The sequence below is a fragment of the Salvelinus alpinus genome, chromosome 23 (assembly GCF_045679555.1).
Source record: "Salvelinus alpinus chromosome 23, SLU_Salpinus.1, whole genome shotgun sequence".
In the NCBI taxonomy this organism is placed as follows: domain Eukaryota; kingdom Metazoa; phylum Chordata; class Actinopteri; order Salmoniformes; family Salmonidae; genus Salvelinus; species Salvelinus alpinus.
The window spans coordinates 32,318,105-32,462,283 of record NC_092108.1 but is presented as its reverse complement, the minus strand read 5'-3'; the positions used below and the strand labels follow the sequence as shown (position 1 = coordinate 32,462,283).

Below are 144,179 nucleotides of genomic sequence, written 5' to 3'. Positions count from 1 at the left end.
TACCAAGTACGTTACAGTGTCCTCCTTCCTTCGCCAAAAGATCATCTAAAGCCAACTCATGGTGGCTGATGACTGCTTTCAGATTTTGGACATGTAATGAGAGTTGGCTAAATCCTCGGATGGTTAAATTCATATGGGCCTGTAAAGAGTAGGTTAAATTGTTTACCCACTTTCCTAGGACAGCCACGCCCCAGGAGGTTATGATTTACATACCAAAAATCTCACCCGGGTGTAGGACATGACCATAGGCTTCCTTATTGTCTGGGATGAATCATTTGGCAAGCTGCAGTTCCTCAGAGTTGGTTTTACTTGTCTCATTGAAAAGATTGGTGACCGGAATTCTTAACATATACATTTCTGTTCTCCCCAAATAACAACATCCCCCCCATCCAGGAGGTAAAGTGAGATACCCACATTCATCCACAAGGTGGTCCCATGCCTTCCTCTATCCTAGAAAGGTTTACACATGTCACCTGTTGCTGTAAGTCTAACACACTAAAATCCCCTTTAGCATAGTTTCTCCTATCACTATACTCTTCTCTCAGTTGACCCATATATACATGACAAGCTCTAGTATCTCCCATATCTTCCTTCTTCCTTCTACCACATTAGGTAAGTTTGCTCCCTTCTTGTGATCACCCCAACATACGTGTGTCCCATAATCCAAAAATGTTCAACAGTCTTTTTAGCCAAACACTTTATTACACATAAAGCAACAGCAAAGCACAGTAGTCCTACCAGAAGTGGAACAATCGTGGCAGACAGGAACATCATTACGTTACCCATTACGTTTCCAAATACACCATTAAACCAGTGTCCAATTTGGTCAAAGATGGTGTTGACAGCTTTTCCCAGAGTACCTCCTAATTTAGCCAGGTCATTAATAATAGCTGTCATGTTGTCAGAGGAGTCAGGAAGCAACATCCCACAGTAATCCTCATCATCTATTCCAAGGGACCTGTAGGCCGCTCTGTCTTTAGCCAATATGTGCCATTTCGTCTCTGGTCACTACTGCCTTCAAATACTGCACATTTAGTGACAACTGAGTAAAATCCTCTACTATCAAATTAGTAAGGGCCTGCATAGAGTATGTCAAATTGTTAATCCCCTTACCTTTTACTACAATTCCTGCACCTGGAAAGATTACTAGGGCTGCAATCTCTACCTGAGACAGCACATGTCCATAAGCTTTATTATTTTGAGCCACAGCTCTTTTAGGTCTGCCATTCGATCTGAAACTAATTGCAAAGAACTGTTCAGCAACTCAGAAGCAAGTAATGTTGCTACTGTCTCCTACGTAGATGGTCAGAGCATCTGGATCCTCACCTGGGATTGGGTCTGCTGCTTTCCTAGTGTGAGAGTGGAGAAAACTTACAACAGAAGTTAGTTCCTTCATGTACTTAAGATGGTCACACTATATCTCAGTTATGTCTATCTATCGGTCAGTCATAGGTCTCACCCCTGGGGTGTTCATTGGTCGTCTTGTTAACATTTAATAAGGTGTACACCCAATACCTTTGTTAAGGCTGCTGCGCATTTTCATGAGGACAAGAGGTAATCCCTCTACCCATGTCATTCCTGTGGAAATAGTTTGACAAGGAAGCATTTCATGGTCTTATTAGCCCTCAGTAACTCTCGTTACTCCGTGGTTGATAGATGGACACAAACTTCTGGTCAACGCCCATCATTTTGGCCATTTGGGTAACCACATCTTCTATGAGATGGGTCCCATTGTCTGCAGACAAACCTCAGGCACTCCAAACCTGAGTATAATTTCCCTAATTATCAATTTTGCAACTGTTCGTGCATAACAGTTGGCAGTGGGATTGTTCCACCCACCTGGTAAACCTGTAAATTATCACCAGGCAGTATCTCTTTCATTCTTTTCACTCTACCATGTCTATGAAATCCATAGCTAGGTGGATAACCCCTCCCCTTCTATTAATACAACATAAGCATAGTCAATTATTATAATACATCAAACATTTGGTACAGCCCCTATCATGACCCCTAGGTGAACTCCTGACAACATCCAGCCAATTTGACACAGCTGTGGGAAGCATTGGAGTCAACAAGGGCCAGCATCCCTGTGGAACGTTTTCGACACCTTGTAGAGTCCATGCCTTGATGAATTGGTGCTGTTCTGAGGGCAAAAGCGAGGCGGTGCAACTCAATATTAGGAAAGTATTCCTAATGTTTAATATACTCAGTGTATATTGTATGGTTAAACAAAAATTTTAAATTATTACATGTTATACTGATAAAATTGTTCAGAGAAAGAGATGTTGTTTAACAAGGAATAAAACAAATCTTGAAATGATACGGTCAAAATTATTGGCACCCCTGCTTTCAATAGTTCCCTTGCCAGGGGGGGCGGTAAGTAGCCTAGCGGTTAAGAGCGTTGGGCCAGTAACCGAAAGGTTAGCCTAAGAAAAATCTGTTGATGTGCCCATGAGCAAGGTATTTAACCTTAATTGCTCCTGTAATTCCCTCTGGATAAGAGCGTCTGCAAAATGACTAAAATGTAATCTAAATAAAAATTTAAAAAACACACAACCTTTTTCTAAAATGTTTCATGAGATTGGAAAACACACTGGGAGTTATCTTAGACCAATTCTCCATACAGAACCTTTCCAGATCCTTGATATCCTTTGTCTGCTATTATGGACTGCCCTCTTCAAATCAAACCACAGGAGACTGAGATGGCCATTGCAAAATGTTTTTAGTGGATTTTGATTAGTGCTTGGGGTTATTCTGTTGCTGGAAGATCCACTTGCGGCCAAGTTTCAGCCCCCTGGCAAAGGCAAACCGGGTTTTGGCTAAAATGCACTTACTAAAGTTCATGATGCCGTTGACCTGATGCTGAACAGTCGAAGTGGAATAGCCCCATAACATCAAAGATCCACCACCATATTTTACCATAGGTATGAGGTACTCAGCATATGCTTCTGTTTTTCCAGCCTGGTATCAGCAGAGAAGCGTCAATTGGGTACATTTTAGCAAAAAGAGACGCATCAAATAACATGAAGCTTATGTGAATACATTGCATTCAGCGGGGGGAAGATTAGTGTCACAATATTGAAGTCTTAAAAATAAGAGTCAGAGACATGATTCCTAAGTGAATACATTGCATTCAATGAGTCTCTCTCTCTCTCTCTCTCAAAAGATACGCTTCAATTTATTTGACCCATATGTCAATACATAGCATTCAAGGAAAAAATTGTTGGTGATGAAGCTGAAATGGGTAAATTGCATTTGGCAGTTTTCAGCAGACCATCCAGCCAAACCAACATAAAGTGTATGGAGAGGAGGGCAGTAATATTCAGCTTTCCTGCTACTGCTCCTCAGCATACAGTGTACTGTGGTATAAACAGTATCCAGGATCAGCTCCCCAATTCCTCCTCTTCATCCTCCATGCCTCTAGGACTGTAGTGAGAGCTAAACCTCCATTCTCTCACCTCACTGTTAAACTGACCAAAGAGAAGACCTGTACAGATCTGGAGATCTCCTCTGTTGAAGTGAGAGACTCTGCTCTGTACTATTGTACTGTAGAGCCCACAGTGACAGGAAACTGAGAATGTATCAAATGTATATGAAACGTCTTTGATTCTACACTGTCAGTAGGGGGAGCTAGAGTATAAAATTCAGGATTAGATGATGAATCCTCAAGATAAAACATGATACTACCATGTAGATTATAGCCAGTTGATGCTGTGCTTTTCATCAGCAGCTGGTGCTTATTCTACACATCCTGCCATCTACAATGTTGTTCTGTTCACTATTACTCTTCTTTGACTTGATAGGCAAGTTAAGGTGTATTTATTTTTCAAATCAAATAATATAAAGACAATGCATGACATAAGAATCCATGTTTTATCTTTACACTGCATTTGGAATGAATTAAATCTTCCATGTGGGTTTAAAGTATTAAATGTAATATATGTTTTATGTTTTACAGGTGTCAGATCTGAACAGGTATTAACGCCCTACACTGATGTAGAAGTGGCTTCAGAAAGGGACAGAGTTAAACTCTCTTGTAACTACTCCTCTGGTGACACTCTTCAATGGTATCGACAATATCCCAAATCAGCACCACAGTTACTGGTTATGGAGTATGCGGATATTACACCAGGGTTCAGCCTAAATCATGACAAAAAAGATAAACGTGTGGATCTGGAGATCTCCTCTGCTGAAGTGACAGACTCTGCTCTGTACTACTGTGCTCTGAGGCCCACAGTGACAGGAAACTCAGAAACACTGTACAAAAACCTATAACATCTGACTGAGGGGAGAAAGTTATCAACAGGCACATTAATGAATTTGTCCAAAACACTAAGGCCTAGATTCAATCAGATCAAGCACTTGCGGTGTCGGAGGTGTAACTGCTTTGGACCTGTCAAATTGGTGAGCAGCTGCTCTTGATCATTGACACAAAGCCTAACCTGGTCTCAGAGCATTTTCATAATATTAGGTTATGAATTACAATTCTAACCCTAACCCTGTCTTTGGCAGTAGGTGGAGCTACAACATTTTCTCCAATCATCAAGACTGAAACATTTCTACAGGGAGAGATATTCAATTCTGCCTGTATTGTATGACGGCTCTCACACAGTTCCACCTCTGGCACCGCCAAAACAACAACTATGAGGATGTTGGCTAAAGTGGATCTGACTGAAAAGAGCCCTGAATAAAGCCCTTCTGTCCTAGCCAGAACCCTAGCCCTAATACTAACCCGAGCTTCATGTCCACACCCCAGATCAATCCTAACCTTAGCCATAACCCTAAACCTAACCTTAACCCTAGCTTCATGTCTACATCCCGGATCAACCCTAACCTTAACCCTAACCCTAACCATAACCCAAACCCTAACCCTAGTTTCATGTTCACACCCCGGATTAACCCTAACTCTAACCATAGCCATAACAATAACCCTAAATTCATGTCTAGAACAATTCATAATTTCAAAACTTTTTTCTTCATAATACAGTACAACATATATGGAGTGGTATTGTTAAAAATAAATGATTTAATCCTTTCGAAAAGGATTGTATGGCACACATTAACACACCACATCACCACCCCGGTCTTTGGCAGTAGGTGGAGCTACAACATTTTCTCAAATCATCAAGACTGAATGATTGCCGCAGACAGAGATATTCAACTATGCCTGTGTTGTGTCAGAGTCGTTTTGATACTGTATATATTAACTACGTTGCTGGTTTCATCAGTTCTCCTCCTCTCAGTCCTTGTTGGTGAGTGCTGGATTCAATTTGACAGTTTTAATTTAAACACCAGAATGTATTTCAAAGTTGTCAAAAATACAATTAAACTTCAGATTTGAGAATCACTAAATTGTATTAAATTGATTGGACACACCTACTCATTCAAGGGTTTTTCTAAATGTTTAAACATTTTCTACATTGGAGACTAATAGTGAAAACATCCAAACTATGAAATAACACATATGGAATCATGTAGTAACCGAAAAAAGTGTTAAACTAATCAAAATATATTTTCATAATATCTTTGTGAATCTTCAAAGTAGCCACCATTTGCCTTGATGACACCTTTGCACACTCTTGGCATTCTCTCAACCAGCTTCATGAGGTAGTCACCTGGAATGCATTTCAATTAACAGGTGTGCCTTGTTAAAAGTTTTTTTTTTAAAGTATTTCCTTCTTAATGCGCTTGAGCCAATCAGTTGTGTTGTGACAAGGTAGGGGTGGTATACAGAAGAGAGCCCTATTTGGTAAAAGACCAAGTCCATATTATGGCAAGAACAGCTCAAATAAGCAAAGAGAAACAACAGTCCATCATTACTTCAAGACATAAAGGTCAGTCAATCTGGAAATTTTCAAGAACATGGAACGTTTCTTCAAGTGCAGTCGCAAAAACCATCAAGTGCTATGATGAAACTGGCTCTCATGAGGACCGCCACAGGAAAGGAAGACCCAGAGTTACCTCTGCTGCAGAGGATAAGTTCATTAGAGTTACCACCCTCAGAAATTTCAGCCACAAAAAATGCTTTACAGAGTTCAAGTGACATACACATCTCAACATCAACTGTTCAGGGGAGACTGCGTGAATCAGGCCTTCATGGTCGAATTGATGCAAAGAAACCACTAAAGGACACCAATAAGAAGAAGAGATTTGCTTTGGCCAAGAAACACGAACAATGGACATTAGACCGGTGGAAACCTGTCCAAATTTGAGATTTTTGGTTCTAACCACTGTGTCTTTGTGAGACGCAGAGTAGGTGAACGGATGATCTCTGCATGTGTGGTTCCCACCGTGAAATGTGGAGGAGGAGGTGTGATGGTGTGGGGGTGCTTTGCTGGTGAGACTCTGTGATTTATTTACAATTCAAGACAATTAACCAGCATGGATACCACAGCATTCTGCAGTGATACGCCATCCCATCTGGTTTGCGCTTAGTGGGACTATCATTTGTTTTTCAACAGGACAATGACACAACACACCTCCATGCTGTGTAAGGACTATTTGACCAAGAAGGAGAGTGATGGAGTGCTGCGTCAGATGACCTGGCCTCCACAATCACTCGACCTCAACCCAATTGAGATGGTTTGGGATGAGTTGGCCCTCAGAGTGAAGTAAAAGCAGCCAACAAGTGCTTAGCATATGTGGGAACTCCTTCTAGGATGTTGGAAAAACATTCCAGGTGAAGCTGGTGGTAGAATGCCAAGAATGTGGAAAGCTGTCATCAAGGCAAAGGGTGGCTACTTTGAAGAATCTAAAATATTTTAAAGATACTGTACTATTCTGAATAAATACAGAATGAAGAACATTTGTTGTGTTGTTTTGCTTCCTTACAGCAAAACTTTTTCACTCGGGGCCCCCCCCATCGAGCATCGTGGAACACCCCCCCATCGAGGGGTCCCATCTAGGGGTGATGGGAGACAGTGACACCCGAAGGGTGTTCCTTATGTCCAGTCTCCTCCGTAAATGTGTTTTTGTTGCCGTCATTGCGGAAAACCCTGCTTCGCAGAGATAGGAGGTTGGAAATGGAAGCAACGTTTTCAGTGCTTTTGTGGCTATTACAGGATATTCAGCCTTGATTTTAATACAGAAGGTCGGCAGAGATGACATTTTCTCAAACACACTTTTAAGGCCACCATCATTTGCAACCTCAAGGAGTTGATCTTCTTCCTGCATGGATATGGACGATTCACCTGGGACATTCACAAATGGATCACGGATCCATTCCTTCGCACTTCGTGGGTCTTTGGAAGTAACGCTTAAACTCTGTTGACAGCGAAGCTAGGTGATCGCACACGAGCTGGGAGAAAGACGGCCCAGTCTCATTCTCTCCAAAAATTCCTGCTAATGTTTGGAACATGTCAAATATGCCCCTCTCCACTCGCCGTCCCCACAGTTCCAGTTTGGCTTTGAATGCAGCCACTTTATCTGCCAACTTAAAGACAGTTGTCATTCTCCCCTGAAGTGACAGATTGAGTTCGTTGAGCAGGTTGAATATGTTGCACAGGTAAGCGAGATTTGCGACCCATTCCTCATCATTGAAATGTGCTGCAAGTGGTGACTTTTTTTCTGAAAGAAATCTCTGCAGCGGCTCTCATAACTCAAACACTCTGGCAAGCGATCTCCCCCTGGATAACCATCTGACTTCTGTGTGTAAGAGAAGGAGTTTGTGCTCTGCGTCCATTCCCTCACAAAGCTGCCCAATCAGACGCGATTTAAGGGCGTGTGCTTTGATGTGATTGATAATTTTAATAACATCATTCAATACGACATTAAATTCAGGTGACATTTTTCGGCTAGCCAGCATTTCTCTGTGAATGACACAGTGCATAGACTCACATTTAGGCACAACCTCTTTAACCCGGGTTGTGAAACCAGACATCGTCCAGTATTGGCAGCAGCCCCATCCGTGCATACGCCAACACAGAATGACCAATACAATTTTCCTGACATGTAATCATCCAAAGACTTGAATAGTTCTGCAGCCGTTGTGTTAGTCGGCAGGGACAGTGAACACAACAAATCCTCCTGCACATAATCCTGAAACATATATTGCACATAAACAAGCAGTATTTCCTTGTTGTCGACATCGGTAGATTTGTCAATCTGGATTGCATACCACGGTGACTCGTTAAGCCTCTAACAATTGTGCCTCAACGTCCTCTGCTATTCCATCAATTCGCCTAGTAACGGTGGTAGCCGAAATAGGAACCTGTGCTATCTTTTTAGTGGCAGCCTCTCCTAAGAGTTCAAGGCAAATGTCCTTAGCAGCAGGTAGAATCATCTCCTCGCCAATAGTGAAAGACTTCTTGGCCTTAGCATTACTGCTAGCCACTAAGTATGACACTCTCAGTGCAGCCACGTTTGTTGGATTTCAAGAGTTGCTTCTGTCCTTCTTGTTCACGTTATCTTCACTCAAAGAATTCAACAGATTTGTCTTTAAGTGCAGGGTGCTTGGATTCGATGTGCCGAAGCAGTTTTGAGGGCTTCATTACCTCGTTAGATAGCCTATCTCCACATACTACGCATAGGGGGCTTGGAGCATGTGAGTCACCTGTCGCAATAAAGCCATATTTTAGGTAGGACTCATCATATTTTCTATTGAATGAGGCGTTCTTTTTTGCAGTCTCGGGCTCTGCTGTCTCTGCATTATCGGCATCGTCGTTGAGCCTTTTATCTCCCTTACCCCTTCCGAAGAAGCTCTCCAGCGACGTTTGTTTGTTTTTAATCATGTCAGCTAACGTATCTAGCAAGTACAAAGTTGGCGGGCAAAACAGTTCATGCAGACCGTGATGAACATGCAGCGAGCGCATTACTCAAGTTTTAAATCTGTAAACTGTTGTGGGCGTGACAGAGATATTAGAGTGTTGAGAAAAGGACCAACAGACTGCACCAAGTTCAAAGTAATTACTGTGCAAATAGCCTATACTTGTATATAATTATTATTTTATTTTACAGATTAAAAAAATACAAAATAAATGATTTATCCTTTCCGTGCAGCCCAGGAGCGAATGGGCCTAGCAGTCATGAGCTCAATTATCTCTATTCAGAACTATAGCAAAATCATGAAGATGACATTTAGCAGCAATCCAACCCAGAAAGACAGTTGAACTCAAATACACAACAAACTATACTTTAGAGAGGTGGAGCTACATAGTCAATGAGTGCTTTGACAGTACAGTATGTAGTCTACAAGATATTTGAGGAGAGGATAGTGATACACTCTTACTTGACAGCGCATGAAGCCAGTCATTCAGTCCCCATAAAGATGTTTTATGCAATTCTGCTTTTTTCAATGTTCTTTGGTAAGTGCATAGGTTTTGCATTGCAGTTTTGGATTGCAGACATATGTCGATATAGCATTTACGGTACATGAATTGCAATATGATTTATTCATAACATGTTTAACATTATTTATTTCAGGTAGCAATTATGGGGAGGAAATAATATCAGCCACAACTGAAGAGCTTGTATTTGAGGGTGAAGGTATTACTTTATCCTGCAACTATACTGGCTCTTATGCTAGTGATACTTTACTGTGGTACCAACAATACCCCAGATCAAAACCAGAATTCCTGCTTCTACTCACTGAAGGAGGGTTAAAGACACATAATGAATCGACCCATCCTCGGCTGTCTGTTAAACTGAATAAAGAGAAGACCCATGTGGATCTGGCGATCTCCTCTGCTGAAGTGACAGACTCTGCTCTGTACTATTGTGCTCTGAAGCCCACAGTGACAGGAAACCCAGAAACACTGTACAAAAACCTGACAACATGTAGAAAGAAAGACAAAACATTCCACGTTGGTGTCAAGAGGAGGGGCTGCATAATCAAAGATCCACATGAAGCTTATGGGATGTTATTGTGCATTAGCTGTCTGTCTGTCTGTCTGTCTGTCTGTCTGTCTGTCTGTCTGTCTGTCTGTCTGTCTGTCTGTCTGTCTGTCTGTCTGTCTGTCTGTCTGTCTGTCTGTCTGTCTGTCTGTCTGTCTGTCTGTCTGTCTGTCTGTTTCTCAAAGGTCTAGCAAGATGTTTCTTAAACATTATTTAAAAATATGTAAATGTAGGGGGTAGATCAGCTTTAATATTTCTGATAGATTGTAGCTTCCATCAATGTAAATGTCTGCATCACAATGCCAAGAGTTTGCAAAGCTGTCATCAAGACAAAGGTTGGCTACTTTGAAGAATCTCAAATATAAAATACATGTTGATTTGTTTAACACTATTCTGGTTACAACATGATTCCATATGTGTTATTTCCTAGTTTTGATGTCTTCACTATTATTCTACAATATAGAAAATAGTTTTAATAAATTTAGAAAAACCCTGGACTGAGTAGGTGTGTCCAGACTTTTGACTGGTACTGTACATACACATATAAATACATACATATACACATACATACATACATATAAATAGATATACATACATATATAAACATATATTTAAAAAAAATTAAAAATCCTTTATTACTTTCTAACCCTACCACCCCTCCTCTAATTGGAGTAAACTAGTGAACAACAATGCTTAGGCCTCTACTTCCAGCTTAAACATACTATATACATTTTATGGACAGTCTATTTAGTTTTATTTGGTTTGTTTTTAACTCTTGTCCTTCCTCTAACCTTAACCTCTCCCATATACAGTATTGCTGATGTCCATCCGGTTTCATTTCTATTTGCCATATCTTTCAAACTGTCCTCTTTCACAAACAATCTTAACCCATATACCTTTTTTACGGACACAGTATGTTTTACATTAGTTATCTTTTATTATAATTTTTTATTAGTCCCAACCTGCAGCTCCATTCAACCCCTCCCATCTATCTCTTAACACCATCCATATTGGATTTCTATTTACCATATATTTTTAACAGTGCTGTTTCACAAACGTTCTGAACCTTTCTATTCTCATTGTTTCTACAGATTGTAAAAAAAATATCATTTTTGCTGAAGTATTATTATATTATTGATCGATTGACTATGACTTTTCAGATCACCCAGTAGTGCTATCTGCTGAGTTAGCTCCAGGTAAATGTTGCAATTCTTCAGCCATTCCTGGACCTGTGACCAAAAACATATGGACAGTAGCAAAATAAATGATATAATAATTCTATCTCTTCGCAGCAAAATCTGCAGAGCTGGGAAGGTTGTATCCCCCATACAAATAACATTCTATTGGTTGCAAGAACTTTGTATGATAATTTACGTTGACAAATTCTAAGTTTTGAATCCGGTGTTGTTTTGCCCATTAGTTCATAAACCATGTGCCATGGAATCGGTACGTCTAAAATCTCTTCCAACTATTTTGCAACTATCTATATGGCACGGCTGTTTTTTGGACCTTAAATGAAACTAGTGTACTTTTTAATTATTACAATTTTCTTTAACCAATTACGGCCTTTAATGCAGGGCCGACAGACAAGTTCCCTACTTTTTCCCCCTTCCACTTTCCTCTTCCATTTTTGCGGTAATGCTGCAATTAGTTGGTTGTAATTTTGGGTGGAGCAGACATTTCCATATGTTTTTGTTAGCTGCATGTGTGACATAACTCCACCAGTCCTAATTATGATATCATTTATGAAGATTATACCTTTTTTTATTTTAATGTTTAATAATGTTTTTTTTGTCAATTAGTATATTTGAGTTTAACCACAATATTTGTTGTATTATTTGTTCTGTCTTTTCTGGTGGATTAAATTGAAATTGCAACCAACTTTCTATGGCTTGTTTTAAAAATAGCGATATTTGGGAGATGATTTCCTTCTCAAATAACTGAAAGTGAGACGTTGTAATTCTTGAACATAGGGTCAGACATTCTTACTAATTTGCTAGAGAACCAGTTTGGATTTAAGTCTAACTTTTGTATGACGGAAGCCTTTAGTGAGAGGTCAAGTGCTTTAATATTTAATCATTTCAGCCCTATAAATAGGCCCATTTGACTTGAATATTTTTTTCTCAAATAATAAAACAAAAACTGTTCTCTAGGTGTAGGCAAGACCATAAGCAAATAGGTAAACTGGGATATGACTAAAGAGTTAATCAGGGTGATTTCTCCACAAATAGATAGGTATTTACCTTTCCATGGTAGCAAGATCTTATCTTTTTTTGCTAACTTTCTATTAAAATTTATAGGAGTGAGATCATTTATTTATTTTGGGATATGTAAACCGAGTATATCCACTTCACCATCAGACCATTTTATAGGTAAACTACATGGTAATGTAAAAGTTGTATTTTTTGTGATCCAATACGTAATATAGTACACTTATCATAATTTGGTTGTAATCCAGAGAGGTTAGAAAAGGTATCTCGATCCTCTATGAGGCTGTGGAGGGATCCAAGTTGTGGATTTAAAAGAAAACATCTTCAGCGAACAATGACACATTTGTTTTTAAGCCCTAGATTTCTAATCCCTTGATATTATTGTTCGATCTGATTTTAATAGCTCACATTTCGATGGCCATAAAAAAACAGATATGCCGATAATGGACAACCTTATTTTACTCCTCTTGACAGTTTAAAACGTTCTGAGAAGTAGGCATTATTTACTATTTTACACCTAGGGTTATTATACATGATTTTAACCCATTTTTTAAGAGATTCTCCAAAATTGAAATGTTCGGGGCATTTATATATAAATTCCAGTCGTACTTTATCAAAAGCCTTTTCAAAGTCAGCCATGAATAGCAGGCCTGGTTTCCCAGATATTTCATAGTGTTCTATTGTTTCCACTACTTGCCTTATATTATCTCCAGTGTATTGTCCATGTAAAAAACCTGTCTGATTAGAATTAATCATGTCTGACAATTGATGGTGTTCTTCTCATTTGTTCTCTTTTCAGCTTTTTTAGGGGAGTTATTATTATATGGATTGAAATATTTTAATTTAATCTTACAGTGAATTAACAGCACAAAAACATGTTAATTGCACATTAATAATTTGTAAATATCAGTGACAACTGCACAGTTTTACAGTCACAGAAGTTATTTGACCAAATATTTTGCAGGAAACAGTTTTGGGGATTCAATAAACCCTGCTACTACAGAAGAGCTTGTTCAGGAGGGAAGGAATGTCCATCTCTTCTGCAAATATGATGGCACTGTCTACACTCTACAGTGGTACTGCCAATATCCCAGATCCAAACCAGAATTCCTCTTGTACATCACATCCTCGTCTGACAGTTTCCATTGACAAAGTGGACAAACTTGTGGATCTGAAGATCTCTTCTGCTGATGTGACAGACTGCTGTTTACTACTGTGCCATGAAGACCACAGTGACAGGAAACTCTGACACACTGTACGAAAACCTGTCAAGAACCATGGGAGGAAACAGACATCTTGTATGACATACATAAGTAACATACCTACTGTATGTTAAGGGGAGGGACTTATGGTAGAGGAGGAGTTGAACAGCAGTTGTACAGCAGCATAGAAAATTTAAAACAGGAGGCTGCTTAGATCTTTCTTTCAGTTTGTTTCTCTTCGTCTAAGATGCAGCTGCTGTATTCAGCATTGTTCGTGACCATATTTATGGGTTTGTGATACAATACAATACAGCACATTTCCATGCAGTGTATTGCCATACTTGCCCATTTTAATTCAATTCAATTTCAATACATTTTCATGAACAATTAAGTGTGTGTGTATTAAAACCATTTTCTATGCAGGTGTCAGTTGTGAAGACCTCACTCCACTCAAGAAAGAAGAGTACTGTTTAGAGGGAAGCCCTGTTATCCTATCTTACAACTACTCCAGAAAAGCTACTGCTGGAGATGAATTCTATTGGTATCGACAGGACACAGAACAAAGGCCAGAGTTCCTTCTGTACATCCTGGGTTCAGGGTTCATAAAGAAAGCAGATCCTCTGAACACTCGATTATCCGCAAAACTGAACGAAGAGAAAAACCGTTTGGATCTGGAGATCTCCTCTGGTGTAGTGACAGACTCTGCTCTGTACTACTGTGCTGTGAGGCCCACAGTGACAGGAAACCTACACACACTGTACAAAAACCTCAGCAGGGACCACATCAGCAGGAATATATCCAGTTTTTGTTTGAACTTGTGTCTAACCCTTACTTTAAAACATTAAAGAATAATGTTAATGTCTCCTGTAAATAAAGTTCATGACTCCAATGTTTCACCTGTCCTTAATTTGATTTGAGCATTGACAGATTCTGTCAATTCGATACATATTCCTATTCTGATACAGTCAGGCCTCTTAATCACATCATCTACATACAATATACATACATTATGTGACATAATTACTCTCAACATGTACAGTCATGTTGCTGATCTTTATCAAGGGTGCAAGTAATTATGGACATGACTGCTCAGTGGTTTAGTCCTCTGCTGGTAAATCCATGTACTGCACTCTTTAGAGGAGCTTGCCTGAATCAACTAACTGGGGTATCTCAATCCCAGCGCGCAAAAGCCTTAGGATGAGGTTAAGTGACTGGTAATTGACCAGACAAACATAAAAGGCTCTTATACTGTTTTGGTTTGGTCAAGTCCATAAATATTGGCACCCTTGATAAAGATAAGCAAAAAAAGACTGTATAAAACAAAAAAGACCAATACAGAGCTGCACTCAGTATACAAAACATTAAGAACACCTGCTCTTTCAATGACATAGACTGACCAGGTGAATCCAGGTGAAAGCTATGATCCCTTATTGATTTCCCTTGTTAAATCCACTTCAATCAATCAGCGTAGATGAAGGGGAGGAGACAGGTTAAAGAAGGATTTTTAAACCTTGAGACAATTGAGACATGGATTGTGTATGTGCGCCATTCATAGGGTGAATAGGCAAGACAAAAGATTTAAGTCCCTTTGAACGGGGTAAGGTATTAGGTGCCAGGCGCACCGGTTGTGTCAAGAACTGCAATGCTGCTGGGTTTTTTACGCTCACCAGTTTCCTGTGTGTTTCAAGAATGGTCAGCCACCCTAAGGTGGCACTTAACCTTAACTGTGAGCAAGGCACTTAACCTTTAATTGTAAGTTGTTCTGGGTAAGACTAAAATGTAAATTAATAAATACCGATACATCTTTTTTCTAGAATATTTTATGAGATTGGAGGATACATGGGGGGACCTTAGACAATTCCTCCATACAGAACCTTTCCAGATACTTGATATGCTTCATCTGCTATTATGGGATGCCCTCTTCAATTGAAACTACAGGTGATTGAGATGGCCATTACAAAATGTTGATTTTGTGGTCAATTACTCATTTCTTAGTGGATTTTGATTAGTGCTTGGGTTAATTGTCTTGCTGGAAGATCCACTTGCGGCCAAGTTTCAGCACCCTGGCAGAGGCAAGCAGGTGTTTGGCTAAAATGTCCTGGTACTTGCTAAAGTTCATGATGCCGTTGACCTGATGTCGAACAGTCGAAGCAAAATAGCCCCTTAACATCAAAGATCCACCACCATATTTTACCATAGTGCATGGACGGTCCCATATGAGGTTCCCACTGGTTGACCAATCGTTTCGTATTGCGGCAGCGAGTCATGTAGGGTGGCAGAGTGTATTGGCTCCTTTCTAAATCCCTTTATGTCAGTTATGTCAAACACACCTATGAGCTTGTAAAAAAACATTGAGATTTAGAGTTGCCCCCTGGAGCAATGCTTTTCTCTATTGATATATACTGAACAAAAATATAAATGCAACTTGAAACAATGCCTAATATTTTACTGAGTTACACTTCATATAAGGAAATTGGTCAATTGAAATAAATCCATTAGGTCCTAATCTATGAATTTCACATGACTGGGAATCACAGATACCTTAAAAGAAATGGGCCTCACAATGTGCCTCAGGATCTCGTCACAGTATTTGTGTGCATTCAAAATGCCATAGATAAAATTAAATTGTGTTTGTTGTCCGTAGCGTATGCCTGCCCATACCATAACTCCACTGCCACCATAGGGCACTCTGTTCCCAACGTTGACATCAGCAAACCGCTCACCCACACAACGCCATACTGTGGTTGTGGTTGTGAAGCCGGTTGGACATACTGCCAAATTCTCTAAAACGACATTGGAGGAGGCTCATGGTAGAGAAATTAAAATCATATTATTTGGCAACAGCTCTGGTGGACATTCCTAGAGTCAGCATGCCAAATGCACACTTCAAAACTGCACATTTTAGAGTGGCATTTTCTTGTCCCCAGCACTAGGTAATGATCATGCTGTGTAATGATCATGCTGTTTAATCAGCTTCTTGATATGCCACACTTCTCAGGTAGAGGTATTATCTTGGCAAAGGAGAAATGCTCACTAACAGGGATGTAAACAAATATGTGCACAACATTTTAGAGATAAAAGCTTGTTGTGCGTATGGAACATTTCTGTGATCTTTTATTTCAGCTCATGAAATATGGGACCAAAACTTTAAACTTTGCGTTTATATTTTTGTTCAGTGTAGATTCATTATATATTAACATTGACACTCAGTTAGGCCTGAAAGCAGTCACAGAAATCTTTCAAAAATACCCAGACCCAAATTTGCCAGATGAGACTATACTCTCTCTCCTTGAGCCGGGGTTGATTTTGAGTTTGATTCAAAACGTTATATGCAGGTTTTGGGTACTGCGATGGGTAAAAAGTTTGCTCCCGCATATGTCAATGTACATGGCTGATTGGGAGCATACTGTCCTTTCCAAGTGCAGGAAGCTACCCTCCCTATCCATCCGATACGTAGATGATATCTTTGGGACTTGGTGCCAGCCAGTGGTGGATTTTGAGAGTTTTATAGACACTGAATGGGAATCCCCATCACAGTTAAATATAACCTACAACCCCAAAACATATAATTTCTTGACACTTAGGTATTTCTGATGCCGGTGAACAATGGGAGAAATCTCTTGGGGACGAAGGTATATTTTAAGCCTACTGACACACACGCCTTGATACATAGGACTAGTTATTACCCTAAACACACATACAAGGGTCTTATAAAGTCTCAACTGATAAGATTCAACAGAATATGTACAAGAGCAGAGGATGTTGAAGTAGCAATACAGATACTCTTCAAAGCACTCAGACCAAGAGGTTACACCAAGAGATTTCTCCGCTCAGTAAAGGCGGCAGTGCACAGAGACCTCCATCATGGGGAACTTCCTACCCAGGCCGATACTGTTGAGTGTCGTATCGTTTGTCACTACCTTCTCCACACCTTCGATGCAGCTTAATTCTATAGTGAAGGCACACTTCTAGGAGACACAGAATATTTTTTTTACTGTTGCATATTTTAAACGTATCTCAGAGTTAGGAAAGAATACAATCTTAAAGATGACTTTGTGAATACCTCTCTGGATGTGTAACGTCCTGACCAGAGTTATTATGTGTTTTGCTTGTTTAGTGTTGGTCAGGACGTGAGCTGGGTGGGAATTCTATGTTGTGTGTCTAGTTTGTCTTTTTCTATGTCCAGCCTAATATGGTTCTCAATCAGAGGCAGATGGTAATCGTTGTCCCTGATTGAGAATCATATATAGGAGGCTTGTTTTGTGTTGGGATTTTGTGGGTGTTTGTTTCCTGTCTCTGTGATTGTCTGCACCAGATAGGTCTGTCTCGGTTTTTGCACATTTGTTATTTTGTATTGTTGTTTGTAGTGTTTCACTTGTTCTTTATTAAACATGTTTAACACTAGCCGCGCTGCACTTTGGTCCTCTCCTTCACCTATGGAAGAAAGCCGTTACAGAAACACCCACCAAACCCGGACCAAGCAGCGTGGAAATGGGCAGCAGCAACAGAAGCAGCGGTACCAGGAGGAATGGTCTTGGGAGCAAATATTCAACGGAGAAGGACCCTGGGCTAAGGTTGGAGAGAATCGCCGCTCTCGGGAGGAGGAGGCGGCAGCCACAGCCCAGGAGCGGTGGATTGAGGAGGCAGCACGTAAGAGAGGCTGGAAGCCCGAGTGGCTCACCCAAACATTTCTTGGGGAGGGGGCTAAAGGGGAGTGTGGCGAAGCCGGGTTGGATACCTGAGCCAACTCCCCGGGCTTACCGTGGAGTGAGAGGGCGTCGTACTGGTCAGACACCGTGTTATGCGGTAAAGCGCACGGTGTCCCCAGTACGCGTGCTTAGCCCAGTGCGGGCTATTCCACCTTGCCGCACTGGTAGGGCTAGGTTGGGCATCGAGCCGGGTGCCATGAAGCCGGCCCAACATATCTGGCCTCCAGTACGTCTCCTCGGGCCGGCGTACATGGCACCAGCCTTACAGGTGGTGTCCCCGGTTCGCCTGCATAGCCCAGTGCGGGCTATTCCACCTCGCCGCACTGGCAGGGCTACGGGGACCATTCAACCTGGTAAGGTTGGAGAGGCTCGGTGCTCAAGAGCGCGTGTCCTCCTTCACGGTCCGGTATATCCGGCGCCACCTTCCCGCCCCAGCCCAGTACCACCAGTGCCTACACCACGCACCAGGCTTCCAGTGCATCTCCAGAGCCCTGTTCCTCCTCCACGCACTCGCCCTATGGTGTGTGTCTCCAGCCCAGTGCCTCCAGTTCCGGCACCACGCACCAAGCCTCCTGTGCGTCTCCAGAGCCCTGTACGCACTGTTCCTTCTCCCCGCACTCGCCCTGAGGTGCGTGCCCTCAGCCCGGTACCTCCAGTTCCGGTACCACGCACCAGGCCTATAGTGCGCCTCGAGAGTCCAGTGTGCCCTGTTCCTGCTCCCCGCACTCGCCCTGAGGTGCGTGCCCTCAGCCCGGTACCTCCAGTTCCGGCACCACGCATCAGGCCTATAGTGCGTCTCAGCCGGCCAGAGTCTGCCGTCTGCCCAGCGGTGCCTGAACTGCCCGTCTGCCCAGCGGTGCCTGAACTGCCCGTCTGCCCAGCGGCGCCTGAACTGCCCGTCTGCACAGCGGCGCCTGAACTGTCCGTCTGCCCAACGCCGTCTGAGCTGGCCGTCTGCCCAACGCCGTCTGAGCTGGCCGTCTGCCAAGCGTCATCGGAGCCATCCGTCTCCCCAGCGCCATCTGAGCCATCCGTCTCCCCAGCGCCATCTGAGCCATCCGTCTCCCCAGCGCCGTCTGAGCCATCCGTCTGTCCCGAGCCGTTAGAGCCGCCCGTCTGTCCCGAGCCGTCAGAGCCGTTCGTCAGTCAGGAGCCGCTAGAGCCATTCGTCAGTCAGGATCTGCCAGGGCCGCCAACCAGACAGGATCTGCCAGAGCCGCCAACCAGACAGGATCTGCCAGAGCCGCCAACCAGACAGGATCTGCCAGAGCCGCCAACCAGACAGGATCTGCCGGAGCCGCCAACCAGACAGGATCTGCCGGAGCCGCCAACCAGACAGGATCTGCCGGAGCCGTCAGCCAGCCATGAGCGTCCAGAGCCGCCAGCCAGTCATGAGCTGCCCTACAGTCATGAGCTGCCCTACAGTCATGAGCTGCCCTACAGTCATGAGCTGCCCTACAGTCATGAGCTGCCCTACAGTCATGAGCTGCCCTACAGTCATGAGCTGCCCTACAGTCATGAGCTGCCACTCAGTCATGAGCTGCCACTCAGTCATGAGCTGCCACTCAGTCCGGAGCTGCCCCTCAGTCCGGAGCTGCCCCTCAGTCCGGAGCTGCCCCTCTGTCCTGAGCTACCTCTCTGTCCTGAGCTACCTCTCTGTCCTGAGCTACCTCTCTGTCCTGAGCTACCTCTCTGTCCTGAGCTACCTCCAAAATCATGTGGGGGCCTTGGGGAGGATTCTTAGGCCAAGGTCGTGGGCGAGGGTCGCCACTCAAAGGACGCTAAGGAGGGCGACAAAGACAGTGGTGGAGTGGTGTCCTCGTCCACCGCCGGAGCCGCCACCGCGGACAGATGCCCACCCAGACCCTCCTCTTGAGTTGTAGGGGTGCGTTCGGAGTCCGCACCTCAGGAGGGGGGTACTGTAACGTCCTGACCAGAGTTATTATGTGTTTTGCTTGTTTAGTGTTGGTCAGGACGTGAGCTGGGTGGGAATTCTATGTTGTGTGTCTAGTTTGTCTGTTTCTATGTCCAGCCTAATATGGTTCTCAATCAGAGGCAGATGGTAATCGTTGTCCCTGATTGAGAATCATATATAGGAGGCTTGTTTTGTGTTGGGATTTTGTGGGTGTTTGTTTCCTGTCTCTGTGATTGTCTGCACCAGATAGGTCTGTCTCGGTTTTTGCACATTTGTTATTTTGTATTGTTGTTTGTAGTGTTTCACTTGTTCTTTATTAAACATGTTTAACACTAGCCGCGCTGCACTTTGGTCCTCTCCTTCACCTATGGAAGAAAGCCGTTACAGGATGGTGGGAAACGGCCGATAAATTTCCACCTCAGGTCTATCAAGTACATTATAAACAAACAAACAGGATTGGGGCGCCAGTCTGCCAAATCTTTCAGCTGGAGTCATCCAACCTGGTTTATGTGATACAATGTCAAAAGTGTAACAAACTGTACATCAGGGAAACTAAAAACTAATTTCTCAAAAGGTTACAGCAACACATCTATTACGCAGGGAGATCTGAAAAGATTACAGAATTATATGTGCGCTTCTGTACACATGGAAAAGCGTGCCTATCAATTGCAGGCCTCGAGTCTGGGGTGGGGTGGTCCAAGGACTAGAGATTGGCCTCAGAAGGGCAGTAGATAAAAAGCTTGGGAACTCTTGCTCCCACCGGCCTTAATGAGATTGAATGAAGTCCCTCTTTGGACTTTATTCCAACCGGAACCCTTAACTTTTAACATGTATCACCCAGTACAGTATCCATGGGAGGAGAGGACCCTAACCCTAACAGCTTTTTCCTTTCTTTCTTTCTTTATAAATACTTTGCTTGGATCTTTAATGTGTGTTCCATTTATTTGAATGATACTTTAAGATACTTTAAGATGTGGTTTCTTTTGAAATATAAGGGAGGCTTCTATTGCACTTACTCCCCTCTCCTTAATGCACTTGATTTGCCTATTTTACCACTTATCCTTTTCTTCTACCTTTACTTTGTACTCGTTTTATTTGGATGATACTTTAATCTATTTGAACGTTTTTTCAAATATAACGGAGGTGTTAGTATTTACTACCCTTTCTTAATGCACTTGATTCATTCATATTAGCAGTTATGACTTTTGAATTACAATACTTATTTATTTATTATCATTTATTATATATTAATTTAAGGGTCAAGATATTTTTAGGTTTTGATTCTGTAAGTAGTCTCTTCTCCCCAAAAAAGGTCTTATATTGGGCTTTATTTTCACAACTCCTGAACAAGTACAAAATGAGCATTAGTCATTTGGATACACCTGTGGCCATAGGTTGCCATCTAGTGGCCTTTTATAAACACTACAGAGCACTCTTTATTGATTCTGATAGGAGTTTGAGACCCCGCACACACATCTTAACAGCTTGTAGAAGTGTTCTCTTTTAACTAGAGGTTTATAAAATTAGTTGGTCAAGTCGTTATGTGCTGTGCACCCTGTACCCCTAGCGGGTAACATACCTCAGTACCCTTACCTAACCCTAACACTAACTAAAGGCCACTCTCAAATTTTGCAGGAGTGTGCAATTGGCATGCTGACTGCAGACACCAGAGCTGTTGCCAGATAATTGAATGTTAATTTCTGTACCATAAGCTGCCTCCAATGTTGTTTTAACTAATTTGGCAGTATGTCCAATTGATTGGCTGGGCCTGGCTCCGCAGTATGTGGGCCTGGCTCCCAAGTGGGTGGGTCTATGCCCTCCCATACCCACCCATGGCTGCCCAGTCATGTGAAATCCATAGATTAGGGCCTAATGTATTTATTTCAATTGACAAATTTTCTTATATGAACTGTAACTGAAAAAAATTGTTTAAATTGTTGCATGTTGCATTTATATTTGTGTTCAGTAATAGATAAGTATAGGTCCGAAAATGAGGAGTTACTGCTTCCTACAAGAGCACAAAACGTGTAGGCTACGTTTCAAGCTGTTTTTGAAAAGCGAGTCAGGTAAAAAGCTTATGTCTTGATTAAAGGGGCAGTGTTGTATTTTGAGACAGGCTTGAATATGCAAATAAGACAATAGGCAGAGGGGTAGCCTATATTGTCTGATTATCTGTATGGTAAGAATAATTGTTATTTTGTAAAGTGGTTTCTTAAATCATACAACACAATACAATACCATGTACAGTCACCTATTTGACCCATGGTGTTACAGACCAAGTAAAAAAGTATTAATGTCAAGCCCCACATATAAGCTACTATAGGCTACGTCATAGAAATCCAAAGCTACTTCCATGTGAAAATGTTCCATTGGTTTTGTTGGCAGGCCTACATTATGCTCAAATAGCCACAGTAACCTATTGGCTACTGTATAAAACTGTAAGGGTACAGCCTCAGTGTTCACTGTGAACGCGAACCGGAAGTTGCACAAAATTCAAACAAAGTTCAAGTTTCTGTTCACAAGACGTAAAATTTGCCCTGTGCCCCCAGAAATTAGAGGGAACATTGCCCAGGGTGTCATTTGGGTTCTTGCATTGGAATTAGAATTCTGCTTATGTCATGCTATACCACAATTAACATAAAAATTTAAAACATTATTTTGACCAAGAAGTGACAGGTTCAATGGCACGAAGTCTCGCTGCACTCTATCAGCACCATGGACAGTGCCCTACACACTAAGCAAGATTTTGATACAAACCAACCAGCTAGATTGTTTCAATCTTACCTTTTCATAAGAGTTGCAGCTTCCTTGATGCTCTGTGGAACTTCCTGAGTCATCAGCATGCTTCTTGTATGCCGACTGAACACATTTGTCAATGTGGGAAATTAGTTCTCGCATGTAACTGTGGAGTCCCCAAAATTCAGTCCATGTTTCAGTGCAGTAAACATTTCAGTCTGCAAAAACTGGCGAGCGACACTAAACTCAGCTTTCACAAAATCTGCATTGCTTAAATCCAGCAGTGTTTTCACCTTTTTCACATGTAGAACGTCATGGCTCTCTGGGTCAAGGGCACATAGGGCCTCCACCCGTTGGCTGTTGCGTTTGCTGAATCGTTCTGACATTTCACCAATGGCAGCCCAACGTGCTGAAGAATAGTATTTTACACTCAGTCTCTTCTCCTCTGTCCTGCTGGTCTACTGTACTGTCCACCACGCATTGCTGGAGATTTGTACTTACACAGCATTTGAGCACTGCACTGTGCATGTTCGCCCTGTTCATTGTGCTGACACAGCGCAGCGGATATAGTTTTGTTTTGCGCCAACCTGTCACTCAATCATTTGAACTTTTTTGCTATTTTTATATATGGACATAAAACTAAAACTGAGGGGGCTAAAGTTTGAACTGAGGGCGCTAAGTCCCCTTGGTCCCCTTGTGGAGCCGGGCCCATCAGGAGCTGTGGAAATAAAGCCCAATATAAGACCTTTTTGTTGTGAGAGACCACCACCCAATTGAAACCTCTAAATATCTAGACCCTTAAAGAAATATAATAATAATAATAAATAAATAAGTTATAAGTTCTAATATGAACAAATCAAGTGCATTAAGGAAAGGGTAGTACATGCTAACAAAACCTCCCTTATATTTGAAAAGAAACCACCTTAAAGTATCCTACAAATAAAAGCAACTACACACTAAAGATCAAAGCAAAGCATTAATAAATAAATAAATAAATATTACGAAAGAAAAGCTTTGGTAATGGGTCAGTTAGGGTCATCTCCTCTCAAGGATACTGTACTGGGTGATACATGTTAAGGGTTCTAGTTGGAGTAAAGTCCAAAGAGGGACTTCATTCTATCTCATTAAGGCCGGTGGGAGCAAGAGTTCCGAACCTTTTTATCAACCACCTTTCTGAGGCCAATGTACCACCCCACCCCAGACTCGAGGCCTGCAATTGATAGCCACTCTTTTCCATGTGTACGGAAGTGGTATTTGGTATTTTATTAAGATCGCCATTAGCTGTTGCAAAAGCAGCCGCTACACTTCCTGGGGTCCACACAAAACAAGAAACATGACACAATACAGAACATTAATAGACAAGAACCGCTCAAGGACAGAATTATATCAATTAAAAATAAGTGTTAAAAAAGGCACACGTAGCCTACATATCAATACATACACAAACTTTCAATGTCAAATAGGGGAGAGTCGTTGTGTCGTGAGGTGTTGCTTTATCTGTTTTTTGAAACCAGTTTTGCTGTTCATTTGAGCAATATGAAATGGAACAGAGTTCCATGCAATAATGGCTCTATATAATACTGTACGCTATCTTGAATTTGTTCTGGATTTGGGGACTGTGAAAAGACCCCTGGAGGCATGTCTGGTGGGGTAAGTGTGGGATTTTCAGCACATGTTTCTTATGTTCAACAGCCACACCATTCATTACCAGATTCAGCTGAGGTCTAGAACTTAGGGAATGATTTGTACCAAATACAATGCTCTTAGTTTTAGAGATGTTCAGGACAAGTTTGTTACTGGCCACCCATTCCAAAAAAGACTGCAACACTTTGTTAAGGGCTTCAGTGACTTCATTAGCTGTGGTTGCTGATGCAAACAGTTGAAGTCAGAAGTTTACATACACTAAGTTGACTGTGCCTTTAAACAGCTTGGAAAATTCCAGAAAATTATGCCATGGCTTTAGAAGCTTCTGATAGGCTAATTGACATAATTTGAGTCAATTGGAGGTGTACCTATAGATGTATTTCAATGCCTACCTTCAAACTCAGTGCCTCTTTGCTTAACATCATGGTAAAATCAAAAGAAATCCGCCAAGACCTCAGAAAGAAGTTGTAGACCTCCACAAGTCTGGTTCATCCTTGGGTACCGCGTTCATCTGTACAAACAATAGTATGCAAGTATGACTAGCCAGACTATGGTTTGCAACTGCACATGGGGACAAAAATCATACTTTTTGGAGAAATGTCCTCTGGTCTGATGAAACAAAAATAGAACTGTTTGGCCATAATGACCATCGTTATGTTTGGAGGAAAAAGGGGGAGGCTTGCAAGTCGAAGAACACCATCCCAACCCTGCTGCACGAGGGTGGCAGCATCATGTTGTGGGGGTGCTTTGCTGCAGGAGGGACTGGTGCACTTCACAAAATAGATGGCATCATGAGGAAGGAAGATCATGTGGATATATTGAAGCAACATCTCAGACATCAGTCAGGATGTTAAAGCTTGGTCGCAAATGGGTCTTCCAAATCGACAATGACCCCAAACATCCTTCCAAAGTTGTGGCAAAATGTCTTAAGGACAACAAAGTCAAGGTATTGCAGTGGCCATCACAAAGCCCTGACCTCAATCCTATAGAAAATTTGTGGGCAGAACTGAAAAGACGTGTGCGAGCAAGGAGGCCTACAAACCTGACTCAGTTACACCAGCTCTGTCAGGAGGAATGGGCCAAAATTCACCCAACTTAATGTGGGAAGCTTGTGGAAGGCTACCCGAAATGTTTGACCCAAGTTAAACAATTTAACGGCAATGCTACCAAATACTAATTGAGTGTATGTAAACTTCTGACCCACTGGGAATGTGATGAAAGAAATAAAAGCTGAAATAAATCATTCTCTCTACTATTATTCTGACATTTGACATTCTTAAAATAATTTGGTGATCCTAACTGAATTTAGGGACATTTTACGAGGATTAAATGTCAGGAATTGTGAATAACTGAGTTTAAATGTATTTGGCTAAGGTGTATGTAAACTTCCTACTTCAACTGTATATGTGACCAAACGGACTGATTCGGTCTTATGTAGCAAAATTTGAAATGGTGTTTTATACATTGGATAAAAGTAGGGACTCAAAGCTAGAAAATGGTATATCATACACTACAGATGACGAACAATGGGAACGTAATTAAGGATTGAAAGTTGATAAACTTTTAACCTCACCTATGGCCCTTGAATGTTTTGGTAAACCTACTGTACTATAGAGCTCTTCTTTGTCTACACCAATTCAGCATCGTTCACACCCTCTTAAGTCTTAGCCCCGCCCATCTCTTTAAGGATTCACATGTGAGGCCTTGTGCTAAACGACCAAAGACTTCAAAAGACCAGAAAGTGGAGAGCAACACTGATATCTTTCAAAAAAAGCCTTGTTAGAAAGGATTACCTACAAATAGTGACCAGCTCATTTTATAGACAGAAGCATGCAACATCGCAGACCAATCCAAACTCATCTCTCGGCATGTCCAGCCCATCCATTATCTCAGCCAATCATGGCTAGCGGGAAGGTTCCTGACTTTTTCCATGGTTAAACCAACTAGGCTTGTAATTTAACAATTGTATTCGTATTTACAGATGGCATACAAGTGTATTATTAAGGCACATGAAAGTTCACATATTCCAGAAGGTAAAAAAAATTATTTGGATTTTTTTAAATAGACGTTTATGTTGAAATGGCTCTCCTGTGAAGTAGTGAGGCGCGACATATGCCTAGTTTCATGAATCGAGTCACATATGTGACTCACCACCTGGATTCGGTCGTATGTAGCAACATTTGAATTTCTGTGTTTTACATTGGATAAAAGTAGAGACAGAGCTACAAAATGGTATATCAGACACTGCATTTGAGGAAACAATGGGAAAGTAATTCTGCTTTGAAAGTTGATCAACTTGTAAACTCACTTTTGAGAAAACCGTCTTTCAATGTTTTGGTACTACTATTGGAGAGCCCTTCTTTGTCTACACCCATTCAGCATTGTTCACACCCACCCGTCTCTTTAAGGGTTGATCCAACAGTTCTGTACTAACTTGCTAGCTACTTCCAGACATCTAAGAGAGAGAGAACAGCTCACTGAACATTACTCGCCCTGTTGCTCTGTGGTTTCGCGTTCAGAGCGCACAATGGAGCTCTGGCCAATAAGTAGGGTTGTTCCCAAAAGCTCTGACCTCACAACATTCGAGCACCCAAGCTAACTGGCTAAAATTGGCTACTTCCAGACACATAATATTTATACTTTTTACTTTATTTAACTAGGCAAGTCAGTTAAGAACAAATTCTTACTTACAATGACAGCCTACCGGGGAACAGTGGGTTAACTGCCTTGTTCAGAAGCAGAATGACAGATTTTTACCCTGTCAGCTCAGGGATTCAATCCAGCAACCTGTCGGTTACTGGCCCAATGCTCTAACAACTAGACTACCTACCGCCCCAATGAGAGAACACCCCACTCTGATCATTTTACAGAGCTGGTTAGGCTTTTTCATGTTATCCAGAGTGTTGGTGACTGTAACTGTGCTGCTGGCAACAATTGAATTACGCTTTGTTGCCGATGTCCCTCCAGTTGTTTTGTGATAGTTGCGGGCCAAAATTCCTTATTTTGCTGCGGCAATAATGACGTTTTGCATTGTAATTTCAGAGGGAAAAAGTTTGTATGAGGTCAAAGTGCGGTGATTGGTTAAAATTGCAAGCTTTCTTTTCGTTGTGCAGTGATTGGACAGTTATATGCGGTAATATTTGGATGATTTGACTGTTTTATGTGGTAATAGCGTGGTGATTGGTCAAATTTGTCCTTACATAATATGCAGAAAATTGTTGATTTTGCACAAAAATGTTTTATCGCAGAATCCCAAAATCCTGGAGGGATTGAGTACAGTATAACAAAGACAGAAGAAGATTAGGCACAACTAGGATCAGTTATGCTTCCCAAATTCTAACACTAACCATCAGGTATGGAAACACAGAGCTGACCTCGGATCAGTGGTTAGAGGCAATGTACTCTGTTAGAACAGGAATATATTTCATTTGAAATGGGAGGTAGCACTACACTGCATAGAGAGAAGAACCAGGTCTGTTATATAGATGAAATGATATCTACAAGGTTGTACAATGTTACCCTTTAGTGTTGCCTAACTACAGTAAGCAGACCTCAGTTGACAATGTTATGAAATGTTCAAGAGTGGGACTCAGGCTGCTATGATAATGAGAGCTCAGGTTCCTTGACAGAAATCATAAGTACCCTCAGGAAAAGCTATACAGACACTCCTCACATGAAAAACAATATTTCATTTAAAAATTGGTTCACATTAGGTTAGGGTTAAGGTTAGGGTTAAGGGTTTGGTTAAGGTTAGGGTTAAGGTTAGGGTTAGGGTTAGGTTTAAGGTTTTAGGTTAGGGTTAGGGTTAGGGTTAGGTTAAGGTTAGGATTAAGGGTAGGGTTAAGGGTATGGTTAAAGTTAAGCTTAAGGTTCGGGTTAAGAGTTTGGTTAAGGTTAGGGTTAAGGTTAGGACCAAGACCTGGTCTATTTACCTCTGTCTAAATCCAAAAAAACTACCAGTCCACCTGTCTTCTCAAAAATGTCCAGCAGATGGAGACAGAGGCTATTATGTGGCCATGCCTTTCTCAAATACTTCTCATTCAGACCTGTGGGATCAATAGTACTTAATTGTTTCATCCAAAAACGCTCCTTAGTCTGTCTCTGTGTTAATGACCTCCCTTGGTTTGATTCCAACCCTCCTATTCTTAGTTGTGCTACTGTATGAGATCTATAATGTGTGTATAGTGTGGTTGTGATAGACTTTCCATATGTGATATAGGTCTTCTTTGATACCCACATTGTAGGTATTAATTACAATATACAATGTTGGTAGTCTTCAGTTGAAAAACCTCCCATACTGTAACCCCTGAACCTGACACTTTTTCTGAATACACTTTACTTGTTAAAAATGTGATCCACTCTGTACCAGCTTATCCTTGAATCCAGAGTGTACCAGCATATCTTTCAAATGTTTGTTTCGCTGATATTACTCTGAATTGTTGGAGAACCTCATCATCCTTTGTCTGCTGGAAGTGACCATTCACTACAGAGTTAAACTTCAGAAAAGACTGAGAGTATGTGGTGACAAATGGGATAACATTTACCTAATTACTGGTCGCCTCATGCACAGGTTCAGTTCCAAACATAGTGTCCATCTCATGCTCAGATGAGGGATAAAGTTTGTATGCTGTAAAAGTGTGGTGATTTGTTAAAATTGCAAGCTCTCTTTTTGTAGTGCGGTGATCGGACAGATATATGTGGTAATATTTGGATGATTTGACTGTTTTATGCGGTAATTACAATAAATACTTTGGTTGGATCATTAGTGTGTGTTGTTCCTTTTATTTGTATGATACTTTAAGATGTGGGAAGGTGGTTTCTTTTTAAATATAACGGAGGCCTCTACAGCACTTACTCCCCTCCCCTTAATGCACTTGGTTTGCCTATATTGGCACTCGTCATTTTCTTTTACCTTTACTTTGTACTTGTTTTGTTTGATTGATACTTTAAGTTCTTTGAATGTGTTTTCAAAAATAAGGGAGGTTTTCTAAGTATTTACTACCCTTATTTCTTAGTATTTACAACTACTACTTGATTTGTTCATATTAGCACTTATAACTTATTTATGTATTATTATTTACTATATTTCTTTAAGGATCTAGATATTTTGAGGTTTTGATTCTGTGGTGGTCTCTTCTCCCACAGAAAGCTCCAAACTCTACCAGAATTTTAAAAATGTGCTCTGTGGTGTTTATAAAAGGCCACTAGGTGGCATCCTATGGCCACAGGTGGGTCCAAATGCATTAAGCTCATAAGGTACATGTTCAGGAGCCAGACCTGGCCCCAGCATAAAGTGACAAAGGTGGCAGTTGAAATCACTGTGGTGCCCCAAAAAACGGGGTTCTTGCATTGGAGTTGTATTGAATTTTGTTTATACACTGCTCAAAAAAATACAGGGAACACTTAAACAACACAATGTAACTCCAAGTCAATCACACTTCTGTGAAATCAAACTGTCCACTTAGGAAGCAACACTGATTGACAATAAATTTCACATGCTGTTGTGCAAATGGAATAGACAACAGGTGGAAATTATAGGCAATTAGCAAGACACCCCCAATAAAGGAGTGGTTCTGCAGGTGGTGACCACAGACCACTTCTCAGTTCCTATGCTTCCTGGCTGATGTTTTGGTCACTTTTGAATGCTGGCGGTGCTTTCACTCTAGTGGTAGCATGAGACGGAGTCTACAACCCACACAAGTGGCTCAGGTAGTGCAGCTCATCCAGGATGGCACATCAATGCGAGCTGTGGCAAGAAGGTTTGCTGTGTCTGTCCAGAGCATGGAGGCACTCCCAGGAGACAGGCCAGTACATCAGGAGACGTGGAGGAGGCCGTAGGAGGGCAACAACCCAGCAGCAGGACCGCTACCTCCGCCTTTGTGCAAGGAGGAGCACTGCCAGAGCCCTGCAAAATGACCTCCAGCAGGCCACAAATGTGCATGTGTCTGCTCAAACGGTCAGAAACAGACTCCATGAGGGTGGTATGAGGGCCCGACGTCCACAGGTGGGGGTTGTGCTTACAGCCCAACACCGTGCAGGACGTTTGGCATTTGCCAGAGAACACCAAGATTGGCAAATTCGCCACTGGCGCCCTGTGCTCTTCACAGATGAAAGCAGGTTCACACTGAGCACATGAGCACATGTGACAAACGTGACAGAGTCTGGAGACGCCGTGGAGAACGTTCTGCTATCTGAAACATCCTCCAGCATGACCGGTTTGGCGGTGGGTTTGCTGTGGGGTGTGGGGTGGCATTTCTTTGGGGGGCCGCACAGCCCTCCATTTGCTCGCCAGAGGTAGCCTGACTGCCATTAGGTACCGAGATGAGATCCTCAGACCTCTTGTGAGACCATATGCTGGTGCGGTTGGCCCTGGGTTCCTCCTAATGCAAGACAATGCTAGACCTCATGTGGCTGGAGTGTGTCAGCAGTTCCTGCAAGAGGAAGGCATTGATGCTATGGACTGGTCCGCCCGTTCCCCAGACCTGAATCCAATTGAGCACATCTGGGACATCATGTCTCGCTCCATCCACCAACGCCACGTTGCACCACAGACTGTCCAGGAGTTGGCGGATGCTTTAGTCCAGGTCTGGGAGGAGATCCCTCAGGAGACCATCCGCCACATCATCAGGAGCATGCCCAGGCGTTGTAGGGAGGTCATACAGGCACGTGGAGGCCACACACACTACTGAGCCTCATTTTTACTTGTTTTAAGGACATTACATCAAAGTTGGATCAGCCTGTAGTGTGGTTTTCCACTTTAATTTTGAGTGTGACTCCAAATCCAGACCTCCATGGGTTGATAAATTTGATTTCCATTGATAATTTTTGTGTGATTTTGTTGTCAGCACATTCAACTATGTAAAGAAAAAAGTATTTAATAAGAATATTTCATTCATTCAGATCTAGGATGTGTTATTTTAGAGTTCCCTTTATTTTTTTGAGCAGTGTATAATCATGCTATTCCACAATAAAAAATCAAGTTCAAATGTAGAGACTCCGAGATCATTGAGTGCTTTTGAAATCTGTAGCCCATCTCTGCTGAGCTGTATCAGCAAATGGGCAGCGACCTACAGCTAAGCCGTTTTGGTAATGAATAAGCTTCAAGATGGGTATGGCAATTCACCTATTACATTCAGCTATGTGACTGCAGCCGTACATACATCTGTCTTATCAAAATAATGCAAACTAAATGTTGAAATTAGTAGCCTAATTATTCATGCATGCAAATAAAAATACTGAATAGCAGTTTGGCTTAGAATACCGACATAACTGCGAATGCGAACAAATGGAACAGAGCAAAACAGCGGTAGGACAATAAAAAAAATATCAGATTGAGAAAGGCATGACACAATCTATATTTAGGCTAGTTACATTAACAGTAAACAAATGCAGTAAAGAAAAGGCAAATGGAGGTCCAAATAACCAAAACATAGCCTACAGCCTACTACAGTGAGATGCATTCATGCACAGCTGTCTTGCCAAATAAATAGGCCTATACAGGCCCGCTTAAAAAATGGAAAATCATGCCGCTCGCTCATGAGTTCAACATGATATGGTACAATACCCGTCTGTGAATCAAATTCGATCCAAGTAATAAATGAAGCAATGCCAGCCTACAAAAACACGTTTTCCAACAGTTCCATTTACAGAAATGTAAACCAATAGGCTACCAATGAAACCATAATAGAATGTAGGATCTATTTCTATGATGAAACTTACCAATATGTAGCCATACCCAGGGGAGTCAATTGGGTTCTTGCATCGGAATTATATTGAACTATGCTTATATCACGCTATGCCACAATAAACATAAAAGTGACAGGTTCAATGGCAAGAAATCTCGCTGCGCTCCAACAGCACCATGGACAGCTCCCTACACACTAAAGCAAGATTTTGCTAAAAACCAACCAGCTAAATTGTTTCAATCGTACCTTTTCAAAAGAGTTGCAGCTTCCTTGATGCTCTGTCGAACTTCCCGAGTAATCGATCACGCCATTCTCCCCGAAATCATATTGTAGGATCCCCCTCAAATACCTGTTGGATTAGTTGAGCTTTCCCTCTGGTGTAGCATGCTTCTTCTGTGCTGACTGAACATGTTTGTCAAAGTGGAAAATGAGTTATCTCATGTCTTACTTCTGTTGTAGGAACCAGTGTATTTTTTCCCCACTGTATATGGAAACCCAAAGGAGTCAGACATAACCGCACAGTGGCTTTCCATAACCCCCCTACACACATCGCGGCACTTCCTGTCTATGTTTAACCAATCCTTTCTGGAGGATGTGAATTGTATTAATAACACCAAACATTTCATCATTCAATGATTTAATCACAATACGTACACAGCTGATCAGCATTATTGTATGGGACGCCAACAAATTCGCCTTCAGGGGACATGTGATAAAACCTGTTCTTTCTCTTGGAGAAAGAACAGGTTTCTGGCAGAGGAACCAGCTTTTAGCAGAGGAAATGATCGCTCTAAACCACCAAATTGACAATTATTCTAAAGATTCAATTACAACGTTACAATTACTCAATGGAAAACAAAGAGAGCTAGAGAGACTTATTCAACCGAGGGTTGGCGGTGTCATCTATAGGTCTAAAGCTGAATAGATGGAACATGGTGAAAAAAGCTCAAAATATTTCATACATTTACAGCAGATACGTTTTGCCAGGAAAAATATATATGGTGGAAATTACAAGATTATGTTACAATAGTTTTATTGAATCAACTGGTTGTTTTATGCAACAGAATAAGGGGTTGTTAGAATGCTAACCTGTGTGTGTTCTAATGAGGATGGGCCTCTGGGAGATAACACTGACATGAACACTGACAGGAGATTTACAATGTCTTTTGGGTGATAAAAACCTAAAGAGACCGCATTCCAGAGCATGAGTTAATGTTTCTGTTCTATATGGTACCAGGAAGAGATGACCCCAGGGCCAGACCCTGGTCTCCACACAAAGATAACTGTTTTTATAGCAGATACTGTCTGCAGTGAATTATAAGTATCTTTCATACAAATCTTAACCTTGTGACCCGTTCTATACATCTGTTGTTCATCATGTAGGTTGAAAGGGGTGTATCTTGGCTATAAAATACATTTGTACTTTTGTCTCGCGGCTCTCAAGGAATCATCTGAGGGTGATTCGTTGACCAGCCATCATTATCGTAGAGCACTCAATCGATTCACTGTATATGTGTGCGTTGTATTGACCTGCTCCCTTGTAAATAAATATTTTGTTTAAGTATAACTCTGACTTGTGTGACAAGTTTGTCTCTCCTCATTTGATAGTAAATAAATGAATCACCACATATATCAAAACTCATTTTAGAGAATGGTATTGTGTTATCATCTCCCAATGAGATATTATGCCAGTATACTGTCGAATGTACTTCCGTGAGAGTTAGAAAAGTGATACAATATATAATCCACCATGATCAAACTGGTTTCTTGGCAGGGAGATTCATAGGAGTTAGTATCAGAAGGATTCAAATCAAATCAAATTGTATTTGGCACATACGCATATTTAGCAGATGTTATTGCGGGTGTAGCGAAATGCTTGTGTTCCTAGCTCCAACAGTGCAGTAGTATCTAACAATTCACAACAATACACACAAATCTAAAAGCAAGACAGTAGAATAGAATAGAGTATATACATGTGAAATGAGTAAAGCAGTATGCAAACATTATTTTAGTGAAGAGTGTTCCATTATTAAAATGGCCAGTGATTTCAAGTCTATGTATATAGGGCAGCAACCTCTAAGGTGCAGGGTTGCGTCATCGGGTGGAAGCCAGCTAGTGATGGCTATTTAACAGTCTGATGGCCTTGAGATAGAAGCTGTTTTTCAGTCTCTCGGTCCCAGCTTTGATGCACCTGTACTGACCTCACCTTCTGGATGATAGCGGTGTGAACAGGCCATGGCTCGAGTGGTTGATGTCCTTGGGGTCCAGGCAGTGTGCCCCCAGTGATGCGTTGGGCAGACCTTACCATCCCCTGGACAGCCCTGTGGTTGCGGGCGGTGCAGTTGCCATACCAGGCAGTGATACAGCTCAACAGGATGCTCTTAATTGTGCATCTGTAAAAGTTTGAGGGTTTTAGGGGCCAAGCTAAATTTCTTCAGCCTCCTGAGGTTAAAAAGGTGCTGTTGGGCATTCTTCACCACACTGTCTGTGTGGGTGGACCATTTCAGATTGTAAGTGATGTGTAGGAACTTGAAGCTTTTCACCTTCTCCACTGCGGTCCCATCGATGTGGATGGGGACGTGCTCCCTCTGCTGTTTCCTGAAGTCCACGATCAGCTCCTTCGTTTTGTTGACATTGAGGAAGAGGTTATTTTCCTGGCACCACTCCGTCGGGGCACTAACCTCCTCCCTGTAGGCTGTCTCGTCATTGTTGGTAATCAGACCTACTACTGTTGTGTCGTCTGCAAACTTGATGATTGAGTTGGAGGCGTGTGTAGCCTCGCAGTCATGGGTGAACAGGGAGTACAGGAGGGGGCTGAGCACAAACCCTTGTGGGGCCCCAGTGTTGAGGATCAGTGAAGTGGAGGTGTTGTTTGATACCTCCACCACCTGGGGACAGCCGGTCAGGAAGTCCATGACCCAGTTGCACAGGATGGAGTTCAGACACAGGGCCCCGAGTTTAATGATGAGCTTGGAGGGTACTATGGTGTTGAAGGCTGAGCTATAGTCAATGAACAGCATTCTTACATAGGTATTCCTCTTGTCCAGATGGGATAGGGCAATGTTCAGTGCGATGGCGATTGCATTGTCTGTGGATCTATTGGAGCGGTAAGCAAATTGATGTGGGTCTAGGGTGTCAGGTAAGGTAGAGGTGATATGATCCTTAACTAGCCTCTCAATGCACATCGTGATGACAGAAGTGAGTGCAACGGGGCGATAGTCATTTGCTTTCTTGGGTACAGGAACAAAGGCGGACATCTTGAAGCAAGTGGGTACAGCAGACTGGGACAGGGAGAGATTGAATATGCTCTAAGGACGCATCAATGGATGTCGTCTGGGCCGGAAGCCTTGCAAGGGTTAACACGCTTAAATGTCTTATACAAGTCGGCCACGGAGAAAGCGAGCCCACAGTCCTTGGTAGCGGGCCGCGTCGGTGTCCGCAACGTGGCTGGTTTTCCCTTTGATGTCCATGATTGTCTTTAGACCTTGGTACATATGTCTCGTGTTTGAGCCGTTGAATTGCGACTCCACTTTGTCTCTGTGCTGACGTTTTGCCTGTTTGATTGACCTACTGAGGGAAGAACTAAACTTTGTGTATTCAACCATATTCCTAGTCACCGTGCCATGGTTATATGGTTCGCTCTTTCAGTTTTGCGCGAATACTGCCATCTATCCACGGTTTCTGGTTTGGGTAGGTTTAAATAGTCACAGTGGGTACAACATCTCCTGTACACTTCCTGACGGACTCAATCACCGTATTCGTGTATTTGTCAATTTTATTTTCAGAGGCTACCCAGAACATATCCCAATCCGCGTGATCAAAACAATCTTGAAGCATGGATTCTGATTGGTCAGACCAGCAAAATGGAGTTGTCAGATTTGCTGAAGGGAGGGTGGGGGAGGACCTTGTAGGCATTTCGAGAAGTTGAGTAGCAGTTGTCCAATGTTTTTTCAGCGCGAGTACTCCAGTCAATGTGTTGGTGGAACTTCGGTAGCATTTTCCTCAAATTTGCTTTGCTAAAATCGGCAGCTACAATAAATGTGGCCTCGGGATATATGGTTTCCAGTTTGCATTAAGTCCAGTGTACTTCTTTGAGGGCCATTGTGGTATCGGCTTGAGGGGGAATATACACGGCTGTGACTATAACCGAAGAGAATTCTCTTGGGAGGTAATACGGTCGGCATTTGATTGTGAGTTATTCTAGGTCGGGTGAGCAAAATGACTTTCTGTATGTTATCACAATCACATCATGAGTAGTTAATCATGAAACATACACCCTAACTTTCTTCTTCCTGGGGAGTTCTTTATTCCTATCTGCGCAATGTACTATTTCCGTGAAACAGAGTATGTTACAATCCATGATGTCTTTCTGGAAGGAGATCCTCGCCCTGAGCTCGTCTACTTTATTATCTAGAGACTGAACATTAGCGAGTAATATACTCGGAAGCGGTGGATGGTGTGCAGACCTCCTGAGACGGACTAGAAGTCCACTCTGAATACCTCTTCTCCGCCGGCGATGTTTTGGAGCAGCCTCTGGAATAAGTTCAATTGCCCTGGGGGATACGAACAAAGGATCCAATTCGGGAAAGTTGTTTTCCTGGTCGTAATACTGGTGAGTTTCCATCGCTCTGACATCCAAAAGGTATTTTGAGCTGTATGTAATAACACAAAATAATTCTGGGCTAATAATGTAAGAAATAACACACAAAAAAAGTAAATACTGCAAAGTTGCTTAGGAACTAGAAGCAGAGCTGCCATATCTGTCGGCGCCATCTTACTGAAATTATTCATTATTATGATAAAGCAAATAAACTGGTTCTTATATTTATTGTAAATGTTGAAAAGGCATTTGATTAGATTAGATTGTCAAGCTGGTGTAAAGGATTTGGAGACAGGCGCAGGAATACATCATCTGGGTTTTTAATACATCCAAAACAAACACGTATACAAAACACTGGGATGTACTCAAACTAAAGAGCGTGGGTAAACCTCGTAGAACAACATGGAACAAGACCTGTAATACACAATGCACAAAACACGCAGCACAAGCTGAGACAACGCATAGGTATTCACACAACCAACGGACATGGGAACAATAATCGACAGCCCAATGGGGAAAACAAAGGGCACATTTATACAAACACAATCAGTGATGAATTGGAACCAGGTGTGCATAATGACACAGCTCAGTGCAGCCCAGAAGGCTGGTGACGTCGACCTCCAGAACTGGTGAACAGAATGAGCAGCAGTACCAGGGGGATCCATGACACAGGTGGGACTTCTTAAATGCATGTCTGAAATACTTTACCTTTGGGGAGTCCCTCATAAAATGGGTAAACGTCTTATACCAGAACATAAAAAATGGATACTATCAAGAGCAGTGAGACAGGGTTGCTCACTCTCACAAGTATCTATTTTTAATTGGAATTGAAATACTGGCTATTAAGGTGAGAAATAACAGAGATCGAAGGATTAGACATGTATGGTTTTATGACCAAGAGTTATACCTATTGTCACGCCCTGATCTGTTTCACCTGTCCTTGTGCTTGTCTCCACCCCCTCTAGCTGTCACCCATCTTCGCCATTATCCCTGGGTACTTATACCTGTGTTCTCTGTTTATCTGTTGTCAGTTCGTCGTGTTTGTCAAGTCAACCAGCGTTTTGTTTCTCAGCTCCTGCTTTTCCCCAGTCTCTCTTTTCTCGCCCTCCTGGTTTTTGACCTTTGCCTGTCCTGACTCTGAGCCCGCCTGCCTGACCACTCTGCCTGCCCCTGAGCCTAAGCCTGCCTGTCGTCCGGTGTCTTTTCCTCTACTCTGGATAACCGACCCCTGCCAGCATTGACCTGTTGTTTGCCTGTCCCTGTTGCTATAATAAACATTGTTACTTCAACACAGTCTGCACGTGGGTCTTACCTGAAGCGTGATACCTATGCAGAAAATATCACTTTCACGCTGTCCTCTTGCTGCCCAATAAGATTAAAAGATTTTTCCAATCTGTCCAGTCTGAAACCAAATTATGACAAGTGCTTAGTATTTAAACTCGGATCTTAAAAAAAACTCAAACTTTGTACTACCATGTAGTGTACCAATTACATGGACAGACGGGCAGGTAAATGTTACTGGAATACGTTTACCTGAAAACATGAACGTTAAAATATATTCTGAAGCAACATTTAAAAATATTGATAAATATTGCAACCATGGAAAGGCAATCATCTTTCCATCCATGGAAAAGTCACATTAATAAATTATTTAGCAGTCTTTCAATTAATTTATCTTCCTTCTCTAGATAATACTTTCATCAAACGATATAAACAGAAGAAAAAAACAATTTATATGGAGCAAGAAACCTGAGAAAATATATGTATAACTCATTTCAAGAGGGTGGGCTAAGACTGAGATACCAAGTCAATGTGCGGGGGTACAGGTTAGTCGAGGTAATTGAGGTAATATGTACATGTAGGTAGGGGAAATTGACGATGCATAGATAATAAACAGAGAGTAGCAGCAGTGTATGTGAAGAGTGTAAAGGAATGTGTGTGTGTGTGTGTGTGTGTGTGTGTGTGTGTGTGTGTGTGTGTGTGTGTGTGTGTGTGTGTGTGTGTGTGTGTGTGTGTGTGTGTGTGTGTGTGTGTGTGTGTGTGTGTGTGTGGGTGTGTGTGTGTGTGTGTGTGTGTGTGTGTGTGTGTGTGTGTGTGTGTGTGTGTGTGTGTGTGTGTGTGTGTGTGTGTGTGTGTGTGTGTGTGTGTGTGTGTATTGGGGTATCAGTGTAGTATGTGTGAGTGTGTGGTTAGAGTCCAGGGGGTGTACATTGAGCCTGTGCAAGAGAGTCAGTGCAAAAAATTATAATAAATAATAATAAAAACGGGGTCAATGCAAATAGTCCGGGTAGCCGTTTGATTAACTGTTCAACAGCCATATGGCTTGGGGGTAGAAGCTGTTAAGAAGCCTTTTGGTCCCAGACTTGGCGCTCTGGTACAGCTTACCGTACGGTAGCAGAGAGAACAGTCTATGACTTTGGTGGCTGGAGTCTTTGACCATTTTTAGGGCCTTCCTTTGACACTGCCTAGTATAGAGGTCCCGGGTGGCTGGAAGCTCGGCACCAGTGATGTACTGGGCTGTACACAGTACCCTCTAAAGTGCCTTGCGGTCAGATGCCGAGCAGTTACAATACCAAGCGGTGACGCAACCAGCCATGATGCTCTCGATGGTGCAGCTGTATAACTTTTTGAGAATCTGAGGTCCCATGCCAAATCTTTTCAGCCTTCTGAAGGGGAATAGGCATTGTCGTGCCCTCTTCACGACTGTCTTGGCATGTGTGGACCATGATAGGTTGTTAGTGATGTGGACACTAAGGAACTTGAAGCTCTCGACCCGCTCCACTACAGCTCTGTCAATGTGAATGGGGGTGTGCTTGGTCCTCCATTTCCTGCAGTCCACGATCAGCTCCTTTATCTTACCCACTACCAGGTCTCTGACCTCTACCCTGTAGGCTGTCTCATCGTCGTTGGTGATCAGGCCTACCACCATCGTGTCATCTGATGGTGTTGGAGTCATGCGTGGCCATGCAGTCGTAGGTGAACAGGGAGTACAGGAGGGGACAAAGCACGCACCCCTGAGTGGTCCCCGTGTTGAGCGTCAGCGTGGCGGATGTGTTGTTGCCTATCCTTACCACCCTCCAGTTGCAGAGGGTGTTGTCCTAGGATCCTAAGCTTAGTGATGAGCTTGAAGAGCACTATGGTGTTCAACACTGAGCTGTAGTCAATGAACAGCATTCTCACATAGTTGTTCCTTTTGTCCAGGCGGGAAAGGGCAGTGTGGAGTGCAATAGAGAGCGTCATCTGTGGATCTCTTGGGGTGGTATGCGAATTGTTGTGGGTCCAGGGTTTCTGAGATGATGGTGTTAATGTGAGCCATGACCAGCCTTTCAAATAATTTTATGGCTACAAATGTGAGCGCTACGGGGCAGTAGTCATTTAGGCGGGTTACCTTGGCGTTCTTGGGCACAAGCGACTATGGTGGTCTACTTGAAACATGTAGGTATTACTTACTGGGTCAGGGAGAGGTTGAAAATGTCAGTGAAGAAACTTACCAACTGGTCAGCGCATGCTCTGAGTGTGTGTCCTGGTAATCCTGTATTGACGCTATGCCTGTTTGATGTTTAGTCAGAGGGTGTAGCGATATTTCTTAAAAACGTCCAGGTTAGTGTCCTGCTCTTTGAAAGCGGAAACTCTGGCCTTTAGCTCAGTGAGAATGTTGCCTGTAATCCATGGCTTCTGGTTAGGATATGTACTTACGGTCACTGTGGGGACAACGTCGTCGATGCACTTATTAATGAAGCTGGTGACTGATATGGTTTAGTCCTCAATGCCATCGAATGAATCCCATTGCATATTCCAGTTTGTGCTAGCGAAACAGTCCTGTAGCTTAGCCTTTGCTTCCTTGCTTTGTGCACGGGGGCATTGTCATGCTGAAACAGGAAAGGACTTTCCCCAAACTGTTGCCACAAAGTTGTAAGCACAGAATTGTCTAGAATGTAATTGTATGCTGTAGCGTTAAGATTTCCCTTCACTGGAACTAAGGGGCAGGAAGCGAGCAGGAAGCGTTCTCCTGACATCCACCAAACCCAGATTCGTCCGTCTGAGTGCCAGATGGTAAAGCATGATTCATCAATACAGAGAACGCGTTTCGACTGCTCTAGAGTCCAATGGCTGCAAGCTTTACACCACTCCTGCTGACGCTTGGCATTGCGCATGTTGATCTTAGGCTTGTGTGCGGCTGCTCTACCATGAAAACCATAATCTATGCATCTAATCTATGCATTCATTGAATGCAATAATTCACTTAGGTGTTTTGTCTCTGATGCTTATCTCTAGGAGTTAATATTGTGACACTAATATTCACCCTATTGAATGCAAAGTAGCCACATAAGTGTCAAGTTCTGGAGACCTATCTATTTGCAAAAACATACCAGATTTTTGCTTTTCGATGATGTCATGTTGGTTTTTCAATGCCAAACCCTTTGTCTCTCAGCATGTCTGTCTGTGAGACTTTCATAAATGTACCTATTGCAGCTTTATCACCAACTTTTTTGCCTTGAATACAATGTATTGAATTGACTTCTATGCATCAATATCCAGTCTGTGGAGGTCGGAGAGAGGAGCGAGAGGTGGGGGTGGGAGAGAGGAGAGAGGAAAGAAAAAAAGAGAGAGAGAGAAAGAGAGAGAGAGAGAGAATGAGGTGAACAAAGGGAGAGGGGGTGAAAGAAGGAGAGAGAGAGAGAAGAGAAGGAGGGGGATAAAGAGGAAGTGGAGAGAGACGCAGAGGAAGGCAAATATAGGGATAGAGAAGGAGGAAGGGAGGGAGAGAGAATAGAGAGAGATGGAGAGGGGTGATTAGAAAATAGGTAGTAGATAGTTTACCAACGAATAGATAGTTTCATGGATAGTTTACCAACTTCTTCGTTTTGTTCTTTATTCATTAAATTTTCTCACCCCAGACGATTTATCTGGACATGGATCTGCAGGACCTCCATCAGCTAAGCTAAGTAACATTAAGCCTTCTCATTGCAGTCGCTGTACTCATAATATGCAGGAGAACTGTCGCCTTAAACTGAGGAAAGCCGAGTTGCAAGCCCGTCTTCAGATGCAATCGTTAGGCAAGGGCAATTTAAGTGTAGGAAAGCATGAAACAGCGTCTGTGCCACGAGTAAGTACAGGTAGTAGTATTAATCCCCCACACTGTCCCTGCAGCCGGACAATTTTCTCATGGGTTATGGAATAAATAGCAAAATGCTGTCAGTATGCATAACGAGGGTCGCTCATTCAGCCAATAGAAACTTTCAACCGATTTTCCCCGAGTCGAAGTCAGAGCACGGGCCTTCTCAGGTCTCTTCTCCACTTGTCAGTGTCGACACCATTACCCTCAATCTTAGACTTAAAAAGAATCAGCCAGCGATCATACATTGTTCACCAGGGGGCAGGGCTACCTACGTAAAGGCAAATCTTAAAATGAGGCTAAAACTTGTGAGTGTAGAGACTATAGGGATATTTTTTATCCACGTTGGTACCAACGATGTTAGGATGAAACAGTCAGAGGTCACCAAGCGCAACATAGCTTCAGCGTATATCTTAGCTAAAAAGATATGTTGGCATTGAGTAATTGTCTCTGGCCCCTTCACAGTTAGGCCCTACAGTAGACTCGCACAGCTCAATTGCTGGTTGAGAACTGTTCTCTGCCCCTCCTGAAAGATTGAATTTGTAGATAGCACAGTGGAGTCTGCCACTAGCACAGTTAGTGCAGTCAGCTCATTTTTCCCCATTGAGACCGTGTCTGTGCCTCAATCTAGGTTGGGCAAAACTAAGATTAGAAATCTAACTGGAATAAAGACCTCCTCCAGTCCTGTCATTATTTAAAGAGATTGTGATATTACTTCACATCTCAAAATAGGACTACTTAATGTTAAATCCCTCATTTCCAAGGCAGTCATAGTCAATGAACTAATCACTGATCATAAACTTGATGTGATTGGCCTGACTGAAACGTGGCTTAAACCTGATGAATTTACTGCGTTAAATAAGCCCTCTCCTCCTGGTTGCACTAGTGACCATATCCCCCACGCATCCTGCAAAGGTGGAGGTGTTGCTAACATTTATGACAACAAATACTTAAAATCGTGTTTTGACGTTCTAGTCATGAAATATATGCAGCCTGCTCAATCACTCTTTATAGCTGCGGTTTACAGGCCTCCTGGGCCATATACAGCGTTCCTCACTGAGTTCCCAGAATTCCTATCGGACCTTGTAGTCATGGCAGATAATATTCACATTTTTGGTGACTTAAATATTCACATGGAGAAGTCCACAGAACCACTCCCAAAGGCTTTTCGAACCCATCATCGACTCTGGATCTAGATATGTGCCATGGAATAGATGTTGTGGATCTAAATGTTTTTCCTCATAATCCTTGACTATCGGACCACCATCTTATTACGTTTGCAATTGCAGCAAATCATTTGTTTAGACCCCAAACAAGGATTATCAAAAGCTGCGCTAGAAATTCTCGGACAACCCGAAGATTCCAAGCTGCCCTTCCAGACTACTTCCACCTACCCAAGGACCTCGGAGTACAAAAATCAGTTAACCACCTAACCGAGGATCTAAACTTAACCTTGCGTAACACCCTAGATGCACTTGCACTGCAAAAAAAGAATATAAAAATAAACTAGATCCCTGGTATACAGCTTACAGAAAATGTTAACGGAAATGGAGCGCCACCAAAATTGGAAGCCTTCCAATTAGCTTGGAAAAACAGTACCATGCTCTCACTTGAAAAGCCCTCACTGCTGCTTGATCAGCCTATTTTTCCAACCTGATTGAGAATAAAAATAATCCAACATACATTTTTGATACTGTCGCAAAGCTAACTAAAAGCAGCATTCCCCAAGTGAGGATGGCCTTCACTTCAGCAGTGATGAATTCATAAACTTCTTTGACGAATAGATCTTGGTCATTAGAAAATGAATTACGGACTCCTCCTTGAATATCCATATTTCTCCATACAATCAGTCTGATTTTAGACCCCATCATAGTACTAAGACCACACTCATAGGGGTGGTAAATTACCTCTTCGGGGCGTCAGACTCTGCATCGCTCCTCGTGCTCCTAGACCATACAATCAGTCTGATTTTAGACCCCATCATAGTACTAAGACCACACTCATAGGGGTGGTAAATGACCTCTTCGGGGCGTCAGACTCTGCATCGCTCCTCGTGCTCCTAGACCATACAATCAGTCTGATTTTAGACCCCATCATAGTACTAAGACCACACTCATAGGGGTGGTAAATTACCTCTTCGGGGCGTCAGACTCTGCATCACTCCTCGTGTTCCTAGACCATAGTGCTGCTTTGGTCGTGATGCTGATCCAGTTTCTTTTGGTCTACGAAAAAAAATATCCAGTATTGCCACCCCCAAACTACTTCCTGCGGCTATAGAACTCTGACCTGTTCACTGGACATGCTACCATGTTGTGCTGCTGATCCAGGTTCTGCTGTTCTGAATGTGGCTATAGAACTCTGACCTGTTCACTGGACATGCTACCATGTCGTGCTGCTGATCCAGTTTCTGCTGTTCTGAATGTGGCTATAGAACTCTGACCTGTTCACTGGACATGCTACCATGTCGTGCTGCTGATCCAGTTTCTGCTGTTCTGAATGCGGCTATAGAACTCTGACCTGTTCACTGGACATGCTACCATGTTGTGCTGCTGATCCAGTTTCTGCTGTTCTGAATGCGGCTATAGAACTCTGACCTGTTCACTGGACATGCTACCATGTTGTGCTGCTGATCCAGTTTCTGCTGTTCTGAATGCGGCTATGGAATCCTGACCTTTTCACTGGACGTGCTACCTTGTCCCAGACCTGCTGTTCCAATCCTCTCTTTTTCCCTGTTTCTCCCTCTATCTCTCTCGCTCTCTCTCTCTCTCTACCGCTTGAAGAGCAATCTGGCCTTAAAGGCCATGTATTCTTATAATAATAATTATACAATAGTTCCATCTAGTGTTCAATATTCTGCCCAACAAGGTGAAACCTAGAAATTGCTTGGGCAAGTTTTCAAGGGTAAGTTACTAGTGAAAGTCAATAGGTGTCAGTAAAGAATCATCAAATTGCTCCTATTCCTTTAAATGATTCAAGCAGCATGTCAACACTACAGGTGTCTGTGTTGTAGAATAATTTCCCCCACCAAACAGAATATACATTCATTATGTTTTAACCCTTTCTTGACACAATTGCATATTTTGTTTGTGCTTCTTGTAATAACAATTTGCATATATTTGATATGAACAGACTGTGGCTTTCCAAAGTGCATGCAGGCAGAGTCAACTGTATTTATGACTAAATTGTGTACAATAATATATTGTATAATGTAGGCCAGGGCTAACCCAAGTTTCATGTCCACACCCCAGCTCAACCCTAGCCCTAGCCATAACCTTAGCTTTATGTTCACACCCCGGCTCAACCCTAACCCTATCTCTAACCCAAACCCAAACTCCAAGCCCTAACCCTAGCTTCACGTCCACATCCCAGATCAACCTAGCCATAACCCTTTGTGATTTCCGTTCTGCTTTCAATATTACCGGACCCTGATATCAATCTTAAACACAGGCAAGAATATTCTACACATGTAAAGGCAAGATCTAACTTACTGTTTTAAAAAGTCTTATCATACATTCCTCTTCCTGTGTCTTTGTCTACGTTTTTCTGTGGTGTCTTCATCTGTCTCAATGTTTATAACATGATTTATGACATATTGACAATAAAATACATCAAAGCAAGCATGCGTTTGTACAATTGAGAGTGTGATCTCTTTTCTCATGAACAAAACATTAGGAACACCTGCTCTCTCCATGACATAGACTGACCAGGTGAATCCAGGTGAAAGCTATGATCCCTTATTGATGTCACCTGTTACATTCACTTCAATCAGTGTAGATGAAGAGGAGTAAGTCGCTCTGGATAAGAGCGTCTGCTAAATGACTTAAATGTAAATGTAATGTAAATGAGAAGACAGATGAATGAAGGATTTTTAGAGACAATTGAGACATGGATTGTGTATGTATGCCATTCAGAGGATGAATGGGCAAGACAAAATATTTAAGTGACTTTGAACGGGGTATGTTAGTAGGTGCCAGGCGCACTGGTTTGAGTGTGTCAAGAACTGCAACACTGCTGGGTTTTTCACGTTCAACAGTTTCCCGTGTGTATCAAGAATGGTCCACCACCCAAAGGACATCCAGCCAACTTGACACAACTGTGGGACGCATTGGAGTCAACAAGGTCCAGCGTCCCTGTGGAACATTTGACACTTTGTTGAGTCCATGCCCCAACGAATTGAGGCTCTTCTGAGGGCAAAAGGGGGTGCAACTCAATATTAGGAAGGTGTTCCTATGTTTTGTACACTCAGTGTATATATGTACAGGATCAGCATAAAAGTGAGATGTTGCATACAAACATCTAACTTACTGTTTTGAAAAGTCTTATCATATGTTCATATTTTTCAAATCAAATCAAATGTTATTTGTCACATACACATGGTTAGCAGATGTTAATGCGAGTGTAGCGAAATGCTTGTGCTTCTAGTTCCGACAATGCAGTAATAACCAACAAGTAATCTAACCTAACAATTCCACAACTACTACCTTATACACACAAGTGTAAAGGGATAAAGAATATGTACATAAAGATATATGAATGAGTGATGGTACAGAACGGCATAGGCAAGATGCAGTAGATGGTATAGTGTACAGTCTATACATATGAGATGAGTAATGTAGGGTATGCAAACATAAAGTGGCATAGTTTAAAGTGGCTAGTGATACATGTATTACATAAAGATGGCAAGATGCAGTGGGTGATATACAGTACAGTATATACATATACATATGAGATGAGTAATGTAGGGTATGTAAACATTATATTAAGTGGCATTGTTTAAAGTGGCTAGTGGTACATTTTTACATAATTCCCATTATTAAAGTGGCTGGAGTTGAGTCAGTATGTTGGCAGCGGCCACTAAATGTTAGTGGTGGCTGTTTAACAGTCTGATGGCCTTGAGATAGAAGCTGTTTTTCAGTCTCTCGTCCCTGCTTTGATGCACCTGTACTGACCTCGCCTTCTGGATGATAGCGGGGTGAACAGGCAGTGGCTCGGGTGGTTGTTGTCCTTGATGATCTTTATGGCCTTCCTGTGACATCAGGTGGTGTAGGTGTCCTGGAGGGCAGGTAGTTTGCCCCCGGTGATGCGTTGTGCAGACCTCACTACCCTCTGGAGAGCCTTACGGTTGTGGGCGGAGCAGTTGCCGTACCAGGCGGTGATACAGCCCGACAGGATGCTCTCGATTGTGCATCTGTAGAAGTTTGTGAGTGCTTTTGGTGACAAGCCGAATTTCTTCAGCCTCCTGAGGTTGAAGAGGCTCTGCTGCGCCTTCTTCACCACGCTGTCTGTGTGGGTGGACCAATTCAGTTTGTCCGTGATGTGTACACCGAGGAACTTAAAACTTTCCACCTTCTCCACTACTGTCCCGTCGATGTGGATAGGGGGGTGCTCCCTCTGCTGTTTCCTGAAGTCCACAATCATCTCCTTTGTTTTGTTGACGTTGAGTGTGAGGTTATTTTCCTGACACCACACTCCGAGGGCCCTCACCTCCTCCCTGTAGGCCGTCTCGTCGTTGTTGGTAATCAAGCCTACCACTGTAGTGTCGTCCGCAAACTTGATGATTGAGTTGGAGGCGTGCATGGCCACGCAGTCGTGGGTGAACAGGGAGTACAGGAGAGGGCTCAGAATGCACCCTTGTGGGGCCCCAGTGTTGAGGATCAGCGGGGTGGAGATGTTGTTACCTACCCTCACCACCTGGGGGCGGCCCGTCAGGAAGTCCAGGACCCAGTTGCACAGGGCGGGTTCGAGACCCAGGGTCTCGAGCTTGATGACGAGTTTGGAGGGTACTATGGTGTTAAATGCTGAGCTGTAGTCGATGAACAGCATTCTCACATAGGTATTCCTCTTGTCCAGATGGGTTAGGGCAGTGTGCAGTGTGGTTGCGATTGCGTCGTCTGTGGACCTATTGGGTCGGTAAGCAAATTGGAGTGGGTCTAGGGTGTCAGGTAGGGTGGAGGTGATATGGTCCTTGACTAGTCTCTCAAAGCACTTCATGATGACGGAAGTGAGTGCTACGGGGCGGTAGTCGTTTAGCTCAGTTACCTTAGCTTTCTTGGGAACAGGAACAATGGTGGCCCTCTTGAAGCATGTGGGAACAGCAGACTGGGATAAGGATTGATTGAACATGTCCTTAAACACACCAGCCAGCTGGTCTGCGCATGCTCTGAGGACGCGGCTGGGAATGCCGTCTGGGCCTGCAGCCTTGCGAGGGGTAACACGTTTAAATGTTTTACTCACCTCGGCTGCAGTGAAGGAGAGCCCGCAGGTTTTGGTAGCGGGCCGTGTCAGTGGCACTGTATTGTCCTCAAAGCGAGCAAAAAAGTTATTTAGTCTGTCGGGACTATTAGTCTGTTGGGAGCAAGACATCCTGGTCCGCGACGGGGCTGGTTTTCTTTTTGTAATCCGTGATTGACTGTAGACCCTGCCACATACCTCTTGTGTCTGAGCTGTTGAATTGCGACTCTACTTTGTCTCTATACTGGGACTTAGCTTGTTTGATTGCCTTGTGGAGGGAATAGCTACACTGTTTGTATTCGGTCATGTTTCCGGTCACCTTGCCCTGGTTAAAAGCAGTGGTTCACGCTTTCAGTTTCACGCGAATGCTGCCATCAATCCACGGTTTCTTTTGTGTCTTTGTCTACGTTTTTCTGCAATGTGTTCATGTCTCAATGTTAATAACATGACTTATGACATATTGACAATGAAATACATCAAAGCAAGCATGCGTTCATATAATTGAGGGTGTGATCTCTTTTCTCATGCAGATACCCCCTTGACCACGTTTGCACACGCCCCACCTCATGCACGCTCTTCTCGATTTGTTGCAAAGCATGCTTGCCCTCGCTTTCTGTCAACCCCCACACACACATCCTGTCACAGGCCCTGCTTGAGGTGAAACAACCACAGTCGCCTCTGACACAGTCAGCCAGCATCAGCCCATTTCACACAGCTCTATACTGAGACCACATCCTGAGGAAATAATAATGCAAAACCCAACCCCAATGTTATTCCACCCCACCTACCTACTTTGAGCTGTGAATCAGCACAGAGACTAAACAACTAGTGGTTTCAGAAAATGAAATCTGCCTTCACAATTTTACCAGTGTTTAAAGTTATAACAATGATGATTGTTCACCAGGCTTGACTGAATGCTTTTGGCTCACCAATACGTTTTATCAATACAATTCTAATTTGAAAGAATGATACAGTTATATTATAGTATTGTTGGTGCAAAACAAAGTTGATGTGTTCTTGTATGTAGGTCAATTAAGGTGTTAGCACAATTATAGTGTACAGAGTACACATTGCCAAATAAAGCACCAATAACGTTAACATCTTAACATCAACACCCTCTGTAGATGTTCTACAATAACAATTCAACTATCTACTAACCCAAGCCCTAACCCTTACGCTAACCATTATCCTAACTCTAAACTTAACCTTCACCCTAACGCTAGCCCTAACCTTAAACCTTACCCTAACCCTGGTCCTAACCTTAACCTTAACCCTAGCTGTAACCCTAGCCCTAACCGTAAGCCTTATCCTAACCCTAACCCTAGCCCTAACCTTAACCCGTACTCTAACCCTAGCCCTAACCTTAACCCTTATCCTAACCCTATCCCTAAACTTAACCATAACCTTAAACCCTCCCCTAACCCTAGCCCTAACCTTAACCTTATCCTAACCCTAGCCCTAACCTTAACCCTTATCCTAACCTAAGGAAGCTCAATAAAAAATTATGTTTTTTATTTGCTCATTCTATTTTGTCTTTTTTATGATTGTATTATATAACATTTATTTTAAAATTAAACTTGCTTACCCTCAGCACTTCAACAATTTTCTTCTTCCTGTTGTTGAACTGTCATGGGTGACCCCTCGGAGCTCTCTGCCATTCATGTTCTCTCACCCTCTCCAGACCGGTATGATGTACAAAATAGAAACAGGACAGACAGTTGCTATTGACCTGTGCAACCCATGGTTTGATACCAGCATAAACAGAAACCCTCTTAAACCTAACCCTAGTCCTAACCTTTCCCACTCCCTAACCCTTTTAATATTTTATTTTTCCTTTTGTTTGATACAGTGAATTTATTGCAAATCATTTTGAGATGTTTTAATAATAAAGTCACATTTGAATCCAGTTATTGGGAAGAAACAAGATACAACTAACAAACCAACAACCTAATACAATAACCTAAGAAGACAATCCAGAAATCAAGAAGACAAAGGACAACACAAACTACCTGGGTCGCTCCCAGCCAACACAAAAAGGACAAAATTAGTCTATAAACGCAAAAAAAAACTTCACCACTTCCACAGTACAACAGTCAAGTTGGTTTTAACATCCACCTGTCACGGCCGTCAAAGGAAGTGGCCCAAAGTGCAGCGTTGTGAGCGTACATTATCCTTTATTTGGGAATGACGCCAACAAAACAATAAACAAAATAAACAACCGTGAAGCTTACGAGGGCAATGCCACAAACACAAGTCAACTACCCACACTGAAAGGAGGGAAAAGGGCTACCTAAGTATGGTTCCCAATCAGAGACAACGATTGAGAACCATACCCGGCCAAAACAAAGAAATACAAAAACATAGAAAATAGAACATAGAATGCCCACCCAAATCACACCCTGACCTAACCAAAATAGAGACATAAAAAGCTCTCTAAGGTCAGGGCATGACACCACCTGTGCTAATACCCCTTTCACCAGCTTTTATCCTACACAGAAGGTTGTAAGCATAATCCAGCAACTGTTATTTGTATGTGATTGAACATTAGCTGGATTAAATATACTTATTAATAGATTCACTGTTTTAGACACCCTTTCCATGAGGGGGAGACAAACACACACTAAAGCAAAACACACAACACAGCACTTTCTACCCGACACACAACCAAGACCTAGCTAAAACTGATACAAGCCATACACCACAAACATATCATTGAACATGTGCTCAAAACTCAGACATTTCCAGTGGGGATGATGAAACGGGTCACTCAATTTACAGACTTCAAACTTCATCCCCCAATCCCAGACACTAAGCAGTAAGTAACTGACAACACAAAAAATTGGATGTCAGCCAATATGCAATTCTTGCGTGAACATTACAACATAATATTAAACGTTTTATCCCCTACAGGCTTTCCATTCAACAGTAGCGCCTTTCAGACAGCAGCACATTGGTCCCAACACAGGTACACACACATATTACGTGATAGTGCAGTCACTGTTAGAGTACTCACCATCCACCAGTGCTCTAGCTCCATTTCTATCAACCAAGCACCACTCCTCTACCCATATTAGAAGTTTATTTTCTGAGTTTTAATTAAACACGTGATTTCTTTAGATAAAGGGAATGTTCTGGGAACCTGGGACATAACATGTATAAAATGTTTGATGTTTTTTCTTTAATTTGTATAATATAGTAAGAAACACGACTGTAAAAGGGTGGTATGACTTTTGACCTCTATCATGGCTTTCCTTTGTGGTCTGATCAGCCTCATGGGAGGGCCATTTGGATAATGAATTTAAGGTAATCTGTGATACTGATTTGAAGGTAAATTGAGTAATTGATAATTATGAACGAGTTTATAGTTCTTTGACATAGTTGTAATTTGAACCAATGAGAAGAAAGAAATGGCATAGCCTTGGATTAATGGTAGACTTATGTTAAGTATTTAGAACCTAATCGAAGCCAACAGGACAGGGATATATGACATCGGTGGTGATTCAGGATTATTGAGAGCATCGAGATAACCTTAATCAAACTAGGTAATAACCTTAGAGATTGCCACCATAGACAGGTGATCCTACAAGATAATGTCCAACATAGGGATAATTTACTAATCTTACCTGTCATTGTTTAGATATGCAGCAATATTGATAATCATGTTGTTAATCCCACCAAAGTGTTCGATTTCAAATAGGCTTTACAGCGAAAGCACCACAAACGATTATGTTAGGTCACCGCAAAATCACAGAAAAACACAGCCATTTTTCCAGCAAAAGACAGGAGTCACAAAAAGCAGAAATAGAGATAAAATTAATCACTAACCTTTGATGTTCTTTATCAGATGACACTCATAGGACTTCATGTTACACAATACATACAGTATATGTTGTGTTCGATAAAGTTCATATTTATATCCAAAAACCTCAGTTTACATTGGCGCCATGTTCAGAAATGCCTCCAAAATATCCAGAGAAATTGCAGAGAGCCACGTCAAATAACATAAATACTCATCATAAACTTTGATGAAAGATACATGTTTTACATAGAATTAACTTCTTATGGCTGCAGGGGCAGTATTGAGTAGCTTGGATGAAAGGTGCACAGAGGTGCCAAGAGTAAACGGCCTGCTCCTCAGTCATAGTTGCTAATATATGCATAGTATTAGTATTGGATAGAAAACACTCTGAAGTTTCTAAAACTCTTTGAAATATGTCTGTGAGTATAACAGAACTCATGGCAGGCAAAAATCTGAGAAGTTACACTTCCTGTTTGGAATTTTTCTGAGGGTGGCAGATTTTCAACCAAGCTCTCATTGAAATTACAGCGAGATATGGATGAGTTTTCACTTCCTACGGCTTCCACTAGATGTCAACAGTCAATAGAACTTTGTTGGATGACTCTAATGTGAAGGGGGGCCGAAGGAGACAGGAATTAGTCACCACTGCCACGAGCTGGCCATGATTTGACCACGCGCGTTCACGTGATAGGCTCTGTTCCATGCTCAACTGAAGTCGATGTAATTCTCCGGTTGGAACGTTATTCAAGATGTATGCTAACAACATTCTAAAGATTGATTCAGTACATCGTTTGACATGTTTCTACTAACTGTTATGGAACTTTTGGACATTTCGCCACGTTATAGTGGACGCGCTTTGTGACTTTGGAATTGTTTACCAAACGCGCTAACCAAAGTAGCTAATTGGACATAAATAACGGACATTATCGAACAAATCAAGCATTTATTGTGGCCCTGGGATTCCTGGGAATGTATTCTGATGAATATCATCAAAGGTAAGGAAACATTTATCATGTATTTTCTGGTTTCTGTTGACTGCAACATGGCGGCTAATTTGACTATTGTTCTGAGCGCCGTCTCAGATTATTGCATGGTGTGTTTTTTCCGTAAAGTTTTTTTGAAATCTGACACAGCGGTTGCATTAAGGAGAGGTCTATCTATAACTCCATGTGTATAACTTGTATTATCATCTACATTTATGATGAGTATTTCTGTTGAAACGATGTGGCTATGCAAAATCACTTGATGTTTTTGGAACTAGTGAATGTAACGCGCCAATGTAAACTCATATTTTTTTATATAAATATGAACTTTATCAAACAAAACATGCATGTATTGTGTAACATGAAGTCCTATGAGTGTCATCTGATGAAGATCATCAAAGGTTAGTGATTAATTTTATCTCTATTTCTGCTTTTTGTGAAAGCTATCTTTCGCTGGAAAAATGGCTGTGCTTATTGTGGTTTGGTGGTGACCTAACATAATCGTTTGTAGTGCTTTCGCTGAAAAGCATATTTGAAATCGGACACTTTGGTGTGATTAACAACAAAATTACCTTTGAAATGATGTTTGAGGAATTTTAATTATGAGATTTCTGCTTTTTGAATTTGGCGCCCTGCACTTTCACTGGCTGTTGTCATATCGATCCTGGTAGCGGGATGGCAGCCATAAAAAGTTAAAGATACACTTGTTCTTAATGCAACCGCTGTGTCAGATTTCAAAAAGCTTTACGGCAAAAGCACAATATTCAATCATCTGAGAACAGCGTTCAGCCACAAAAGGAAGCCGTACAGTTACCCTCCAAATTGTGTAGTCAACGAAACTCATAAATAACATTATAAATCTTCACTTACCTTTGCTGATCTTCGTCGGAATGCACTCCCAGGACTCCCACTTCCACGAGAAATGTTTGTTTTGTTCGGTAATGTCCATCAATTATGTCCAAATAGCTATTTTTGTTAGCGTGTTTGGTAAACAAATCCAAAGTCAGGAAGCATGTTCACTAAAAGCAGACGAAATGTCAAAAAGTTCCGTAACAGTCAGTAGAAACATGTCAAACGATGTATTGAATCAATCTTTAGGATGTTTTTAACATAAATCTTCAATAACGTTCCAACCGGAGAATTCCATTGACTTCAGATGTGCGATGGAACAGAGCTCCCTCTCATGTGAACGTGCATGGTCAGAGCATGGTCAGCTCATGGCAGACCTGACTCATTCCTGTCTCCTTCGGCCCCACTTCACAGTAGAGGCATCAGACAAGGTTCTACAGACTGTTGACATCTATTGGAAGCCGTAGGAAGTGCAAACTGATCCATATCCCACTGTGTATTCGATAGGCGATATGTTGAAAATCGACCAACCTCAGATTTCCCACTTCCTGTTTGGATTTCTTCTCAGGTTTTTGCCTGTCATATGACTTATGTTATACTCACAGACATCATTCAAACAGTTTTAGAAACTTCAGAGTGTTTTCTATCCAATACGAATAATAATATGCATATATTAGCAACTGGGACTGAGGAGCAGGCCGTTTACTCTGGGCACCTTTCATCCAAGCTACTCAATACTGCCCCTGCAGCCATAAGAAGTTAACCAAACCCGTATGTCCAAGATTTTGTGTCCAACAGGTTAATTACAGGAGAAGGTGATTCACTCAATCCAACCAGGAGACGGGAGGTGAATCCAGTCCCTGAGGAGAATAGACTGGAAGTAGCCCCGTTGGGAAGGCCCATAAAAGGTTCTGTTCAAACCGCCGCCTTTGCCATTAGAATAGCTGAGAGAGTCACTTGGGTCCACGTTACCCACTGCAGGAAGGTATGTACACATATAAGCACTGCTGATGAAACAGAGTTATGAGAAGAACCGAGTACCAACAAGGTCCGGGGGTTACCTCCTTATCGAGGATTTCCTATCCCGACCGTTCATCACTGTGTGTGCTCCTAAAAGTGTGAGTATGGGGTGGTACCTAGCAGACCGACTAAGGGCAGGAGAGGGTTGGCGGTTTTTGGGAAGAGTAGGGGCTCTGAGCTGCATCATAGTCTTGGTAACCTTTCCGTTACATCCAGATCCCCCAACTGCCGGTACTAATTATATGACGCCATTGTCATGGATAAGAAGTAAAAGATAAACTATATAATACACTGATGAGTGACTTACAGAATAAGGAGTCAAAGAAGATCAAGATGTAGGATTTAAGGTAAACATTAAACAATTCCCTAGGAAAGCAAATAACTTTACAGGGATTGTGATGGCCAGATTGAAGTACTCGGCCAACCCACCTCGGTTCACTTTAACTCCTGATGAGTACCAGGGTTATAGACACAAGAATGGCACCGAGAACTTAGATGATTGTAATGGCTGAAAGGTAATCGTTAATGTGACTGACTTAGGTTTGGAAGTACAGGAGAAAATTATTCACCTAACAGCACCTATAACTGATGTCGGGTGGGCTCGTACCAGCAAAGGATGTATACAACAGAAACTACCAAAAAGGGTGGTTAGGCACGTGCGCCCCGGGGTTATTGGTCAAACCAGGTCGAGTTAGTCATCAGAGGCCAGTTATAGGAGGCTAAAGTAGGCACAGGAGGAGTTTTGACCAGGATGGGAGTCTAGATGGATGCTATTGGCATTCTCAGGGAAGTTACAGATTAATACAAAGTTATGAATCAAATAGGTGAAGACGTTACCACTACGTTCTTTTGGTGGTTGTCTCAATAGTCTCAAGGCTTAAAAATCATTCTTTAACCTCTAACGAGCCTCTACCCCGGGTCCGGGATCACCCCCCATCCCCCCACACACTGATTAGCATAGCTAGCATAGCTTCACAAGTAGATAGTAGCATCTAAATATCATTAAATCACAAGTCCAAGACACCAGATGAAAGATACAGATCTTGTGAATAAAGCCACCATTTCAGATTTTTAAAATGTTTTACAGGGAAGACAAAATATGTAAATCTATTAGCTAAACACGTTAGCAAAATACACCACTTTTCTAACTCCATCAGTTTCTTACTACTTCAGGTGCTATCACCAATTCGGCTAAACTAAGATATTGATAGCCACTAACCAAGAAAAAACCTCTTCAGATGACAGTCTGATAACATATTTATGGTATAGGATAGGTTTTGTTAGAAAAAAGTGCATATTTCAGGTAGAAATCACAGTTTACAATTGCACCGACCATCACAAGACGACTAGAATTACTATAGAGAGCAACGTGTATGACCAATTTACTCTTAATAAAACATTTCATAAGAATAGACAAAGCATAGCAATGGAAAGACCCAGATCTTGTGATTCCAGACAATATTTCAGATTTTCTAAGCGTTTTACAGCGAAAACACAATAAATCGATAAGTTAGCATACCACATGTGAAAACGTTACCAGAGCATCGATTCCAGCCAAAGAGCGCTATAACGTAATCACCGCCAAAATATATTAATTTTTTCACTAACCTTCTCAGAATTCTTCCGATGACACTCCTGTAACATCATTTTACAACATACATATACAGTTTGTTCGAAAATGTGCATATTTAGCCATACAAAACCGTGGTTATACAATGAAAATAGTAGCAACTCAAGCATCAAAATGAGGGACGTCAGCTTTCAGAGTGATCTAGTTTAATTGAAAGCTAATCATATACTTGACTAAAAAATACAGGGTTGACAGGAATCGAAAGACAAATTAGTTCTTAATGCAACCGCTGACTTACATTTTTAAAATTATCCTTACTTTTCAATACAGGGTTCGCCAAGTGACGCGATAACAAACAAAATGGCGAAATATGCGTTTAAAATATTTCGACAGAACAACGATTTATCATATTAAATATTGCTTACTTTGAGCTGTTCTTCCATCAGATTCTTGGGCAATGTATCCTTTCTATGTTGTAATCTTCTTTTGGTCGATAGATGTCCTCTGTCCTTCGAAATATCCACTAACGATCGAACGGGACCCCAAAACGTGTCCAAAGTTTCAGAGTGCACAACAAAGAAATTCCTCAAAATCGCACTAAACGGATATAAATTGCTATAAAACGGTTCAAATTAACTACATTATGATGTTTTTAACAACTATAACGACTAAAAACATGACCGGAGAAATATTACTCTCTAAACAACGATTTGGAAGGAGGCAGGTCTGATGCCCATCTTGCGCACGACGCATGCAGGAAGAGAGCGGTACTTCTACGTTTTCGTGTTTTATAGAGGCTGTGATTGTGCAATAGACTCCATTCAAAACGTGATGACGTACAGACACCCAGAGGAAGACGTAGGCAGTGTCGGTTTCTTCATAGCATTCACTGTCGCCTTAAAAACAGACTCCAGATCAGGGGTAAAAATTTCTGAAATCTGACCCCTGTCATGAAAAGTGCTGTAGATATTGTTCTGTACCACTCAGAGACAAAATTCCAACGGCTATAGAAACTAGAAAGTGTTTTCAATCCAATAATAACAATAATATGCATATTGTACGATCAAGAATTTAGCACGAGGCAGTTTAATTTGGAGACCCAAATATGCTAATGCGGAACAGCACCCCCTATAGTTCCAAGAAGTTAACCTGGCTTCTCCCCTTCATCTACACTGATTGAAATGGATTTAGCAGGTGGCATGAATAAGGGATCATAGCTTTCACCTGGATTCACCTGGTCAGGCTACGTCATGGAAAGAGCAGGTGTTCCTAAAGTTTTGAACACTCAGTGTATAGTTGTTCTATAGCCTATATGTTTATTAAATAACATGAATCAAGTGTAAATAAGTAGTGAAGATTCTGTGAATAAATTGGCATTCATAAAATGTAAAGCATTACAAATTATGAGCATTATTAAGCATTATTAAGCTTATTTATAAAGTCTTTATAAAGGCTTAGTAATGAAAGTTAGATTAATACATAAGGTGTGCCTAAAATTCAGACCTTTGTTGCCTGATTGTTGGGAATAATGAGGTATACTCATTGTGAAGGAATGAAGACATGAAAGAAATGAAAACTGATACAGCAGCTATATGAAACCAAAAATAAGTATCACGTTTAAATATACCTTGAGGATTTGAGGTAAAACAAATGACTCCATATAAAGAATTTATTGGATATATATTTTATGAAGACTTTTATTCTGAAAAAGTATTTAAAAAAATAGATAGTAATATGAGATAGGTTGTAAAACATTTACATTTTACATTTTAATCAATAACATATGCTTTTATCCAGAGTGCCTTCAAGGAAGTCTTAAGATAGCCAGGTTAGACACCACATATCACAGTCAAATATACAGGATACGAAAATTCCATTCCTGCTAAACAATGGATATATAGCATTTGGCAAAACATCACATTTTCATACACATCTAAAATCTAGAAATAAAATATCTGAGAACATATTTTACACACACATAAAGGTACCCATAAGCAATCATTTCTGATGAAAACAGAAATATGAAACATTTCGGAGATATAGCATTTTGGAAATAAACTGTTCAAATTATTATACATTTTCTTCATGATTTGAAGAATACAGTGATAAACATGTTTACAAATCCTTCAACAGATATATCTTCTGCAAATTAATGTTGGATTCTGAAATTGTACCAATGTCTGTCTGTTTACACCTCTACATGAATATGCCTGTCTGGCAGGACAGTGATGTATTTAGAGAATAGTCAAATGAATAGTTATTCTGGAAAGGACAACTGTTGTCTTTGACGGGCTGATGTACACCTGAAAATATATAAATAAAGCAAATATATTAATGAAATCTGCCTCCATAGTTTACCAGTGTTTAACGTTGGAACAGTTATGATGTTCACCAGGTTATGAATGCTCTTGACTCATTAAGGTGTTTTCATCAATACAATGTACATTTGCAAAGAACGATACAGTTTCATATTTATAATAGCTTTGGTGGTGTAAAGCAAAGTTGATGGATCAGTGTTTGTTAATATGTTAGCACAGCAAGTACTGTCTAATTACAGTGTTACAGACTACACATATAAAGCCAAATAAAGCACCAATACAGGCAACTGTTATAATAATCATAATAATAATAATAATAAATAGTCATAACTTTTATAGTTCTACAGTCCCTTTTTGAGGCTTGCACAATTGCAACGACAATTTCACAATGGAGACTATTGTGTAACCTAATGGAAGAGGGGTGGTTAAAGCCCAATGAGTTTACATTGGTTTGCAAGTCTAGTACGTGTTTGAATGAATTACACATACTACAAACAGGTATCATACAATAGTTGCAAGTAGCCTACTATGTATATATGTGCAACAAACCTGTAAGAGTGCTAAATGGATGACAAGAGTGATTTTGGACAGAGACCGCTACATTCTGGTCCAGGGCACAAGATATGAAAACTAATTACATTTCACACATTGTCATGTTGTAATGTTTCATAATTTGTGTGAGGATTTAGTGTTCCATAAATTGAAATGTGCACAGCATACAATAGTGTGTAATTGACAATTAGTTATTTATGCAAAAAATAGACAATAGAATAATAATTCACCTTTGTCATTCTCATAACTTCCTCAACATTTAAATAAGGCAAGCAAGTGTAAGTAGCTAAGTTTTTCCTAAATATTTACCCACAAACAGCCATTCAGCTCCTGGCTGATCTTCAGGTGAGGTACTACTTATCCTACATGTGCTGCCCACTACCCCTTCTGAAGGATGGATTAATCAGGCCCAAGTTAGCCAGGTGGCTCGTCCACTGCTTCTCACTATTCAGCCACTAGCCACTGAGATGTTCTCTCTGACTCCTGATCAGTTTTATGACAGATCTTCTTTGTCTGTCCTCCTCCTATAGACTGCCCTCCACAGTTATGAAGTCCAGTGACAAGGTTTTTCTATGTATAATAATGATACAATAGTTCCATCTAGTGTTCAACATTGCTTGTATTTTCAAGGGTAAGTTACTAGTGAAAGTCAATAGGTGTCAGTAGAGACTCATCAATTTGCTCCCATTCCTTTAAATGACGCATGCGCCATGCCAACACTTTACAGGTGTCTGTGATGTATAATTTCCCCACCAAACAGAATATACATTCATTATGTTTTAACCCTTTTAGGTCACAATTGCATATTTTGTTTGTGCTTCTTGTGCTAACAATTTGCATTTATTTTATATGAACAGACTGTGGTTTTCCAAAGTGCATGCAGGCAGAGTCAACTGTATTCATTACTAAATTGTGTACAACAATATATAATATAGGCCAGGGCTAACCCAAGCTTAACCCAACACCCCGGCTCAACCCTAACCCTAGCCATAACCCTAGCTTCATATCCACACCCCGGCTCAACCCTAACCCTAGCCATAACCCTAGCTTCAATGTCCACACCCCGGATCAACACTAAACCTAACTCTCACCCTAACCCTAACCCTAACCTTAACACTAAACCTAACTCTCACCCTAACCCTAACCCTAACTTCGTGTCCACACCCCGGATCAACACTAACCGGAACCATAACCTTTGTGATTTCCATTCTGCTTCCAGTATTGCCGGACCCTGAAATCAAGCAAGAATATTGTGCAGGACATATATATATAATATATGTACAGGAGATGTATGCAACATCTAACTTAGTGTTTTCAAAGGTCTTATCATATGTTCATCTTTTTGTGTCTTTGTCTACGTTTGTCTGTGGTGTCTTCATGTCTCAATGTTAATAACATGACTTATTATATATTGACAATAAAATACATCAAAGCAAGCATGTGTTTGTATAATTGAGGGTGTGATCTCTTTTCTTATGCTGATACTTCTTTGACCACTTTTGCAGACCTCGTGCACACTCTTCTCGATGCGTTGCAAAGCATGCTTGCCCTCATTTTCTGTCAACGCCCACACACACATCCTGTCACAGGCACTGCTTGAGGTGGAAACAACCACATACGCCTCTGACGCAGTCAGCCAGCATCAGCCCATTTCACACAGCTCTATACTGAGACCACATCCCGTGGAAATAATCATGCAAAACCCAACCCCAATGTTATTCCACCCCACCTACCTACTTTGAGCTGTGAATCAGCACAGAGACTAAACAACTTAGTGGTTTCAGAAAATGAAATCTGCCTCCATAGTTTACCAGTGTTTAACGTTAGAACAGTTATGATGTTCACCAGGTTATGAATGCTCTTGGCTCATTAAGGTGTTTTCATCAATACAGTTACAGTTGCATATTAGCTTTGTTGGTGCAAAACTAAGTTGATGGGTCAGTGTGTGTAGGTTAATTCATAGGTTAGCACAGCATTTACAGTGTAATTGCAGTGCTACAGAGTACACATGGCCAAACAAAGCACCAATACAGGAAACTGTTATAATAATTATGAATAGTAATAACTTTTATAGTTCTACAGTACCTGTTGAGGCTTGCACAATTTCAAAGACAAGTTCACAATAGAGACTATTTAGTAATCTTAACAGAAGAGGCGTGGTTTAAGAAGTCAAATCTGCAGGCAGACTATGAAATATATGTTTACAGTATAAATCAAGCTAGCCATAAGATTCAGAATGCAAAGACCCAGTATTATGTGGATGCTCTCAATGAAAATGTACATCACCCCAAAAAACTCTGGAAAGTTCTTCAAGATCTGGACTCCTGTTTTTATGGTCTAGATACAGACAATGGAATCTGCTTTGAACAACTGACAACAGTTGGGCATTTAAATACATTCTTTACAACCATTGCTGCCTCACCGGTTTCTAATCTACCTACTGTACAACATTTGTAAATTACAAATTTGAGACAGTGTCTGTATCAGAGGAGAAAGTAACAAAATCATGTTCTCATTGTGTGCAAACAAATCAACTGGCCTGGATCAGATCCCAGCCAGATTCTTGAAGGATAGTTCAGGTGTCACCTACAAAACCATTACCCACATTGTAAACCTGTCTATAAACCAAGAGGAATTGTAGGTCTGAGGTAGGGAACTACAGGCCTGTCTCAATTCTGATCACAATATCTAATGTCTTTGAAATTTTCTTTATGATCAGGTTGAGGAGTATCTCATTCAGCATAACCTACTGTATGAATACCAGTCAGGGTTCAGCGCAGCCAATTCTACAGACACATGCCTTACTCATCTCTTTTACCACATCAGATTGGAAAATGAGAAAGGGCATTATACTTGCATGGTAATGCTTGACCTTCACAAAGCATTTGACACCGTAGAACATGCCGTACTGATGTTTAAACTGTGTATTGCACTAAACAAAACCGCTGTGAAGTAGTTTAGGTCGTACCTTACAAGGAGATCCCAGGCCTGTGACCTTACAAGGAGATCCCAGGTCTGGGATGTTGATGGGACCCTATTAGAGGCTAAGGAGATTACTTGGGCCTCTTTTGTTTCTTATTTATGTTAATGACATGCCAGAAGCAGTAAAACGCAAACTACTACTGTATGCTGATGACTCTGTGTTGCTGGTGTCCGGGAAGGATACCCACCAGATCGAAGAGATACTTGGTAGGGAGTTGGAGTCAGTGAAGGAGTAGCTTACAGACAACAAGCTGTCATTACCTTTAGGCAAAACTGAATTCATACTGTTCGGCATTAAACAGAGACTGCAGAAGGTAGATAAGATAATGGTGACCTGTGATAGAAATGCAATTGTTTCCAAAGCGTCTGTCACATATCTAGGCATGCATTAGATCTGTCACTCACAGGTGAGTCCATTGCTGCTGGAGCTATATCCAAGAGTGCCAGTAAACTCACATTTCTCTACCGCAGAACAAATCAGTTTTACATCAAAATACAAAGAACTGACAACACGGATACATAGTCATTTTGACTATGCCTGATCTGCGTGGTACAGTGGGCTGATGACAAAAGGAAAGAATAAGATGCAGGTTGTGCAAAACAACGTCATTAGGTATCTGCTAAATGTACCCTCCAGAACACATGTTGGAGGAAATTCATTCTTAGCAGTGGGTCTGTTGCCATACAGCTCAGGGTGGAACAGCTGAAGCATAACCATATAAACTGGGTTGTTCAAGCCCTGAATGCTGACTGACTGACAGATGTGGTATATCAGACAGTATACCACGGGTATGACAGAACATGTATTTTTACTGTTCTAATTACGTTGGTAACCAGTTTATAATAACATTATGGCACCTCAGGGGTCTCTGATATAAGGCCAATATACCACGGCTAAGGGCTGTTCTTAGGCACGACGTAATAAGACCCCTTTGGTCCTTATTGCTTAAGTATAATAATCTTAGTGGTACTGATCCTGACTACTTAGGCTCACAGATAGCTATGGTTCATACTCTTGTCCATAACACAAGAGCCAGCATGCACAGCTGTAAGGTGCCAAGGGTAAATAGTGTGGCAAAGAACTAGTTATTCTACACTGGTGTTCTGTTGTGGAATAGGTGGCAGGTAGCTTAGCAGTTAAGAGCTTTGGGGCAGTAACCGAAAGGTCACTGGTTTGAATCCCTGAGCCGACTAGGTGAGAAATCTGTTGATGTGCCCTTGATCAAGGCACTTAAACCTAATTGCTCCTGTAAGTCGCTCTGGATAAGAGTGCCTGTTAAACGTAAATGAATAGCCTCCCACTGCCTATTAAATTGTCCCAGGACAGGTCAGAGCTCTTTGGAGAAAGTTGAGTATCACTTAGTGTCAATGACAGGGGTTTATGCCTCTGCTCCAAGAGAAAGGTACAGGCAGAGGTCTGGCCCTGAGGCCATCTTAGTATTATAGTTTTATTGATAAAGACATAGATTTATTGATGTATAATGCTTTTGTCCTCCTGCGTTCAGGAGGACAAATAATGAGATTAGGATAGGTTGACTGAATCTTTTCTTTTTAAGTTATTTAATTATTCTATGGTGTATGATGCTGTTTTGTACTGTAGGGATTACTGTTGTTTTCTTGTTTTTTTGTCTGTTTTGTGTGTAATCCATCGGGGACCAAGTTGGAGAAAAGTGAGTTTTGTGTTATCCCTGTGTTGTACTCAGAGCGTTATTCCCAAATCAATCAATCAATCAGGAATTACAGTGTGCAGTGGAATATTAAATATATTATTAAATGGATGAAAGTAATGGCAGGAATTAAACATACTTTGAAGTAAAAGCATGAGCAAAAGCTTATGTTTTAAGATACGTAAAAGTAAACTATTGCCACTGGATACACAGCCCAGTCGGTAAAGTGGAGGCCATGGGATGAGGGAATTCATCTGAACTGCTTCTACTCAAAACTATTCAATATGCTTTAATTTAGAAGATTTATGGCACATATATTGAACTACAGCAGGAATAATCCTGAAGATAATGCTGGAGGCAAAATTGTAAATCTCAGATAATTCATTATGCAAGTGTGTTACATAGGGCTTTAAATGTGAAATCTTAAAGTCCAGAGACGGTAAATATCCTCATATAAGTTAAATACACAGACTCAAATGTTACAGTGTACTAGCTGAGTAATCAATTAAAACATTACAGGATGACAATGTAAAACAAAACAAGGGAAATGTAAGTGGTTTTATTTGGATGGAAAACAGGTGGTGTGGATGTGGGTTGTGGATATATTTATGGAGCTCACAGTCTGAGCAGAGGCAGCTGCCAGCCATGTGTTTAACTTTCCATTCATACAGCCTTCTTGGTATACCCTGGAAAGCCTGACACATATAATGATTAAATCAACTTGGGGTTTAGTTCTTAGTGCTGTGCAGAAATTGGGTGTCTACAAACTTAACATTAAAACAACTTGACTGATGGAACTATATAACGTAACTGTCCTTAATAAATGCTGAGTACAATGTATTATTACTATTATTCATAAAGTATGTACACTATATATGCTATTATGAAATGGGGTTTCTTGAATTCATAAACATCTACTGTATAAACATGACAAAATATGAGCATTATAAGCATGTATTTTTATGTATGAAGCATTTATACATTAGTATTTTAGTACATAAGCGTGTCTCAGACAGTTGTAATTGCCCTCAGCACATATTTTGCTTTAGACTTATGACTGAGTGATGAATGGTTGAGATTAATATATTTACTGTAGATCTACTCTAGATTTACTGCATGTACTTGATTCTAGGCAGCCACCCACACAAAGTTCCACAAACAGGTATAACAGTTTGAATTTAAAATCAAGGCGTTTTCCACTTTCTTTTTGGTGTGTGGGAGCAGACACACTTGAGTAAGATTTGAAGACTTCAGGAGAAAAAATATTCCATATAATTAATTTATTTCATAAATATTTTTTAAATTATTCCGATTCTTTGTTTCCACCAATCTGTGTCTGTGAGGACAGTGATTTAGTTGCCAGTCCAAAGAATTAACAAATTCTTATGAATAAAACTTAAAGTGCTTCAGACCTCTAGAATGTAATTACAATGCAACTGGCTACAGTATTTACAAGTCACGAATATAGTTTTTTACTATGGCAAAGCATGATGAGAAGTGGTCAATTGCCAAATCAGTAGTTCTTCTGGAAATAATTTATTGTGTTGTCTTTGAAGGACTGATGGGCATTTTCTGAAAATATATAAATAAAACTAACATATAAATGCATGATATACAAATACACATCTACAGAGGTAAGTGTCATGTTAAATATCTGTCTTGGAAAACAAGACATTGTCTTGTTCACAATATACCTTGCAATGACAATATTCTGAACAATCACAAACCATGTTCTGCCTTGCAGATTCAGTTGTGAAGAGAAACTGTACAACTATGAACTCTAAATTATCCACAGATAAAGTCATCAGCACATTGAAAATGATGGTCTTAAGGTTCTCTGAACCACCTCCTGGCAAATAGAGAAAATAAATAGTTAAGTATATTGTATGGTTAGCTGCGACACTCATCATTTTTATATTAGTAAACACAGTGCACATACTGAAATGTACTGTGATTTGGCATTGCGGTAGTGATACGCACATCAGATTCTTACCTTCAATGCATTCGCCTGCATTTCCCATAAGGGCTACTTGGCTGTTTTGTACTGTAGGGATTACTGTTGTTTTCTTGTGTTTTGTCTGTATTGTGTGTAATCCATCGGGGACCACCTTGGAGACAAGTCAAATTTGTGTTATCCCCTGGGTTGTACTCAGAGCATTATTGCAAAATCAATCAATCAATCAGTACTTACAGTGCGCTGTGGAATATTAAATAGATGATTAAACGGATTAAAGAAATTGCAGAAATAAAATATATTTTGAATCAAGAGCAAAAGCTTATGTCTTAAGATACGTAAAAGTAAACTATTGCCACTGGATACACAGCCCAGTCGGTAAAGTGGAGGCCATGGGATGAGGGAATTCATCTGAACTGCTTCTACTCAAAACTATTCAATATGCTTTAATTTAGAAGATTTATGGCACATATATTGAACTACAGTATGAATAATCCTGAAGATAATGCTGGAGGCAAAATTGTAAATCTCAGATAATTCATTATGCAAGCGTGTTACATAGGGCTTTAAATGTGAAATCTTAAAGTCTATAGACGGTAAATATCCTCATAAGTTAAATACACAGAATCAAATGTTACAGTGTACTAGCTGAGTATTCAATTAAAACAATACAGGATGACAATGTAAAACAAAACAAAGGAAATGTGGTTTTATTTGGATGGAAAACAGGTGGTGTGGATGTGGGTTGTGGATATATTTATGGAGCTCACAGTCTGAGCAGAGGCAGCTGCCAGCCATGTGTTTAACTTTCCATTCATACAGCCTTCTTGGTATACCCTGGAAAACCTGACACATATAATGATTAAATCAACTTGGGGTTTCGTTCTTAGTGCTGTGCAGAAATTGGGTGTCTACAAACTTAACATTAAAACAACTTGACTGATGGAACTATATAACGTAACTGTCCTTAATAAATGCTGAGTACAATGTATTATTACTATTATTCATAAAGTATGTACACTATATATGCTATTATGAAATGGGGTTTCTTGAATTCATAAACATCTACTGTATAAACATGACAAAATATGAGCATTATAAGCATGTATTTTTATGTATGAAGCATTTATACATTAGTATTTTAGTACATAAGCGTGTCTCAGACAGTTTTAATTGACCTCAGCACATATTTTGCTTTAGACTTATGACTGAGTGATGAATGATTGAGATTAATATATTTACTGTAGATCTACTCTAGATTTACTGCATGTACTTGATTCTAGGCAGCCACCCACACAAAGTTCCACAAACAGGTATAACAGTTTGAATTTAAATGAAGGCTTTTTCCACTTTCTTCTTTGTGTGTGGGAGCAGACAGACTTGAGTAAGATTTGAAGACTTTGGGAGAATTTTTTTTCCATATAATTAATTTATTTCATGAGTATTTAGTCAAATTCTTCAGATTCTTTGTTTCCACCAATATGTGTCTGTGAGGACAGTCATTTAGTTGGCATTCCAAAATATTAAGAAATTTGTATGAATAAAACTTCATACATCCAGAATGTAATTACAATGCAATTGACTGAAGTATTTACAGTTCATCAATATTTTTATTTTATTCTGGCAAAGCATGATGAGACGTGGTCAATAGACAAATCAATAGTTCTTCTGGGAAAGATTTATTGTGTTGTCTTTGAGGGACTGATGTATATCTTCTGAAAATAGAAAATAAAACAAACATATTAACGCATGATATACAAATACACATCTACAAGGCATTGTCTTGTTCACAATATACCTTTCCATGAAAATATTCAATCACAAAACCATGTCATGCCTTGCAGATTGAGTTATAAAGAGAAACTCACTCTAACTCCTCCACAGTCGAAGAGTCATCAGCACGTTGAAAACGATGATCTTCAGGAACAGAATTCTCAGTCCCAGAATGGTCAGGGATAGGAAATTGATCTTTGCATCTAGAAATGGAAATACCATAGTGATCAATATCTTATATTATAAGCAACAAGTGCCAAATAGGGTGATATTTTTTGGAGACATTTGATCATATCACAAATGAGAGAGTAAATGCTCTGATATGTACCTGTCACGTTCTGACCATAGTTCATTTGTGTTTTCCTTGTTTTAGTGTTGGTCAGGACGTGAGCTGGGTGGGTATTCTATGTTTTGTGTTTCTATGTTGGGTTTGTTGTTTGGCCTAATATGGTTCTCAATCAGAGGCAGGTGTTTGTCATTGTCTCTGATTGGGAACCATATTAAGGTAGCCTGTTTTCACTGTTGGTTTGTGGGTGATTATTCCTGTTCGTGCGTTCATGTTTTCCATGTTCTCTAGTTCAGGACTGTAGCTTCATTGGTTTTCATCTGTTTATTGTTATGTTCGTCTTGAAGAAGTATTCTAATAAATATGGATGCATACCACGCTGCGCTTTGGTCCTCCTCTCCTTCTACCAACGGAAGCCGTTACAGTACCTGTGTCAAAATACCAGTTTGCTTCACATTTCTCTGAACCACCTCCTGGCAAATAGAGAAAATAAATAGTTAAGTATGTTGTATGGTTAGCTGCAACATTCATAATTGACATATTCATATACACACTTAGTGCACATACTGAAATGTACTGTGATTTGGCATTGCAGTAGTGATACACCCATCAGCCTCTTACCTTCAATGTATTCACCTCCATTTTCCTGACACCTACTTGGCTGTTTTGTACTGTAGGGATTACTGTTGTTTTCTTGTGTTTTGTCTGTATTGTGTGTAATCCATCAGGGACCACCTTGGAGACAAGTCAAATTTGTGTTATCCCCTGGGTTGTACTCAGAGCATTATTCCCAAATGAATCAATCAATCAGTAGTTACATTGTGCTGTGGAATATTAAATAGATGATTAAATGGATTAAAGAAATGGCAGAAAACATATAAACTTTTAATCAAAAGAATGAGAAAAATCTTGTCTTAAGATACAATTAAGAATAACTTTTGCCACTTATACACAGCCCAGTCGGTAAACTGGAGGCCATAGGATGAGAGAAATCATCTGACCTGCTTCTACTAGAAACTATTCAATAGACATTAATTTAGCAGACTATCGGTACATATAGCGCCTTGCAAAAGTAATCAGACCCCTTGGATTTATTCAAATTTTATTGCGTTACTGTCACGCCTGCTCCCGCTCCCCCTCCCTGGCGCTGTTACGTTTAATGTCCGTCAGCTAATAAACCTTCACTCCCTGTACCTGCTTCTCATCTCCTGCTTCGCTCCCTTACAGAATGAGGACACCACTACAAGAGGCATCGGGGAGTTCTTTTTGTTTTGTGGGTGACGTCGGACCCGGGGGCCGCAGCCGATGGAACTGGGGGTGCCTAAGCCAGCTCGTCAGACTTCCACGCCCTAGCTAGCTCGAGAGGTGTCCTTGCCCCGGTTGGCTCGGAAGGCTCCCATCCCACGTCATGCTTCAGCTGGCTCGTGGGGCTCCTATGCCTCAGCCAGCCCTTGAGTTTTCTTGTTTTGTTGGTGACATCGGGCTTGGATTCCGCCGCCGGGGGTGCCTAGGCCAGCTCGTCGGGCTTCCACGCCCTAGCTGGCTCGAGAGGTTTCCTTGCCTCGGCTGGCTCAGCAGGTTCCCATCCCACGTCATGCTTCAGCCGGCCCATGGGGTTTCTACGCCGCAGCGGGATCTTCAGGCTCCCACGCCTCAGCAGGTTCGCCAGGCTCCCACGCCTCTGCCGGTTTGTCAGGCTTCTACGCCCCAACCGGCTTGTCCAGTGCCCATGCCTCGGCCGGCCCATCAGGCTCGCCCAGTTGGGACGCAGGGTGGGGCCCCTAGAGGGGGGGATACTGTCACGCTTGCTCCTGCTCCCGCTCCCCCTCCCTGGCGCTCGAGGGTGGCAGGCTACCCGTCATCATACACACCTGTTACCAACATTACGTGCAGCTGCGCTCATTGGACTCACCTGGACTCCTTCACTTTGTTGATTACCCCCTGTATATCTGTCTGTTCCTTGGTTGTGTTCCCTGTGTCCGCATTATTCCGTATTGTGTTTGTTATGTGTTCCTGTCCAGACGCTGTTCCTGTTCCTTTTCATGTCCGTCAGCTAATAAACCTTCACTGTCTGTACCTGCTTCTCATCTCTTGTGTTGCTCCCTTACAGTTACAAATTGGGATTCAAATGGATTTGATAAAGAAGAAAAATGTCAATAATCCACACAAAATACAATGTAATGTCAAAGTCAAAGAAAATGTGTATATTTTTTAAGATAGATAAAAAATGAATAACCAAAATATAGTCGTTGCATACTGTAAGTATCCAGACCCGTTGTTTAGGCAAGCCTAAATTAGTTCAGGATAAACATTGGGCTTAACAAAACACATAAAACTGTAAGTTACATGGACTCACTTTGTGTGAAATAATAGGGTTTGACATGATTGTTGAATGACTAACCTTTCCTCTGTACCCCATACACACAATTCTGTAAGGTCACTTAGTCAATTATTGAATTTCAAGCACATATTCAACTACAAAAACCAGGGAGCTTTTTGAAAGCCTCCTGAAGAAGGGCAGTGATTGGTAGATGGGTAACAAAAACAAATCGGACATTGAATATATCTTTAAGCATGGTCTAGATAATAATTATGCTGTGGATTACATATTAAACCACATCAAAGATCAAAGATACAGTCATCATGCTGAACTGAACTGCAGGACAGGAATGAAACTGCTCAGGACTGTTACCATGAGGCTAATGGTGATTTCAAACGGCTACAGAGTTCAATGGCTGCGATGGGAGAAAACAACGTTGTACTGACTCCAAAATAATGACTTAAGTGACAGAGTGAAAGAAGAATACAATATACAGAATATAAATATTCCAAAACATTCAGCTTGTATGCAGCATGACACTAAAGTAATACTGCAACAACAAAAATACAGCAAAATAATAACATTTTGGGCCTAAATGCAAAGCCCTATGTTTGGGGCAAATCCAACACATCACTGAATAACAGCCTCCTTATTTCCAAGCATGGTGGTGGCTGAATCATGGTAGGGGTATGCTTGACAGGGCAAATCCTAGAGGGAAACCTGCTTCAGTCTGCTTTAGACCAGGAACTGGGAGAGGAATACACCTTTCAGCAGGACAATAAGGTGAATTCACCTAACACCAGGCCAAATCTACAATGGAGTTGCGTTCCAAGAAGAGAGTGAACGTTTCTGAGTGCCCAAGTTACAGTATTGTCTTAAATATGTTTAAAAATCTACGGAAAGACTTGAAAATAGCTGTTTAGCCATGATCCCCAACATCTTGACAGAGCTTGAATATTTTTTTTAAGAACAATGGGCAAATATTGCACAGTCTAGGAGTGCAAAACTCTTAAAGACTCAAAACTGTAATCGATGCCAAAGGTGTTTCTAACATGTATTGACTCAGGGAGCTGAATACATATGCAAAGACTATATATATATATGTGTCTTGTACATTGACATTACAGAGTATTTTGTGTATATTGTTGGCAAAAAATTACAATACAATCAATTTTAATCGCACTTTTGTAACATAATAAAATGGGAAGAAATGTAAGGGTTCTGAATCCTTTTGCAAGGCAATGTATATTGAACTACAGTATGAATAATGCTGAAGATAATTCTGGAAGCAAAATTTCAAAACACTGGTAATTCTGTATGCAAGTATGTTACAGAGGGCTTTGATTTATGAATTATGAAATCACAAAGGGTGTTCTTTAATGAAAGCCTCTCCAACAAAATTCATAAACTAAAAGCATTATATTTGGGACACATCATTCACTAAACCTTAAACCTTAACTAAATCTTGCAGTATATAATGTGGAAATGTAACAAGTTGAGGAGACTAAACTGCTTGGTGTAACCCTGGATTGTAAACTGTCATAGTCAAAATATATTGATGCAACTGTAGCTAAGATCGGGAGAGGTCTGTCCATAATAAAGTGCTGCTCTGCTTTCCTAACAATGCTATCAACAAGGCACAAAAAAGGCAGGTCCGACAGGCCCTAGTTTTGTCGCACCTGTACTACTGTCCAGTCGTGTGGTCAGGTGCCAAAAAGAGGAACTTAGGAACATTATAAGTGGCCCAGAACAGGGCAGCACGGCTGGCCCTTAAATGTACACAGAGAGCTAACATTAATAATATGCCTATCAATCTCCCCTCTACTTTGAGCCAGGAGAGATTGACATGCATATTAGTACATCTTGTATTTGTGAGAAGTATTGTCATGTTGAACCAACCGAGCTGTCTGTTTAAACTACTAGTACACAGCTCAGACACTCATGCATACCCAACAAAACATTCCACCAGAGGTCTCTTCACAGTCCCCAAGTCAAATCAAATCAAATCAAATTGTATTCGTCACATACACATGGTTAGCAGATGTTAATGCGAGTGTAGCGAAATGCTTGTGCTTCTAGTTCCGACAATGCAGTAATAACCAACGATTAATTTAACCTAACAATTTCACAACAACTACCTTATACACACAAGTGTAAAGGGATGAAGAATATGTACATAAACATATATGAATGAGTGATGGTACAGAACGGCATAGGCAAGATGCAGTAGATGGTATCGAGTACAGTATATACATATGAGATGAGTAATGTAGGGTATGTAACATATAAAAGTGGCATTGTTTAAAGTGGCTAGTGGTACATGTATTACATAAAGATATATAAAGATAAATACACCTTATGGAACAGTGGGACTGTGAAGAGAGACACACACAGGCACAAAAATATGATAACATACGCACTATGAAGACACGTACAAATGGATTTTGTGTTGTAGATATGTGGTAGTAGTGGCATGAGGGCACATACTTAATGTGCTGTGAAATCTGTTTTTTTTATTGTATATAACTGTCTTAATTTTGCTGGACCCCAGGAAGAGCAGTTGCTGCCAATGGGGATCCATAATATATACAAATACAAACAGTCTAGAGACTAGTAAATGTCCTCATATTAGTTAAATACACAGACTCAAATGTTGCCGTGTACTATCGGGTTAATCATCTCTATTGCACTCCACACTGCCCTTTCCCACCTGGACAAAAGGAACACCTACAGTTGAAGTCGGAAGTTTACATTCACTTATGTTGGAGTCATTAAAACTTGTTTTTCAACCACTCCACAAATGTCTTGTTAAAACAAACTATAGTTTTGGCAAGTCAGTTAGGACATCTACTTTGTGCATGACACCAGTCATTTTTTCACCAATTATTTACAGACAGATTATTTCACAATTCCAGTGGGTCAGAAGTTTACATACACTAAGTTGACTGTGCCTTTAAATAGCTCGGAAAATTCCTGAAAATTATGTCATGGCTTTAGAAGCTTCTGATCGGCTAATTGACATCATTTGAGTCAATTGGAGGTGTACCTGTGGATGTATTTCAAGGCCTACCTTCAAACTCAGTGCCTCTCTGCTTGACATCATGGGAAAATCAAATGAAATCAGCCAAGACCTCGGGAAAAGAATTGTGGACCTCCACAAGTCTGGTTCATCCTTGGGAGCAATTTCAAAATGCCTGAAGGTACCGCGTTCATCTGTACAAACAATAGTATGCAAGTATAAACACCATGGGACCACGCAGCCGTCGTACCGCTCAGGAGGGAGACGCATTCTGTCTTCTAGAGATTAACGTACTTTGGTGCGAAAAGTGCAAATCAATTAAATGACTTAAATGTAAAGATGGCAAGATGCAGTAGATGGTATAGAGTACAGTATATACATATGAGATGAGTAATGTAGGGTATGTAAACATTATATTAAGTGGCATTGTTTAAAGTGGCTAGTGATACATTTTTACATCAATTTCTCCATTATTAAAGTGGCTGGAGTTGAGTCAGTATGTTGGCAGCAGCCACTCAATGTTAGTGGTGGCTGTTTAACAGTCTGATGGCCTTGAGATAGAAGCTGTTTTCCAGTCCAGAACAGACTATGGGAGGTGCACAGTACTGTACAATATAAAGCCATGAATACATGGAATTATAGTCCACATCAAGTAACTCATGCAAGCAGAAACTCTGATTTAAAAAAACAGATACAAATACACCTTATGGAACAGTGGGACTGTGAAGAGAGACACACACAGGCACAAAAATATGATAACATACGCACTATGAAGACACGTACAAATGGATTTTGTGTTGTAGATATGTGGTAGTAGTGGCATGAGGGCACATACTTAATGTGCTGTGAAATCTGTTTTTTTTATTGTATATAACTGTCTTAATTTTGCTGGACCCCAGGAAGAGCAGTTGCTGCCAATGGGGATCCATAATATATACAAATACAAACAGTCTAGAGACTAGTAAATGTCCTCATATTAGTTAAATACACAGACTCAAATGTTGCCGTGTACTATCGGGTTAATCATCTCTATTGCACTCCACACTGCCCTTTCCCACCTGGACAAAAGGAACACCTACAGTTGAAGTCGGAAGTTTACATTCACTTATGTTGGAGTCATTAAAACTTGTTTTTCAACCACTCCACAAATGTCTTGTTAAAACAAACTATAGTTTTGGCAAGTCAGTTAGGACATCTACTTTGTGCATGACACCAGTCATTTTTTCACCAATTATTTACAGACAGATTATTTCACAATTCCAGTGGGTCAGAAGTTTACATACACTAAGTTGACTGTGCCTTTAAATAGCTCGGAAAATTCCTGAAAATTATGTCATGGCTTTAGAAGCTTCTGATCGGCTAATTGACATCATTTGAGTCAATTGGAGGTGTACCTGTGGATGTATTTCAAGGCCTACCTTCAAACTCAGTGCCTCTCTGCTTGACATCATGGGAAAATCAAATGAAATCAGCCAAGACCTCGGGAAAAGAATTGTGGACCTCCACAAGTCTGGTTCATCCTTGGGAGCAATTTCAAAATGCCTGAAGGTACCGCGTTCATCTGTACAAACAATAGTATGCAAGTATAAACACCATGGGACCACGCAGCCGTCGTACCGCTCAGGAGGGAGACGCATTCTGTCTTCTAGAGATTAACGTACTTTGGTGCGAAAAGTGCAAATCAATCCCAGAACAACAGCAAAGGACCTTGTGAAGATGCTGGAGAAAACAGGTACAAAAGTATCTACAGTGGGGAGAACAAGTATTTGATACACTGCTGATTTTGCAGGTTTTCCTACTTACAAAGCATGTAGAGGTCTGTCATTTTTATCATAGGTACACTTCAACTGTGAGAGACGGAATCTAAAACAAAAATCCAGAAAATCACATTGTATGATTTTTAAGAAATTAATTTGCATTTTATTGCATGACATAAGTATTTGATCACCTACCAACCAGTAAGAATTCCGGCTCTCACAGACCTGTTAGTTTTTCTTTAAGAAGCCCTCCTGTTCTCCACTCATTACCTGTATTAACTGCACCTGTTTGAACTCGTTACCTGTATAAAAGACACCTGTCCACACACTCAATCAAACAGACTCCAACCTCTCCACAATGGCCAAGACCAGAGAGCTGTGTAAGGACATCAGGGATAAATTGTAGACCTGTACAAGGCTGGGATGGGCTACAGGACAATAGCCAAGCAGCTTGGTGAGAAGGCAACAACTGTTGGCACAATTATTAGAAAATGGAAGAAGTTCAAGATGACGGTCAATCACCCTCGGTCTGGGGCTCCATGCAAGATCTCACCTCGTGGGGCATCAATGATCATGAGGAATGTGAGGGATCAGCCCAGAACTACACGGCAGGACCTGGTCAATGACCTGAAGAGAGCTGGGACCACAGTCTCAAAGAAAACCATTAGTAACACACTACGCCGTCATGGATTAAAATCCTGCAGCGCACGCAAGGTCCCCCTGCTCAAGCCAGCGCATGTCCAGGCCCGTCTGAAGTTTGCCAATGACCATCTTGATGATCCAGAGGAGGAATGGGAGAAGGTCATGTGGTCTGATGAGACAAAAATAGAGCTTTTTGCTCTAAACTCCACTCGCCGTGTTTGGAGGAATAGAAGGATGAGTACAACCCCAAGAACACCATCCCAACCGTGAAGCATGGAGGTGGAAACATCATTCTTTGGGGATGCTTTTCTGCAAAGGGGACAGGACGACTGCACCGTATTGAGGGGAGGATGGATGGGGCCATGTATCGCGATATCTTGACCAACAACCTCCTTCCCTCAGTAAGAGCATTGAAGATGGGTCGTGGCTGGGTCTTCCAGCATGACAACGACCCGAAACACACAGCCAGGGCAACTAAGGAGTGGCTCCGTAAGAAGCATCTCAAGGTCCTGGAGTGGCCTAGCCAGTCTCCAGACCTGAACCCAATAGAAAATCTTTGGAGGGAGCCGAAAGTCCGTATTGCCCAGCGACAGCCCCGAAACCTGAAGGATCTGGAGAAGGTCTGTATGGAGGAGTGGGCCAAAATCCCTGCTGCAGTGTGTGCAAACCTGGTCAAGAACTACAGGAAACGTATGATCTCTGTAATTGCAAACTAAGGTTTCTGTACCAAATATTCAGTTCTGCTTTTCTGATGTATCAAATACTTATGTCATGCAATAAAATGCAAATTAATTACTTAAAAATCATACAATGTGATTTTCTGGATTTTTGTTTTAGATTCCTTCTCTCACAGTTGAAGTGTACCTATGATAAAAATTACAGACCTCTACATGCTTTGTAAGTAGGAAAACCTGCAAAATCGGCAGTGTATCAAATACTTGTTCTCCCCACTGTATATCCACAGTAAAACGACTCCTATATCGACATAACCTGAAAGGCCTCTCAGCAAGGAAGAAGCCACTGCTCCAAAACCACCATAAAAAAGCCAGACTACGGTTTGCAACTGCACATGGGGACACAGATCGTACTTTTTGGATAAATGTCCTCTGGTCTGATGAAACAAAAATAGAACTGTTTGGCCATAATGACCATCGTTATGTTTGGAGGAAAAAGGGGGACGCTTGCAAGCCGAAGAACACCCACCAACCATGAAGCACGGGGGTGGCAGCATCATGTTGTACGGGTGCTTTGCTGCAGGAGGGACTGGTGCACTTCACAAAATAGATGGCATCATGAGAAAGGAAAATTATGTGGATATATTAAAGCAACATCTCAAGACATCAGTCAGGAAGTTAAAGCTTGGTCACAAATGGGTCTTCGAAATGGACAATTGCCCCAAGCATACTTCCAAAGTTGTGGCAAAATGGCTTAAACAAAGTCAAGGTATTGGAGTGGCCATCACAAAGCCCTGACCTCAATCATATAGAACATTTGTGGGCAGAACTGGAAAAAGTGTGTGCGAGCAAGGAGGCCAACAAACCTGACTCAGTTACACCAGCAGTCAGGAGGATTGGGCCAAAATTTACCCAACTTATTGTGGGAAGCTTGTGGAAGGCTACCCGAAATGTTTGACCCAAGTTAAACAATTTAAAGGAAATGCTACCAAATACTAATTGAGTGTATGTAAATTTCTGACCCACTGGGAATGTGATGAAAGAAATAAAAGCTGACATAAATCATTCTCTCTACTATTATTCTGACATTTCACATTCTTCAAATAAAGTGGTGATCCTAACTGACCTAAGACAGGGAATTTTTACTAGGATTAAGTGTCAGGAATTGTGAAAACTGAGTTTAAATGTAGTTGGCTAAGGTGTATGTAAACTTCTGACTTCAACTGTATGTGAGAATGCTATTCATTGACTACAGCTCAGCGTTCAACACCATAGTGCCCTCAAAGCTCATCAATAAGCTAAGGACCCTGGGACTAAACACCTCCCTCTGCAACTGGATCCTGGACTTCCTGACTGGCCGCCCCCAGGGGGCAAGGGTAGGTAACAACACACCCGCCACACTGATCCTCAACACAGGGGACTCTCGGGGGTGCGTGCTCAGTCTCCTCCTGTACTCCCTGTTCACTCATGACTGCACGGCCAGGCACGACTCCAACACGATCATTAAGTTTGCCGTTGACACAACAGTGGTAGGCCTGATCACCGACAACTACTAGACAGCCTATATAGAGGAGGTCAGAGACCTGGCCGTGTGGTGCCAGGACAACAACCTCTCCCTCAACGTGAGATGATTGTGGACTACAGGAAAAAGAAGACCGAGCACGCCCCCATTCTCATTGACGGGGCTGCAGTGGAGCAGGTTGAGAGCTTCAAGTTGTCCACATCACCAACAAACTAACATGGTCCAAGCACACCAAGACAGTCGTGAAGAGGGCACGACAAAACCTATTCCCCCTCAGGAGACGGAAAAGATTTGGCATGGGTCCTCAGATCCTCAAAAGGTTCTACAGCTGTACTATCGAGAACATCCTGACTGGTTGCATCACTGCCTGGTATGGCAACTACTCGGCCTCCGACCGCAAGGCACTACAAAGGGTAGTGCGAATGGCCCAGTACATCACTGGGGCCAAGCTTCCTGCCATCCAGGACCTCTATTCCAGGCGGTGTCAGAGGAAGGCCCTAAAAATTGGCAAAAACTCCAACCAGCCTAGTCATAGACTGTTCTCTCTGCTACCGCACGGCAAGCAGTACTGGAGCACCAAGTCTAGGTCCAAGAGGCTCCTAAACAGCTTCTACCCCCAAGCCATAAGACTCCTGAACATCTAATCAAATGACTAACCAGACTATTTGCATTGAACCCCCCCCCCCCCCCCCCCTCTTTTACACCGCTGCTACTCTCTGTTATCATCTATGCATAGTCACTTTAATAACTCTACCTACATGTACATATTACCTCAACTAACCGGTGCCCCCGCACATTGACTCTGTACCGGTACCCCCCTGTATATAGTCTTGCTATTGTTATTTTACTGCTGTTCTTTAATTACTTGTTACTTTTATTTCTTATTCTTATCCGTATTTTTTTAACTGCATTGTTATTTAGGGGCTAGTAAGTAAGCATTTCACTGTAAGGTCTACACCTGTTGCATTTAGCGCATGTGACTAATAAATTGAAATGTGATTTGACAATGTAAAACAAAACAAAGGAAATGTACGTGTTTTATTTAAATGGAAAGAACAGGTGGTGTGGATGTGGGTTGTGGATATATTTATTAAGCTTACAGGCTGAGCAAAGGCAGCTGCCAGCAATGTGTTTAACTTTTCATTCATACTGCCTTTGCTGGTATACCCTGGAAAACCTGACACATATAATGATCAAATCAACATGGGGTTTAGTTCTTCGTCTACAAATTCAAAAATAAAACCACTTGATTCAAAAAAATATCAAAATGTTATTATAATCCTATAATTGTAATATAACTTGTTTATTATATACAAATGTGTCAATATTAATGTGGTGTACGTGCTGTTAATAAATGGGTATTCTTGCATTTATAAACATCTAGACGAGAGTAACATGTTGTAAGCAATAAAAGCGTATTTATAAAGCATTTATAATAGCTTATTAATGAACATTACATTAGGTGTGTCTCTAAAACATTCAGACATGTGTTGCCTGATTAATGGGAATTATGAGGTATACTCATGAAGGAATGAAGGCATGAAGGAAATGACTTGGAGGATTTTTGTGAAAACTAATACAGTAGCTATATGAACAAAAAATGTAATCAACTTTGAATATACATTACAAACTTTAGGCAAAACAAATAACTCCATATAATGTATTTATTGAATTAATATTTTCATCAAAACAAAACACTTTACAAAGATTGTTTTTTATATCAACATACAAAAAGGAACAATTTCTTATATATTTCTGTTACATTTAGCTATATATTTTTACTCTAAAGAATAATACAAATTGAGGTTCATGATATTTCAAGCAAAGAGAGAGCATAATCAAAAACATTTGGATGTACTATCACAAGTCACAACAGTTGGAGAAAAAATATATATACAGATAAGCAAATTATAATACATCTTATTTATCACTTGAAGAACATGTTTACAAATCTTTCAACAGACATATTTTCTGCAAACCAATGTTGGATTCTTAATTTGAACCAATGTCTGTCTGGGAGGATAGTGATGTATTTGACATTCCAGACAATCAAGAGATTCCAATGAGTGCAATCTACTTCCTACAGTTAGAATGTAATTACAAGTCAATTCAGTAGTTCTTCTGGGAAGGATTTCTTGTGTTGTCTTTGAGGGACTGATGGACATCTTCTGAAAATATATAAATAAAACAAACAAATTAGTGCATGATATACACATACACATGCTCAGAGGTAAGAGTCATGCTAAATATCAGTCTTGGAAAACAAGGCATTGTCTTGTTCACAATATACCTTTCCATGAAAATATTCAATCACTAAACCATGTTATGCCTTGCAGATTGAGTTATAAAGAGAAACTCACTCTAACTCATCCACAGTCGAAGAGTCATCAGCACGTTGAAAACGATGGTCTTCAGGAACAGAATTCTCAGGCCCAGAATGGTCAGGGATAGGAAGTTGATCTTTGCATCTAGAAATGGAAATACCATATTGATCAATATCTTATATTATAAGTAACAAGTGCCAAATAGGGTGATGTTTTTTTTTAGACGTTTGATCATATCACAAATGAGAGAGTAAATGCTCTGATATGTACCTGTGTCAAAATACCAGTTTGCTTCACATTTCTCTGAACCATCTCCTGGCAAATAGAGAAAATAAATAGTTAAGTATATCATACAGTATGGTTAGTGGCAACATTTAGAATCGTCATATTAATCTACACAAGTGATGTTCACAATGAGTGCACATAAATAAGGTAATATGCTGTGATTTGAAACATCTGAAAGTACCTTCCGGGCAATTTTCTGCGAGGGCAACCTGGCTGTAGTAGCTGTCCCCATTCACTCTGGTGGCCTCTGTCTTGTTGAATTCCGAGTGTGTATTAGCATCGTGTGCGCTGAAATCTGTAGCCAGGCAAGCTGTGGTATTGCTTGAGTTCAATCTGTAGTAGGATGGCTCATGTTTCTCTCCTGTAAAACATAAAAATAAACATGTATTTAGAACTTGGGCCTCCATTTCTAAGACCTTGGTTCGATTCAAAATAGTGGCATCATGACAATGCAAAGCATGTCAAATAAAGAATGATGTTACATCGGTTAACTATGTCTGAGCATTTAAAAAATGAACTGATACAAATACAAATACAACTGATATTGGCAAAATGATGGTAGTTGGCTAGTCAACCAAGTTCCGATTCTACAACTCAAAACCATTATTTCTCATTTGCAAGAATGTTTAGAATAACTACTTTAGCCTTATGCTGTGAATATGCTGATTCCGCATTTCATTGAACTACCTGTAGTTACACTCCATAATGAGACCGTTATCAAGCTAGCTGTCACATTGGCTGTTCTAATGTATGCTACATTATCATTTTCATTTGATTTTTTTAAAGAAAAAGTGTAATCCCTTACCCAAAGATTGTCACAGACATGGACCTACCCACAAAAACCTGTTTTCGTTTCTGTAACAGATTTCTTACGGGAAAATAACCAAATCATGTTGGCAAATTATATACCCCGAACATCAATTATATCAAACATATACTGTACACCCTTAACAAGGTCAGTGTCAGGTTTATGTCTTTAACTCCTGGCCTAGTTGTAAGGTTTCTTTATGAAGTGGCATTCAAGGTAGCTATCTCCGGTTTTTACACTTTATCTGTTCCTATATAACCACTAGGGGCTGCATCTTAACTTATAGATGCACGAACAAAAGTTAGGATATTGAACTAATCATGCATTGATTTAATGGGAGATTTTACTGAAAATTCAAGTCATGCCCCATGATTTCAAATTAGGATTCAGACAGACATTACAAACCTTTGGTGATCTAAGCAGGACTACTTTGTTTGTAATAATACTGAATCATTTAAATCACGTAAGAATAAGATTTTACATAGGATGTTTCAAATGTAGTACTTACTGGCCTCAATAGTGATCTTTACCGCAGTTCCAAAAACAAGTTTATTGATTCCTGTTCCAGTCACTCACAGTGCATTAGCTGTGAGCAATACCATTTATCGTTAGCTAGCTACATCAAATTAAATCTGTAGCATAATTTAAATAAAGATGAATATATACTTTCAATTTTTGATCAATTCTAAATTATATGTAAATATGTTCAATTCACTGAATGTACATATGAAGTAGTTTAGTATTTCAAGTAATGGCTATTTTTTTGGCAAGATTGCAATTGACAATATGTGTCATTTTAGCCAGTATGCAATATGTTTATAATGTTTCTCTGAAGTACTGTACTGTAATCTACTGTTACACCATTTTCAGATTACTTTGAGATTTTGAAATACTTTTTACTCAAAACTAATATCTTACAAATTGGATAAGATCTGGCATTTTAAACGTACTTGTCATAATGAAAATGTTGGTTCCTGAACCAAATGTGATCTTCTGATACTCATTCACACAATAACTTATTCTCATACAAAAACATAAAAGTATGGAAGGTGAAACCAATTTGTTAAAATGGTGTGTTTTGTAATTATATGTATTGTAATTCTTATAATAACGATGAGGTGTAAATGTCTACCAATAATCATTATAGATACTACAGCCCTACTTCACAGATATAGTAGCAAGTTAAATGTAAAATGTTACCAAGTTACCAATACATCATTTTTAAGATATATTTTCTATAATATTTATTGCTGCTACTACTATCGTAGACACATTATAAACTTACTTGAATGCACAATTAGTTGGATGCCATTTCCAAATGATATTTTGAATCCACTTGTCACACAGACATTGGCCTCATTACAAAAACAAACAACTAGATTTTACTTAAGATTGTATGTACAGTTTCCTCTTAGAATTTGCAAAGTTCAGAGATTTAGCATTTCAAGACTGAGGTTCTCACATTACTGATTTAGTATCTGTCAAAATAAGTTTAGATCTGCTCAGACTTCATGTATAGTTTCACACATCCTTAATTGGCTATCAATAACATGATACAATTCATTTGAGTCAGATGCATGTTGGTTAATGATAAGCGGCCTACATGAATAGCTGAATTGTTAATGGAGTTATAGAAATGTGTTGCTTACAATGTTGTATAGTGTATAGTCTCTGATAAAATATCAAATATGAATTGTTTAAACAATGTAGTACAAATGTAAATAGTATTACATAATACTATGAAGATATTGCACTTACGACAGAACAACACATTTTGTTCCACGTCCAAAAATGATTTTGTTGAAGTTGTTATTCACACAATAATATGTCCGATTGCAGAAACAACCCAACAATATTTTGTTTACCCCACAACAAGTTACTGCCTTTATTGAAATACCAAATCTTGAAATACCGAATAATAGTAAAGTATTACTAGTAAATGGACTTACTTGAATCAATTATTAATTTTGTTCCGGTCCCAAAGGTTACTTTGTCATATCCAGAATTCACACAACACTTTTCCCCATTACATAAACCCCCCTCTAACATGTGAATGAAACAGCTTTTCCCATGAAAGAACTCCTGGGCTCTGCCATTCTCATTTATTCAGATTAAGTTGTTGACTAATTGATTCATTAATCGTTCAAGGTTTGAATATTTCTGTTCACAATCAAAGCTTTGTTCTCACCCACAATTACATTTTTGAACTCATGACCTGTACGCAATAGTTCTTAACTTCTTATAATGTCATTGTACTCTAATAGTTTCATTTGGTCATTTTAACAAGTTTTGATCTTTATCTTATTTTCTATCTTACTATTCATTTAACCTATAATGAATCAATTAAATGCAGAGTATTTCAAATAAAGAATTATGTTACATCAATTAAAGGTCCATTGCAGCCGTTTTTATCTCGATATCAAATAACTTCTGGGTAACAATTAAGAATGTTAAAGTGGTCAAAAAGAAAAAGAAATCTGGGAGTGTTCTGAGTCGGGAGGGGAAAACTGAAAACTGTCTGTTATTGGTGGAGAGGTTTGGAACTTTCTTTCTTATTGGTCTTTTAACTAATTTACCGCCTGGTGATGTCACCAATCAGGCCAAAACTCCATCCCACCAAAACAGGCTGGAATTTCAGGCGGTCTTTTCAAACTGCTCTTACACTAAAAGGGCATTATCATAATTTTCACAATTTCACAGTATTATTCCAACCTCATAGTGTGGAAAGATATATAAAACCTAGAAAAATCTCGTTTTTGACTGCACTGGGCCTTTACCTATCTATAAGCGATTTCAAACATTAACTGATATAATCTTTTTTTTTTTAACAACATGGACAGCCTGATATTGGCAAAATGGTGGTAGCTGGCTAGTCAACCAAGTTCCTACTCTACAACTAAATGACCATTAGGGACTGCATCATTAACTTATAGATACAAGCACATACATAGGATATTGTGTTAATCATGCATTGGTTTAATGGGAGATTTGAATGAACATTCAAGTCATGTACCATGATCTCATTATGCAATTTCAGTGAACTACAACTTGTTCCTCTGATATTGGAAATACAAAACTTTGGAATTCTAAGCAAGGAGTACTTTGATTGCCATTTGTAATAATACTGGGCCAGTAAAATCACCTAAAATTAAGGCTTTACATAGGATGTTTCAAATATAGTATATACTGATCTTTATTCCTGCTCCAAAAATGAAGTTTATTGATTCCTGTTCCACTAACACAGTGCATTAACTGTGAGCAATAACCATTTATTTAGCTAACTACATCAAATGAAAACTGTAGTAGAAATAGAATATAGAGATTTTCACAGATTTTACGTTTAAAATAGTTATAAAAATAATAATATTTTTAAGTGTTGCGATTGAGATCGAGAATATCTATTTGCGAGCTTAAATCTTTTGACAATGACACTGTCATAACAAAACATGTAAAGTTATATTATTGCAAATGTAATACTTATTTTAATAAACACTTACGTGACAGGACAACAACTTTTGTTCCAGATCCAAATATGGTTTTGAAGTTGTTGTTATTCACACAATGATAGGTCAGGTTATAAAAACCTGACCCCAAAAAGCCCGGCAAAGAATTTATTAGAAATCTAATGTTTTGAAGATCTACTTATTAGATATGCTCTAGAGAAGAACATTGTATAATTAAAAGTATATTAATATATCATTATGTCATAATTAGAATTAGCAATTTTAAAAGAGATTTCACATTTCATTATCAGCAACATGATAACATTGATTTGGGTCTGAAATGTATTGGTGAATGGTAGGTGGCCAACATGAATAGTTGAATTGCAATAGATTCAGTTATAGAAATGTGTTGGTAACAATGATGTGTGTAGTGTACTGATATCTAGTTATATACTATCAAATATGAATCTGGTAAAACAATACAGTACAAACGGATCTAGTATTACTTACTACTATGTAGATATAGTACTTACTTGAAAAGACAAGTTTTGTTCCAGACAGCAAGTTTTGTTCTATTATCAATTTTGTGACACTGACAAAGGTTATTATGCCATATCCAATATTTTGCCCCATTGCAAAACCTTCCTTAACAACATCAATGCGATAACTTTCCCCATGAAAACATGGGTTCTCACATTCTCAAAATGTACGAGGTAGTTCACAAATGTACGAGGTAGTTCACAAAATTGTTAAGCAATATTTAACACTTTGAAGTAGTATTGAAGATTTGTGTTCATACTAAAATATGTAAAGGCTTGGTCCTAACATACAATTGAAGTTTTAAACCTGTCAAGTGTAACTAACTTTTTTTGAGTTATTCATCAACTTACTTGCTTGTATAATTAGTTGGGTTCCAACTCCAAATGTTATCTGATATCCAGTATTCACACAGCCAATGGCCTCATTACAAGAACCCTACCTGTTAACATGATTTGACTGACCATTTGATTATAGGCCTACAATAAGATTTATTTTCCATATCAATTTTGGCAAGATTGTCAAAACTCTCACCGCTTCACTTATTTCTGATAAGGGTAATTACATTTTAACCTGGCTAAAAAATAAATTGTGTGTCCTGCCGAAAGTAGATTTTGTTCCATCCATCATTCATCCATAATTTGAAAATGTGAATACCCAATGCATCTTAACAAGTAAACCCAATAAAGGTTTGTTGCTGCTGTCAAATCAATATATATATATATATATATATATATATATATATATATATATATATATATATATATATAAAAAATACTCACTTGTTTCAATTATCAATTTAGTTCCTGCTCCAAATATGACTTTCCGGTTGTTAGCATTCACACATTGTATTAGTACTCAACAATAACCTACTCCACAACCTGCTCCAGGTTGGAATTGTGTGATGGCTTATATAACATCCATAAATGCATCTACAGAATAATGTCCATGTAAATGGGTACTAAATGTATTTTAAAAATGTGTTTGGACGGTAGAGTAAATATATTTGATCACTATCCTATTTTGTTTGTCAATTTGTTTAGAAATATTAATTCAAGAAATAATTTCTTAACAGACCTCATCCACCGTATTACATTAGAAAACAAGGAATTAAGTGTTCATTGTTTTGATTTGAAAGACTGCCTGTTTTATAGAGTGTCTATGAGGACATTTACAGTAACCATATCTAAATAATGTTGAATGTTTTGTAACAAACAAGCCTTTTTGAATGCATTTTTGAATGTACTTATATATATTTTTAATACTTACTGGAATAAACTGTCATCTTTGTGCCAAGTCCAAATATAAGTTTGTTGGCTCCATAAGTCACACTGTGTTGCATCTCTTAGCAATCACTGCCGCAAGTTAGTGTATTTTCTCATTTAAACAAAATGTACTACAAATGAGTTCACATTAGTGATTTACAAATTATAGTACAAAATAATAGTAGTTTGGTTGGATTATTTTCAAATATTTATTCATTTTTTTGAGTGGATGCAAATGCTATCAACATGTGTTATACTAGTGGGATGTTATTTATTATTATTTTTGACAAGACGAGGTAAATATAACCATCTCCCCCAATTTAGTGTAACCAGTTTAAAATGCAGGACTTTCCACAGAATCAAAATCTTTGACTTGGACATTGATTTGGAAACAATGGTTGTATTTGATTCCAATTTTCCGAAATGTGAAATGGTGAGTGAAATTTAGTTCCTTACTAGATTGTATTGACAGAGCGGTTCCCCTTCCAAAGATCAGTCTTCCCGTCCCATCATTCACACAGTAACATATGACATAACAGAAACACTGATTCACTAAAGGGGTTGGGACCACTCATCCATGTCTAACTTTAAGAAACGTTTGTCATGTGGGATACTGTTTTTAAATCAAACTAATTTGTATCATTGATAATTTCCCTTCAAACACATTGAGTTCATTTAACACTGCCATAAATCATCACCCTGAAGTATTACGTCATCTGTGATTAACAGATGGTCAGGAATTACTCACTGATTTCAATGATCAATTGAATTCCTTTTCCAAAAATGACCTTCCTCAGTCCAGAGTCAGTCCCACAATGCTTGGGCCTGAACCAAAAATGCATACTGTAATAAAGCTTCAATTGCTTCAGTAAAGTTAGGTATATAAAAACGAAGTCTCTGGGTTAAACCAATTAGACATTGAATCACTTCAGTCTACGTCCAATATTTGTTTAGAAGGTTGACAATTAAAATATTGTTGATTGATTGAGCTACAGTATAATTATTTTTCAAAACTTGAGATCAACCGAGTAAATCAACAAATCTGAACCCCACAATGTTTCTTACTTGTCTCTACAGATAGTGATGTTCCACTCCCAAAGATGAACTTTCCCACTCCAACATTCACACACTAACAACAGGCTCAACAAAAACGATCACAGAGAGACCAGAGTCAACATGGAGTGACCACTCTTAATGGTGTAATTGATACTGACAACCATTCTTAAAACGCAATACATTTATGATGATCTACACCACTATCTTGTTTATGCACTTACTTGAATTGACGGTCAACTTTGTTCCCTGCCCAAACACAACTCTGTTGACTCCGACAGTCACACAGTGTTTGATATCTAAGCAAATACATGATTAGGATTTTAGACTGTCAGGATTGGTGAATTTAGTATATATTTTAAATGACACTAAACTATCAACTGGTTTCTCAGATATAATTTTATCATCCACCCTTTGCAATTGCCTATTTAATGCAAGGCGTACGTTTCTTTATCTAGCTTCATCAAAGAAAACTGTAGTAAAATGTAATAAAGAGATTTTCAAAGATTTAACATATAAAATAGTTTTGTATCTAAAAAAGTATAATATTTTGAAGTGGTGCGATTGCAAAACGACGATATTTATTTAAATGTTTAAATCTATTGACAACGACACTGTAGTCTGATGAAATGTCATATAAAACTAAACATATTAAGGTTTATTACTTAAAATGCTATACTTATTTTAATATACACTTACTTGACAGCACAACAAGTTTTGTACCAAATCCAAATATGATTTTGATATTGTTGGTATTCACACAATGATATGTCAGGTTGCAAAACTTAAATACTTAACTGCAACTTGATATTTTAAAGATCTACTTATAAGATATGTTCTACAGAAGAAAATTAGCGAATTACACTAATATTAATATAATAATTGTATTATAGTATTTGCAAAGTTCAGAGAGATTTAGCGTTAGTATTTGTCAAAACAACTTTAGATCTATTCTGTCAGACTTCATGTATACTTTTCATGTATACATTTCATGTATACTTTTCATGTATACTTTCTCTGTGACTTCAAGGTATAACTATCAGGAACATGATAATATTGATTTGGGTCTGATGCGTATTGGTTAATGGTTGGAGGTCTACATGAATAGTTAAATTGTTCATTGATATATACAGATGTTGCTTACAATGCTGTACAGTGTGTAGTCTACTGATATCTAGTGATATAATATCAAACATGAATGGGTTTAGACAGTACAAATATTTAAAAAAATATATAAAAAAATACAGTAACTAGTATTACTTATTGCTATGTTGATATTGCACTTACTTGACAAGACAACAACTTTTGTTCCAGATCCGAATGTTATTTTGTTTAAGTTGTTATTCACACAATGATATCTCTGGTTGCAAAAACAACCCAACAATGATAGCTGTTTAATGGAAATTCCAAACTGAAAACAGATGATTTAATAATCTAGTAGTTTAGAGATGTGAACTAGAAATAATCACCTCATTCGATCAATAGTTATGATTAATCTTCTAATAGTTTTTTCAACTGGATTTGGTAACACTTCTGTAGTAGCAATGTAATTGCACTAGTAACAGAATATCATTAACATGTTGTTAAATAGTAATTTAGTGATTACTTTATAATTGCATAGTAAGAGTAACACAGTTATCCCACAATAAGGAACTGCCTTTATTGAAATATCGCATCTTGAAATATAAAATAGTATTTCTAGTCAATTAAATTAACTTACTTGAATCTATTATCAATTTTGTGCCACTCCCAAATGTTATTTTGCCATATCCAGAATTCACACAACACTTTGCCCCATTGCATAAACCTTCCTTAACACCAATGGGATAATGTTTCCCATAAAAACACATTCTCAAACATGTAGAAATGCTGTATGAGGTGGTTCACTAACTTAGTAAGCAATGTTTTACACTTAAAAGTAGTATATTTGTGTTCATACTCAAAGACAAAAAGGCTAATTCCATTATATGTTTTACTTTGTCATTTTAGCATGTATTTTTCTTATAATTTGGAGATCTCTATTTTCCCTATCATTTTAACCTAATGCATTCATTAAGAGAAACAGTTCATGTGAAAATACTAAATCACAATTTATTGAACCTTATAAAATGTTTGAAACAAGTAAATTTGCATACTTTTTCATCAACTTACTTGCTTGTATAATTAGTTGGGTTCCGAATCCAAATATGATCTTATTTCCAGTATTCACACAGGCAATGGCCTCATGACAAAAACCTTAGCTGTTGACATGATTTGACTAACCATTTGATCATAGGCCTACAGTAGGATTTATTTTCCATATATATTTTATCAAGATTGTCAATAGTCTCACTGCTTCATTTATTTCTGATAAATGTCATACAATTTTAACCTGGCTGAACAAGTTCCCAGCCCAAAGTAGACTTTGTTCCATCTATCATTCACATAATTTGAAAATGTGAAAACCAAATGCATCATAACAAATAAACCAACAAATTGTTTGTAGCTGCTGTCAAATTATACTTATTTGAAAAATACTCACTTGATTCAATTATCAATTTAGTTCCTGCTCCAAATATTACTTTCCAGTTATTAACATTCACACATTGAATTAGTATTCAACAATAACTTACTCCACAGTTTACTCCAGGTTATAATTGTATAATAGTTTATCGAACATCAATAAATGCATCTATAGAATAATTTCCAGATAAATAGTTACTAAAAGTATTATACTAAATTTGCTTGGACAGTGGGTAAAAATATCAGATCACTATCCTATTTTGTTTGTCAATTACAACCTGGCTGAATAATAACCTTTATGCCCGCACCAAAGTAGATTTTGTTCCATCCATTGTTCACATAATTTGAAAGTTTACATGCCAGCTGCATCACAACAAATGAACCAACAAAAGGTTTGTTGTTGCTGACAAATTCATATTATTAGAAAAAATACTCACTTGTTTCAATTATCAATTTAGTTCCTGCTCCAAATATGACTTTCCGGTTGTTAGCATTCACACATTGTATTAGTACTCAACAATAACGTACTCCACAACCTACTCCAGGTAATAATTGTGTGATAGTTCAGATGACTATTCTATTTTGTTTGACTATTTTTTTTAACATATTAAATGAAAAGTTTTATTTCTTAACAGATATCATTCTTTGTTTCGCTTTAGAGAGCAACGAATTGAGTGTTGATTGTTTTGATTCTTACTTTCCCCTGATCATATATCTCCTTTAGAAGATTTTGAGATTGCATGCTTTCTAGAGTGTCTATGAAGACATTTACATCAACCATATGTAAATACTATTATCCTAAATGTTTACGTAACAAACATGGCTTTTAAGAATGAACAGCCTCTTTGCGAAAGAGAAGAAAGATAGTCTTACTAGATACTACATTTAGTTGTGTTCCACCTCCAAAGATCAGCTTCCATGTTCCATCATTCACACAGTAAGTATGGCCAATCAAAAAACCACTGACACCTTTGTGCATTTTTACATTCCATTTTTGTATATCTTTTGATGTTCAGTTGATTCTATTTGGAATACGTACTGGAATAAACCATAATCTTTGTGCCAAGTCCAATTATACATTTGTTGGCTTCATAAGTCACACAATGTTGCATCTCCTAGCAATTACTGGTTCAAGTTATTATGTAATTTAAACTAAATGTATCACAAGGATTAGTGACTTCCTATTTATAGTAGTTTGGTTGGAATATTGTCCAATTAAGAGTACATTGATCCATCTTTGGGTGTCTAGACTTTAAACATATAAAACATACATGTTAGTAGTGGGATACTATAATTGGTGATATTTTTGACAAGACAAAGCATATCAAATATATTATGTGTATAATCAGCTAGAAGCACTCACTTGTCTCAATGACCAGTTTAGTTCCAGATCCAAAGAGGACTTTCTGGAATCCAGACGCAGTCACACAATACAACAAGCCTGACCAATAACCATCTTCCCCAATTTAGTAATCAGTTAACGACACATGACTTGTCACAGAATCAACATTTTTGAGTTGGACATAGATTTGGGACGCATGGTTGTATTCGATTCCTATTTCAAGGAAAATGTCAAATTCCACTAAATATAGATGTACATGGACTTCGAACAAGTGTTTCTTCTAAATAAACATTTCCATAAATTTGAAATACATGACATTTGTCTCCTTACTAGATTGTATTGACAGTGTTGTTCCAGTTCCAAAGTTCAACCCTCGAGTTCCATCCTTCACACAGTAACATATGGCATAACAGAAACACTGTTTCACTATGTTTGGGGTTGGTACACGCATCAATGTTTTAAATGTAAGATAACGCAGTCATTTTTTAATGGATTTTTTAAACAAACTTATTTGATGACTTTGCTCACTCTTGATTAAAGTACATCTCTGGTGTCTCAGCAATTGTTGGCACCAGACATGTATTATGACATTCAACAGAATGTTGATTTCCGCAATCTACAGTTGCACTACGGTCAATGCGATCAAGCTAGTAAATCAATTAATCCTAATACCAAAGCCTAGTTTTGATGTCTTACTTGTCTCTACAAATAGTCATGTTCCACTGCCAAAGATGATCTTTCCTCCTCCAACATTCACACACTAAAAACAGGCTGAGCAAAAACTATCACTGTAAATGTTTTAGCTAGTTGAACTTGACTTAATGTTAAGTTGGATGAACTTGTATATTATAATGTCACTAGTACTTTATGACCTAGTTTTGTCAACTTAACTTGGTTCTCAGAATTGACAACTTAAACATTTAGACAGCCAGATAACATTTAGACAGCCTGTTTTTACGTTGAAGCAATGCAGTTTTTACAGTGAAGATTACCAGATGCTACATATGAGTAGTTAGTGAGGTTATGGATATATGAGATACAGTATTAATATCTGTTTTTGGCACATATTATAAATTGGCAGCTAAAATATGTGACAATGTTTAGTTTGTGCATTTGTATGTGAATTGTCAGTCAACTTTGTTCCATTTCTCAAACACTACATTAATATTGAAATAATTGAACTTACTTGAGTCAACTATTAATTTTGTGCCTGATCCAAAGATGATTTTTAGGCCATCAGTCACACAACTAGAACCCACATTACATTAACCTTTTGAAAAAAGACTAGTTAATCTTGTTTTATATACTGTTGTTCTGTTCATTCTGTTCATTCAGCTTTACTCCTTGACCGAATATGAGTTTGTTCGCAATATCAGTTTGCATTCATTGACTTTGTTTACGTTAGAGCACAACACTATGGGACTCATTCAAAAATTGAATTAACCTGGATCATTCAATAGCCATGTATTTATCTTAACTTAACATTCTTGTGATCTGTTGAATCTAGTACAATATTTAGACACTGATTATTGGCACAAGGAACTTTGTTTTTACTTACTGGATTTAATTATTAATCTTGTGCCTGTCCCAAAGACAATCTTGTAACCACCTCCAGTAGTCACACAGTATGAATCCATATTACATAAACTGTACAGGCTCTATGTTGACAAGTTAGAGTCAATTTGACCAATTCGGGAGATGTAATAAGTAAGTTACAATCCAATAATTTAGAAGGGACATTAGTTTTCAATTTTGATTTTGGAATTTTGGAATTTTATTTTAGTACCTCAATTGCCCGAAATGAAATGGGCCGCACATCTGATTCTGGTTACTCATAGTTTAAATAAAAACAGAGCACAGTATCAATTGGCTCAAAAAAATAACAGGTGTAACAGCTGAAGTACCATGTAACAACATGTTACTACACTGTAATAGGTGTCTGCCTGTGTAAATACTATGTAACTAGGCCACCTTTAAAAATATATATACATATTTTTTAATGAACTTACTTGAGTAAACTATTAATTTTGTGCCTGTCCCAAAGATGATTTTGTTGAATCCACCACTAGTCACACAACATGAACCCACAGCACATAAACCTTTTAGCAAAATACAAGTTCATCTTCTAATGCTAAGAGCATTTCACTGGAAATACACTGAAACTCTTTAGACAGTTTAGATTATTTTTTTATGAACTTACTCAAATCAGCGGTAAATGTTGTGCCTGTTCCAAATAGGATTTTGTTGAATCACTGTGAAACAGACTGTACATGGTAACACTGTGTGGATCAGTTTGACATGATTTTATACACATTGGGCCACTTTGAAATTGGCTCTTTAAGATATGGATTTGACATCAATTGTATATTCATCCATATTGCCTCATATTTGTCCTATGTGCCTCCTTTTTGCCTTGAACAATAACTAAGAATGACCTTTTGACACAGATCTTTTCTGTCATCTTCAACAACATGTAATTTTAAGTATAAAGCAAGAACTACAAGTAACTGTCATCTCATCTAAGTCATGTTAAACTTTCAATCAATGGGCTATGTTGATACGATACCATACAGCAGGCTATTTTACGGTACTTCACCTCAGTTCAGACTAACCTCCTAAATGGATTTAAATTGAAAATTAACTTACTTGAGTTCACTATTAATTTTGTGCCTGTCCCAAAGATGATTTTGAATCCATTCGTATTCACACAACAAGAACCCACATTACATAAACCTCTTAGCAAAACAATGTTCTCATCTGCTAGGGAATTGATTTCTTCACTGAAACAATACCTTGTATATAGTCAGTTACAACTATGTGGATCACTCAACAGAAAGTTTTCTTTTGGTACCATTTTTAAAGACTGATTTTACACTTTTGGATCACTTTTCAAATCTGAATGTCTTTTGCATTTCAATTAATTACCTAATGATGTGATTTGTCCAAACGATCTCTAACACAATATTGAAAATGAACTTACTTGTTAACTATTACTTTTGTGCCTGTTCCAAAGATGATTTTGTTGGCTCCAAGAGTCACACATCAAGAACCCACATAACATAAACCTAGAATGTCTTCTAATAAGTGGACGATTCACTGAAATAATACCTTGAAAATAGTCCAAAGCATGATTATTTTGTCTTTATCTGAAATGCAGATCTGTAATCTACTACCAATGATGTAAGGTATCTATTAAACCATATTCTGCAGCATTTCATCAGGATAATAACATATTTACATATTTATTAATTCCATAATTTATTTTGTGTGTGTGTATTGTTGTGAATTGTTAGATATTAAGTCACTGTTGGAGCTAGGAACACAAGCATTTCACTACACCCACAATAACATCTGCTAAATAGGTGTATGCGTCCAATAACATTTGATTTGATTTGGATGAATGTTCACAGAAAAATAATCACTGCCACTTCCAGAGGTCCTCTTTGGAGAACATTTAGGAAGCTGTAAGACATAGCATTTACAACTCCTTGGGCTTAATAATACCAGTTTACAACACATATATGTACTGTAAGTGTTCAGACTGAGACAATTTTAAATTGAAGGATTGGTATAAGTATGAGCAACAGTATTCATATCTGTTTTAAATCTTACTTGATTCCACAAAAACTGTTGTTCCACTTCCAAAGATCAGCTTTTGTGTTCCAGTATTCACACACTAACTGAAGGGTTAACAAAAACAGCAGACCCCAACAGCAGAGCTTCTAACTCATCATAATCAGTATTCACATACAGTGAATTCACTGTTGTATCGTTTGTTGTTGTATTCTTGTTATTGTATTCTTAAATGACTCAACTATGATTAATCTTACCTTTTAGAATGTGTTTTTACTTGAGCTACTGATCAGCTTTATTCCTTGACTATGTTAAACCAATTAGATATTGAATCAATCTTTAGACTGCATCCAATATTTGTTTAGAAGATTGACAATTAAAATAATGTTGATATTTTGAAATACCAAGTACTATAAAAGTATTACTAGTAAAATAAACTAACTTACTTGAATCAATTATTAATTTTGTGCCGCTCCCAAAAGTTATTTTGTCATTTCCAGAATTCACACAATACTTTTCTCCAGTACATAAACCCTCTTGTACAATGTGAATGGAACAGCTTTTCCCATTAAAGCACTCCTGGGCTCTGCCATTCTCAAAAAAACATATATTGGGATGAGGTTCTTCACTAATTGATTCATTATTCGGGCAAGGGTTTCATATTTCAGTTCACACTCAAAGGCTTAAAGGCTTTGTTCTCACCTACAATTAAAGTTTCAAAGTTATTAATCGTACATAATAGCTCATATATTGTCATTATACTTGATCATAGTTTCATTTGGTCATTTTAACAAGTTTTGATCTTTATCTTATTTTTTCACTATCCTTTTAACTTATCATGAATCAATTAAAAGTAAAAAAATACTCATGTGAAAACCCTTTTCGACAAATGAAATTAGTGAAGGTACTAGCATCAATTCATTTTTCTTCAACTTACGTGCTTGTACAACTAGTTGGGTTCCAACTCCAAATATGATCTTATATCCAGCATTCACACAGACAATGGCCTCATTACAAAAACCTAATCTGTTAACATGACTTGATTGAACATTTGATCATTAAGATGTATTTTCAATATCTGTTTTGTCAAGTTAACATGCTCATTGCTTTACTAATTTATGATAAAAGAAATAAAATTGTATTTACAATCAGCCCATCCCAAAGTAGATGTTGACCTATCTATCATTCACACATTGAAAAAGTTGTAATAGGTCTTTTTTTATAAGTAATAAACAAACAAAAGGTTTGTTGCTGCTGTCAAATGAATGTTAATTAAAAAAAGACTCACTGCTTTCAATGATCAATTTAGTTCCTGCTCCAAATATGACTTTCCAGTTGTTATCATTCACACATTGAATTAGTACTCAACAAGAACCTACTCCAGGTTGGAATTGTGTGATGGTTCAAAGAGCATCCATAAATGCATATGCAGCATCATTTCCATGTAAATGGTTACTAAATGTATTATTAGAAGTGTTTAGACAGTGGGAAAATATATCAGATCACAGGCCTATTTAGTTTGAACATTTCTTGAAACTTTTAATGAAAACATTGAATTGCTTTAGAAAGCAAGGAGTTGAGTTTAACGATGACATTTACATCAACCATGTCTAAATACTGCTGAATGATTGTGTATCAAACAAGCATTTTAAACTACTGACTTTCTCTTGTTGGAAGAAGTGAAAGATAGTTTTTGCATTCCTTTTCTGTACATATCATCTTTGTGCCAAGTCCAAATATATGTGTTTGTCTCCACAAGTCACAGTGTTGCATCTTAGCAATGACTGGTAGAAGTTATTATGTAATTTTAACAACAATGTATTACAAAGGAGATCATTTTACTGATCTACAGTTTATAACACAAAATCATGGCAGTTTGCTTGGATTACATTGATTATTTTGGTGTCTGCACTGTAAATATACAGTCTAAACACATATTATAGTGGTGGGATAGTACAATGTGTTATTTTTTACAATAGAAAGTATATACAGTATTTCCCGTGTATAAGCAGCTAGAAGCATTGTCTCAATGAATAGTTTAGTTCCAGATCAAAACAGGAATTTCTGGGTTCCACACTATACAACAAGCCTGACCAAAAACAATTTTCACCAATTTAGTAATCAGATTAAAATGAAGAGTTTTTCACGGAATCTAGAAACTATGGTTCTATTTGATTCCTATTAGGCTACCTGGTGAAACCCGGGGCGGCAGGTAGCCTAGTGGTCAGAGCGTTGGACTAGTAACCAAAAGGTTGCAAGATCAAATCCCTGAGCTGACAAGGTAAAAATATGTCATTCTGCTCCTGACCAAGGCAGTTAACCCACTGTTCCTAGGCCGTCATTGTAAATAAGAATGTTCTAAACTGACTTGCCAAGTTAAATAAAGGTTTAAAAAAATGTAAGTATCAGATTAAACAATTTGCTTCTTCTAAGTAAAGATTTCAGAAATTTGAAATAGTGAGTTAAATTAAGTTCCTTACTAGATTGTATTGACAGTGTGGTTCCCCTTCCAAAGATCAGTCTTTGAGTCCCATCATTCACACAGTAATACATGGCATAACAGAAACACTGTTTCACTAAAGGGGTTAGGACTACTCATAAATATTTAACTTAAATGTTTGTGAAGTGGGATACTGTTTTCAAATCAAACTAATTTGGGTTGTTGATATTTTCCCTTCCAACACATTGAGTTCAATTATCATTGCCATAAACCATCACGTATTATGTCATCTGTGATTGACAGAATCTACCAAGGTCAGGAATAACTCACTGGTTTCAATGATCAATTCAGTTCCTGCTCCAAAAATGACCTTCCCCAGTCCAGAGTCAGTCACACAATGATTGGGGCTTAACCAAAAATGTATTGTTTGCAGCCTGTATACTGTAATAACGTTAGCTATATCGAAATGAAATCTCTGAATCAAACCAATTGCATATTGAATCACTCTTCAGCCTATGTCCAATGTGTAAAATAGCCTACTCATTGGTATCGTATCAACATAGCCTATTGATTGAAAGTTCAACATGACTTAGATGAGATGAAAGTTACTTATAGTTCTTGCTTTGTATATAAAATGAAATGTTGAAGCTGACTAAGATCTGGGCTGTTGCTGTGCCAGAAAAGGTCCTTCATAATATTATTATTATTATTATTTATTTATCAAGGCAAAAAGGAGGCAAATAGGACAAATTTAAAAAAAAAAGTTGATTGATTTAATATTTTTTGTGTCTTACTTGTCTCTACAGATAGTGATGTTCCACTCCCAAAGATGAGCTTTCCCACTCCATCATTCACACACTAACAACTGTCTCAACAAAAACGATCACAGAGAGACCAGAGTTACCAAGTAGCAACTACTCTTAATTGTGTTATTGCTATTTCATTGTGTATTTTTTGTGTGAATACTGAAAGCCATTCTTAAAACGCAATACATTTATGATGATCCACACCACTATCTTGTTTATGCACTTGCATGAATTGACCGTCAACTTTGTTCCCTGCCCAAACACAACTCTGTTGACTCCAACAGTCACACAATGTTTGATATTTACCAGTAAGCAAATACATGATTAGGAATATGGATTGTCAGGATTGGTGAATTAAGAATATATTTAAAATGACACTGAACTTGTCGGAATAGAAAAACTACTATCAACTAGTATTTTTCTCAGACATCATTTTAACGTCCACTCTTGTAATTCCGTATTTAATGCTAAGAATAAATTGCTGCTTTAGTTGAGCCTAAATAAAGACATTTCAACATGGTTTCTTACTTGTTTCTACAAACAGTGATGTTCCACTGCCAAAGATGATCTTTCCTCCTCCAGCATACACACACTAAAAACAGGCTGAGCAAGAACTATCACTGTCATTTTTTATATATTTAAACTTGAAAGTATAAATTGCTTAGTTTTTTCAACTCAAATTGATTCTCTGAGTTACCATAACTTAGAAATGTAAGTCAGCATTGTAGCTCTGTTTCTATATTAAACCTATGCAGTTTTTCTCATGTAGATTACTAGCTACTACATAGTCTGTGGTGTTATGGATAATTGATGCAGTAATGTTTGCAAATACTATCAATTGGTAGCTATCCTCAAAGGATTGACAATGTATGTCTATGTGCAGTTTGTGCATTTACTTGAGTTGACATTCAACTTTGTTCCATTTCCCCAACATTACGTATATTTTTTAATTAAATTAACTTACTTGAGCCGACTCTCAATGTTGTGCCTGATCCAAAGATCATTTTAAGGCCATCAGCAATCACACGACTATATTACATGAACCTTCTGGCAATAGACTAGTTCATCCTCTAATAATGCTAAACTTTAACGGAAAAACACACTGAAACTTGTACACAGGAATTGTTTTCGACAATATTAGAGCAATATAAATAATGTACTTACTTGAGTCAACTATTAATTGTGTTCCTCTCCCAAAGATGATTTTAACATTGCCACCAGTAGTCACACAACATGAACCCACAGTACATTAACTATAAAGCAAAGTAACTTTGATCTATGGATCCTTCAACTCAACATTTGATTTAGAATCACATTATTTCCCAGTAAGTACTTCTTGTTGTGAGCCTTCATGTTACCATATCAATAAGATGAAAAAATGACTTGGTGTGTTGGACCAAAGGGACATGGCAATGTCACAAACTACTATTTTTCTGCATGTTTTGGGCGCTAAAGACAAATTATTGATGTAATACTTACTGGTTTCAATAACTAGTTTGGTTCCTGTTCCAAAGATTACTTTCTTACTTGCTTGAGTCACACAATGCATCTGCCTTGAACAATATCTATGAAGGACCTTTTCTTACTCATTAACAAGACAGATCTTAGTGAGCTGCAACAATATACAACTAAACAAAGCTGGAACTACAGTGCTTTTGGTTACATTCAAATAATATTTGGGTGATTATTTTGTCTTTATTTGAAGTTGAGGAACTGGTTATACGTAAATACTGTTGTTCCTATTCCAGTATGATCAACATCGGTAGTCCTGTTTATGTTTTTATAATGTTATGTTGCACACTTACGTGAGTCAATAGTCACCTTTATTCCTTGACCGAATATACGTTTTTTCGCACTTGTCACACAGTGTTACATCACTTATCAATTATGGAGAACTAACTTATATTTTGGTGACTAATTCCATCAGGTTGCATATATTCACTTGTTTTACATTAGTGCAGAACACTATGGACTCAACATTTTTCTTAATTAACCTGGATCATTCAGAACCTATGTATTTATCCTAACTGAAATCTGTTAAAACTAGTACAACATTTAGACGGTGATTACTGGCACAACGCACAAAAAAATAAGGAACTTACTGGATTCAATTATTAATCTCGTGCCTTTCCCAAAGACTGTCTTGGTACCACTTCCAGCAGTCACACAGTATGAATTCACGTTACATAAACTGTGCAGGGTCTATGTTGACAAGTTAGGGTCAACTCGGTCAATCCAGGAGATTAAATTCAATTACAAATCAATAAATGAACAAAAAACATTTATTTTCAAATATGATTTTTCAACTCTTTCTTTTTTTACCGGAATTGATTATAATGAAAGTTAATTGGTTAATTGGCACAAAAAAAACAGGTATTACAGTTTAGTACTGTAACGCCAACCTTTTGTATCACAAAATTTTGTATCACAGTGCCTCTTTCTAAAGATCTATTTTAACTGCACTGTATAAAATAATATGAATATGTATATACTGTATGAATAGTGTGTAAGTAGTGTTTTTGTTGTCTCTTGGTGTCCTTCCTATATATAAGTCTTATTTTAACTGTATTTTGTATTTTGAAATTAATGTAATATATTATGTTGTTCTAGTCTATCACTGTTCTATACTTTGTCATGTATTGGTACTCTTTATGTGGATCCCAGGAAGAGCAGCTGCTGCATGTTCAGTAGATAATGGGGATCCTAATAAACTAAACTAAACCCTATTCCTACACTTAGTGTCTGCCTGTGTAAATACTAGAGAAATAAGCCATCTTAAGGTTTTAGTCACAAATAGGAATCATTCAATGAACTAACTTGAATCAACTATTCGGCTAATTATTTTCAATTATAATTTTCATGTTTGATCTGGAATTTTATATGAGTACCTGAATTGACTGAAATGAAATGAAATGGTCCCCATCTCTGATTATGGTTACTCGTGGATGGAATAAAAAACAAATAGCACATTATCAATTAGCAAAAAAATTCAACAGGTATCAAAGCTGTTGTACTTTGTAACTCTATGTTAATACACTGTACTTAGTGTCTGCCTGTGTAAATACATATATATAAATAGGCCACATTAATGTTTTAGTCACTCATTTGATTAATTAAATAAACTTACTTGAGTCAACTATTAATTTTGTGCCTTTCCCAAAGATGACTTTGTTGACTCCACCAGCAGTCACACAACATGAACCCACAGCACATAAACCTTTTAGCAAAATACTAGTTGATCTTCTAAGGCTAAGAGCATTTCACTGGAAAATACACTGAAACTCTTGAGTTTTTAAAACAATTATGAAAAATGAACTTACTCGAATCAACAGTAAGTGTTGTCCCTTTCCCAAAGATGATTTTGTTAAGTCCACCACTAGTCACACAACATTACCTCACATTACATAAACTTCTTAGCAAAAGACAAATTCATCTAATTAGAGGACAATTAGTGTCACTGTGAAACCTACTGTAAATAGCGTGGATCAGTTTAACATGAGAACGATAGACTTGGATTTGTTAGATTTTATACACATTTGGGTCGCTTTGAAAATTGCTATTTTAAGACATGGATCTAATATAAATTGTATATCCATCCTTATTGCCTCATATTTGCCTCCTTTTTGACTTGAACAAAAACTATGAAAGACCTTTCCTGACACAGCAAACGCCCAGATCTTAGTCAGCTTCAACAACATGTCATTTTATATACACAGCTGGAACTACAAGTAACTTTCTATCTGAGTAATGCTGAATGTGGATTACATAAATCTCTAAACAAAAATGTATCTATGTTCTCTTCTGCTAGGGAATGGATTTCTTCACTAAAATAATACCTTGAATATACTAAATTAAAACTGAGGATGAATCAACAGAAAAACAGTCGATTTTTAAAGACTGATTTTACACTTGAAATCACTTTTTAAACATAAATGTCTGTTTAAAACATTTCAATTAAATTCAAACTACCTCATAATGTGAGTTGTCCTAAAGTTCTTTAACACAATATTGAAAATAAACTTACTTGAGTTAACTATTACTTTTGTGCCTGTTCCAAAGATGATTTTGTAGGTTGCACCAGTCACACATCAAGAACCCACATAGCATAAACCTAGAATGTCTTCTAATAAGTGGACGATTCACTGAAATAATACCTTGAAAATAGTCCAAAGTATGATTATTTTGTCTTTATCTGAATTGTGGATCTGTGATCTACTACCAATGATATAAGATATCTATTAAACCATATTCTACAGCATTCTATCAAGATAATGATCAATGGATTAATGTTCACAGAATAATAATCAATGCCACGTCTAGAGGTCCTCTTTGGATAATATTTGGGAAGCTTATTCAGATCCTTCTTACACGGGAAAATGTAAGATTTTGCATTTAGAATACTTTGGGGGTAATAATACCAGTTCACAACACATACAGGTAAGAGGTCAGACTGAGACATCATTTTAAGGTGAAGGATTGGTATAAGTATGAGCTACAGTATTAAAACTAACTGTTTTAAATCTTACTTGATTGCACAAAAAGTGTTGTTCCACTTCCAAAGATCAGCTTTTGTCCGCCAGTATTCACACACTAACTAAAGGCTTAACAAAAACAGCAGACCCCAACAGCAGAGCTTCTAACTCATCATAATCAATATTCACATACAGTGAATACACTGTTGTATCGTTTGTTATTGTATTATTCTATGTTATTGTATTCTTAACTAAATGATCCAACTATGATTCATCTTTTAACATGTATTTCACTTACTTGAGTCAATGATCAGCTTTGTTCCTTGACCAAGTATGAATTTATTCCCATATGACACACAGTGTTAGATACCATAGCAATTAATCATGGAGAACTTTAAAACACACACTTTTGATTGACTGACTATCTGACTCTTATTAAAGCAACATATTGAAACACATCTTGACATAATATATGTTTTTATCTCGGGCACAATTTACTTTCATAAAAATTCTATTGAATCTTATTAATGTGTACCAGTTGGGAAGGGATTTTGCTTACCTGTTGACACAGTTAATATTGTTCCTTTTCCAAACACTAACTTTTCTCCCACAGTCACACACTGTTGTATTGCCATACAGAAACAGCCTACCACAGCTAACTATGGTGTTCATGGTGGACTTATTGATCATTGAGTTAGATGCACTATTGTAAAGTGGTTGTTCCACTGGATATCATAAGGTGAATGCACCAATTTGTAAGTCGCTCTGGATAAGAGCGTCTGCTAAATGACTTAAATGTAAATGTAAATGTAATTGCAATAGCTACCTCTATCTTTCAGTATATACAAAAATGCATTTCTCCCTCTTTTGCATAATATATTTATTGCAATAACCTAATATTTCACTAAAATGTTAAATCCACCGAATATTAACTGCATTTTGACACTGATAATTGAGTGAAGGGGGAAAATGTATGAACTTACTGGATTCAATAAGTAATCTGGTGCCTGTCCCAAAGATAAGTTTGCCAAAACCACCTCCAGTAGTCACACAACATGAATCCACACAACATAAACGGTACACTGTCTACGCTGAAAAGCTGCTCGTAGTTTGTATTCAACATATTGAGGTTGAATGAAGAATATAATAACTAATATAGATGTAATGATATTCACTAATAGCTATGTTCTGAGTCTATTACAGCCTGTTTTAGGCAAAATCATAAAAAATATATATAATCACTACATAATCAGGAATGCAATATTGAAATGTTTTCTCATGACAAAAAAATATATCTTTGTCTTTGATTGTATTATATGAAGTAACAAAGCTTGAATGATTTATTTTACTGGCTGAAGTACACATACTGTAGAATTAGCTCAACTGCACCCCCAAAATTGAAATGCATCTGAAAATGCTTTGGTTTACAGCACCCACTTCGAACAAAATTAACAATTTGACGCTCTGTATATCAATTTGTTGAATGTAATGAAGTATTTTTTGGTCCATTTTCATCAACTTACTTGCTTGTATAATTAGTTGGGTTCCAACTCCAAATGTTATCTTATATCCAGTATTCACACAGCCAATGGCCTCATTACAAGAACCCTACCTGTTAACATTATTTGCCTGACCATTTGATTATAGGCCTACAATAAGTTTTATTTTCCATATACATTTTGTCAAGATTGTTAATACTTTCAATGCTTGACTAATTTATGATAAAGATAATACCTGGCTGAACAATAACTTTTGAGCCCAGCCCAAAGTAGATTTTGTTCCATCCATCATTCACATAATGTGTACGTTCAAATACCCACTGCATCATACCAAATAAACAAAATAAAGGTTTGTGGCTGCTGTCAAATTCATTTACAAACATAAATGTTTTAAATACTCACTTGTTTCAATTATCAATTTACTTCCTTCTCCAAATATGACTTTCTGGTTGTTAGCATTCACACATTGTATTAGTACTCAACAATAACCTACTCCACAACCTGTTCCAGGTTATAATTGTGTGATGGCCTATAGAACATCCATAAATGAATCTACAGAATAATGTCCATATAAATGGTTACTAAATGTATTACTATAAATATGTTTGGACCGTGGGTAAATATATCACTATACTATTTAGTTTGTCAATTTGTTTAGAAACATTCAACGCAAGAAAAGATTTCTTAACAGACATCGTATTACATTAGAAAACAAGGAATTGAGTGCAGATTATTTTAATGAACGTATCTCAATTAACAGTTTAGTTCCAGATCCAAGTGGGACTTTCAGGATTCCCGATGCAGTCACACAATGATATTGTGTGACCAATAACAATTTCCACCAATTTAGTGTAATCAGTTTAAAATGAAGGTCTTTTCACATAATCAAAATCTTTGATTTGATCATTGATTTGGAAACCATTGCTGTATTTGATTCCTATTATAAGAAAAATATTACTTCTGTTAAGTAAAGATAATTCAGAAATTGTAAATGTTGAGTGAAATGAAGTTCCTTACTAGTTTGTATTGACAGAGCGGTTCCCCTTCCAAAGATGAGTCTTCCCGTCCCATCATTCACACAGTAATATATGACATAACAGAAACACTGATTCACTAAAGGGGTTGGGACCACTCATCCATGTCTAACTTGAACATGTTTGTGAAGTAGGATACTGTTTTTAAGTCAAACTAATTTGGGCTGTTGATATTTTTCCTTCAAACACATTGAGTTCACTTAATATTGCCATAAATCCTTTGTGAATCAACCAAGGTCAGGAATTACTCACTGGTTTCAATGATCAATTCAATTCCTGTTCCAAAAATGACCTTCCTTATTCCAGAGTCAGTCACACAATGCTTGGGCCTGAACCAAAAACGATTTGTATGCAGCATACATACTGTAGTAATGCTTCAGTTGTTTCAAGAATCTTAGGTATATAAAAATGTAACTCAATTAAACCAATTAGATATTGAATCACTCTTCAGTCTCCATCCAAAATGTGTTTAGAAGATTATTTTAATTGTGAATGTAATAATGTTGACTGATTGATCTACAGTATATGTATTTTTCAAGAGTTGGTGAAATAAATACATTTCAACCCCACATAAGGTAAGATATAATATGTTTTGTTTCTTACTTGTCTCTACAGATAGTGATGTTCCACTGCCAAAGATGAGCTTTCCCACTCCATCATTCACACACTAAAAAAAGGCTCAACAAAAACGAGCACAGAGAGACCATGTTCGCCACTCTTAAATGTGTTATATTTTTGCAAATACTGTCAGACATTCATAAATGCTCTCGATTTATGACGATTAACACCACTATCTTATTTTTGCACTTGCTTAAATTGACATTAAACTTTGTTCCATTTTCCCAAAATTACTTAAATACTTGAATTAAATGGACTTACTTGAGTCAACAACTAATTTTGTACCTGATCCAAACATTATTTTTAGGCCATCAGTCACATGACTAGAACCCACATTACATGAACCTTTGGCAATAGAATAGTTCATTCTCTAATAATGGTGAAATTTAGCTGGAAAAACACACTGAAACTAGATAAAACAATATGAAAACAATATAAAAAATGAACTTACTTGAGTTGACTATTAATTGTGTGCCTGTCCCAAAGATAATTTTACTGTTGCCACCACCAGCAGTCACACAACACGAACCCACAGCACATAAACTATAAAGCAAAAGCACTTTGATTTATGGATCCTTCAACTCAACATTTGATTTGTACATTATTTCCCAGTAATATTTACAAATATTATAAATTGGCAGCGATCCTAAAATAATAGACAATGTATGTGGGGTAATGTGAATTTACTTGAGTTGACAGTCAACTTTAACCATTCCCCTTACATTACATGAATATTGAATTAAATGAACTTACTTGGGTCAACTATAAATGTTGTGCCTGATCCAAAGATGATTTTTAGGCCATCAGTCACACAACTAGAACCCACATTACATAAACCTTTTGACAAAAGACTACTGTAGTTCATATTTTAATAATGGTGAAAATACTACACTGAAAATTATACTGAACTTGTACACAGTTTAGATTTTTTTACCTCAACATGAAATTGATATAAAAAGTGAACTTACTTGAGTCAACTATTAATTGTGTGCCTCTCCCAAAGATGATTTTAACATTGCCACCAGTAGTCACACAACATGAACCCACAGTACATTAACTATAAAGCAAAGTAACTTTGATCTATGGATCCTTCAACTCAACATTTGATTTGGAATCACATTATTTCCCAGTAAGTACTTCTTGTTGTGAGCCTTTATGTTACCATATCAATAAGATGAAAAAATGACTTGGTGTGTTGGACCAAAGAGACATGGCAATGTCACTAACTACTATTTTTCTGCATGTTTGGGGCACTAAAGACAAATTATTGATGTAATACTTACTGGTTTCAATAACTAGTTTGGTCCCTGTTCCAAAGATTACTTTCCTACTTGTTTGAGTCACACAATGCATCTGCCTTGAACAATATCTATGAAGGACCTTTTCTTACTCATTAACAAGACAGATCTTAGTGAGCTGCAACAATATATAACTAAACAAAGCTGTAACTACAGTGCTTTTGTTACATTGAAATAATATTTGGGTGATTATTTTGTCTTTATTTGAAGTTGAGGAACTGGATATACGTAAATACTGTTGTTCCTATTCCAGTATGATCAACATTGGTAGTCCTGTTTATGTTTTTATAATGTTATGATGCACACTTAGGTGAGTCAATAGTCACCTTTATTCCTTGACTGAATATACGTCTGTTCGCACTTATCACACAATGTTAGATCACTTATCAATTACTCATGAAGAACTAGCTTGTATTTTGGTTGACTAATTCTGTCAGTTTGCTTAAATTCACTTGCTTTACATTAGTGCAGAACACTACGGACTCATTAAAAAAAATGAATTAACCTCGATCATTCAGAACCCATGTATTTATCCTAACTGAAATCTGTTCAATCTAGTACATTTAGACGGTGATTATTGGCACAATGCACAGAAAATAATTAACTTACTGGATTTGAGTATTAATCTTGTGCCTGCCCCAAAGATAATCTTGGAACCACCTCCAACAGTCACACAGTATGAATTCACATTACATAAACTAAACTGTTTTCCCTGAATTTATTATCATGAAATGTATTCAGCCACAACTCTGATTTTGATTCATCCTTGTTGGAATAAAAACAAATATCTCAGAGTTAATTGGCACAGAAAACAGATATTACAGTAAAGTACTGTAACACCAAATCTTGCATCTCATCTTTCTAAATATCTATTTTAACTGTACTGTATATAAGAATATGAATATGTATATATGAATAGTGTGTAAATAGTGTTTTTGTTGTCTCTTGGTGTCTTTCCTATATATAACTCCTATTTTATTTGTATTTTGAATTGAATATAATATCTTATGTTGTTCTTGTTTATTACTCTTCTGGTCTTTGTCATGTATATTTGGATTTGTTAGATTTTGTACACATTTGGGTCACTTTGAAAATAGCTCTTTTAAGATATGGATCTAATATAAATTGTATATCCATCCTTATTGCCTCATATTTGCCTCCTTTTTGACTTGTACAAAAACTATGAAAGACCTTTCCTGACACAGCAACAGCCCAGGTCTTAGTCAGCTTCAAGAACAACAAAAAGTAACTTTCTTTCCATCTAAGTAATGTTGAATGTGGATTACTAAAATCGCTTAGCAAAAACAATGTTCTCATCTGCTTGGGAATTGATTTCTTCACTGAAATAATACCTTGAATATACTCAATTAAAACTGTGTGGATCATTCAACAGAAAAACAGTCGATTTATAAAGACTCATTTTGCACTTTTTCAAATCACTTTTTAAACATAAATGTCTGTTTAAAACATTTCAATTCAATTCAAACTACCTCATAATGTGAGTTGTCCTAAAGTTCTTTAACACAATATTGAAAATAAACTTACTTGAGTTAACTATTACTTTTGTGCCTGTTCCAAAGATGATTTTGTTGGCTGCACCAGTCACACATCAAGAACCCACATAGCATAAACCTAGAATGTCTTCTAATAAGTGGACGATTCACTGAAATAATACCTTGAAAATTGTCCAAAGTATGATTATTTTGTCTTTATCTGAATTGTGGATCTGTGATCTACTACCAATGAAGTAACATATCTATTAAACCATATTCTACAGCATTCTATCTAGATAAGGATCAATGGATTAATGTTCACAGAATAATAACCAATGCCACGTCTAGAGGTCCTCTTTGGAGAACATTTGGGAAGCTTATTCAGATCATTCTTACAAGGAAAAATGTAAGATTTTGCAATTAGAATTATTTGGAGGTAATAATATCAGTTTACAACACATATAAGTGGTCAGACTGAGACAACATTTTAAATTGAAGGATTAGTAAAATTTGAGCAACAGTTTTAACATCTGTTTTAAATCTTACTTGATTGCACAAAAACTTCTGTTCCACTTCCAAAGATCAGCGTTCGTGTTCCAGTATTCACACACTAACTGAAGGCTTAACAAAAACAGCAGACCCCAACAGCAGAGCTTCTAACTCATCATAATCAATATTCACATACAGTGAATACACTGTTGTATCGTTTGTTGTTATATTCTTGTTATTGTATTCTTAATTAAATGATCCAACTACAGTATTATTAATCTTTTAACATGTATTTCACTTACTTGAGTCAATGATCAGCTTTGTTCTTTGACCAAGTATGAATTTATTCCCGTATGACACACAATGTTAGATACCATAGCAATTAATCATGGAGAAAACACACACTTTTGATTGACTGACTATCTGACTCTTATTAAAGCAACATATTGACACACATTTTGACAAAATATACGTTTTTGTGGTCGTTTACTGGTTTTTAAAAATATCCCAGGCACAATTTACTATCATAAAAATGTAAGTGAATCTATTTAATGTGTACCAGTTGGGAAGGAATTTTGCTTACCTGTTGACACAGTTAACTGTATTCCTTTTCCAAACACTAACTTTTGTCCCACAGTCACACACTGTTATATATCCATACAGAAACAGCCTACCGTAGCTAACTATGGTGAAGATGGTGGACTTATTGATCATTGCAATAGCTACCTCTGTCTTGCATTATATACTAAAATGTGTTTCTCACTCTTTAGCATAATATATTCATTGCAATAACCTAATATTTCACTAAAATGTTAAATCCACCGAATATTAAATGCATTTTTATACTGATAATTGAGTGAAGGGAGAAAATGTATGAACTTACTGGATTCAATAAGTAATCTGGTGCCTGTCCCAAAGATAAGTTTGCCAGAACCAACTCCAGTAGTCACACAACATGAATCCACACAACATAAACTGTACACTGTCTATGTTGAAAAGCTGCTCATAGTTTGTATTCAACAAATTGAGTTTGAATGAAGAATATAACAACTAATGTAGATGTAATGATATTCACTAATAGCTATGTTCTGTGCCTATTACAGCCTGTGTTATGTAAATTCATAACAAAAAAGATGACTTAATCAAGAATGCCATATTGACATGTTTTCTCATGGTAAAAGTATAGCCGTTTCTCTTTGATTGTATTATATTAAGTAACAAAGCTTGTTTGACTTATTTTACTGGCTGAAGTACACATACTGTAGAATTAGCTCAACTGCACCCCCAAAAATGTAACATCTGAAAATGCTGGGGTTTACACCAGAGCTCAGTAGTTACAGCACCACTTTCTAACAAAATTAACAATTTATTGCTCTGTAAATCAATTTATTGAATGTAATAAAATTAATTGATTGTTTGATACATTTTCATGAACTTACTTGATTGTATAAATAGTTGGGTTCCAACTCCAAATGTTAATTTATTTCCAGTATTCACACAGCCAATGGCCTCATGACAAAAACCTTACCTCTTGACATGATTTCACTGACCATCTGATCATAGACCTACAGTCATATTTATTTTCCATATATATTTTATCAAGATTGTCAATACTCTCACCGCTTCACTTATTTCTGATAAAGATAATATAATTTCAACCTGGCTGAACAATAACTTTAGTAACCTGCCCAAAGTAGATCATTACAAATGAACCCAATAAAGGTTTGTGTCTGCTGTCAAATGAATGTGTGTATATATATAAATACTCACTTGTTTCAATTACCAATTTAGTTCCTGCTCCAAATATGACTTTCTGGTTGTTAGTAATCACACATTGAATTAGACCTCAACAATAACCTACTTCACAATCTACTTCAGAATAGAATTGTGTGATAGTTTCTAAAACACCCATAAATGCATCTACAGAATCATTTCCATATCAATTGTTACTAAATGTTTTATTATGAATATGTTTGGACAGTGAGTAAATATATCACTATACTATTTTGTTTGTCTATTTGTTTAGAAACATGTCATGCATGAAAAAAAATTCTTAACAGACATCGTACATCATATTACATTAGAAAGCAAGGAATGTTGAGAGTTGATTGTTTTGAATTTGAGGATTGCATGCTTTCTAGTGTATATGAGGACATTCACATTAACCATATCTAAATAATATTGAATGTTTGTGTAACAAACAAGACTTTTAACGAATTGCTATTCTTTTGATGGAAGTGGTAAAAGATTGTCTTACTAGATTCTATATATAGTTGTGTTCCACTTCCAAAGATCAGATTCCATGTATTCACACGGTATGGCCAATCAAAAAACACATGCAACTTTGATTTTTTTTTTTGCAATCCTTTTTTGAAAATGTTATGTACTTGTAATATTTTTGGAATACTTACTGGGGAAAAAACATAATCTTTGTGCCAAGTCCAAATATAACTTTGTTGTCTCCATAAGTCACACATTGTTGCATATCTTAGCAATTACTGGTACAAGTTACTATCGAATTTAAACAAAATTGTATTACAAAGGAGACAACATAATCATGGTAGTTTGGTTGGATTACATTGATTATTTAGGTGTCTGCACTGTAAATATACAGTATAAACATCTTATAGTAGTAGGATTGTATCATTTGTGTTATTTTTTACAATAGAAAGTGTATACAGTATCTCCCGTGTATAATCAGCTAGAAGCACTCACTTGTCTCAATGACCAGTTTAGTTCCAGATCCAAAGAGGACTTTCTGGATTCCAGATGTAGTCACACAATACAACAAGCCTGACCAATAATCATCTTCCCCAATTTAGTGTAATCATTTGAAAATGCAGGGCTTGTCACAGACAATTACTTAGAAAGTATGGTAGTATTTGATTCTTATTGTAAGAAACATATCAGATTCAACTATTTATTTCTGTAAAGTAAAAATATTTTCAGGAATTTGAAATGGTGAGTGAAATTTAGTTCCTTACTAGATTGGCAGTGGAACGACACTGTCAATACAAAGATCAGTCTTCGTGTCCCAACATTCATTCAGTAACATATGACATAACAGAAACACTGGGATTGGGACTACTCATAAATATTTTACTTAAAATGTTTGTGAAGTAGGATACTGTTTTTAAATCAAACTAATTTAGGTTGTTGATAATTTCCCCTCAAACACATTGAGTTCATTTAACATTGCCATAAATCATTAGCCTGAAGTATTATGTCATCTGTGATTAATAGAATCAACCAAAGTCAGGAGTTACTCACTGGTTTCAATGATCAATTCAATTCCTGTTCCAAAAATGACCTTCCTTATTCCAGAGTGCTTGGGCCTGAACCAAAAGGTAATTGTATGCAGCATGCATATTGTAATAAAGATTCAGTTGTTTAAATAAAGCAATATTTAATATTATTTGTTTTATAAAACACACTACATTTATGACACTTAACACCACTATCTTGTTTATACACGTACTTAAATTGATAATCAACGTTGTTACATTACCCCAACATTACATAAATATTCAATTAAATGAACTTACTTGAGTCAACAATTAATTTTGTACCTGATCCAAAGAACATTTTTAGGCCATCAGTCACACAACTAGAACTCACATTACATAAACCTTTTGGCAATAGACTAGTTCATCCTCTAATAATGGTGAAATGTAGCTGGAAAAACACACTGGAACTTGTACACAGGAATTTTCCAAAATATTAAAACAATATAAAAATGGACTTACTTGAGTCAACTATTAATTGTGTGCCTGTCCCAAAGATAATTTTACTGTTGCCACCACCAGTAGTCACACAACACGAACCCACAGCACATAAACTATAAAGCAAAAGCACTTTGATTTATGGATCCTTCAACTCAACATTTGTACATTATTTCCCAGTAATATTTACAAATATTATAAATTGGCAGCGATCCTAAAATAATTGACAATGTATGTGCAGTAATGTGAATTTACTTGAGTTGACAGTCAATTTTGACGGATTCCACTTACATTACATGAATAGTGAAATAAATGAACTTACTTGAGTCAACTATAAATGTTGTGCCTGATCCAAAGATGATTTTTAGGCCATCAGTAGTCACACAACTAGAACCCACATTACATTAACCTTTTGACAAAAGACTACTGTAGTTCATATTTTAATAACGGTGAAAATACTACAATGAGAAATATACTGAACTTGTACACAGTTTAGATTTTTTTCCCTCAACATTGCCTGTATATAAAAAGTGAACTTACTTGAGTCAACTATTAATTTTGTTCCTGTCCCAAAGATGATTTTATCGAGGCCACCAGTAGTCACACAACACGAACCTACATTACATAAACTACTATGCAGCAAAATTACTTTGATCTATTGATTCATTAAGTCAGATCTTTTTTTCTTTTTTATTCCAGTAAGTACTTCTTGTGAGCCTCTATTTTACCATATCAGTAAGATGAGACAATAACTTGCTTTGTTGGACCAAAGAGACATGGCAACGTCACAAATTACTATTTTTCTGCATGTTTGGGGCGCTATTGATGTAATACTTACTGGTTTCAATAACTAGTTTGGTCCCTGTTCCAAAGATTACTTTTCTGCTTGTTTAAGTCACACAATGCATCTGCCTTGAACAATATCTATGAAGGACCTTTTCTTACACAATAACAAGACAGATCTTAGTGAGCTGGAACAATAGATACGTTGAGAATCGGTTAACACTGTTGTTCTACTTCCAAATATCACTAATACCTATTCATATAATATCATTTTCATAATGTGAAGGGTTACACACTTGTTAAATTGCACAACCATGATTAATCCAATCTTTTAAATTGCATTTGCACTTACGTGAGTCAATGGTCAGCTTTGTTCCTTGACCGAATATGACTTTGCTCCCACTTGTCACACAGTGCTTGACACCTTAACAATTACTCATGTACATAAATTGTCTTTACATTTTGGTTGACTAAATCTATCAGTTTGTATGCATTAACTTTTTTTACTTTAGTTTTCAACACTACAAACTCACAAAAAAAATCTAAGTAAAAAAAATCTAAGTAATCATTCAATAGCCATAACTTGTTAAAATATTTGGTTAAATCTGTTGAATCTAGTACAACATTCAGACTGGGATTATTAGCACAACGCACACAAAAAAGTATTAACTTACTGGATTCAATTATTAATCTTGTGCCTTTCCCAAAGACAATCTTGTCACCACCTCCAGTAGTCACACAGCTTGATTCCACATGACATAAACTGTACAGGGTCTATGCTTACAAGAATTATGGCAATTCAGTCAATTCAGGAAATGAAAGTAAATGACTATTTAATAATTTAAAATGGACGTTTATTTTCAATTATGATTTTTAAATGTAGTTTTACTACCTGAATTGACTATAATGAAATCGTCCCCCAACTCTGACTTTAACTACTCGTAGTTGGAATAAAAACATCATAGCACATGACCAATTAGCAAAAAAATCAAACAGGTATAACACCTGTAGTACAATGTAAATAGACCACCTTAAGGTTTTTGTCACTAATGGGATTAATTTAATGAACTTACTTGAGTCAATTAATAATTTTGTGCCTTTCCCAAAGATGACTTTGTTGACTCCACTAGTAGTCACACAACATGAACCCACATTACATAAACCTTTAACAAAACACTAGTTCATCTTATAATGCTAAGAGCATTTCACTGGAAAATACACTGAAACTCTTACACAGTTTAGCTTTTTGCCCCCCAAAATAATTTTGAAATACAAACTTACTCGAATCAACTATTAGTTTTGTGCCTGTTCCAAAGATGATTTGGTTGAATCCACCACTAGTCACACAACATGAACTGACAATACATAAAACTTATAGTATAAGACTAATTCATCTTCTAAATAGTGGGAAATGAGTTCACTGTGAATCAGACGGAAAACTTTAGGCCAAATACTGTGCGGATCAGTTTAACATAGATGGACTTGGATTTTTGGGGATTTCATACACATTTGGATCACTTTGAAAATGTCTCTTTTAAGATATGGATATGATATCAATTATTTATCTTTATTGCCAACATTGTTTGTCTGTTTCTGTTTAATCACATTATTTACCATAAACTGCCTCATTCTATGAGAAACTATGCAACAATATCAATACGATTAAACAATGATCTGGCTTGTTGGACCGAACGGATGAGACAATGTCACTAACTCTTCTCTTTCTACATCTTTTGTGTTCAAAAGCTATTCTCAATGTAATACTTACTGGTTGAATAATCAGTTTGGTCACTGATCCACATTTTCTGACACAGCAACAGCCCCGATCTTAGTCAGCTTCACCAATATGTCATTTTAAAAACAAAGCTAGAACTACAAGTAACTTTTGTTCCATCTAATCAATATGCTATGTGGATGCGATACCATAGAGTAGGCTATTTTATGGTATATAAACTCAGCTCAGACTAATCTTTTATGTGTATTTTAATTGTTTTCCCCAATATTAAAACAATATTAAAAATTAACTTACTTGAGTCAACTATTAATTGTGTGCCTGTCCCAAAGATGATTTTACCATTGTTACCAGTAGTCACACAACATGAACCCACAGTACATTAACTATAAAGCAAAGTAACTTTGATCTATGGATCCTTCAACTCAACATTTGATTTGGAATCACAGTATTTCCCAGTAACAACTTCATAATATGAGCCTTAATGTTACTAATCACTCATATGATGTTGTTTTCAGATTAAACAATGACTTGGTTAATTGGACTACTTCTTTTCTGCATGTTTGGGGCACTAGACAAATGATGTAATACTTACTGGTTTCAATAACTAGTTTGGTCCCTGTTCCAAAGATTACTTTACTGCTTGACAGAGTCACACAATGCATCTGCCTTGAACAATATCTATGAAGGACTTTTTCTTACACAATAACAAGACATATCTTAGTGAGCTGCAACAATAGATAACTAAACAAAGTTGTAACTACAGTGCTGTTGGTTACATTCAAATAATATTTGCGTGATTATTTTGTCTTTATCTGAAGTTGGGAATCTGGTTATCTGTAACAGTGTCGTTCTACTTCCAAATATCACTAATAAATATTCATATAATATAGTTTTAATGATGTGAAAGGTGGCACAACCATGATTAATCCAATATTTTATTAAATTGCATTTGCACTTACGTGAGTCAACAGTCAGCTTTATTCCTTGACCGAATATGAGTTTGTTCGCACTTGTCACACAGTGATAGACGTCTTAGCAATTACTCATGGACACAACTTTGGACACGAATGGTCTTTAGATTTTGGTTGATTAAATCTCTCAGTTTGCATACATGGACTTGTTTTACATTAGTTTACAACATTATGGATTTATTTTAAATTAACCTTGATCCTTCAATAGCCAGGTATTTATCCTAACTTGTGTTAAATCTGTTGAATCTACTACAACTTTTAGACAGTGATTATTGGCACAATGACATAAAAAATAATTTACTTACTGGATTCAATTATTAATCTTGTGCCTTTCCCAAAGACAATCTTGTTACCACCTCCAGTAGTCACACAGCATGAATCCATATGACATAAACTGTACAGAGTCTATGCTTACAAGAATTAGGGCAATTCAGTCTATTAAGGAAATTAATGTAAATTACAATTCAATAATTTAAAAGGGATATTTATGTTCAATTATGATTTAAATGATTGATCTGACATTTTATTTTACTACCTGAATTGACTGGAGTGAAGTGTAATCGGCCCCCAACAGACTTTGACTACTGATAGTTGGAATAAAAACAAGTAGGACATGATCAAGTAGCACAAAAAACTAACAGGTATAACAGCTGTAGTACTATGTAACATGTTACTGCACTGTAATTGGTGTCTGCGCGTGGGAATCTATGTAAATAGACCACCTTTTAACGTTTTTGTCACTAATGTGATTAATTTAATGAACTTACTTGAGTCAATTATTAATTTTGTGCCTGTCCCAAAGAAGATTTTGTTGACTCCACTAGTAGTCACACAACATGAACCCACATTACATAAACCTTTAACAAAACACTAGTTCATCTTATAATGCTAAGAGCATTTCACTGGAAAATACACTGAAACTCTTACAGTTTAGATTTTTTTCCCCCCAAAATGATTTTCCCTGATTATTTTGTCTTTATCTGAAGTTGAGAATCTGGTTATCCGTAACACTGTTGTTCTACTTCCAAATACCACTAATAAATACTAACATAATATTGCTTTTGTAATGTGAAAGGTTGCACACATGTTAAATTGCACAACCATGATTAACCCAGTCTTTTAAATTGCATTTGCACTTACGTGAGTTAATAGTCAGCTTTACTCCTTGACCGAATATGGCTTTGTTCGTGCTTGTCACACAGTGTTATATTCCTTAGCAATTACTCATGCACACAACTTCGGACACAAATGGTCTTTACATTTTGGTTGAATAATTCTATCAGTTTGCATACATTAAACTTGTTATACATTAGTTCACAAAACTATGGACTGATAAAAAAATAGAACTTACTTGAGTTCACTATTAATTTTGTGCCTGTCCCAAAGATGATTTTGAATCCACCCGTATTCACACAACAAGAACCCACATTACATAAACCTCTTAGCAAAACAATGTTCTCCTCTGCTAGGGAATTGATTTCTTCACTGAAACAACACCTTGTATATAGTCAGTTAAAACTGTGTGAATCACTCAACAGAAAAACAACTTAAAGACTGATTTTACACTTTTGGATCACTTTTCAAATCTGAATGTCTTTTGCATTTGAATTAATTACCTAATGATGTGATTTGTCCAAACGATCTTTAACACAATATTGAAAATGAACTTACTTGAGTTAACTATTACTTTTGTGCCTGTTCCAAAGATGATTTTGTTGGCTCCAAGAGTCACACATCAAGAACCCACATAGCATAAACCTAGAATGTCTTCTAATAAGTGGACGATTCACTGAAATAATACCTTGAAAATAGTAAAAAACTATGATTATTTTGTCTTTATCTGAATTGTGGATCTGTGATCTTATTTCAATGACGTAACATATCTATTAAACCATATTCTACAGCCTTTCATCAGGATAACGATCAATGCCACTTGTAGAGGTCCTCTTTGGAGAACATTTGGGAGGCTTTTTTCTATAACTATTTCAAGGGAAAATGTAAGATATTGCATTTAGAATTCTTTGGGAGTAATACTATCATTTTACAACACATATACGTGGTCAGACTGGAACATCATTTTAAGGTGAAGGATTGGTATAAGTATGAGCAACAGTATTCATATCTGTTTTAGATCTTACTTGATTCCACAAAAACTGTTGTTCCACTTCCAAAGATCAGCTTTTGTGTTCCAGCATTCACACACTAACTGAAGGCTTAACAAAAACAGCAGACCCCAACAGCAGAGCTTCTAACTCATCATAATCAATATTCACATACAGTGAATACAGTGTTATATAGATATTTTTGTATTTTGCTTATGTTATTGTATTCTTAAATGACAACTATGATTAATATCATATTATTAATGAATTTTCACTTACTTGAGTGAATGATCAGCTTTGTTCCTTGACCAAGTATGAATTTATTCCCGTATTACACACAGTGTTAGACACCATAGCAATTAATCATGGAGTGATTTTTAAACACACCGTTTTGATTGACTGACTATCTGATTCTAATTGAAGCACAACATATTGAAGAATATTTTGACATAATGTATGTTTTTGGGGTAGTTATTATGTTTAGAAAAATATCTCGGGCACAATTTGCTTTCATAAAAATGTAAGTGAATCTATTTAATGTGTACCAGTTGGGAAGGGATTTTGCTTACCTGTTGATACAGTTAACTGTATTCCTTTTCCAAACACTAACTTTTGTCCCACAGTCACACACTGTTATGTATCCATACAAAAACAGCCTACCGTAGCTAACTATGGGGAAGATGGTGGACTTATTGATCATTGCAATAGCTACCTCTGTCTTTCAGTATATTCAAATCTATTTCAGACTCTTTTACATAGGCCTAGTATAAACTAATATTTCACTACAATTTTCAAATATTAAATGCATTTTGATACTGATAATTGAGTGAAGGGGGAAAATGTATGAACTTACTGGATTCAATAAGTAATCTGGTGCCTGTCCCAAAGATAAGTTTGCCAGAACCACCTCCAGTAGTCACACAACATGAATCCACACAACATAAACTGTACACTGTCTATGCTGAAAAGCTGCTTATAGTTTGTATTCAACAAATTGAGATTGAATGAAGAATATAACAACTAATATAGATGTCATGATATTCACGAATAGCCATGTTTTAAGTCTAGTTTAGCCTTTTTTATGGCATTCTTGATTATGTAGTGATTATGTAATCAATTCCTTACAATTGATTACATAATCAAGAATGCCATATTGAAATGTTTTCTCATGACAAATGTAGATCTCTCTTTCTTAGATAATATTATATAAGGTAACAATGTTTGTTTGACTAATTTCACTGGTTCACGCACATATACATATAGCTCAACTGCACCCATAAAATCTGAATTGCTGGAGTTGATACCAGAGCTCAGTCGTTACAGCACCCCCCTTGAACAAAATAAACAATTCAATTGATGCTCTGTATATCCATTAATCAAATGATTGGAATGAATACAGACATAACCCCTTGACAAGAATACGTTTTGATTCAGTTATAAACTCATTTTAGGGAGATATTTGTTTCTAGTTTAAAATCCAACGGACATTTAAAGAAATCAAACAATAACTTAATAAAGTAATGCATATAGGTTCTTACTTGTCTCAATTATTAACTTTGTTCCTGTTCCAAATGTAAGCTTCCCTCCAGAGTTAGACACACAGTGGTAGATTGCAATACATTTACAACATGCTTTACTAGATGGTCTTCTTTTCATTTTCTAAATGTCCTTATTTCTCATGAACAACTTATTAGGAAGTTATAAAAATGCACAGTATTTTGTTTTATTTACCGGATTCAACCAACAATTGGGTTCCATTTCCAAATATAATCCTGTTACTATTCCCCCTTGTCATACAGTGTTTTGTTACCAGCTAAAAACCAGATGCCAAATTCGAACATGACAAAATAATGGAATAGTGTTTTAAAATAGTGTGATGTTTTTTTATATTAACTCCCTCTACTTCATGTACAGTATATTTACAGTGAATTACAGATTTTACTTACGTGTCTCTACAATCACTTTAGTTCCACTTCCAAAAATAAGCTTGTATCCCCCCTGGGCAGACACACTGAGCTACACACCTTACCAAATACTCTAAAATGTAAGTGTGATAGAGGGTAAACCAACTACCAATATGTAATCATTCTAACAAGGTAAATTACAGTAAATGGTAAATAATCTATTAACCTTTTATAGATGTGAAGATTTTAAACTCATCCCACCAATATTGTAATGCATTTTATCACATTACTCTGTATCAATTAGCATACTTGATCATGTAAGCCTACAGTCATCATGACATTACACCACACATACGTATTTCATAATGCCATAATTAAACCTTAATTTCCGTCCTTATTTCTACATAGAACTTCACACAAACCTCTGAGCAACACCATATCAAAGCTTATTATTTCACATGCTTATAGAAATGCAAAACCATGAAAATACTGAACATTATACTCAAAAAGGCACTTTGACTTTCTTTCTAAAGCAAACTGTACTTACTGCTTAGTACTAGTAGCCTTGTGCCTCTCCCAAAAATGATCTTTGTACCGGCATCATTCACACAGCCTGACACACCAGTATATAAACTCCCAATGCATAGGTCACCTCATCTCAGCAGAAAACACTTCAAATTACAATCTGAACCTGTCCAAACTGATTCCGTATAAAATCAGTACAAACAAATAATAAAATAAGTTTAAATTATGATGATGGATTCATCACCTACCAGTATTTATGAACAGTTTGGTTCCCCTGCCAAACACAAGTTTTCCTGCTGTCCCAGTAGTCACACAGCATTAAACTGCAGTACAATTACAGCTGTTTGTTGTGCACTTATATAATACTGTAAGTCTTGAGACGAGACAAAGCATTTTTAACTCATTCTCAGATATATCTTGAAATAACTCAACAAACCAACTTTAGGTTGTTATTTGAATATTGAATATAAATGTTCTGCCCTTTATCCACAAAGCCAACACTGTAGTTAGTTTAGGCTGGTTACCTGATTTGTGTATCTCACTATTTATTTAATTAGGGTAGTTGTTAAAGAAAAGTCCCAGTGATGTTATACTTGAAATAATCTCACCTTTCTCTACAAACAGTTGAGTCCCACGTGCAAAAGTAATTTTGTCACTTGTTCTTGTCACACAGTGTATTCTTGCTCACTAAAAACCTGATTTGCCCAGACTTCCTGACTAGACATTTTAAGTCACTATTTTAAGTAACTTCTCACTATTAAGTTCTGGTTACCCAATGGAAACAACATCCAAAAAAGTAAAACATATGAACATAGAAAGTTTTGTTAACTTTTTAAGAGAACATTAACTGAGTTTTTGGGGTTAAATCCAAATAATACCATATATTTTACTGTTGGGAATACATTTCATTTAGTATTTAAGCGAGAAATATATTAAACTTACGTGTCTCCACAATCATTTTTGTTCCACTCCCAAAAATAAGCTTTACTCCCCCCTGGGCATTCACACTGAGATACAGACCATGACGATTACTCTGTACTAAAAATTGACCATTTCCAAATCATCTTTTCATAGATAACAAAATGCTAAATATGGACTGAAATTCAAACTGAAAATGTTTAAATATTAAGTAATATTATAATGCATTTTGCTACATTCTACTGTATGAATTGGAATTATTTTATCAGCTAAGCCTAATGAAGTTACCACACACAGACTTATTTCATAATGCCATGATGAAACCTTAATATCTGCCCTTATATCTATGTAGAACTTGACACAAACCTTTGAGCAACACCATATGAAAGCCTTTTTTCCTTTCTTACATGCTTATAGACATGCAAACCCATGAAAATACTGAACAAGGACTGAATGATATTATTCAAAAAGGCAGTTTGACCTTTTTCTAAAGCAAACTGGGTTTACCGCTTAGTGCCAGTAGCCTTGTGCTTCTCTCAAAAACAATAGTATCATTCACACAGCCTAACACAATGAATAGTTCACCTCATCTCAGCAGAAAACAGTTGAAAATTACAATCTGAATCTGTCCAAACTGATTCGGTATTAAATCAATGCTAAAAAGATACAAATACATTTAAATTATGATAATGGATACATCACCTACCAGTATTTATGAACAGTTTGGTTCCCCTGCCAAATATAAGTTTTCCTGTTGTTCCAGTAGTCACACAGTGTCAAACTGCAGTACAATTACAGCAGTTTGTTGTGCACCTATACAATATTGTAATACTTAATGAGACAATGCATTTTTAACTCATTCTCAGATATATCTTGAAATAACTCAAACCAACTTTAGGTTGTTATTTGAATATTTTATATAAATGTTCTGCCCTTTATCCACAAAGCCAACATTGTAGTTAGCTTAGGCTACTGTTTACCTGATTTGTGTATGACTTCCTGACTACATATTTTTAGTCACTATTTGAATTCACTTCCCACTATTAAGTTCATCTTAACCAACTGAAAAATATATTTAAAACAAATATATATGAAAAACGTATGAACACAGTTTTGTTGACTTTTTAGGATTATATTTAGTTACTCTAATTAAAAAAATTGAGAAATTCAAATAATTTGTTTGTTAGGAATGCATTTTAAAGCATTTAAGCACAAAAATATTAAACTTACGTGTCCCCACAATCATTTTGATTCCATTCCCAAAATGTATCTTTCCTGCCCCCTGAGCAGTCACACTGAGATACAGACCATGCCAATTACTCTGTACTGACAATGGACCATTTCCAAATCAGCTTGGAAAAGAAAAATCTAAATATGTTATGAAATTAAAACTGAAAATGTTTAAGTAGTAAGTATTAAGCATTGAGCAGAAGAGCAGATTTTAACACAAACAGTTAATTCCCAATAACGTTGTAAAATGAATTTCAGAGAGAGCTATATTCTCCACTGTTGCAACACATAGCTGAGAAATGACACAATATTGAAAACAATAAGTAATACTTACGGGATTGCACAATGACATTCACTCCAGATCCAAAAATCTGTTTATTGTTAGACCCAGCCGACCACAGTGCTACACTCCTGTACACAAATCCTCTTCTTCACTACAGGGTCAACAAAACAGTTTTAGGGTCAAGTCGAAGACATTATTCAAAATATACCAAGCAATCTCAGTCAGTATTTTAGTCACATACAAGAATTTGAAAAACAAAAACTTAAAAACTTCAGATAATCAGAGCCATATTAATGTGGTTCATAACAAACTGTACAATACTTCATAATGCATCATTTTGTTCAATGCATAATTTATAGTATTATATCTTGCAGCACGTGCAAGTATAAGATAATGTAAATATCCACTTAGTGATTTTCATATATTCCACCTGCAAGAACTCTACATAACTACATAAATCTCTTGTTGCACTTACATGACTGCAGCTCTTCTGTTCCTTTGAGAAATTAAGTCCTTGGCTGAGGAAAAGCTCTCACACTGCAAACTCTCAAAATAAACACAGTTAGTGTCACCAATCCACCATTATTCGATTGTTTTACATTGCCTTACATACATACATAGCCCTTGCACCTATAAACTGTGTTTCAAATTAATGTGTAATATTTGCTATATGATCTTTGGATAACTGTAATTAAATAAAGTACCTTTAAGTCCATGTGCTCTTTGCTGAATACCGGCATGTTCTTCCATTCAGGACTCATTTATACTTCTCTTCATCATACTTCTTTGTCTTGCAGGAAAGGATCAGGATATCAGATATATAATGTATATACTTTTGACCTACTGGCCTACATTGCTCCACAGAAGAGACCACAAATTCCAAGCCTCACCTGTGGCCTACATTAGGTAGACCTTAGTCAAGTGTGCCAGTCTCATAGTGTCGAAAGAGATCAGGTAGACCTAGGAAAGGTTTAGACTTTCAACACCATAGTTTTTAGGACCAGTTATTGGCTACTCGACTATGTGTGTGGAGAAAAGATCAGGTTGAGTCCCAAATGGAACCCTATTCCCTATATAGTGAAGTACTTTTGACCAGGGCTCCTGGGGCCTCTAGATGTGTACTACATGTGCATCTTCACCAAAATGTACCAATAACATGACAAATATGATGTATTTATTCATTTAATAAAACACTTAAACACCAAAAAGGTGCAAATTCACAAGCAAAATGTATTACGGTGGTTCAATTGATCATATAGAAGATACACAACTGAAAACACAATACTGCATGACATTTTTCCTCACATCATCTCTCTATGGCTCCTTCTCAAAACGCATTAGAGGAGAAGGAACCAGAAAGAGACAAAGAGGGAGGACATGAAGAATCAAGAAAATACTATTAAGATACACGCATTGAAGCAATACTCAGGGCCCAGTTTTTCAAAAATGTTCTGGATTTGGCAGATCGGATAGGATTAAGTGCATAGAAATAGAATGAATAGAACGGACAAATCGTTGACTTGATTCCCGTTCCTGTCAGTCTATTTCTATGCATGTAATCCTATCCAATAGGCAAAACCCAGACAGATAACTTTTGAAAAACTGAGCTCAGGTGATTTAGTGGTCACAATGTCAACAAAGAAAAATACATTTGCAACCAGCAGAGGGCAACATCATCTTATATTTTAAAATGTGCACTTCTCTACTAAATCTGAAAGCCTAATGATTAGTCAGTCCTAAGCAAATGTTTCTGGTAAACCGGAGTCTGACTACTACTTTCCAACCATTTTAGTAATTTGATAGACATCCACCTTTTCACGTTCATAATGGTTTAGATTAGAATAAAAAAGCTGTATCTGTTTATTTCAATACATTTACAGCTCCCATATACGATTATAAAATGTTTGACTGATATCAAACACACATGTAATTGCAAATTATTTTCATAATACAATTCATCAACCATTATAAGGTGTGTGTTTCTCACTATCATGTGTGTTTCTCGCTATTGTTACTTCTTGAGCACGCATGCAAATAAAGTAACTGATGGAGCCATTTCTTGGAAGTCAAGGTGTCTTATAGATCTTTATCTGTTAATTTGGTTTGACTGTTCATATGGTTTCAATGTACTGGTGAAAATGTGGTTTAAATTCTCTATTGAGAGGTTTTTTGCATTTAGAAACAACTGCAACGTATCCACGTACATAACTTGATCAATGTACAATTACATTATTGTTTGAAATCATTTTTGGAGTCTTTATACACTTTTGATGACAACTTGCAGTTAAAGATATAATAGAAGTAAATAGAAATATTATAACATAATATAAAATGATATAGAATATAAAATGTAACCTAATGTTTAATACCAAACAATCACATGCATTACATGTGTATTTAGTATCTAGTATTTCCAAAATGTAAGCAGAGGAATTGCAGCATTCAACCCTGAAAAAGTCAGATACTAATATTGTTGAAGCTCTTGATAAAACCACAAGGCAGGTTTGACAAACTGGATGCAAAGCAGAACTGAAAAGTAGGAGTCCAAGTGAAAAAATGTCTGTAAATAGAATAATTGCGAATTATTCTGTAATGCAATCAAGCAAATTATTATATATTATATTTTTTCTTAACAGCTGTCATTTAATCAATTTATGTCAACAATCTGTTAAACAAAAACAAAGTTAATTTCACTTACCTAGAACACCAGGGCCTTGACAGTAAATAGCACATTAAATGCCACGGCTTTGGCAAACAGCACTCTCAAACCATACACAACCAAGGATGTGAAGTTCATCTTGGTATAATCTGTAAGAAACAAGTGTCATTTCAGTGTTTTGCACACTTAGACTTGCTGAAACGTAAACATGTGTGCATTATACAGTAAATGTGCGGCAGTACAATTGACTTTACACCATGTTTTTATGAAGTGTAGCAAAGTATCACCAACCGGTATAGTTGGTGGCAGTAGCATTGTTGAGGGGTTCATCTCTGCAATTGACAGAAGCAGTTGTAGCCGTGGTGTTATCTGAAAGCCAATAAGTGATTATTAAAAGTTATTTCTCATCATGTCATTTACAGCCATCTTTACCATTCTCGATAAATGATCGAGATGTTCATTGATAAATATACTTATTTAATTAATTGTTCAAAGCCACAGTAATAATGTGAGGTATTATTGTATATAAATTATTACAGTTAGACACATCTGCAAAATCATCTTTATCAACAACGCGCTTCTTGACGCCCTTCATCTCACAACGCTTGATATTCTCTTTGGAGAATCCGGCAAAGAAGTAGGTACGTGTGGAAGATAAAGCTGCCTTGGTTGTGTCGAGTTCGACAGTTTTATTATTCCCCACGATCAGTTTCATGTTTTCCATCTTAGGAAAGAAGCCTGTAGCCAGGCACACATCAGGCTGGTCATCATCCCCTATCTTGTGTAGTGGTGTGAGAATGGACAGTGTTGGGCTGGCAGAAGCTCCATCTGGAAAATACAATAGGTTTAGGTTGATTTAAACATCTTGGTAAATATGCAGAAACACAAAAAAAATGATATGTCACACAATATATTTAAAAAAACAGGTACAAATGTATGATCTAAATCAGGGATGGGCAACTTTGATGGGGGCCACAAAATCTGGGCTCATCATAATGGGGCCGCGGTTGCTAGCGGGTCTGCGTACCCACATTACAAGCAAAACAATCTTTGTGACAGCAAAGATACATTTTCCAAGTTTTAGAGTACAGTTTGTGCAATTCTACACATTTTGCCATGTGGTGTAGAGAAACTGTTGCAGTTTTAAAGCAAGTTGCTGCAATTGAACACATTTTTCCATGTGGTGGAGAAATGATTTAGCAATTTTATAACAAATGTCATGTTGTTCTACTCATATTACCATGTGGTGAAAGAGGAAAATAAAGTGTTTTACAGCAGATTTTCCGCAAATCTACACATTTGCCATAAGGTGTAGAGAAATATTTGCCGTTTTTAATATGATTGATATTTATGTGAGACTGAGTAACAAAATCAATGAGGGTCCCTGGCCAGTGATTCGACCATGATAAAAAGTTTAGATAGCTGGCCACGAAACTAATTTAGCAATCTAAAAAATGTTAGCGGACATGGGCTAATTGACTGACTATCAGTGACTGACATAACAAGAGAAAAACTGCTGATTCACAGCCACATTTAGAAATGGCACTTGGTGTAACCTACTAATGTAACTTTTCTTGGGGGGGGGGGGTATATTTATTTATTATATATTATTTATTTATTTATTTATTTTAATATCCAGATTTATTTTTATTCTGTATAATCTGATGGACAGTTTGCTTGAAGTATTTCAGTAACTTAAATGATCAGACAAAGAAAATGAGAACTGGCCCCACATCACAAATCAACTTGTAACTTCCAACATTATGTATTTTCTGTAAGATAAAACCATTTGGTGTGGTAGATTTAGGTGGTTCATATACTCAAATACTGAATGATTATCATTATTAATACCATTATCTATCCAGCACAGGCTCATTGAGAAAAATATATTTTACATGTGACATGGTACGAGACAGCAATAGCACAGCAATGTTATAAATCATTTGAAATATTCAAAAACATAGTGTGATAACTGAGAGCTTGGTCCAAAACTAAAGCTTTTGTTGCACATTCACAGCCTGTTTGCAAATCTCATCTAAAATATAAGGCTTTCTCCCAAAACATTTGTAACATAGGCTACTTGTGTCAAATTAACACACTTTCACCCCCTAGATATTTTAGATTTTCACAAATTTCCTAATTACTCAGTAATAACATGTTAATTATTGCATATTGAGAATTTACTTACTGGGTTGAACAATGAGATTGATGGCTTTTCCAAATGTCAGTTTATCTGCACTGTGGAACATGTCAGTACAAAAACCTCTTACATCTGGTTTGTATAATTACAGCGTTATGTCACTTCCAAATACAGTTTGGGATTAATTGCAGAGTCAAGATGGCAACCTAGGACATGTTTATGTTTTCAAAATATATTTTCACACTTTCATAATCAAAGTTGTAAAACTAAGGCTAAGACCAACTTGAACAAATAACTAGATATATTGCCATGTTTGCAAAGATAATGAACTAACTACTTACCAAAACTGTAGTGCAATTTGTTTGCCCAGTAGTGTCAGGTGCCTTGTTGACTTTTAAGGTTCTGAACATAGAAATTATGTTGAGGGTTTTTGTACAACGCAACATGAATATTCAGTCACTGTGGTAACCCACTCCACACTGTGAGAAAACGTAGCACAAAAACCCATACACATTGATATCATCAACCTTTGGATAGGTGTCATAGAATGACAATGTTTCTTGATAGACAGGTAGCATTTCCTTAGCATTCTGAAAAGTTTAAAAAGTCAATGATAAAAAAATATGTTAAAACGTTTTTCTACTTTTTTTTCTGTCTGTGAATCAGGCCCTTTAGGGAAAAAGCCATTCAAGCACCGTCTGAACCCCCTTTAAAGCAGCAATCAGCAGTTGAAACAATAACAAAGCAACTCCCCGCCACTGTTTCGGTAGAAAGCTGAGGGATGGTGCTAGAGAAATGTAACCACTCAAATTCATAGACAGAGCTATGGATGCAAGGACTGACCATCCATGACATTTACATTTTAACCATGTTTTGAGGCTATATAGTGTTTGTTTATATTACATTTGTTTACAAACAGTGGAGTAAAACGAGCTTATAATTTGGGTTCTGTTGGTGTATGACAATTGCTCATGAGCTCATGAGGCATTTATAAGCTATATTCTTCAAGAATCAATGGGCAGCCAGCCTACTTATCATTAAAAGTCCCAAAATGTATGCAGCAAATGCAAGTAAGTGTCATCTAACGAAGTTTAACTATACTTCCTTACGTACATTTACTGTAGGCGTAAATGATCAAAGGATCCAGCCCTAACCTTTTGTGTAAAACATTTTAGTGGCCTCCCTCTTGATGGAGGAGCTCACATTTTTTAGTTTTAAAGCAAGTTTGCTGCAATTATACTTATTTTACCATGGGGCGGAGAGAAGATTGTGCATTTTATAACAAATTTCCAGTCTACCGATAGTTTTGTCACACAAACTGTTGCAATAAAAGGCAAACTTACTGGTTTGCGCATGCGCTCTATACAACAGTTCACTTATCAAGTGGACACTGGACAGCAGTGTTGTGTTTGAGACCACCTAAAGCGAGACAGAGTCAAGACCATGATTGTAATTAAGTCAGATCGCCACCATAATACACTGCTCAAAAAAATAAAGGGAACACTTAAACAACACAATGTAACTCCAAGTCAATCACACTTCTGTGAAATCAAACTGTCCACTTAGGAAGCAACACTGATTGACAATAAATTTCACATGCTGTTGTGCAAATGGAATAGACAAAAGGTGGAAATTATAGGCAATTAGCAAGACACCCCCAAAAAAGGAGTGATTCTGCAGGTGGTGATCACAGACCACTTCTCAGTTCCTATGCTTCCTGGCTGATGTTTTGGTCACTTTTGAATGCTGGCGGTGCTCTCACTCTAGTGGTAGCATGAGACGGAGTCTACAACCCACACAAGTGGCTCAGGTAGTGCAGTTCATCCAGGATGGCACATCAATGCGAGCTGTGGCAAAAAGGTTTGCTGTGTCTGTCAGCGTAGTGTCCAGAGCATGGAGGCGCTACCAGGAGACAGGCCAGTACATCAGGAGACGTGGAGGAGGCCGTAGGAGGGCAACAACCCAGCAGCAGGACCGCTACCTCCGCCTTTGTGTAAGGAGGTGCACTGCCAGAGCCCTGCAAAATGACCTCCAGCAGGCCACAAATGTGCATGTGTCAGCATATGGTCTCACAAGGGGTCTGAGGATCTCATCTCGGTACCTAATGGCAGTCAGGCTACCTCTGGCGAGCACATGGAGGGCTGTGCGGCCCCACAAAGAAATGCCACCCCACACCATGACTGACCCATCGCCAAACCGGTCATGCTGGAGGATGTTGCAGGCAGCAGAACGTTCTCCACAGCGTCTCCAGACTCTGTCACGTCTGTCACATGTGCTCATGTGCTCAGTGTGAACCTGCTTTCATCTGTGAAGAGCACAGGACGCCAGTGGCGAATTTGCCAATCTTGGTGTTCTCTGGCAAATGCCAACCGTCCTGCACGGTGTTGGGCTGTAAGCACAACCCCCACCTGTGGACGTCGGGCCCTCATACCACCCTCATGGAGTCTGTTTCTGACCGTTTGAGCAGACACATGCACATTTGTGGCCTGCTGGAGGTCATTTTGCAGGGCTCTAGCAGTGCACCTCCTTGCACAAAGGCGGAGGTAGCGGTCCTGCTGCTGGGTTGTTGCCCTCCTACGGCCTCCTCCACGTCTCCTGATGTACTGGCCTGTCTCCTGGTAGCGCCTCCATGCTCTGGACACTACGCTGACAGACACAGCAAACCTTTTTGCCACAGCTCGCATTGATGTGCCATCCTGGATGAACTGCACTACCTGAGCCACTTCTGTGGGTAGTAGACTCCGTCTCATGCTACCACTAGAGTGAGAGCACTGCCAGCATTCAAAAGTGACCAAAACATCAGCCAGGAAGCATAGGAACTGAGAAGTGGTCTGTGATCACCACCTGCAGAATCACTCCTTTTTTGGGGGTGTCTTGCTAATTGCCTATAATTTCCACCTTTTGTCTATTCCATTTGCACAACAGCATGTGAAATTTATTGTCAATCAGTGTTGCTTCCTAAGTGGACAGTTTGAGTTTGGACAGTTTGAGTTTTTTTTTATGCGGCATGACTTTATTCGCATAAAAACTGTGGATGGAAACGTGATTAGCGACTGACATAAGATAAAAACTGATGATGCACAACCAAATTTCGAAATTGCACCTTGTGTATTCTTCTTTTCTAACGCTCAACAGTGTGTTTGTTTTTGGTCGCGGGGGGCCGTAAGCGGTGGTTAATCTCACGTAGTGGCTAAGGCCAGCCCGGATGATCAGTTGTATTTCTTTTAGTTTTTGTTCAGGTACATACCTAGTTTGAATCAATGTGGTACGCCAATCCACACACTGAAATACCCCTCAGCAAAAACTCTTCAATCATTTGAGATATTAACAGGTGACTTGCGCATGTGGAAAGCTAGGGTTTCCTGTGTGTGGTGGGGAGGGAGGGTGACAAGTCTGTGTGAAAATGTAAAGTTCTTGCTCAGTTCTTCTTGATAGCAATAAGCCTACATAACACAGTCAAAATTATCCATTTAATGGATAGTTACGTTTAGTTACTTTCTATACAAATTCTAAACCAGTACAGCATGAATGGAGACCATACACAAATGTATTGTACATGCTTTTGTCCTGAATAGGGAGAGCTGGGAAAAGTAAACTTGGTGCACAAATTACCATAATACTTTGAGAAACCATACATACAGTATGTGATAGTCGGGTCATTCCATATGATTATAATCACTTTCTGACTGAACCCCTTTCATACATGTTTGCCCATGGTGGAGGTGGTCAGAAAGTGACTTTTTGGACCTGAATGCCAAAACATTCAGAAGCTAGAGGTGCTCAACTTGACCCTTTTGAAAGTTTACAAACAGGGTTGTCAAAATGTTAAATGGTTTATTGAAAAAAAATGTTTAATAAAAATTGCAATTTTCTTTTTGTTTTAATATCAATTATCTAAAAACACGTGAACTCAGATTTTTCAAATTTTCACAAATGTTGTAGCTTAGACCCTATTTTACATCATCTGAAATGTTTATGTTGTGCCCACCATCTGTTGAGACACGGAATACTCTAATACAGGGTGGGCGTCATTTCAATCATAGATATAGAATTCATAGAACGTATTCAAATAATTCAGACCCCTGCAATTTAGCTGGTACACCATAGACATTCAAATTACATTTAACCTCCAATTACTAGCAGAAAGCTGGCCGAAAGCTGTCGAAGGTCAACTTGAATGGGAATGTATATTCTATTATGAATATTTCTATGATTTCAATACATTTTCTATGGAGGATTGTCAGAATAATTTATAACAATGGAAATTCCCAATCAAGCCAACATTCTCTGATGTGTGGACCTCCAACCATCTTTGTGGTACAATTTGAAAGTTTTAATTTCAACTTCATTCACATTTTAGTACATTTACAATGCATTCAGAAAGCATTCAGACCCCTTGACATTTTCCACATTTTGTCACGTTATAGCCTTATTATAAAATTGATTAAATATTTCCCCCCCCTCAATCTACACACGATACCCCATAATGAAAAAGCGAAAACAGGTTTAGACATTTTTGCGAATTTATTAAAAATAAAAAACCGAAATGCCTTATTTACATAAGTATTCAGACCATTTGCTATGAGACTCGAAATTGAGCTCAGGTACATCCCCTTTCCACTGACCATCCTTGAGATGTCTCTACAACTTGATTGGAGTCCACCTGTGGTAAATTCAATTGATTGGACATGATTTGGAAAGGCACACACCTGTCTATATAAGGTCCCACAGTTGACAGTGCATGTCAGAGTAAAAACCAAGCCATGAGGTCGAAGGAATTGTTCAAGACAGGATTGTGTTGAGGCACAAATCTGGGGAAGGGTAACAAAAAATGTCTGCAGCATTGAAAGTGCCCAAGAACAGAGTGGCCTCCATCATTCGTAAATTGAAGAAGTTTGGAAACCCCAAGACTCATCCTAGAGCTGGCCGCCCAGCCAACTGAGCAATCGGTGTGAAGGGCCCTGGTCAGGGAGGTGACCAAGAACCCAATGATCACTCTGACAGAGTGTGTGGAATGGTACTGCTTGACCTACAGAAGGCCTTTGATACAGTTAACCACTGTCTCCTAATCTCCAAAACTGGAGGCACTGGGGTTAAGCAGTATCCCTCTAGGCTGGGTAAAGTCATATTTAAATCAGGAAGGGAGCAAGTAGTAGAGGTTAATGGTTCACTGTCTCAGGCAAAACCAATGAGTTGTGGCGTTACGCAGGGGTGTGCTTGGGCCTCTGCTGTTTTTATTGTATATTAACGATATGAAAGATGCTTGTTCTTGCCATCTTTTTCTTTATGCGGATGAATCTACACGTCTGGTGTCTCACAAAATTTAAACTACGTTGGAGAGCATACTTAACACAGAGCTTACTAACATTAGCAAATGGCTTGGAGATAAGCTATCTCTGCACTTAGGGAAAACTGAAGCAATTATTTGGGGATCCAGACCTAAATTGTGTAGGTCGTCTGAAATCAGAGGAGTTAGGGGGTGAGGTGCTGACTACTAAAACCTCTGTTAGCTACTTGAGATGTATCCTTGATGGAAGCTTGGGAGGTGTGAGCATGGCCAATAAGGTGCTAGGGAAGGTTAATGCCAGGACTAAGTTTTTGGCTAGAAAGTCCAAGCTGCTTGATAAGGACTCCATGAAAGTGCTAGCTACTGCCCTCATTCAATGCCATTTTGACTATGCTAGTACTTCCTGGTTTGGGGGCTTATCTAAATGTATGAAGGGAAAGCTCCAGATATCCCAGAATAAGCTGATCAGGGTAGTATTGAAGGTGAGTCCACGTACTCACACAGGCAGGAGCTGCTTTCGGGAATTAAACTGGCTGCTGTTGATAATGGGATATGGAGAAGGGTGAGCCGGTCAAGGATCGATTCAGACAAGGTGATAAATTGTATGACAAGCGACAGTTTAATTATGAGTAAAGATATCTGGTACAAGCGTATACGGTCTCGTTCCTTTAGCTCATAGAGAGCCTCCAGAAAAAGCCCAGATAACAGAGTGCATAGACATTTTATACACCACAGAAAGTAGGTTGAGTCTGGAAGTTCTGGTCCTCTGGTTGGTTCTGGACAGGTTGTTGTCTTCTCAGATTGGTCCTGATGAGCTGGGCGTCATCCTTCTGAGTCTTGCAGCAGAAGTTCTTTGTTACCAAATGTTCAGCTAAGCAGGAGATTTTGTGTGTGCGTAGACATTCCCATTTTAATCAGTGTTTATGAAAGGTTTATGTCAGCCCTCTGTCCTTGGGTATGTGTGTGTCTTATTATCTCGTGAAATGCAGACCCAAGCACCCTTTTCTTATCAGTGTTTATGAAAGGTTTACGTCAGCCCTCTGTCCTTGGGTGTGTGTGGGTCTGTGTCTAGTGAAATGAGTTTGTGAGAAACCCTGTTTTGAAAGAAGTTAGTTATAACAATGTAATAGCAATATGCTTGTGTTATTTTAAATGGTATTTATTACACTGCCTGTTGAGGCTAGGGTGTCCCAGATACGACTAGGTTTGGTTTACAGGAGGATTTATGGTCCTGCGCCCAGATATCTAAGTGATTACTTTCCTCGTGTTAGGGATACACACAATCACAGCACCAGATCAGGTGTTGCTGATGTGTGCTTATACAGGTGTTAAAATTTCCAAATACATTTTTAAAAGTAGCTAAATTCGTCAGGGTAGTCTGAAAAGATGCTAAAACTAGCAACAAAATTGCTAGGTGGGCATCACTGGTTGGTGGCGCTCACTGGGCTATATTTGGCTATAAGAGAGGGAGGTCTGAATAGTTGAATCATGAAAGTTTTGTGATAGCTCTTTATTGATTTCTAGTTTGATTGTTTAGGTAACACCAGTGAAATTTAACAGGAAGTTAAGGTATACTAACATTAAAATCTGTTTCCATTATGTGGAACAATGACAGGTCCACAAAGGGGATTGCAGGTTGAGTTGATTTTATTTTAAAGGGACAGTGCACGGTTATCACAGTTGTGTGTGTCTAATAGCAGGGTATTCCTATCAAGCATTTTGGGGAGACTGTTTGAAGAGAGACTGAATGGGTTTTAGATATAACCATTAAGGAAATTTAAAACTAATGTTGTTTCGAGGGAGTACAATAGAATTATCATAATAATTAGGTTTTGTTTGTAGTAAACGTTTGGGTTTGAGGGGATTTCCATGTTTCCCAGAGACAAGATATCTTAAAGGGGTACACTCACATATGGAATATTAGGAGTTTTATTTTCTGAAGTTTTAATTAAACACGTGAATTCTTTAGATAAAGGGCTCTTTAATATGTCTAATATAGTATGTAACACGGCTGTAAAAGGGTGGTATAACCTTTGACCTCTATCATGGCTTTCCCTTGTGGTCTGATCAGCCTCAGGGGAGGGCCATTTGGATAATGAATTTGTGGTCATTTGTGATACTGATTTCAAGGTAAATTAATTATGATGGAGTTTATAGCTCTTGGACATAATTGTAGTTTGAACCACAGAGGAGAAAGTGGAATTGAGACAGGATAAATTATGGGAAGCGGGGAAATAGACTCGTGAGGAAGAGGTTCAGGATTCTGTTGTAAACACTGACTGAAGGTTTCGAATAGGCTACTATTGATTTGGTATTACAACAGGAACAGAAATCCTATTTATCATCGATAATAAATAGGGGAAGATATGGTCCTTTGAGGTTTGGACAGGACATATTTTAAGCCAATAGGGCAGGAAAATAGATTGAGATGGAAAAAGTGATTTTATAAGAAAAAAAAATGTGTTGCCGTTCTTAGGGATGGTAAATCACTGTAGATAATGGATCCCACACTATGCAACATATATAAAATGATTGAGACTGATTTAAGATTAGCCCACGTTATTGTTAGATAAAATACAGTGGAGTCCCGAAGGAGAGATGTCATTAGTACAGAAAACATATGCAATGTTTAGCATTCGTTTTGGCTTTATTTAATCATTAGAATTTTTTATTTGAGTAGAAAGTTGACAGGGATATATGACATCTGTGTTGATCCAGGATAATTGAGGGTTCTTGGAATGATGAACTATTGTCGAGCATGGGTACCATACTTTTCCTTGCATACAGAACAACTTAGTGAGTTGATTTATGGTAAAGCTATGGCAGCAAAAGATAAGATCGAGTGGACGGAGAAAGCTGAGAAACAGTTTGTAGACATAAAAAAGTTATTGACATCTAGCTCTGTTCTAGGGTTTCCCCAGATATGATGGTCCCTTCACCCAGACAGGAGACTGTAGGGAGTGGTTCAGGACGTCAGTACTAACTCAGGAACACGGGGGAAAGCAAGCCTATTGCTTTCTACTCCTCCCGTTTAGATGAAGTAGCCCAAGCCACGCCACTATGTTTGTAGACTGTGGTGGCTGCTGCACGGGCTGTGGAGGATTCACCCTCTCTAGTACTGTATCATGAATTGACGTGAAGGGTACCGCATGCCGTATCGATTTTATTATTGGAACATAAGATGGCTTATATGTCACCAGAGAGAAGGGTGTCCGATATGATAATTCTGTTGAGCATGCCGAATCTAACAATTGAACGGTGTACTACCTTAAACCCCCCACTTTGATCCCCATAGCCACTGATGGGTGCCCCCATGACTGTGTAGCGGAAACTGAGAAAGTTGTTCTCCCTAGACCAGATCTAACTGATTTGCCTTTGCCTGATGCAGAAATAACTATGCTTGTGGATGGGTCCTCTAGGAAATTGTCACCCTCACCAGGGCTTGTGAATTGGGGAAGGATAAATGCATTACGATACATACTGATAGTGCTTATGCTTTTAACACCGTCCATATATTTGCAGCTCAGTGGAGAAACAGGGGTATGATCACTACGGCAGGTAAACCCATTACACATGCGCAGCTAATTTTGAATTTGCTAGAAGCAGTCTTATTACCAGAGAAGGTAGCGATTTGTAAATACGAAGCACATACGAAAGGCACTGACTACGTCAGCATTGGGAACAACCCATATAATTGACAGACAGAAGAGGAAGCAAAAAGGGCTGGCGGAAAGCCACACCCACAGATTCTCACTTGAAGGAGGAAGTTAGTATAGACACAGAATGACTGAAGGAAAGTCAGCTTCGAGCCACAGTTAAGGAAGTTACTAGATTGGCACAAAGGGAACCTCTCTATTTTTTACCTAAGTAATTGTTTAGATGTGATCAAGATTGATACATGGGCGGAGCCAGGTATCAACTGGAGGGATGAGGGCCTAGTGGCCTATTGATGGCCCAGTGGCCTAGGCAGGATAGGAAATATGTTGTGGCCTAGTGGCCTATGTGATAATGAACTACTAATTCAAAAATAAATTGTAATAAATAAGCTAAAATATTAGGTCAAGATATTATCCCTAGAGTGGTTTACTAGGATATATGTCTTTAAATAATGGATGACATTTTAGCTAATCAGGTAGAACAAATAAAATGGCAGAGTTAGGGAGCAGAACAAGTAGACATAGAAGTTGAAGATATACTAGCAGAACCCATGAGAATACTTTCCGGTAACCAAACCCGTATGTCCAAGATTTTGTGTCCAACAGGTGAATTACAGGAGAAGGTGATTCACTCAATCCAACCAGGAGAATGGGTGTGGATCCAGTCCCTGAGGAGAATAGACGGGAAGCAGCCCCGTTGGGAAGGCCCATACCAGGTTCTGTTAAACCACCGCCTTTGCCATTAGAATAGCTGAGAGAGTCACTTGAGTCCACGTTACCCACTGCAAGAAGGTATGTACCCATGTAAGCACTGCTGATCACACAGAGTTAGGAGAAGAACCGAGAACCAACAGGGTCCGGGGGTTACCTCAAACGAAGAATTCCTACCCCGACAGTTCCACACTGTGTGTGCTCCTAGAAGTGTGAGTATGGGGTGGTACCTAGCAGACTGACTAAGGGCAGGAGAGGGTTGGCGGTTTTTGGGAAGAGTAGGGGCTCTGAGCTGCATCCTAGTCTTTGAAACCTTTCTGATACATCCAAATCTACCACCTGTAGGTACTAATTATATGACGCCATTGTCATTGATAAGAAGTAAAAGATAAACTATATAATTCACTGATAAGTGACTAACAAAATAAGGAGTCAAAGAAGATCATGATGTAGGATTTAAGGTAAACATTAAACAATTACCTAGGAAAGCAAATAACTGTACAGGGATTGTGATGGCCAGATTAAAGTACTCGGCCAACCCACCTCGGTTTTAACTCTTGATGAGTGCCAGTGTTAAAGATACAAGGATGGCACCGAGAAATTAGATAATTTTAATGGCTGAAAGGTAATCGTTAATGTGACGGACTTAGGTTTGGAAGGACAGGAGACAATTCTTAACCTCACAGCACCTATAACTGATGTAGGGTGGGCTCGTACCAGCAAAGGATGTATACAACAGAAACTACCAAAAAGGGTGGTCAGGAAATTGCACCCCGGGGTTATTGGTCAAACCAGTTTGAGTTAGTCATCAGAGGCCAGTTATAGGAGGCTAAAGTAGGTACAGGAGGAGTTTTGACCAGGATGGGGTTTAGATGGATGCTATTGGCATCCTCAGGGAAGTTACAGATTAATACAAAGCTATGGATCAAATAGGTGAAGACTTAACCACTACATTATATTGGTGGTTGACAATAAATATAAATATGGATTGAATTAATGACATCTATTATAAGCAACAGAGATTTGTGAATGAGACTGGGGATGCCGTAAAGGGTTCTCTGACCAATTATCCACCACCTCCCACATGGCCTGGTAAAATAGACTGACTCAATATGTAAATTGGCAGAAAAGGGCGGGGTATGTAGAATGATTGGGATTCATTGCTGTACGTTTATTTTTTAAATAACACAGCTCCAGACGGATCAGTGACCAAGGTTCTGGCAGAGAACTAGGGGGTGGATAATTCTCTTACAAATGGATTTGACAGTACTGTATGTTTGGGAAATGGAAAATTGTCATAATCACTGTGTTGTGGGCCACTTTCACCTGTATGAGTGTTTTGGTTCCGTGTGAATGCTGTTTGATTCTGGGTGTGAAGGTCTCATTTCCAGGACTCTGGAGAAATCGATGACACTACAGATGGTGAGATACGGACCGATTCCGAGCTCTGACCAGTGGAAAGATGAATACAAGTCCCCAGACCTAGTAGATGGACCTGGCTCCTTCACATACGAGGAGCCTAAGCTGGATGAGACAAAAAACTAATACATATTGTTTTTTTGTGTGGTCGATTTTGAGTATAATAGATAAATCGAATGTAAATACATCTATTGTTTTGGTATATTCTTGTATAAAAATGAATGTTTACATATAGTGTTTGATATGTCAGGATTAATTATTTAGTCATTAAGGGTGGATTGTTAAGATATTTTATCAAGGTTTAAGATAAATGATTAAATAATCCTACACAGAAACTTAACCATTAGGATTAGAGGTTATGTAGCATGTACATGGGAAGAAAGGAATGTATGTGTGTGCCTAAAGAAAACTAAGTGGATCATTAACCTGTTTGAACCGACCAAGCTATAACTCTGTGGAGATAAGAGAAGACAGCGATAGCCCCTCCAGGTTTTCCTTACCTGGGGGGGGGGCTGGAACTGTCAGCTAAGTGGTAATAAACTGTGGTGAGACTTCAGGGGATAATCCAAATAAAGTGTGTATGTATGTGCGTTAGTAATAGAAGGGATAAAAAGAACGGTTTTGTATATGCACGACAGAGATCTCTCGAGAATAAACGCTATTGGTTAATTTGGAGACTGGTCTTTTGTCTATTTTATGCAAATAAGAAACTTACAAATTCTTAGAAACTGACAGTGTTTGCTTTGTTATAATTTAACTGGTTAACGAACACATAGGAAACTAATTCCTATAACAATGAATAACCCTTATGATGTAACTGGAATGATGATAGATGTTATGTTTTTGTTTAATTATTTCACTGCCATACTGTGTTTGATCTTGTCTAGCCATCTTGTCTCAAGAGGACCACAATGGAAATGAGTCCCAGACTTTGTGTGTTATCCTCAATGATTTTATTCATGTGCATGTATGGCTTTTAAGTTTTATGTGTGCTTTTCTTTTTTTTTATGGTTGAATTAATAAACTAAACTAAAAGAGCCCCAGAGTTCCTCTGTGGAGATGGGAGAACCTTGCAGAAGGACAAACATCTCTGCAGCACTCCACCAATCAGGCCTCTATGTCAGAGTGGCCAGATGGAAGCCACTCCTCAGTAAAAGGCATATGACAGCCCGCTTGGAGTTCACCAAAAGGCACCTAAAGGACTCAGACCATGAGAAACAAGATTCTCTGATCTGATGAAATCAAGATTTTACTCTTTGGCCTGAATGCCAAGCGTCACGTCTGGAGGAAACTTGGCACCCTCCCTACGGTGAAGCATGGTGGAGGCAGCATCATGCTGCAGGAGCAGAGAGAGAGTTTAGAGATATCCTTGATGAAAACCTGCTCCAGAGTGGTCAGGACCTCAGACTGGGGCGAAGGTTCACCTTCCAACAGGACAATGACCCCAAGCACACAGACAAGACAATGGAGGAGTGGCTTCGGGACAAGTTTCAGAATGTCCTTGAGTGGCCAAGCCAGAGCCCGGACTTGAACTCAATCGAACTTCTCTGGAGAGACCTGAAAATAGCTATGCAGCGATGCTACCCATCCAACCTGACAGAGCTTGAGAAGATCTGAAGAGAAGAATGGGAGAACCTCCCCAAATACATGTGCCAAGCTTGTAGCGTCGTAACCAAGAAGTAATTGGTAATTGTAATTGCTGCCAAAGGTGCTTCAACAAAGTACAACTTTTTAAAAACATTTCTCAAAACCAGTTTTTGCTTTGTCATTATGGGGAATTGAGTGTAGATTGGGGGGGGGGGGGGGGGGGATTTAAATCAATTTTAGAATAAGGCTCTAACATAAAATGTAGAAAAAGTGAAGGGTTCTAAATACTTCCCGAATGCACTGTAGATAGTGTGGTCTCAATCAAATGGTCCATAGCCTAAATAGCCTATAGGCGCACTTGATATTGCGCTCCCAGCGGAGAATCAGAGATGAAGGTCAACTAATTCTTAAACTGAGAAATATAAACTTCCTCAATTACAAAGGACATGACCCTCCCAAGGACTACATAAAAAAAATACTAAAGCCTCCCCTTAACTGAAATTGAAAAGAAAAGCATGATCATACCCCATTTTCCTCCAGATACCCATTATGTAAATGTCGATCCATCCCTAATGTTGGAAGATTAGTGTTTATAGAACTATAGGGATAATAGTGTACAATAGTAGGCTATACACCTTCATACAGTTGAAGTCGGAAGTTTACATAAATGAGATTTAATGACTCCAACCTAAGTGTTTCAACCACTCCACACATTTCTTGTTAATTAACAAACTACAGTTTTGGCATGTCGGTTAGGACATTACTTAGTGCATTACAAGTAGTTTTTCCAACAATTGTTTACAGACAGATTATTTCACTTAATCACAATTCCAGTGGGTCAGAAGATTGCATACACTAAATTGACTGTCTTTAAACAGCTTGGAAAATTCCAGAAAATTGTCATGGCTTTAGAAGCTTCTGATAGGCTAATTGACATCATTTGAGTCAATTGGAGGTGTACCTGTGGATGTATTTCAAGGCCTACCTTTAAACTCTGTGCCTCTTTGCTTGACATCATGGTAAAATCAAAAGAAATCAGCCAAGACCTCAAAAGAAATTGTAGACCTCCACAAGTCTGGTTCATCCTTGGGAGCAATTTCCAAACGCCTGAAGGTACCACGTTCATCTGTACAAACAATGGTACGGAAGTATGAACACCATGGGACCACACAGCAGTCATACCACTCACAAAGAAGACTTGTGCGAAAAGTGCAAATCAATCCCAGAACAACAGCAAAGGACCTTGTGAAGATGCTGGAGGAAGCAGGTACTAAAGTATCTATATCCACAGTAAAACAAGTCCTATATCAACATAACCTGAAAGGCCGCTCAGCAAGAAAGAAGCCACTGCTCCAAAACTGCCATAAGAAAAGCCAGACTACAGTTTGCAACTGCACATGGGGACAAAGATCATACTTTTTGGATAAATGTCCTCTGGTCTGATGAAACAAAAATAGAACTGTTTAGCCATAATGACCATCGTTATGTTTGGAAGAAGGTGGAAGCTTGCAAGCCGAAGAACACCATCCCAACCGTGAACCACAGCATCATGTTGTGGGGTTGCCTTCCTGCAGGAGGGACTGGTGCACTTCACAAAATAGATGGCATCATGAGAAAGGAAAATGTGCATATATTTTAGAAACATCAAGACATCAGTCAGGAAGTTAAAGCTTGGTCACAAATGGGTCTTCCAAATTGACAATGTCCCCAAACATACTTCCAAAGTTGTGGCAAAATGGCTTAAGGACAACAAAGTCAAGGTATTGGAGTGGCCATCACAAAGCCCTGACCTCAATCCCATAGAAAATTTGTGGGCAGAACTGAAAAAGCATGTGCGAGCAAGGAGGCCTACAAACCTGACTCGGTTACACCAGCTCTGTCAGGAGGATTGGGCCAAAATTCACACAACTTAGTGGGAAGCTTGTGGAAGGCTACTGATAAAATAATGTATAAAGATGATTAAATAATTCCACTCTGAAACCATATAATTGTATGAAATGTATTAGAATCATAAAACTATAATCTGATGATGTGTGTAGTTTTAGTCAGAATTAGAACAAGGACCTTTTGTTCCACTTAGTATGTAAGGGGTGCAAGTGTGAAACAAATGATAAGAGGAGCTATCGACAGACAAGCTGGACTACTGAGTTCCTTAGAGGACATTCTGTCTCCACCCGTGGAGGAGAGAAACTGTTAGGCTTGCAGAAAATTATGAAACATATTGCAGATTAAACAATGTATTTGTGTAGTGGAAAAACACCGACTGTCTGAGCAAGGCGTAGGTTAAGATTTGAACTTGTTTGTGTGTGTTATAAAGACTGGGTTTGCATTTTTGTTGTTAGAACATTCTCGTGAATATACACTTTGATTTTTGTAAATTGGGACTCGTCTGTTTCATTCAACCACAATATTACAAACTCTGGGTTGCAGACTGAGTAGATTAATTGAAGTTTTTTTACATTGATAACAATTCTCATAACAGCTACCCGAAACGTTTGACCCAAGATAAAGAATTTAAAAGGCAATGCAACCAAATACTAATTGAGTGTATGTAAACTTCTGGCCCACTGGGAATGTGATGAACGAAATAAAAGCTGAAATAAAACACTATTATTCTGACATATCACATTCTTCAAATAAAGTGGTGACCTTAACTGACCTAAAACAGGGATTTTCTACGAGGATTAAAATGTCAGGAATTGGTTAAAACTGAGTTTCAATGTACTTGGCTAAGGTGTATGTAAACTTCCGACTTCAACTGTATAACGCTTGCACTAACTATGGAACTGTGCGATGACATGGCCAAGTACTGCATCATGCATTGTGTTCAAACTAACGGCTTGTTCTGTGCTCCTCTATAATGATTTAATTAGCCTACATGTATTTTTAAAATTTATTATCAACTGTTACTAATGATCCTCAGCAACAACCACACGGCTGTGAGTTTTTACAGAGGAAGCAACAGGTAAGCGAAACAATGTAATTCCAATGTAAGCTATACCAACTGAAGGAAACTAACAGTAAATTGGTTGTTAAATATGTGTGGTTATTAGGCCTACTGACAGTTGATACTGATAGTGGCTAATATTTAACATGATAGAAATAGGAAAGAGAAAGTCGGGGTAGCCTATAATTAAGACATGAGTGCCCATCTCTGCAAGTTAAGGCATAATGGCACAGCATTTCATTAAATTTACGGTGGGAACATTCTCTATACACTTCAGTTTGCTGCCATACTGTATGACTGTTTTCACGTCTCCAATGATAAGGTAAAATAGATTAAAATAAGTCATTTATATTTACTATTTCCTTATCCAAAATCATTACTCATTTACCTAGCTCATATCAAGTTGTAAATTACAGCACAGAAAAAAATCAAGTAGATACTGGTTCCAAGTGGAAATTGCATGTTCACTTGATCTTATTCACGGTTTCCACCAAGTAAAGGTGTGCGGGGGATTACATCAGGTGAATAGCATGCTATTCATGCTTAAATTCAAGGTCAGAATACATGTGCATGTGGCTCGGACCGGCCCTGCTGACCAGTTGTATTTGTTTTTGTTCAGGAACATAACTAGTTTGAATCAATGTGGTAGTCCACACACTGAAATACCCCTCAGCAAAAACTCTTCAATCATTTGTTGTATTGATGAGAGACTAACAGGTGACTTGTGCATGTGGCAAGCTAACCTGAAACCAC

The 144,179-nt window shown here is 38.4% G+C and overlaps 1 protein-coding gene, 1 long non-coding RNA gene and 1 gene segment (V, D, J or C); all 3 read right to left on the bottom strand.

The window, feature by feature from the left end:
• Positions 1-57,765: 57,765 nt before the first annotated feature.
• Positions 57,766-59,450, bottom strand: LOC139550814 (uncharacterized). Its single transcript, XR_011670136.1, has 2 exons — positions 58,968-59,450; positions 57,766-58,403 (listed from the first exon to the last, which is right to left on the bottom strand). It is a non-coding gene; the product is annotated as an uncharacterized lncRNA (long non-coding RNA).
• A 19,766-nt stretch (positions 59,451-79,216) lies between these two features.
• On the bottom strand, positions 79,217-121,594 carry LOC139550809 (T-cell receptor alpha chain constant-like). The segment is given in 5 exon segments: positions 79,217-79,734; positions 79,927-80,034; positions 80,161-80,205; positions 80,357-80,536; positions 121,532-121,594. Coding segments are annotated over 4 exon segments (348 nt in total).
• Positions 121,595-124,177: 2,583 nt separating this feature from the next.
• trdc (T-cell receptor delta constant) lies at positions 124,178-128,409 on the bottom strand. The gene is made up of 6 exons (XM_071361981.1): positions 128,161-128,409; positions 127,868-127,917; positions 126,217-126,507; positions 125,971-126,048; positions 125,719-125,828; positions 124,178-125,580 (listed from the first exon to the last, which is right to left on the bottom strand). The coding sequence occupies exons 3-5, from the start codon at positions 126,401-126,403 to the stop codon at positions 125,719-125,721; spliced, it is 375 nt and encodes a 124-aa protein (XP_071218082.1). The 5' UTR covers positions 126,404-126,507; positions 127,868-127,917; positions 128,161-128,409; the 3' UTR covers positions 124,178-125,580.
• Positions 128,410-144,179: the final 15,770 nt, after the last annotated feature.

Bases quoted from the DNA above. Each gene is read 5' to 3' on its own strand.
- trdc (XM_071361981.1), bottom strand. From the start codon at position 126,403: ATGGAAAACATGAAACTGATCGTGGGGAATAATAAAACTGTCGAACTC. The intron at 126,049-126,216 runs GTAATAATTTAT...ATTGGCTTTCAG, and splicing joins TTTTGCAGATGTGTCTAACT to ATAACACCACGGCTACAACT. The intron at 125,829-125,970 runs GTTGGTGATACT...TGTTTCTTACAG, and splicing joins TACTGCCACCAACTATACCG to ATTATACCAAGATGAACTTC.